The 144,179-nt window shown below is 39.1% G+C and overlaps 1 protein-coding gene and 1 pseudogene across 2 annotated transcripts; one reads left to right on the forward strand and one right to left on the reverse strand.

Annotated features, from left to right (window-relative positions):
- Nucleotides 1–11,724: 11,724 nt before the first annotated feature.
- Nucleotides 11,725–95,178, forward strand: GIPC2 (GIPC PDZ domain containing family member 2). 2 transcript variants are annotated; one of them, XM_028513461.2, is made up of 6 exons: nucleotides 11,730–12,420; nucleotides 40,798–40,983; nucleotides 49,618–49,798; nucleotides 75,222–75,328; nucleotides 80,887–80,968; nucleotides 92,518–95,178. In XM_028513461.2, the coding sequence occupies exons 1-6, from the start codon at nucleotides 11,992–11,994 to the stop codon at nucleotides 92,661–92,663; spliced, it is 1,131 nt and encodes a 376-aa protein (XP_028369262.2). In that variant the 5' UTR covers nucleotides 11,730–11,991; the 3' UTR covers nucleotides 92,664–95,178. The 2 variants fall into 2 exon arrangements, with proteins under 2 accessions (XP_035882230.1, XP_028369262.2); XM_036026337.1 differs by lacking the exon at nucleotides 80,887–80,968 and having other exon boundaries at nucleotides 11,725–12,420.
- A 21,299-nt stretch (nucleotides 95,179–116,477) lies between these two features.
- Nucleotides 116,478–117,623, reverse strand: LOC114496294 (annotated as a pseudogene).
- Between the last annotated feature and the right edge of the window lie 26,556 nt (nucleotides 117,624–144,179).

Raw genomic sequence — 144,179 nt, forward strand, 5'->3', positions numbered from 1 at the left:
CCTACTCTCTATCTATGAGTCTCTATTTTGCTTATTAGTTTGGTTTGTTTATTAGATTACATATATGAGTGAAATCTATGGTACTTGTCTTTTTCTCTGACTGGCTTATTTCACTTAGCATAATGTTCTCCATGTCTATCATGCTGTTGCAAAGGGTAAAATTTTCCTTCTTTTTTACTGCTGAGTGGTGTTCCATTGTATAAATGTACCATAGCTGTTTTATCTATTCATCTACTGATGGACACTTTGGCTGCTTCCAAAGCTTGGCTGTTGTAAATAATGCTGCAATGAACATAGGGTGCCTGTATTATTTTGAATTAGTGTTTCAGGATTCTTTGGATAAATTCCCAGAAGTGGAATCACTGGTCATAAGGCAGTTCTATTTTTAATTTGGAGTCTTGAAACCATAAAAATCCTAGAAGAAAACATAGTAAAATCTTGGACATTGCTCATAGCAGTGTCTTTTCTGATATAGTTTCTCAGTCAAGGAAAACAAAAGAAAAAAAAAGAATGAAACTATATCCAACTAAAAAGTTTTTGCACAGCAAAGGAAACAATCATCAACAAAATAAAAAGATGACACACTGAATGGGAGAACATATTCACCAATACATCTGAAAAGGGGTTAGTAGCCAAAATTTATAAAGAACTTATAAACACCAACTCCCCCACAACGATCCAATTAAAAATGGGCAAAAGACCTGAATAGACTCTTCTCTCAGGAGGACATAGAGATGACCCATAGACATGTGAAAAGGTGCTTAACCTCACTAGCTGTCAGAGAGTTGCAAGTTAAAACCACAGTGAGATATCACCTCATACCTATCAGAATGACTACAATCAACAAATGAATGAATAAATCAACAAATAAGTGCTGGTGAGGATGTAGAGAAAGGGGAACCCTTTGCATTGTTGGTGGGAATGCAGATTGGTACAGCCACTGTGGAAAGCAGTATGGGGTTATCTAAAAAAAATTAAAAAATTTTAAAGGTATCCTCTTTATTACTATTATATAAGTCCAAGATGAGCTTCTGGGATATAATTAAATGGGCCACATACATATATCTCTAAGGCACCAGCATGGAAATTGTCTAATAACTATTCTTATAAAAATTAGAAATTATTAGAAAATTAATTGGCATTAAGTGGTGTGTGTGTATAATTTCCAAAATCATGTAAAATATTTTCAGAAAATCTAAAGTTTCTCCTTTTTTAGGAAAAAAATCAGAGTGCTAGTTGACTAAATGTATTTAGAAGATATTAGCCTTATTAGGTAAATCACTGTATATAGTGTATTAGTCAGGATTCTCTGGAGAAATAGAACCAATAGTATATACCTCTCTATCACTTTCTGTCATTACTTTTTCAAGCAGGTTTTCTATCCTTTGCTCCTTTTCTTCTCCTTCTGGTATCCCTATGATATGAATATTATTATGTTTCTTGTTGTCCTGCACCTCCCTTAAACTATCTTAATTCTTTTTGAGTCTTTTTTTGTTTTGCTGCTATGTCTGGGTGTTTTCTTCTACTTTGTCCTCCAACTTGCTGATTCGATCCTCTGCTTCATGTAGCCTGCTTTTAATTTCTTCTAGTGTATTCTTCATTTCTGATATTGCATTCTTTATTTCCTCCTGGCTCTTATTCATAGTTTCTATGTCCTTTTTCATGCTGATATAGTTCCCAGTAAGTTCCTTATAGCTCTCATAGAGTTCCTTGTAGTTCTCATTGAGCTTCTTGAGTATCCTTATAACCATTATTTTGAACTCTATGTCTGATAGGTTGCTTGCCTCAATGTCATTTAGCACTTTTTCTCGGGATTCCTCCTTTCCTTTCAGTGGGGGTAGTTTCTTTGACTCCCCATTTTAGGTGACTCTTTTTGTTTGTTCCTGCATATTAGATTGATCTGCTTTGACTCCTTGTCTTTGTAGGTGGCCATCTGTGGTAGGAGACTTTTGAGACTCAGTGGTGCCATCTCCTTGATGTCCTGAGCTAGATGCTCTTGGAATGAACATTATGCTATTATGCAGGCTCTCTTGTTGTAGTTGGGTTTTGGTTGTTGTTGGGTCATTTTTTTTTTTTTTTGGTGGTTTCTTCCCTCTGGTTGGCTGACTGAAAGTCACACTGCCTACTATGTCTTGTATGCTGTTATATAGTTGCTACCTGGGCAAAACAAAATAACCCAGGAAACAAACCCCACACCTGCAAAAATACCCCCCAAGAACAACCACACTATCAACAAAAAATGAGCAAATATTAATAAAGGTGGAAAGAGATTAAAACTATTATAAGAAAAGAAAAACAAATATGAGATGACTAATGGAAAGGAAAATGATTTTGAGAGGGTAGAGGGAAGAGAAATAATAAGAAATAAGACAGTGAGGAATGAAAATCAGGTTAAGAGAGGGAAAAAAATAACATTTAAAACCAAAAAAAGAGAAAAGATAGGAGGAAAGGGAAAATTGAGTATGAGAGGGGAACAGTAAAATCTGAGATTTGAAATACAAATCTGAGATTTGAACCTCTAGGAATAAAACAGAAGAAATGCAACAGCAATCACCATATCAACAATGAAACAAGTAAAGATTAATAAAGTTGGAGAGAGAATAAGGATATTATAAGAAAGGGAAGAAGAACATGGGATGACAAATGGCAAGGAAAATGGTTTTGAGACGCTGGAGGGAGGGGAAATGAGTGTGGCATGGAAACAAGGCATAGAAAGGGAAGAAATAAAATTTAAAACAAAAAAAGAGGGAGGAAGAAGGTAAAGTGGAATAAAAGAAGGGAGTAAAATATAAGATATGAAATAGACTAAAATTAAAAAATAGTGAAATAATAGGAACAAACTTGAAGAAAAAGAAAAAATGTTAAAAAGCTATGCAGAAAAAAAAATAACTGAAATAATGAAGACCATGATGGAATTTGTCTCAGCAAAATCTAGTGTTTGCCACTGTTTTCTCTTTCTGGATCTGCCTCTGGTAATATCAGATGGTGTTCCAGTCTAGCTTTAGGCAGCCTGTTCAAGACTACAAGCAATCCAGTCTGTGCCTCTCTCCTTCAGACTTGGCTGGTCCCCACGATTCTGCCCTGCTGGCTTTCCATCAGCACAAGGCCTCAGAGTGGTTCATCTAATGTCCAATAGCACTGCCAGTACCACCTCCACTTGCCTCTAGAGGGGAGCTCTGGGTCACCCCTGGAAGGCAACACACCCCTGTTCAGTCTTCAGGCAGGAGGGTAGAAGTGTTTCCCCACCTCCCACCACATATCTTGATCCGTCCCAGATTATTTCCAATAATATATAGTTTCTGATGAATTAGCTGTCCATTTCCTGTGAGGGGCCAATCCATGTAAAAAGGGCAGCTCTTCCCTACGTGGTGCTGATGGCAGCTCTGTATAGGAGCTAAGGCTGAGTGAGGCCCTGAATACCTCTTGCTGTGCCAATTTCTAATCGCTCTGCTTTGCTGGTTTCAGTGCATCAGGGCCAAGCAGAGGAGGTGGGGGTTGGGAGCCAGCATAGCTCATAGTGTCTGATAGAACTTCAGAAAGGGCCATTTTAGGGATAGCTTCTCCTTCTGCAGGTATGTGCCCAGGAGGGGGCTCCTGAGCCTGGCCTCACTGATCTGCAGAGCCTGCAGTCCCACAGGGAGGGGTTGGGCATGCTTGCCTATGAGAGGACCTGCTTAGCTACAATGATTCTGTCTAGTCCCCAGCCTGCCACTCTTGCTGGAGCCTCAAGGCCTGAACTCTCCACTCTTCACAGCCCACTGCTTGTCAGCCATTGCTGGATCAAGTCCCACAACCCCTTTACTGTGCCACTTTCTGTTCTTCCTGTGCAGCTGGACTCAGTGGGACACAACTGCGCTTTCATTCAGGTTTCTTCATTGGCACAGCTGCTGTGTGAGTATGTGCAAGCACAGGGTCCCTGTCCAGTCTCGCCTTAGCTCCCCTTTTAAATGAGTCTCTATGTGGCCCTTACACTGCAGCACCAAGTCCTGGGCTGGTTCTCTGCACGCTCCACCTCCCTGAAAAACACGAAGTCTCTCTTGGTGAGGGCTGTCCAGAGCTTGCCAGTGCCTCTGACAATTTTAGGAGATGGTTTCTGTCTGGAACTCTCTTGGATGGTGCTACAACTATGGAGGTGCTGCTCGCTGTGTGTGTGTAGCTTAAGTCTCTGAGACTTTGTATATCCTTCCAAATCTTGCCCAATTAGGATTGGTGGTTTCCCTTTGTGGGACCAGGGCCTGGCTTCCGGAGGGGAGGGAGCCACTACGCTGCATTTTCTGTCTGATCTCTCCTCTGCTACAAGTACCTCACACAGGGCACTTCCCTCTCAACTTATAAAATCTCTTACCAGATGGTGCAAAACATCATCTGTATTCCTTGGCTTCAAAAATTCCCATCAGCTGAGATTCCATTGATTGTTCAGATCACTTGTAGGAAGATCAGCCAAAAATCTGTGCTGGGTGCAAAAGCAAGTGGGCTCAGCTTCCACCTACTCAGCTGCCATCTTCCGAATCCTCTTCAGCTGAGTTTAAAACTTGAAATACTTATTTGCTAAGTAAATGTACTTCAGGATTTGATTTAATGAGCAGATAAAAATGTGGTAATTAGCATAATCAAGTGTTGAAAATTTCTACTATACTTTAAAATAATTGGATAGCAAGTATTTTTAACATTTCTCTTATAAGATATTCACTGTTTAAACCAACTTATTTTTGATTCAAAATGTTTGGAATAAAATGTTCTGGTTCATTAATTTGAATAATTAAATATATATCATATGTAGATAGCCTATTTTCAAAGTTTAAGAATACAATGAAATATGACACATGAACACATATTTGATTCAGAAAATACTATAGGATTTTACAGTATATCATTAATTCTCATCCTAAACATCTATTGTGCAGTAACTAATATTCTTAATCATTTACTATGTGCTAGGTACTACACCACTTGACCTACAAATGTTATTTCATGTAACCTTCATTTTAACCATAGGTTGCTATCTTTAAGTATGAAAAATTAGCCGAGAGGGATTAAAAGATTTGCCTAAAATTGTAGTCAGTTACTATTTTATAAGATCAGGAATCAGGTCTCTTAATCCAAAATGCAAGCATTTAATCAATATTGAACTACTTACTGAACAACAGCTTCCCTGATTTATAACAGTTATGGAAAGTATAGGAAATGATACCATCTCTGTATACAATTCCCTTAAGGCTGATTTTCCTCATATATATATAGATATGTGTGTGTGTGTGTGTGTGTGTGTGTGTGTGTATTCACCATTCCTATTTGCTTTCTTGACTTGAAAGGAAAGTGAAAAGCAGAATGCCCACTTAAAAATTCCATTTGGATCTTCAGGTTATATCTATGTCATGCAAATCAGCATTTTGTTTGGCAGACACAAACTTCAGCCCTTTCTCTGCTAAAATTACAGCAAAACCTGAATTACTTTATCTTAAATTACTGAGATTCTATTATAAGGATCAATTTTCAGATTAAAAGCTTAATTTTAAAAACTCTCTGGGTAAATTCAATGTTCTAATTTTAGTTACTAAATTTGGCAAAATACTTTTGGATGACATTTATTAGTATAATATTTCCAATAACATCAAGGAATAAAATGAAAAATATTTGGCATGTTTGAGAACCTATCTTTTGCATGTATTTCAAGTTTAAAATGGAACAGTTGGAGGCAATAATCTCATCATCGGTTAATGATTCTCAGGTCCTGACAATCTTTGTTCTTTCCCTCCAGCAAATGGATAGCTGAATGAGCCAAGATGTCATATTTTTGATATGTAATATAAGTACTTTAGAATTTCTACTCTTGTGTGAATATTTTTCTTACAGATACTAGATTTCTTTTTGTCGTTGTATATGTTGACTTTAAAAATCACTATGATTATCTTCAAAGAGTTATTTAGGTTATTGTTTTCATTAAAATATTTGTTTTACTCTATGTACCATTTGGGCACTGTATAAAGTAAATTATTTGCCCAAATCTGAGAGAATCATCAAAGGCTTATGTCAACTAATTTCTGTTTTCAGTTTTGTATACAGTTCTTGAATGATTAAAATATGTGACTTTTAAATGAGGCTGCTTTCTAAATCCCATGCAGCCCTTCCATATTTATGTTATTGTAGAAGCACTAACATTAAATTAGCTTTCTGTTCTTGCTTCTTTGCTGTTTTACTTACCATAACCTTGAGGATGCAGAATAATTTGGATTCCTTGCCAGATAGTTTCCTCCAAGTATCCACGGATAATAAAGCATGTGAAATACTGAGCATTAAGCCAGGCACACAGTAGGTTCTTGATAAACACCTACTTATTTACTGATTATTAACTTTATAGTTCCCACAATATCACTTCACCTCCATTTCTTCTTCCCATTTTCCAGCTCTCTGGTTCCAATTATTCCTTAAAAAGTCTTTAAATTTCAGCTATTTAAGGGTTATTTCCTTGCCCACTTGTCATCTTCAGTTGTTTATTATTGCCATGCAACTATAAAACATGCTGTCTTAAGTTCCAGAGAGAACTGCAGACAACTGAACAAATCCTGTCCCCACCCCCCACTTATTTGCATACTGGATACATGTATGCTGGGGTGGAGGACAGGAAGGGTGCTGAGGGCTGTGGGCAGTGTGCGTTTCTTTAGCACTGATGTTACATGTCATAATTAGAAGCTATATTTGCTGGGAAAAACAAGTTAATAATTTATCTTATAATTCATTTGATGGCTACATGCTTTCTTATAAACAAGGTAGTATTATTGCTTTTGGCAGACATATAAGATTATATTAACTTAATCCTAGTATTTTTTTATACTCATGCATATATGATTTTGTAGTTGATATTTTTAGGCTGTTAGAAACACCAAATGCTACTGAGTAACAATACTGTGGATCAATAATCTGGGTTGAACTGTATACCTGATGTAAAGTGAAGACAATATTTTTGATTAATCATAGTTAATTCATTATCTTATGTAGTAACAAAGGTCACTTTATTTTATCCAATCATATTTATTTACTGATATCTATTATATGCATAATACTATATGAGAATCTGGAAAGGATATTCAAGAGAAATACAAAACATGGTTTCTATTGTGGGGATTCAGAATGAGTCACCCTCAAGATGTGCTTTTGAGCTAAGGAAACTAAGACCCTGCAGGCTCAAAAGAAACTCCCTCCAGCCCCCTGAACTACCTAGAAGAATTTGAATTAGGGGCCTTGCCCATAATAAGAGATTATCAGAGATAGCTATTTTCGACCCATCTATAGTGTATGGCAAATTTCTCAGTTACTGAACATTTGCTCTTCTCATCCTCTTCCTTTCTCCCCTATGAAGCCCCAAGGTGATCCTTAGCTCAGAATGTCATATATTCTTCATTTCCCCTTTGTCTTTGAACCTGTCATGTATGTGGGGTTCCCATGTGTACCTATGTATTGAATTTGATTATTTTCTCTTGTTAATCTGTCTCAAGTCTATTTGATTATTAGACCAGTCAGAGGAACCCTGAGGGTAGAGGAAACTTTCTGCCTCCCATACTATCAAAGAACTGTATGGTTAGGTAGACAATTTACCATACATGAAAAAAGTCAGCATACTTGCAAATACAAAACTCTGTTGTAAAGAACTGTTTCTAATATAATATATGTGTATTAGGAATTTAGGAAAATGAGGAATTGGGTAGGCTAGAGGAATTCGGTGTTTTCTGGAGGCATCTGCAGCCTGGACCATATCCACAGAGATTCCCCCTGACCTCAGCATCTGATTAAGTTTGACATTGAGTTTGGGTAGGTGACCTGAGGATGGGAGGAGAATGAGGTCATTGTAATTTATGGGACCTGGGTCAAGAGTACAAATGGAGGCCCAGATACCATATCATAACTATTGACAACTAACTGCTTAAAAACAGTCAAAGAATATACTCTATTCTCCTATTTTGCCCAACTTATTTTCATAATGATCTGAAAGGCCAAGTTCAAATTTACAGTTCATCAGAGTTACATAATGGAATGTAGACATGGGGATAAACAGGTTTCTGCCTGCAGCTTACCCCATTCTTTTCCTACTCAGTTCTGTTCTGCCACTCTGTAATGGGGTACAAAGTGGGGGTCCCCAAAATACAGGAGAAATTCCCCACAGCCCTCAACTGGAGGAAGTGGGAACAGTTGATACTGCTTAAGAAACTTTACATAACAAAAGGCAAGTTAATAACTGTGCTGCTACCCAGGGCAAAAGGTGTGCTGACTTTCAAAATGTATAGTGACTCATGACACAACCAGGAGAGCTTATACAGCACCTGTGCAAGAGGCAGGGAGGTGGATATCCATGTATCACTGAGAACTCTTGCCCTGACTAAAGATGGCAGCCAAAAGAAGGTAAAAAATACAGGGGAACTGGCAAAAGTAGTACACTGTAGGAGGGGCTGGATATGAGGACATGTAGGAAGTCCCAGGCCAAGCATTTAAAATAAGGTTGGACTGAAAAAGAAGGGAATTCCACCATGAGAGCTGAAAGAGTAGGGAGACAGCTGTGAGGAAGAAGCCATGAAGTAGGGGGATTCGGCCCTGAGGTCTGAGAGAGAGCAGCAAGCAGCTCTGCAGTTTGTAGTGAAGCGGACTGCCATGAGGGCTGATGTGTAAAGGAGAAGCCATGCTGGCTGGGAGGCAGGATTCCTCCATGCGGCCTGGGGTCTGGGGTAGTGAGGAAGGTAGCCATGTGGGCCGAGGAACGGGTGTAAGGAGAGAGCTAATGGAGTTGTGCAGGGATCTGGCAAGACTAATGGAGCTGTGCGAAGCTCAGCTGGGAAGCTCAGCTGTGCGAAGCTCAGCTGGGAAGCTGCCTAACCAAACACAGATTTGTGAAGGATGCTTTGGAACTGAACTGTGACCAGCAATGTAGACTTCTCTTTTTCTAAAGCACATACAGAGAAGTCACTCTCTTGGGACATGTGCCTCCCTGGACTCCGCCATGACCCAGTGTAACACAGCACATGTTTCCTGAACAGTAGTTCAGGAAAAGCTGAGGACAATGTACCCCAGATCCTGAAGAAGAGAGTGGCTGCAAGAGGATGAAGATTCTGAAACCCACAAATGTACCTTTCAGAGGGGATGGAGAACTGTTTGCGCAGCTGACTTAAGAACAGATAAGAATATGAGGAACTTTTGGGCATGTTCTTGGCTTACAGCCTGGTGGGGGAGTAACCGAAGTGCTGGGTCTTGTGGGAGAACAGAGCTTTGAGCAAGAGTGCTCTTAGCATCCCCAAGGTTGGAATCCTGTAAAGAAAAACCTGTTTTCTTCAACACTAATTATTGGGGCATGTATCAAGGTGATATGTGGATGGGCCCTGATTTGGTCAGTTACAACTTTTCCTTTTTCACCTTGGCGAAAAGCAGCTCCTTGGCTGCCCCCTAGGCACAGGGTTGTGCACACCAGTGGTGCTGGTTGCCTGGACCCTGGGAAAGCCTATGCAGTTTCTAGAAGCAGACTTGGGGTCATTTGGGTAGGGAAATCCAGGATCCTAGGTATTTAGAACATAGTATGGAAGGAAGGGCATGAGTTCTGGGTGGCCATGCCTCTTGACCCTGTGGACTCTGTACCTTGTAGGGTTTTGTATACCTTGTTGTAGGGCTGGAGCAGGCATGCCTGTTGCTCATATCTAATGGTAATATTGGGTCAGATTATGTTATGAATATACCTTGACCACCACGTGCCAATCCCTTTATTAAACAATCACCGAATATTCTTGAGTATACCATCTGTTTCCTTCTGTAACTACAGATAATACAGCCTATTCCTTAAATGAGATTTACAGTAATTGTGAACTTGATGTAAGCCTTGAGGGAAAGTTTAACTTTCCAGGCAAAGAAAAATAGGATTTAGAAATTAAAGGGAAAATAAGAAAATAAATTAAAGGGGATTGAAATGCTATAGAATTTAATATTTCCTATCCTATGCTAATACTTTCCCCCTATTTATTTGATGTTTTATTTGACACAGCTTACAGACATTCTTCTTTTTGAAGTTATTCTTAATTGCACACCCCCTTATGTTCCCTCATATTGTTTAGGTATTGACAGTGAACCTGGCATATACCCTATGATAAGTCACTTCTTTTCCTACTTTTTTTAAATCAAGTTTCAGTAAACTTTTTATCCATATACTGCATTGTGAAGTTACTTGGCTCTCACTTGATGGGAATGCATCATTTACGTAGGTTTTCTCCACTCTCCTCATTAGCCTGAGACAACTATGGTAATACTATTTGGTGCTATAGCAATCATAAACATGAAGGCAAATTCAGGCCCTGGGATCCTGTAGCAATATTCTATTTTCAGTGAGTATGAACCAGAATATATTTATATTATTTTTTTAAGTCACAGAAACATAAAACACAAACATTTTCAAGTTACTTTAAAGAAAATAGGTTCCCCTCCGCTCTGTCAGCACATCTGCTAACCTTAATTTGAGAAACGTGAATTTTCAGAACCGAATTAATGTGAGGTGAGGAAAAAGGGAAAAACTTGATATGATGACTCAAAGATTTTTGGTCTGCGTCACTAGTTATGTGACTCTATTTACTGAAATCAGGAGACCAAAAAAAGAAGTTTTCAGGAGAAAGGATGAGTTTATACAGTCTCAATCTGAGTTCCGCAGTAGGTTCCCTTTCTGGTAGACTGAACTGCGGGTATAAAACTGGAGTTCAACAACAAAAAACCAAGGTCAAGTACTGAAACCAAAAGAATAGATGTGGACATTTGGTGAGAGCAGCATGCAAAAAAGAGAAGATGGCTGAAGAAAGCTAGCCTTGGAGAACAGAGTTTCTGCAGAGGAGCAATGAAAGGTGAAAGGACAAAGCCAGCCCCATTTGCCTAGCAGGTCTATATCCTTTTTAAACATGACTGCCATTTTAGCTGTCTGAGTTTGTCCCCAGCGCTTATTCTCTACACTGTCTTCTCTTCGTGAATTCTTTCACAGCCCAAGTCACCGGCCACCCTAGTGAGGGGCAGAGGTAAGGAAGTCAAAACAAAAGCTTTATTTAAGAATGAAATGGTTATTGCATCAGAGACTCTTAAAGGTGAAGTAAAATAGAAACCAAAAAAGAATGAATCATAGCTGATCAGTGCTGATCAGAGTTAAGAGCAATTTCACTGGAGTGTGGGGACAAAGTCTGATCAAAGCATGTCTAAGAGTAAAGAAGAGTAAAGGGAAAGTGAGGAAATGTAGCTAATAACTCAAGACTCATTTGCTTTGGTTTGAAAATGTAGCTAGAGGCAATTGCCGGAATGGGGGACTTGAAAACAGTGTGAGAGCTTTGGGCTTTTGACTATCAATGAGGCATCAGGTAGGGAAAGACAAGGGACAACAGGTAGTTCACAAATATAGATCCATAAGGAGTGAAGACATATCAAGGGTCAAATAAAAAAGAGATTTCCTCCCAGTTTGGAGAGGGGAGTTGGGTGGAGTTATAGACAGGCTGAGGAATTAAGGGAGCTCACACATCACACTGAATGGCTGTGACTTTCTCTGTAGGACCCTCAGGCAGGGTCCACTTCAGAGACCTAGATGGGTGGAAGGGGAGCAAATGACTTGGGGAAAGTGCTGAATATTTGGGAGAGAAATCTTCCCCAGAAAAGGTAAAAAAAGGTTACTGAGAGGTATTGAGGGTATGTGAACATGGATTTAATCTCAAAGTTTTTCCTTTCAATTCTACCCTGCAGGGTGTAAGGAACAGAGAAGGCAGATGACGGTGGATTGAATTTAAATTCATTTCCCCAATGGCTACTTAAAGGCCAGCATGTTTGTATTCTAAGACGTTATTCTGTTGCTTCAGCATCCCAAAGCTTTTAAGGAAATCGAACCATTTTAACAGAAGGGGGTGGGAGTTGGGGGAGAAACCCGGAGATGCAGGAATTGGTACATTTCTTCTCTCCATATTTGTCCGGAGGGATGACAGGTGGCCACTCACGGTCCAGATGCCGCTCCCCGGGGTGGAGGAAAGGGCCCTGCCCCGAGCGACCAGGCGGAAGCACCTTTGTCATTGGTCCAGCAGCCACTTTCACCTGCGTGGAGCCCCGGGGGCCGCGAGTGCAGAGCCTGTAGCGCCCAGCCTCCCAGGCGGCGGTCCTCAGCGTGAGTGGTCCCCTCGCCCTCGGCCAGACAAGATGCCCCTGGGGCTGCGGGTAAAGAAGAAAGGCAAGTCCAAGGAGACCTACCGGCTGGTGGAGGGTGAGCAGGCGGGCGCGTATGGCGGCAGTCCCCCAGTGCCCCCAGACCCCCGACCCAGGCTGGTTTTCCACACGCAGCTAGCGCACGGCAGCGCCACAGGCCGAGTGGAGAATTTCTCCAGCATTCAGGAGCTCTACACCAAGATCGCAGGCGTGTTTGAGATCTCACCTTCCGAGGTAAGGGCCAGGTGCCCAGGCTCAGCCTCTCGGGCCCTCTCCTCTTTCTTCCACGCGCTCCTCTCTGTGCTTGCGGAAATTGGCCCAACTGGTTGAACCCCACCCGGGAGACAGCGGGAGCCCAGGGCGGAGAATGCCCCAGGGGAAGGGAGAGGGGTTTACCAGGTAGGCGAAAAGTAAGTCCCAGGAGCTGAGAAAGTCCCATTCCCAGTGCTCGGAGATCCGGTTTCTTGGAAACTGGGACAATCTTTCTTTCTTACGCAAATGGGCACACTGTCGTATTCTGCTGAGGGGGTCTGAGCCTGTTCCCAGGGTCCAGATCTGGCAGGGAGAATGAGCACTCTCAGCTTCATGTGGACTTCATTCTCCTGCTTCCTTTTCAGAGGTTAGGGAGCCACGTTGAGCATCTCCCAGATTAAGTGGGTGGGGTGGGGTGGGGTGGGGAGAACGAAGTGCCTTTCAGCCCGCACTGAAAGTGCTCCACTTTGCCCCAATTTGCCCTTCATATGTACCAATACCAGAAACCTTTTGGTAGTATTTCCAGTAAGTTTATTATACCAGAGGTGGATAACTTGGAGAATTATACTTAAGTACGTGGGACTAGTTAATGAAATTTTCAGAGGGGAAAATCAGCTCTAAATTTTACACCATATGCTTGAAGAGGGACCGAAGTTTGCCTTAATTAGGTTGAACTAGAGTTCCATATCACTGTGATTTCAAAAGCACTAGTTTCTGTTGACGTTTATGTGATCACTTCATTTACGCTTGTCCAAGCGAACTACAAAAATAGGTGTGAGAAGTGAGCCCAAGAAAGTATTTTGTCCACATTTCAAGGAAAAACACACGATCTTTTTGTCCTGAAGTGCACGATCTTTTTGTCCTGACTTTGAGTAGCACGGAGCAGCCTTCGGATATCTGTTCTTTAATATTGTTTATCAGGTCTGTTCAGGTGAAATCGAGGTCATGGCAAAATTCCAAGAGGAGATGAAAAAGAACTTGAAGTGTAACCTTTTGTTCTTTCAGGGTTCCCAAACCCTGAGGGGTAAATCACAAACCTATTTGTGAATTTTTAATATTGGTATAGAGTAGTAACAATAATAAGTCATGTTTGTAATAGGACATTTCAATCCAAAGAACACTTTTATAGGAATATGTCCTTTTGATCTTTTCTAGGAAAGGTAGGTGGCAGGTAGTTTGCTCCGTCCCTAAGGACTGATAAACCTGTGGAGCCAGGTTCTACCACTTACTGGCTGGGTGGCCTTGAACAAATTTACCTTCCCTCAGTTTCAGCTAGCTATAAAATAGAGATAAGGACATCTGCTGTGCAGGGTGATTGTAAAGACTGGAGTTTCTGTAGAGACTGTAGGGAATTCGAACCAGTAGTCCCAAGATGTGCCCCTGTAGTATGCAGATTGTTTTGAGCTAAACACAACCCAGACCCCTCCAGCTCAACAAAAACTTCTGACTTCCTTTAACTGCCTAGAAGGACTTGAATTAGGTAGTTATTTTCTCTTGTTAATCTGTCTCATGTCTATTTGACTGCTAGATCATCAGAAAGAACCTTGAGGGTAGAGGAAAGTTTCATCCTCCCCCACCAATCTAATCAGATTGCATGGTCAGCACTTAACAAATTGTAACTAATTTCATTAATACATATCAGTTAGGTTGAGGTACAGAGTGATTGGACCTTGGCCATGTTCAACGTTTTCAGTTTTGAATAAACTGACTTGCAAGATAAAATTCCAAGATAATATAAACAAGTGGTTTTTTTGTTCTTTATCAAAGTTCATAAACTTTTATAACCACAAATATATATGAGCATTAGTATGTTTATGCATATAACAAACATAATGGGAGTTTTCCATTTGGATTAAAAAGAGTTAAGTATATCCATGATACAGTATTATTGTTTTTGATATAATAGTATGGTCTGTCATAAGTATCTCAATAACTTTGAAACAGAAGTCATTTATTAAAATAAAATACATACCAGTGATCAATAAAATGAGATCCCATTTCTCATCCCATTCCCTCCTCAAGAGAAATAGTGACATAAGCTTTTGAGATGTCACTGGGAACAAAAAATTTTCCCCTGTAATAGATTGTATACAAGGTTAACTCAGAAGTCCTACCGTTTCTCTAGAGAGGCAGCTATAAGGATATAAATAGCACTGTATAAAGAGCTCTTTACTGAGGAAATAAGGGAAGGACTTGACCTGACCTATGTCTGGTGCAGCTGATGGCTAGGTAGGTATGAGAGTCTACAGAGTGATCATTTTATTCTTACCATAGCATAGAGGAAAGTGTTCTTTTCATTTTACAGTTGAGCTAAGTGAGCCTTTGAGTACCTTGTCTAGAGTCACTGGGCTGGTATGGGGCAGAGCTAGGATATGAATCCAGGTTTTCTGATTCCAAATCCTTTACATAGCAATGGTGAGATTCTTGGTAACTGGATTCAAATTCCAAATGCAAACCCAGAAAAGCTTTTTTTTTTTTTTTAATCAAATGGTTTCTTTAATTAAAGCTTCAGATTTTCATTGCCTCGAAAAGATGCTGTTGTGAAATGGACAATTCTGGATATTATTTATTTTGTGGTCCCTGGAAGAGGAAGCTAATGGAACACTTGCAGGATGCAGCCTGTGATCATTACTTTGAAATAGGTGGTCAATTATGCAAAAATCCCTTACAGCTGACATTGTTTTTACTAAAACAATGAAATGAGTAATTCTATAAAAAGAAAAAACAAAAAAGAAAGTAAATTAATCTTGTCTAAAAGAACAGTTAACTCATAAAAATGCAGGAATGGTTTTATAAAAAGTTTAATATCATTTAAAAAATATTCAGGTTATATAAATGAGTCAAACATTAATTTCTTGAGCCATAATCATACAATTTATTGAAGGAGCATTTTGAATAATTGACCATTGTAGTTATTTAGCAAGTAGTTGGGGCCATGACATGTTTTCTTACTTTTCTATTACAGGAAAACTTTGTAGTGAAAGATAATGAATTGTGAGGGCTTTTTAATAAATCAGTTTTTCTCTTTGGTTTATAACATCTATTTATTTTAAAATTTTCCCTTTTAATTTAATTTATTGGGGTGACACTGGTTAAAAAATTCTACAGGTTTCAGATGCACACTTTAATAACACATCATCTGCTCACTATATTGTGTGTTCACCAACCCAGTCAAATCTTCCTCTACCCCCACTCCCCCACTCCACTACAACTGCCCACCTTCTGCCTGACAATCAACATCCTATTGTTCCTGTCCATGAGTTTTCCTTTTCTTACTCCTTTTCTCCCTCTGCCTCCCCCAGGTCCCCCCAACCCCCCAGTAGCTGTCATACTGTTTTCTATCTATGAGTCTGTCTCTATTTTGCTTGTTAGTTTATTGGATTCCACATATGAGTGAGATCATATGGTATTTGTCATTCTCTGACTGGCTTATTTCACTTAGCATAATGTTCTCCAGGTCCATGCATACTGTTGCAAAGGGTAAAATTTCCTTCTTTTTTTATGGCCAAGTAGTATTCCATTATGTAAATATAGAACAGCTTTTTTACCCAATCATCTGCTGATGGACACTTGGGCTACTTCCAAAACTTGGCTATTGTAAATAATGCTGCAGTGAACACAGGGGTACATATATTCTTTTGAATTAGTGTTTTGGGTTTCATGAGATAAATTCCTAGAAGTGGAACTGTTGGATCATAAAGAGTTCCAGTTCCATTTTTAATTTTTTGTGGTATCTCCATACTGCATTCCCACCTACAGTGCATGAGGGGTCCCTTTTTCCACATTCTGTCCAACACTTGTTTATTGATTTATTGATGATAGCCATTCTGACAGGTGTGAGGTAATATTTCATTGTGGTTTTATTTACGTTTCTCTGATGAGTGATATTGAACATCTTTTCACATGTCTATTGGCCTTCTGTATGTCCTCTGTGGAGAAGTAGAATTTAGGTCTTTTGCCCTTTTTTAAATTGTATTGTTTGGGTTTTTATGATGTTGAGTTGTATATGTTCTTTATAAACTTTGGATATTGGCCCTTTATCAGATGTATCAGCAAATATGTTCTGTCATTTAGTGGGTTGTCTTTTCATGTTGTTGATGGTTTCCTTTGCTGTGCAAAAACTTTTTAGTTTGATGGAGTCCCATTTGTTTATTTTTTCTTTTGTTTCCCTTGCCTGAGGAGATATATAAAAAAATGTTGCTATAAGAAATGCTCTAGATTTTACTTCCTATGTTTTCTTCTAGGATTTTTATGGTTTGAAGTCTAACATTTAGATATTTAATCCATTTTTCTTTAATCTATTTTGAGTTTATTCTTCTGTATGGTGTAGGAAGGTGTTTTAGTTTCTTTTTTTTTTACACATACCTGTCAGTATTTCCAACACCATTTATTGAATAGACTATCTTTACCCCATTGTATATTTCCCCCCCTTTGTCAAATATTAATTGACCATAATGGCAAGAGTTTATTTCTGGGGTCTCTGTTCCATTGATCTATATGTCGGTTTTTTATGCCAGTATCATGCTGTTTTGATTACTGTGGCCTTGTATTATAGGATGGTATCAGCTGGCATAATTACTCCAATTTTGTTCTTTTTTTCTTAAGATTGTTGCAGTTTTTCAGGGTCTTTTGTGGTTCCATATCAATTTTTGAATTATTTGTTATAATTTGTTATAATCTATGAAATATGCCATTAGTATCAGAAATGCATTCAATCTATAGATTGCTTTGAGTAGTATGGACATTTTAACCATGTTAATTCTCACAATCCATAAGCATGGTACATGCTTCCATCTCTGTATCTTTTTCAATTTCTTTCTTCAGTGTCTTATAATTTTCTTAGTATAGGTCTTTTACATCCTTGGTTAAATTTATTCCTAGGTATTTTATTCTTTTTGAAGTTGTGAATGGGATTATTTTCTTAGTTTCTCTTTCTGATAGTCCATTATTGGTCTATAAAAATGCCACCGATTTCTGGACACTTATTATGTATCCTGCTACTTTACTGAATTCATTTATCAGCTCTATTAGTTTTTTTGGTGGAATCTTTAGGGTTCTTTGTATACAGTGTCATGTCATCTGCAAATAGTGACAGCTTTCTTCTTCCTTTCCAGTTTGGATGGCTTTTGTTTCTTTTTGTCTGATTGCTGTGGCTAGAACTTTTAGTACTATGTTGAATAAAAGACGTAAAAGCAGACACCTCTGTCTTGTTTCTGATTTTAAGGGGAACAATTGTAGTTTTTGCCCATTGAGTATGATATTGGCTGTGGCTTTGTCATATATGGCCTTTTTTATGTTTGTTCTCTCTATTCCCAGTTTGCTGAGAGTTTTTATCATAAATGGGTGCTGGATTTTATCCAATGCTTTTTCTGCATCTATTGATATGATTATGTTGTTTTTATCCTTCGCTTTGTTTATGTGATGTATCACATTTATTGATTTGCAGATACTGTACCAATTTTGCATCCCTGGAATAAATCCTATTTGATCATGGTGTATGATCTTTTTAATATAGTTCTGTATCTGCTTTGCTAATATTTTGTTAAGGATTTTAGCCTCTATGTTCATCAGGGATATTTGCCTGTAATTTCCTTTCTTTGTAGTGTCTTTATCTTGTTTTGAAATTGGGATAATGCTGGCCTCATAAAGTGAGCTTGGAATTCTTCCCTTCCCCTGCATTTTTGGGAATAGTTTAAGAGGGATAGGTGTTTGTTCCTTTTTGAATGTTTGGTAAAATTCATCTGTGAAGCCATCTGGTCCAGGATGTTTGTTTGTTGGGAGTTTTTTGGTTACTGCTTTATGATCTGTCTATTCAAATTCTCTGATTCTTCCTACTTCAGTTTTGAGAGACTGTATGTTTCTAGGAATTTATCCAATTTGTTGGCATATAGTTGTTCACAATATTTTCTTACAATTCTTTGCATTTCTTTGGTGGTATCAGTTGTTTTGTAGTTAGATACTTTACATGTCCAGTAAATGAAAACTCAAGTTTCTTTATAGATTTCAGAAATTATTTCCTTTAACTAGGTTATATTAAATAGTTCATTGAATAAGTGGATTAAGCAAATATAGCTCCTTCTCAATACATACAGGTAGTCAAGTGAAGCAGTGTACTTGGGAAGCAGAAAAGACAAGAATAATGATTTTAATTTCAAGCCCTACATTCAACATAAAATCATGCTGTTATTTTCCCAAAAAACAAAGTAGACTTTACCTTCTCTTGTCATCTGCCCCCATCCCTTATGCTATCACCCCATTTCTCTCATATAGCAAAACTCAAAAGTGGCCGTTTCCAATGAGATACATGCTATATCTCATCTCTGTGCTCCAAACTCTCCAATAGTGTCCCATCTCCCACAGAACAAAAAGCCAAAATCTGATGATGGGTTATAGGCACTGTTCCCTCTCCAATGTCATTGTTCTGTCTGTTCCAGCCAGTCTCCAGCTATTCCTTGAACTCTGGAGCCTCAGGGCTCTTGCACTGGCTGTGGTCTCACCAGAACCTCTTCCTGTACATTGCACTTCCTTTATGTCTGCTCAGATATCACCTTTTCATTGAGGCTGGTACTGATCATCCCATTTAAAATTACAACACCATTATTCCCTTCCTCACCAAGTGTTCCCCCATGGCACACCAATATCCTATGTATATTTAACTTATCTATTTTGTTATTGTCTTTCTTCCCCCATGTACTATTATATAAGCTCCATACAGACAAGGATTTTGTTTACTGATGTAGCCCCAAGGCCTAGAACTGTGTTGGAGCTCAAACATATTTGATAAATAAAAGAATCCTCACAAATACAGAACCTAAAATCCTGTAGTTTTAGCACTAAGCGTTACTACTGGTTACAATACCGATATATAGGTATTAATATTTTAATACTGTAGTGTGAGAAAAGACACTAGTCTGTAACAGGGGTTGGAGTGAGGGGCACTACATGCATCCTGAAGTAGAAAGAGGAGTAAGAGGGTGAAGTATGGAGACTGGAATGCTTTGAAGGCTCTTGGTCTAGGCTAACCTAGCTAAGTAAGAGGTATTTTGTATTGAATGCATGCATTTCTACAAAATCCATAAATTATGAATTTGGAGGCTATGTTTTCAAGCAAAATTGCTTCTGAGATGAGTTACAGTGTATGGAGAGCTGCCTTGTGAAGCTTCCCAGAAGCTTCTTCCTTTTCTCAACTTGCTGGCACCAGCACTGAGCTCTGGTGAAAGTCAATATTCTCTATTTATGTGGCACTTCTGGAGAACATGACCTGCACTTCAGACTTTATCATTTCCTGGAAAAGCAGACACTTGGCAAGTGAAACCATGTCTTTCTATTTTACTTCATAAATGGGAAATCTGGGAAGAGCAGAGCAAAATGGGATTTACAGGCTTGCAAATAGGCCCCGGAGGAAAAACAAACACACCAAAAATGGGGCTTCTGGTCACGATGGTGACATAGGCAGACATGGCTCACCTCTTCGCATAACCACATCAAAATTATAGCTAAAATATAGAAAAACCATCAGTCAGGAACATCAGAAGTTGAGTTGAATGGAAGTCTGACAACAAAACAAAATCAAAGAAACCACATCCATCCAGACTGGTAGGAGGGGGCACAGACGTAGAACAGGCCGGCCCCACACCCACATGGATAAAAATTTTGGAGGGATATCTCAGAAGCAAGGAGTCCCAGACCCACACTAGGCCGTGCAGCCCAGGACTCCAGTATCAGGAATATAAGTCCCCACAACTTCTGGCTGCGAAAAATCAGCAGGGATTGAGTCAGTGGAGGAGGCTGCTGGAGCCCTAAGCAATTCCTCTTAGGGAACCCACACACAGACTCACCTACTCAGACTTACTCCCTCTGAGCTCCAGCACTGGGGTGGCAACTTGAAGAGCACCAGTAGTATAGAGGGAAGACTGAAGTGTCTTGCATCGGGGCAATCAGAGACCATTGTCCCTTTGTTGAGTCCTCCCTGCACAGAGTAGGTAGGCTGGTGCCATATTTGAGACTCCATCAACTTGGCTAACACTGAGCGACCTACCTTGGAGATCTAAGAGGTTCTACCTCACCCTACTTATGAGCCCTTCCAAGCTGCTTTTCCATAAGAGTGACTGGTCTTGGCTCCCAAATCCTATCAAAAAAGCAACAGCTGGCTTCAATGACCCTAGCAGCAGCCAGATTAGAGTCATAGCTTTGTTTCACCTGGGAATCTCCAAGCCCAGCACAAGTAGCAGCCATCTCAGATCGTTCTACAGCTCAGGTAGGGTGTCCTGGGCAGAACATGGGTGGGAGCTAAACTTGGCCTGCATCACCCTGGAAACCCCAGGGCTAATGCACCCAGTGGACAGCTACAGATCATGTCAGAGCACCACCACCCTGCGCATGCACAGCTGATCCTCCATGGGGTGGGACAGTTTGGTGGTCAGTGGTCACAGCCAATCCTTGCAGCTGACTGGCCTGGGTAAATCCCTCCCATTGATCTGCCAACAACAGCCAGTGCTCAACTACAAGAGGAGGGTGTTCTCAGCCTATACAAAGGGCACATCTCGAATACCGAGCTTGGGTGATAGGGGAGGCTGTGCCCCTGGACCCTACAGGACACCTACTACATTAGGCCACACTACCATTACACAGAGTCAGCACAGCTTTAACTAATACATAGAAACAAACACAGGAAAGCTGCCAAAACAAGGAGACAAAGAAACATGGCCCAAATGAAAGAATAGATCAAAACTCCAGAAAAAGAGCCAAACAAAATGGAGATAAGCAATCTATCAGATGCAGAGTTCAAAACACTTTACAAGGATGCTCAAGGAACTTAGTGGAGGACCTCAGCAGCATAAAAAAATATCCAGTCAGAAACAAAGGATACTCTAATTAAAATAAAGAACAATTTATAGGGAAACAACACCAAAGTGGATGAACCTCGGAACCAAATCAATGATTTGCAACATAAGCAAAAAATGACCAATTAGAACAGCAAAAAGAAAAAAGAATCTGAAAAAGTGAGGATAGTATAAACAGCCTCTGGGAAAACTTTGAGAGGTCCAGCATTCATGTCATAGGGGTGGCCAGAAGGAGAAGAGGAAGAACAAGAAATGGGAAATCTATTTGAAAAAAAAAATGAAAGAAAACTTCCCTGATATGGTGAAGGAAATAGACATGCAAATCCAGGAAGCACAGAGTCCCAATTATGAAGGATGCAAAGAGGCCCACTTGAAGAAAAATTATTATCAAAAGGCCAAAGGTTAAAGGTAAAGAGAGGCTTTTAAAAGCAAGAGAAAATAAGTTAGTTACTTGAAAGTTGCCAGATGGGAGGGAGGAGGAAGACAATGGGTGAAGAAGAGGTGAGGTGAGTGGGTGATTAAGAAGTACAAATAGTTTCAGAATAGCCATGGGGATGTAAGGTCCAGTATAGGAAATGGAGTAGCCAAAGAACTTATATGCGTGACCCATGGGCATGAACATTGCCTGAGGGAGAGGGGGCACTGGGTGGAGAGGGGTAAAGGGGTAAATCAGGACTTTAGTAGCATAATCAATAAAATATAATAAAAAATAAAAACAAAATCTTAAAAACATTGTACAAAAATACCTCCACCTAAAATGAAGGAATTGAGAATTCTGAGTGAATCTTACTACTGAGCCTTGAGGACTATGAAGCAAGCCCAACAAACCTAGTAGAAATAGTGTGTGAGAGAGAAAAGCAGCCCCTAGCATCTAGGAGCTGGCCTGACACAGGTAGGCCTTGTCATTCTCCCATCGGACATAAAGGATTTTACAGAATATCAACATCTGATAACACCACTCTGTGACTGTTGGATCAAGACAAAAAAAAACCCAAACTATTCTGTAATTGTGTCTGAACAGAGGCACATACATGAGTGGTGTCTAAACCACAGAAATGACCAGGTGTCCTCATTGCCCCCATATCCTGGTGCCACCAAAGCAAGCCCACAATCCTTGAACCTGCACCCAAATTTTCTAACGCAAGCCTAGTCCTTTCCAGCACCCCCTGAGACCCTCACAGCTCCCCATTGTGTGCTCTTTCTCTTGTTGTAAGCAGCAAGAAACTAGAGGTGAGAATTCCTGATGGTCCTGTTATGGGAGAAACTCCCAGAAACTTGGTTCTTCTTGTAATGGGATGCTGAACTGAAGGTACCCCTCAAAAATCCTAAAGCCTCCTACAGCTATTGCTTGGGGAATGAAGGAAAGGGAACAGGGCCATTGATAGCTACTTTGCATATCTGAAGAACCTGGGCAGTGTTTTAGTAATATTAAAAACTGAGCCAGGGAGACGGGCAGGACTCTAACCCAAGATGCGATGTAGCCTGAGGGGCTTCCTGCCCTGGGGAGAGCGGCTTGGAGTGGCTCCTGTATCATAGGGCTGTGCTTGCCTGGATTAACAAAGCAGCTGAGAAAGGCAGTAGAAACCAGATTGCTGGCAGGTAGAATCCAGTGTGGGAGGAGTCAGAAAAGGGATTACCAAGGAAGATCCACAACAGGGTTTAAACCCTGGCATGGCAGCCATGCTGGGGCTATTTATCATGCTGTTTGGGAGCGGAGAGGGGGCTCCCTTGACCATGCAGCTTAGAAAGCAGGAGAGCAGGATGTAGCAGCTGGGTGGGGCTCTTTCTCTTGGCCACACCGTCTGAAAGGATGCAGAAGGACTCCCACTGACCTGTCACGAGGAAGTGCCATGGTTTTGGATTAAAAGCAGGAGCCTAGCCAAGCACAGACAACTGGAGGAAGCCAGGATACAGATGGGAATCTGCCCAGCTAAGCTACAGACTTCTATTTCTTTTCCAGAGACAGTACCCCTGACTGGCCTGATTTGGCAAGGGGAGGCAGGACTGTGTGTATGTGTCTATGGGTGTTTTAAAGGGACTTTGGGGTTTAATGGCAACATCCTGCCATTATTCTGAACCTGTATAACTTTTGAATAAATAATTCCTTTCCTTTTTACCAAACCCTGGCATTGAGAGCCACAGTTCCTATCAATGGTGGGCAAGAAGAGCCATATTGTAACAAGGCCCCCAGGGACGGGGGTGGGTTCTGTAACATTCTTGCCAAGGCAATAAAAAAATTAGAGATCAGAGAGTCTACTGGTGTGCAAGCAGGGTTTTTTGGTGATCCGTCCTCAAGGAAGAGAATGTGCCCAGTTATGGTAGGTGTGGGATGCTGAAAGGCATAGTCAGGGCAAAGCAGGTTAAAAGCAGTGAAAATAAGGGTGACCAAAGGCTGAGGTGGCAAGAGCTGCGGTGGTGCCTGAAGCTGGGTGACCTGGCCTGGTGGCCAGAGAGCCAAGAGCGCCAAGCCGGAGTCCTTTGTCCTGAAGACTTATACAGTTGGTGGGATGGGGAAGAGTGAAGAAGTTGCCTACTGATTGACAGGTGAAGGTGGTGCTGCCTTTCCAGAACAGGGGTGTGAATACCCAAAGGTACTAATGGACTTCCTCCTTTAGGCACTATGGGTCCTTTCAGGACTTTCAGGGCTTGAGATGAAAGCACAGTTACAAAGGCTTTCTTTCCTAGATAATGGAAAAGATCCGTAGAATTTCAAGGCCTGCTGAGTCAGTGGGTGGGGCATATATCTCCTCCTTCCTGCCTTTGTTCCCCCTCTGACGCTCATTCTACCCTAACAGTCTGTGGTTGGAGGGCATGGACCATTGCCACTGCTGTCTTATTACAGGGCAGTTTCTAAAGAGACACCTTGAGTATGGTTTCCGTGATCCCACCCATCTTCTATCTTACTATTTCGATGCTCTGATCACCAGTTGCTTACATTACTGCTGACTGGGTAGATTACAAACAACAAAAATTATTACTGATAGTTCTGGAGGCTGGGAAGTCTAAGGTCATGACACCAGCATGGCTGCCTTCTGGTGAGGGCCCACTTTCTAGTTCATAATTGATGCCTTCTTGTTATGTCCTCACATGGTGGTGGGGACTGGTGGTCTCTCTGGAGCCTCTCTGATGAGGCACTAACCCTATTCATTAGGTCTTTACCTCATGACTTAGGAAACTGCCAAAGACCCTACCTACTACTGATACTACCCACTTTGGGAGTAAGGATTTCAACATTTGAATATTTTGGGGGGGTGCCAGGGGTGGGGACACAAACATTCAGACCACAGCACTTACATATTCAGTATCCCACCAGCCAAAGAACATCTCCTACTCTTGCCTGCCTCTTGAATCCTATCCCGTGCCTACTCTAACCTGCAAGCTTGTCTAACAATCCCCTCTTTACATTGCACAATATTTAGCTGTTTCATTCCTCTATGCATTTCCTCATGCTGTTCTCACTTTTTTCTGATAGCTCTTACTCACCTCTCCAGTCTCAGCTATTACCTCCTCCAAGAATCCTTCCTTGTGAATCTGCCAATCTAGATTAGGTATAGTGCTCATGATTGCATGATTTTAACATTGCGTTAGCACACCAAATTGGATTCTATCTAAGGGCTGAGGCTTTAAAAATACATCCTATTCCTAGACTCCCAAGATAGTTTTGCTGCTCCATAAATGTCTGATAAGTAAAAATGATGCATACTGTAGGAGATGATGCTGAAGATGTAGGTAGGGAGACTACAAATGTCCTGGAAGCTGTATGGGTTTTATTCTATAGGCAATGAGAATAACTCAAATGTTTTTCAAGAGGAATGACTCCTGTTTTGTGTTGCATAGAGTAGAAACATAACCAATCACTCATTAGTTATATTTTCTTTATAAATGTTTGGTTTAAATTGAATACAATGGTATTTTCTGGAATTGCACAGCATCATCTGAGAAGTTCAAGTATACTACAATCATTATGTGTGCTTACTATCCATCAGCCTCATTTGTATAGAAAAACTCAAGCAAAAAAAAAAATAAATGAAACAAAACCCCAAACATGACTCGTTTTGAGAAGTGGGAGGATAACCTAACCAGCTCCCTTATAGACCTCATTGCTATCTCAGAAGATAAATGGATAAGACTGTTGCTTTTTGTGCTTGAAATCCCCTGAAGTTTCAATGGCATGTGAATAATTTTAAAATAAAGTCCAAATTCTTGGGTAGGGGCCAACCACTCCCAAAGCCACTGCTACCTCATAGGCTAATGGCTGGCCCCTTCACCTTCTCTCACTGGATCCCAGCACTCCAGCCCACACTGAGTGGATGTGGAAGGCTCTTGTAGGTCACAAGAGATGGAGACACTCAGGTTACCCTGGGCAGTTTGCATGCATGTATTTGACTGTACGACTAGGTTACACAGGGAGGGAAGGAAGCTTGGGGTAGCAACTGGGCAGTCAGATTTCATGGGCAGCTGATCCATAATTCATGCTGTCCAGGTGAACACAGTAGCTCTAGACCATGGAGAATTAAGAGCATGTTTAGTTGTTCTTCACCTTCCATCTGAGTCTCTCTCCCTAATTCTTACCCTGTTCTCGACAGATTTTTTCCTCTCATTCTTTTCATTTTGTTCCTTTAAGGCCCTTACTGCCTCATCTCTTTGTGTCTCTTGTTTCTTTGCCTGTCTGCTTTCATGTGCCTCACTCTGTGTCATATTCAAACTTCCTAAGAGAGAATCTCTGTGTTAGTGAGTTAGGGTACAGTGTAGGTGGGACAGGATTCTTGGACCTCTGGGTCAGGGCCTCATCTCTGGTCTAGTCTCCAGAGTCCTGTGCTACGAAAACAGGTGAACAGTGGATAAGGGGTCTTTTTGGAGAGGATCATGGGCATAATGGGTATTTTCAGATTTACTGAGTTGGGGTTTGACAGCTATCTCCCATGTCCTATCAAGAACATGAAACTTTTTTGGGTCTCCATGACTTTTATGCATTGTTTTTCCATTTACCTGAAAAATTTCCCCCCTGCTCTTTTCTTGTTAACTCTGTTGAAAGATAAACTGAAGGGTGTGAAAACTTTTGAGTTTATCTGAGAAAAAAACACTTCAAATTGGGCGGTATCAATCCAGAATTGGTTAGGAGCCTTCCATAGACAGGAGCTAGGGGCAAGTTTTATAGAGAGAAGATGTGGAAGCAAAGCAAGGAAATTGTTTGATTGGCTACAGCTCAAGCAGTTACATTAGTTGAAAACCTCATTGGCTGTTTGTCCTTAGATTTTGGGTATTTACAGGCTTAGTTTTGGTTTGCTTCTGTAGGCTGTTGAGGTATGAGAACCACCTCAGTCTTATGCCCTTCCTGTTGAATTAATTTTAAGAACTCTTACTTAGGATACAGGACTCAAGGGCCACTACCCAAAGCTGTCTCTACCTCAAGACTGGGCTCCGTGCTTCTCCTCTAAGCTTACATAACTCTTATCCGACTGATTGGTAATTGCTGATTCACTGTCTCTCTCCTCCATAAAAATGAGAGCTGCTCTGGGCAGGAACTAGCAGTTAACATGTTGTAAATATTTCTTCTCATTTAAAACTTTTTATTATGGAAATTTTAAATACATGCAAAAGCAAAGAGAATAATGTGATTAAATTCCATGTGTGCAGCTTCAAGTTATTAACATTTGCTAAGTTTTTTAATCCCCCACTTAAAAATGTTTTTATTATTAAATGTAACACAAGTAGAGAAAAGCACATAAAATAGATGTACAACTTAATGGGTAAGTAGAACACCTTTGTAACCACACCAATATCAGTGGATAGTCCTTGCCAGCCACTCCAGAACCTTCTATATAACCCCTCTCATCCTTCTCCTAAGAGTAACCACTATGCTGACTTTTATTGTAATAAATCCCTTTTTAAAAAGAGTATTATCACCTAAGTATGGCTTCCTAAACATCATAATGTCATTTTGACTTCTTTTAAATATCTTTTAAGTCTCTTTTAATCTATAGTTCCCCTTTCATCATACTTTTTCTTTTCCAGTGTATTTGTTGAAGAAGCCAGACTAACTTGTATAGTTTAGTTTTTACAGTATGTATTTTGCTGATTACATACCCATAATATAGGTTAGCATCCCTTGTCATTTTATTTTTTATAAATTGATAGTTGTTTGTATCTTAAGGCTTAATCAGATAAGGTTTGATTTTTTTTTCCAAGTGAGACATAGTCAAAAGTGTAGTTAAAACTTTTACTACTTGAATGAGTGAAATAAAAATCAACAGGGAAAATAGGGTTAGTCAGTTTATGATGGTGTTAATAGTCCTGCTGGAATAGACTCTGGCCCATTTTGAAAAGTCCCTTTTATATTCTGTTTTTATTGTCTGTACAGTGAAGCCACAGTGGCTTTCTAGAACCTTTGAACCTATGGCTAGAATTCTTGGGGAGCCCTTTATCCCAAATGAACCCTGCCAGCCATACCCTTGGCAGAGCCACATGGACTTCTTTGTATATTGGAATTCTGGCAGGATTTTAATTCTTCAAAAGATATCATTGGGAAGATATTTTTTCCTGTACCTGTGTGTGGAGAACCAAAGATAGTGGATAAAAAGATAATGAAACCCTCCAATAGGAGGTGTTCATCATACAAAAGTATATTTTTCTCATTTGTGTGTGTTATGAATTTGTAATGAGAGAGAGTAATTATAATTTTTTAGTGGGTACACACATTAGGCCTATTCATTCTTATCCTTCATTAGAAAGTTTTTTGATTACTGAGTTTGTGTTAGTCACTGCTCCATGTCTTGGGATACATCAATGAACAAAACAGACGATATCAGCCCGTGTGGAGCCTCATTCACCCCTCCTTCCTGTGAGATTAGTGCTTATTGAGTCATTGGCCACTACCAGCCAGACTAAGTACCCTGGGCATTTGTTGGCCTATTATTCTTTGAGCCCTTATAATGTAGGGTTCCTTTATACATTTACAGGTCTTGCATCTTAAGAAAAAAGGACCTAGAAACTTTGCAAAGCAGGAGGAGAACATAAGCATGTCTATACTTTTATTTTTTTTATTTTTTTTATTTTTAGGGAGGGAGGGAGGGAGGGAGGGGGGGCAGAGAGAGAGAGAGAGAGAGAGAGAGAGAGAGAGAGAGCAATGTGTGGTTGCTGGGGGTTATGGCCTGCAACCCAGGAATGTACCCTGGCTGGGAATCGAACCTGGGACACTTTGGTTCCCAGCCCGCGCTCAATCCACTGAGCTACGCCAGCCAGGCATGTCTATACTTTTACTGGAAAACCCTCCATCATTTATTTGATCACTTTTATATCTCCTTCATGCCATGTACTCTTAAACCTCCCTTCTGTCTGGAAGCACTGAATTCACCATATAGGTTATGGGTGCTTATAGCTTATAGCTTATAGCATATAGGTGGGAGTGTCACCTATTCTGTGAGACCTTGGGCAAGTTCCTGGCTGCTCGGTTTCTGGTCTTAATCTGTAAAACAGTGTTAATGATAATACCCACCATAAAAGATTATTGTGAGGGGTAAATGAAATATTGTATGTAAGCACATGGATCAGTTGCTGGCACATTGTCAAGAATTTATCCAATGTTGGTTGTTACAATCTAGAGTGGAAAGGGCCTTTATTGTATTCCAAATATAACTTGTTTAACTGCCAAATAAATAACACAGGCCTGATTACTTTGAACTAATTTTTGCTGAAGGAATCTACCCATCTAAGTGCTTACTAAGAGTTCAGTATTATGTTTGATGCTGGAAACACAAGGGTAAAAAAATGTTCAGACTTTTTTGCATTGTATTTGTCAATGCTTATGTCTTATAGCCCAAAAGTAACTCTTAGTAATACTCATATTTCTTTGTGCCATATTTGTAGGGATAGAGAATACCTGTGATATAGCTTGTCTCAGCATTTAATTCTATTATTCTTCCCCACTGAACATTTTTTAGCTCATTTTCAGTTTTCCCAACACTTATTGAGTCTCCTAGAATCTTAATTGTGCTCAAGTCACAGATAGTGGTTTTTGCTTCTGGGGAACATGACTGAGATGCTAAGGGACAGAGGAAGAACTCTACCACTGCCTTTTCTCAACCTCCAAATCCCAAGGGTTTTTTTCTGAAATGTGAACATATTTATTTGATCACAAAGAAGATGCATTACAAATAGGTGACCATATAATTTATATTCCTAACTAAGACACTTTGTAAACTGCGACCTATATCATTCTAATTATAACCAAATTGCCTACTAGAAAGCAGGAAAGAGGAAAAATATGTGAGGTTTATCATACACTTGTCAATTAAGCACCACCAATATACAAGCCCAGTTTCCTGGGCAGTAGGGGAGGATGAGGTGGGGCGAGGGGAGTGTGGTCATAAAAATAGAAGCAGGTAGTGAGGTTGCAGTGTTAGCACCAAGCCTGGAGCCAGGAGACTCTGGTACTGCTTGTCCTGGCTCGGGCGTGGTGACACATTCCTGGGAGTTGGGGATGGAGCCCTGTGAGAGCCTGCCAGCTTCTTTGGGAAGCCTCCTGACACTGCTGGATCCCCTCCAGTCTTCTCTAAATGCCAGGCCTGCCCAGTCTCAGGAGTGGTACAGGCAGAAGTTGCAGTCATGTTGGCAAGGAGAGGGTGGGAAGAAACTGCTGAGAGTGGGGAGCGGGGTCTGATAATAGCTTCGAGCAAAGGTGACAGTTTTTCAAAGGGCTGTGCCTAAGTGACTTTGATTCTGTGACAGAATTGTGTTCTGGGCAGTTCCTCTCCACCTCTTCCAGGTCTCTGTTTTTGGGCCTCTCTATCCTGGATGTAACAGTTCAAAATTGAGCAACCCTGAGCCTGGAAGAATCTTCACACACACTCTCCAGATTTAGGGCTAAATTCACTTATGTCAAGGGGAATTGTGTTTATGGTGGGCAGTGGGCTAGCCTCCCCCTCCTCCCTCAACACTGTGTCACCTCTCACCTAGGGAACCCTGTAGTACAATAGGTTTTCCTTTGTCACCTCTCACCCTGTCACTCTGTGGTACATTTTCCTTAAATTTTTCAGGTGTCCTAGTTTAGAATAAAAACCAATTTCAATCGTTCTCTCTCAACATGTTTATAGTTTCTCACATGACCCATTTTTTTCATAAAGTACTCATCTCTTTTTATCAGCAATTCTGGTCTGGGGAATAGTAAGGACTAGACCACCATCCCCAGTCACTTCAGCTTGACACACGAATGGCTCACTGTGCTTGCTTTCCAAATTCCATGACTCACTGACTGATTGATTGATTGATTGATTGATTTCCTTACTAGCCTTTTATAGGGCCAACTTTGATTTTTTAATTAAAAAAAGGTTTTATTAATTTTTAGAGAGAAGAGAAGAGAAGTAGAAAAAGAGGGAGAGTCCATGATTTATTTGGTTGGTTTTAATATATCACAGACTTTGTAGACATTAATTGTAAGGATTGTAAGTCTGCTTCGTGGGCTAATATGAAAACAGTGGTGCATGAGCTTGCTGTCAAACAAATTTTAAAATTTTGCTTAAGGACCCTTTGGGATCTAATGGTCATTTTAAAATTAATTATATTTGTATATTTGGGAAACTGGAAAGTTTAATCACACATCTCTTTACTATTATTATAACTTATCATATTATTTTTCACAGACCACCCTGCTACGTTGTTCTCACTGTTTACATGGAGATGTAAATATCTCCCTGTTATAGCCTCTCCTTGCCCTTTTCTGTTCTCTTCCTTCCTAAGTGTCAAACAAGAGGAGGCCTTTGAGAAAATAAGTGGTTTAGAAAGCTGGAAAATTTGAGACTGCACCTGATAAGGGGTGTAGCAGTGATTTGTAATGTCTTTGAAATTGGCATGTTACCTTGCAGCATTGTTAGAGTAGGAAAAAGCTCAGATACCTCCTCTCCAACTGGAGGAGCATTGTGGAAGAGGAGGCTATATATAGCCACACACATTTGATTGATCTTTCCTGTTCGTTTAGTGTCTGTGTAATGTCCACAAAGCAAGACTAAATCCTATCCCTATTCTTTCAACTTTTTCTTGTGTTTCCAGAATTATTTTGAGATTTTGACTTTTTTTTGGTACATAGTTGCTTTGATTAGATTTTATTAACAAAAGGATATATATATATATATATAGTTACTCTAGGAGGTCATTTGGTAGATTTAAAATGTGAATTTGATTTTCTTTCCTTTGTTTTTGGATAAAGTTATTTTTGTCACATTATTTTGCTCATTAAAAATACTGGGGGAAATATGTAGTGGAACTGGAGGAGGAAGAGTACAAAGGATGATTCACCTTTTATTTGAGACTTGCCCATAGCTGCTGACCCACAGCTAATTTAGAAGTGAATCATTTATAGAAATTTCTACACAGTTCGAGGCAGGGCTTTGTATTATATCCTCTGAAGGTCTAAATAGAGCATTCGGTATCAGGTTTCTAAATCTCTGCCTTGTAGCCAATTTTATATCTTTTCTAAACTGTGAAACTTGTTTCTAGAGGACTGCAGCAGTTGACAAGGTTAAGGCAAAGGCATTGTAACATAAAATATTGTGTATTTTTAAAAACAAATCTTTGAAATTTATTGTGTATCATACTGGGAAAATAATAGGCATGAGGTTTTAAATGTCTGTTTATAATACAAAGACATTAAGGTAATTAGTTTTGAAATGATTTAACTGGAAGAAATAATTTAAAAATTACTTATTTACAGGAAGTCAAATTAAATATTATCAATATTTCTATATTTATTAATCACCTAATACATTAAACTTTTGAAGTCCAATTAGGAATAACTCCTTTTTGTAAGCTGTTCTCACCTCTTTCAGGAAGTGGTGGAATGTGAAAAACTCACGGTGTATTTGGCTCCATGTGGATGAAAAACTGTGTAGTCTCTGCCTTCTGGGAGTTTTACATTCAAAGCTGAATTTATATTTACATCGTAGGTACAGCATTATGGGTTAGAAAGAGCCCAAAAGTCTGAATTCCAGTTTTTACTCTTTTATTCACTAGCCATGTGACTTAGACAATCAGCTAATGGGTCTGCGTTAATTTTTGTCCTGTGTGCTCAGGGCACAGAGTAATGCCTGCCCTTATGACCTGACTCATTAGAATTAGTTGAGCTCATGCTTTAGGAAGTAATCAGTAATTTGGATGACTGCATGCAGATATTTGGAGGCGGAGAGGCAACACTGCAAGGAACAGAGCTTGGGGATGAACAATCAGAGCTGGAGTTACACTTGTGCCACATACTATGTAATCACAAGCCATTTTACCTCTCTAAGTCTTTATTTGCAAATCTTTCAAAAAATGGGTATAATAAAAATGGGTATTTACACAGGATTGTTGTAAAGATGAAATTGGGTAATATGTGAAAGTACCTTTTACACGTAAGTAATCACTTAATGTTCGTTTGACCTTAATTTTGATTTTTTTTTTCATTCTTCTAGAACTCTGTCTCCCCAGTTCCTTCACTTCCACAGTGCTTTGCTGGAAGTGGGAGCCAGTATCCAAACTGTGCAGCTAATAGGGATGAGTGGGTATCCCAGTCTGTGACTGTCACTGAAGAGTTGTTTGAATTCTAGAAGTTTCTTGACACAACACATTTACCAAATATTTTGGGGGAATCATTTAGGAGAAGACACCCAGAACTCTGGGGAAGAGCTTTGAGTAGAACAAGTCTGTCACTGTGGCTTGGCTAAAATTACTTCCTTGTGTTCAAGCATTCAGGGTAAATGGGTAATCTTTCCTGTCATAATTATTTTGTTTTTAGTTTCAGGTTATTTATAATTCCTGATATTTTAAGGGTAATTAACTAGATAGGGGTAAGAAAATCTTTTTTATCTTTTTGAGAAAGTCTTTGAGATTTAGATAATAAGAACAGACCAGATGAAATGTTAGTCATTAATGAAGGAAACATAATCCCAGTGGTTTTCTTGTGTATAAAAATATGGTGTTAACTTCTGATGACAGTATGGCTTAGTTCATTACTAGGTTTATTATTATGTACTTCCTTTTCTTTATTTTTTATAATGACATTGGCTGATATTTTTTATAATGCTTATTTTAGAAAACATGTAAAATTTAGCAAGATTCTTGGGGTAGATTGAGATATAGAAAAGTAGTTGTTAAAATATTTAGTAACACTGCTGTTTTAGATGGCCACAAGATGTAACTGTTCCAGTTGCTTGCTTATATTTACAATCATATCCACACATAAGGTAATGCAAGCAATGCAAGCTACACACACCCATAAGTTCTTCCAGAGATCTTTGGAACATGTGGGATCTTGGGCTAACTCAGTTCCTGTTTAAGGAAAGCATTAAACAAAAGAAAATTGAAAATTGACTTCCTGGAGTTTTAAAAATGAATTTTAATGTGTTTTTTGAGACATTTGTAGCCTGTCTGTGGGCCAGAATAACTTTTGAAGCACTAATGAGAAATGATTTATTTAACTCTATCCACAAGCCACATTTGTGGAATATATAATAGTGCCATTGGAGAAAAAGCAATATTAATTTATGTTAATGGCCCCGACACAGTAGTTTAGACTTTATCATCCTAGCCATATTGAGTTTCAAGGGTGAGTAATCATGACCATGTGAAAAGAACTAGATAGTAGCAATGGATCTGTAAAGGCATGGTAAGATTACTGTCTCTGAGTTATCTTTCCACAACAAAGAAAGTTGAAGGATAATGTAATTTATGGGAGAAAATGAAAGTCATCATGGTTCTGATATAAAAAAGGAGCAAAATCTTATATCTTTAGGAGAAGTAATGTAATTTTAAGAAGCTGTTAAGCATAGGTATATTGTTCAAGAAACATCTGTATTCCAGGAATAGTAATAATAGCCTTTATATAGAGCTTTTTAGTTTAAAAAGCACTTTCACATATAGTGTCTCATTGTCTGTAACTCTGTGGGTAGGCCAAATTTCACTGATGCACATGAGCACCAAGGAGGTCGAAAGACTTGACTAAGCTCACTGTGAGTACAGAACTGGAGTTAGAACTCTTACCTCTTAATCCATTGTTTTTTCTCTTGTATATAATTTTTTCTTTTTTAAAAACAAACATTACAAGGGTGACATAGCTCCTCTTTAGAGAACTATTTATTTTCCTGATATTGGAAATATTGGTACTTTTTTGGTGCCTAAAATTTTTGATAGAGGGGATAGGATATGAAATTAAAATAAGGATGTGTAATATCACAATGCATTAAAGGAAACACAATTCACCATGTACCTCAAATAATTTTTAAGTAGGTAGAAAGTACTTTTAAATCATGAAGAATTATGAAGATCCAAAGGATAATAATTCTATCAGTCATGAATCTTTTAGTGGAAAACAACAGAAAATTCAACCCAGAATGGGCTTGTGAAATTATTGGCTCATGTAGCTAAACATTCTGGGATAGGACTATGTAACAGACAGGATGTTTTTAGCTGCAGGTAGCACAAAACTTTTTTCTCAAAGTGGCTAAAACAAGATCAATCATTATTTTATGTAAGGTGGAGTGGGCTCAAGAGTTGGTTAATAGAGCAACTCATCAATGTCAACAACCTAGGTTTATTCCATCTGTTTGCTTTGTCTTTCTTGGTATCAGTCTCTTGCTCAGTTGGTTAGTAAGATGGTGCTGGAAGTTCCTAGACCATATACAGATAAGGCAACATCCAGAGGAAGATGTCTTTTACTGTGTGTGGTTTTTTTTTTTTTTTTTTTTTTTAGTAAAAAATATTTCCATGAGCTTCCTGGATGTCTTCATCCTGTGGTGTGTTGGCCAGGACTGGGCCACATGCCTATTCCTACATCCCCACTTAGATAGTTTAAATCTTATGTCTAAGCAGGGGGTGTGAATCATTTTCCTCTAGAACACATAGGAGGTATTGATATCGGATATCTGAAGGTTATGATAGGAGGGAAAGGGGTAGACAATTCCCAGTGTCCACTACTGACTGATTTTCCATAACACACTGTATCTGGGGGCTCTGCTCTGTTCCGTGTGTCAGCCTTATCCCCACTTCCACTCTCCTAATGTTGCAGTGGTGGCTGCAGTCATTTTAGACTCCATATGACATGGAGGTATGGAGGGGAGAGGGGGAATGGGCAGAGGAGAGGGGAGAGAGTGAGAGAGAGAAGAGAGGAGACAGAGAGACCTTTATAGTAGTTTATATGGAACAGAGAAGATTCTCCATAAACCCCAACAAATTCTTGGATATTGTTGGCCTAAATTGGATTATGAATTAGTCATTAACTATTTAAACCTAATCATGATTCATTCCCCATGGAACTGAGGATGGGGTCATTCTCACCCAAGCTACCATATGTCTTAAAATGGGGAAGGAAAAGTTTCCAAAGGAAAATCATGGGGGAGGGGAGTGGACACTGCAGATACTGCTGTCCAGCTCGAAAACAGTGCTAGGCCCTTCGCCATGTGGCCCCAAAGGGCAGTCACTTTCTCCTCCCATCAATCCATTTGTCATGTACAGAAGGCACACAATAAGATGAAGAAGACAGTAAGATAAATCTTTACCTACTAAAGTATACAAAGGAGCATGTGGTAAGTCCCCAAAAGATGTATGAAGTTTAATAGGTATATAGAAGATGACAAAGTAATATTAGCCTATGGTGATAATAACAGAAAATTAGTGTTTTAACTAGACTTTATTGGATGGGGAAAGTTTTTTGGACACAAACAGACTGGGGTTGGAAGTTGTATTTAAGCTATGGAATTTTTGGCCAAGGGAATGACATGGATATATGGAGACAGAAAAAAATACACAGTATAAAACTGATAAAGACAGAAATTCTAGAACTGAACTGCCCAGTGTAGGAGCTGCTACCCAAATATGGATAAACGAGTCTAGTTCAAATGGCGGGCGGGTAGGGTGTAAGGGTAAATACATACCAGATCTTAAAAACTTAATAAAAATGTAAACTGTCTCAATTTCCATATTTATTATATGTTGAAATGATATTTTAGATATATAGTATTATATAATTGAGGAAATTAAATTAGATGAACTTAACCTATTTCTTTACTTTTGTTAGTGTGATTATTAGAACATTGAAAAGTATGTGCCTTGCGTTATGTTTCTGTTGGGCAGCGCTGCTTTAAAAAATTGAACAGCCATGCTGTTATTGAACAGCAGGTGGGGTCCCGCTGCCTGCTGCCACCCTCTAGGCGGAATTCCAGAGGCAAAGTTTGGTGGTAAAGGAAAGGAGTCTTTATTGAAAAGCTTCATGATTTTGGAATAACAGCTTTCAACTCGCATCAGTCGCTTAAGCCTATCAATTAAGGTTAACCTCTTTAACACCTGAGTTCTCCTGTCATTCCCCCTGTTAATTTTTAATTATCTTATTTCTACAGGGTTAGTTTGCAAACTAAAACAAGATAAGATACAAAAGCTACACAACTTTAGAATAGCAGGCTTTTGCCTCAGAACCTGATTCCTCTAGAACACCCAGAGAAGAATAACCCTGCCACCCTCTGCCAGGCTAGCCCGATCCTAGGCTGCACCCAGAGTTCCTTCCCATCCGAAATACACTTGGGTGGCTGCAGCAGATCATCCAGCTATCTTTGAGGAAGAAGAGAGAGAGAGCCAGTGAGCCAGAGAACCCAAGAGCCTTCTTATATTTCAAATTTTCTCTAGCCCATAATTTCTTATGCTCTGGAGGCATTCAGCTTCTCAGCCCATCCCGTCCTAGGCTGTTTACCATTGCCCTGGGCAACTTCCTCCAACAGACCCTTCCTATTCCAACCCAGTGATGTCATCAGATCTCTGTATCAACGAGTACTCTATCTTATGAAAATTGGCAATGAGGTTAGTAAAGCACCAATGTAGATACCCCAGAAAATGTTAAGGGTTACATTTTACAATGAAAAACATAAGAACATTTTTATGTAATGAATGGGTCTTTTTCCCTGTATACCTTGTCTTGAGTTTACTTTCTTTTGCTTTAGTTTGTTCACCAGAGAATATTAAAAGCAATGCTAAGTACTACGTCTTACTGCCTTTTATCTTGTATACTTATTCTCTGGTGGCAAATACATATTTTTAAAGATTTTATTTATTTACTTTTAGAGAGGGAAGGGAGGGAGAAAGAGAGAGAGAGAGAAACATCAATGTGCAGTTTGCTGGGGGTCATGGCCTGCAACCCAGGCATGTACCCTGACTGGGAATTGAACCTGCGACACTTTGGTTTGCAGCCCACGCTCAATCCACTGAGCTACGTCAGCCAGGGCCGGCAAATATTTTTTTTAAGGAACATTGATAATGTGACTGCCTCACTGTTTCTTTTCTTGTTTTTTAAATATACATATTTTAATATTAAACATTAATGATCAGTGTTAATTGTGTAAAATCATACTTTTCTTATCTATAACATGAAGATAATAAAACCTAGTATACATGTATGCTGCATTAAATGAGATAAGTGAATGTGTATTTACAATGCCATCCTGATATAAACTGAGCAGGGCACTCTTAGCCATTTCAGGAGAGAGAAAGATGACTAAAATCTCCTATCTCTCAGGGTAAGAGTGACGAATATGTGTTACACCAACTGGACTTCGAGGCAAGGGGACTCAGACACTTGAATGGGGAACTAGATTTAAATAATGTGAGAAAAGTGAAAAGAGTGATTGATTCTACCTGGGCAGTCATATTTGAACAGTGTGTCGATGGACAAGGGCATAGGAGTAGATCAGGCAGACAGGCATTTTAGATTTTGGATTGAAGGAGATGTATAAATGAAGGTAGGAAAGCTCACAATGCGTATCTGAGTTTCCTTTGGTTTATCATGTTCATGGATTTTGATATATTACAACTGGCTCATGTTGCCTCACGCTAGCTACCTCACTGGAGCATCTGCCAGACAGGCAGCTCTTGCACATAGGGACTGGTCACATTCATCTTTGTGCATCTACAGTGCAGCCCAGAATGGCAAAAGGCAGGTGTCCAATAGGTAATTGGGGAGTAGATGAATTAGCACCAACTTTGCAACACTCAGAAAGAGGTGTATAACTTATTTTTCAGTTCAAAATACAGTGCAGAAGATGTGTTTGAATTTCTAGACCTTTATCACATACTTACAGATATATTTGTTTTGCCGATAATTGTGTGTTGAGGTTGTGTGAGTGTTAGGTTTTCATTTTTCTGTGAAGAGTTGATCAGAAGCCATGGAGTTTTCTTTACTTGCTACTGCAGCGGGCTGGCTGTTACGCCACCTCCCAGGGTCCATTACATTCCTGAAGGTATTCAACACAACTTCCTGTGGAGCTCCATTCCCCGAAGAATTGAGCTGGCTCCACTCTTTCTGCCAGAAAACAAGAAGCCTTGCCTGCCAACTTCTGGCTACCTGGAATGTAACATTATTTTGCAGAAGAGGAAGCACAATGGAAAAGGGGTGTATCTACAGGAAGTCTAATTGCTCTGCAGTGAAGCATGTGAAAAATGGGGAGAAGGGAAGTGGCTTAATAACTAGAATTCCACTTTGTGTGGAATTTCCTTTTTGGTTTTGCCTCCTGCTCTGTTATATCATCAGTATGTTTTAATGTTTTGTTTCTTGTCTACCTAGTAAATTGTTTTTGTATTAGTAGTGTTTTGGATCCACTATGAATATCATTAACAATCACTATAAGAAAAACGGGAAGAAAACTATGTTTATTTCTTTATTCATTTCTTATGATTTTGAGAAAGGAAGTTGGGAAAAGCTGTTTTCTATGCATACTCCCTCCACACTCTACCCATTATCAATGATCTTTGTTAGTGGACTAATTAAAACACTGATTTTATCATTAAAATAAGAGATAGCCATTCTTGGATTAAATTACTTTTTCTGTGAATAACACAATTTTTACACTAGAGAATATTTGCAAAAACTTACTAACAACAAAGTCAAATACATTATGTCCTTCCTGAGAACACAAAGGGTTACATTTAAAGGCCAAGCGGTTAGCACAGCTCCCAGATGTGGATGAAAAGGGGAAAGGGTGGGGGCAGTAGTTTTTCCTGCCAGGCATTTATTGTTTGCACCCTTGCAGGCCTCTTCCTAGACCTCATCACTAGCTTCTTTCACATACCCATGGGGTTTGGTCAGGACTACACTGACCATGCTGGGCTTCTAATTGTATAGCAGGGAGAGTGGTTTCAATTCAGATATATTTTGATGTGGCTTAAAAAGCCATTGGATAAGTAGTAATTATACCATTTATGAGATTCACAAGGCTTCTGAGATTCACGGGTATATCAAGGCCCAGGAATTGGGAATATTGTGAAACTTGGGAATACAGGGGGAGAGTTGGAGCAAGGGTCAGGGAAGGAGGAAGAACTAGTATTATTTGTGGCAAACATTATGTAATGAAAAAGTTAAAAAAATTTCATTTAGTTATTTTGGTATAAAACAGCTCTATTAAAATGACTTTCTTTGGTTTGGTACATGGAAGGTAATAAATGTTTGTTGAACTGAATTTCTAAACCAATGCCATATTTTCAACCTTCCTTTTCCTCTTCTATAATTTTGTATTTGGGCCCACAAATTGCCCAAATTGTGCTTGACAGACTTGAGAGTAGCACTGCAGAATTTAATAAAATGAGTCATATTTTTGAAGGAGAATGAGGTCAAATAAAGACTTGGTATCCATAGAAAGTCCCTTTAAAATCTCTGTACAACTTTCTTGCATCCAGTTTTTTATTCTGTCCCAGCCTCGTGTGAGTTTGACAAGTTGCATTAAGCTCTCCAGACCTTAGTTCCCCTTTTTTAGAATTAAGGGATTGGAGTCGTTAGTCTTTAAGGCCCACTTTAGACAAGTTTAGACATTTTCATTTTAGCATTTCATTCAAGATTTAAATTACTTTTCTCAGGCAGTATAATGCAAGATGAATAACATTTTCCTCATTAAATTTTTTAACCTGTTTTCAAAAAATAGTCTTGCCTGGATTTTCATTGCGGTATACATAGCATGACCTTATCTCTGGGAACACAACCTTTGATTTCAGCATTGTAAGTGGGAGGTAACAGAGCTCTTGACTGACAGGTACTGGCTTAGTGACCTTAGGGAAATTATTTACTCTCATTAAGACTCCATTTCCTCATCTGTTATGTGGAGGTGATAATGTATTTATAAAATTATTGTGAAGATTAAATAAGATAATGGATGTAAATTGCTTAGCACACAGCCTGGCTCATGGGAAACAATATGTATTACCTAATGTTGTTGATGCAACCTTTTTTAAAATTACAGTTTATATTTAATGTTATTTTTGTATTAGTTTCAGGTGTACAGCATAGTGGCTGGATGATCACATGCCCTACAAAGCATTCCCCCTGATATTTCCAGCACCTACCTGGCACCTTCCCTAGTCACCATAACACTATTGACTACATTTCCTGTGTTGTACTTTATTGATGAACTTCTTATATCATAAATTAAGGAATATGTCACTCAAATATTTATTAAGTCAACTAATGACTAGAATGTTTTCCTTATGGAAACTGACCTAAAATATTTTTTTCTCCTTGCAGATCTTATATTGCACTTTAAACACACCGAAAGTTGACATGGAAAAACTCTTAGGATCACAAATAGGTCTTGAAGATTTTATATTTGCCCATGTAAAAGGGATCACAAAAGAAGTGAGTGTGTATAAATCTGAGGATGCACTTGGTCTCACCATTACAGATAATGGTGCTGGCTATTCATTTATTAAGGTAAGTCTTAAAAAATAACTGCATGACCTAACTGAGGGTAACATTTAAGAAAAATCTACCTGGTCAAGGAAAGTTGGAAATGGTCTTCAGAGTGAGAGTCAGCTCAGGAGGGATGGATAGATTGGTGATGTTTCATTTAAAAATGTTTTAAAGATCTCATTTCTGGTTTACCCTTTTCTTGAAATTCTGTTCAGTTTCAACTTCCTCTAGAACTTAGAACTTACTGAAAACCCGGCCCCAGTGACTATTCTTTATCCATCTGAGCTCTTGCAGGTCGGTAAGTCATTAATATCCGATGACTTCCCTGCTGATTTCCTGATTTAGGACATTTTCATAAGAACTGAGGGATGGTAAAAAGAAAAGTAGATTCAGCTCTTAAAACTAACAGTTCTACTATTGTGGTAAGTAGTTGTAAGAACACTGACTTAACATGTACGAGGTAGTTCTACTTGGTTGGTACTATGATTTTTATTTTATGTACTTTTTTGTTGAGGTGCAACAAATTTTTAATGAACAGCTTAATGAATGTTTATATATTTGCACCCAAAGTAAGGAAAATTTCATATCTGCCACCCAAAAACCTTCCTTGTGCCCCTTCCCAGCCATTGTTCTTCCTCACAAAGGTCGCCACTCTTCTGACCTCTATCATCATAGTTTTGCTTGCTTTTGAACTTCATTAGGGAGAATCATACATTATGTACTATACTGTTTCTGGCTTCTTTTGTTCAACATAAGGTCTGAGATTCCTCCATGGGTAGGCACTGTTATCAGCCTCTACTGATGTAGAAAGCAGGATCAGGAGGTTTGAGTAACTTGCTCAGAATTGTGCAGTGGGACAGATTCGGGATTTGAATCTAAGAGATCTGACTCCAGAGTTGGTTGTCCTACTACTGAGCTAAGAATAAGTGATGAACTTCATACAACAGAGCATATTTTCATGCCTTTATTTTGTCTGAATCCTTGCTTTGCTGAAGCATTGTCATCATTAAAAAAAAAAAAAACAACAGCAGCAAAAAAAAACAGTCTCAGGGGAGTCATCTGCTTAACTGTAAATAGTACCTTATTTAACTTCCCATTGGATAGAATGGGTATTTTTAGCTCTGCAAAAGATATGACTGTGCTGAAGGTTGACTGGGTGACCAAATGGAAAATCCGTGAGTTGGAAAGACATGTGGGACTATCTGAGGGAAGCTCAGGACATGAGGCACACGCAGCCATGCCTTCTTTCTAATGTCAGCAGGGAAGGGCTTGGAAGTTTTGCCAACATGCATGGATTTTCCAGATCTCAGCCTCTGATGTTCAGAGCTCGTGTTTCTATTTTTTTATGCCTTGTCAAACATGTGCCTGCCTCAGAGAACTAGTCACTAGCTGTGTGGAGACAGAGAGCATAGCGGCAAGGAGACGTGGTACATAAACCAAGCTGCCAACATATAGTTCAGCTTTGAAGAGAAATGAATATTATACTGTGTACATGGTTGATAGGATTTTTTAAAAATTGAAGGGGAGATAATTTCAAACTTACTGAAAGAATGTAATAATAACATAAAGAACTTCCATAAAACCCTTTATTCAGATCTCTAGTTTCTACCATATGCTGCATTTGCTTTCTTCTCTCTCACACACATGTTGTGGGTACATCTACACACATAGACATATATATATATAATTATATATATAATTTTCTCTGAACCATTTGAAAAAGTGGACTGCCTGTATCAATCATCTCTTTACCCCTCAATACTTTAAAACGTAGTTACTTAGAACAAAGATGTTCGTTTATATACATTTATAGTACAACTATGAAATTCAGAAAATCTATCTGTGATATAATGCTTTTAAACTAGTCTAATATGTCCAATTACAGTTTTATCAGTTGTCCTAATAATTTCATCTATGGTATTTCCCCCCTGCTATAGGTCCAATATAGGATCATTTAGTTGTTGTGTCTCCTTAGTTGTCTTTATTCTAGAAAAGTTTCTCATCCTTTTACAGAATATTCCCTCAATTTGGGCTTTTCTGATTTTCCCTAATGTTGAAAAACAGATTGCTCATTCTTGGCAGGAAAAGTCAATAAGCGATGCGGTGTCCTTCTCATTGCAATACATCAGAAGATGCATTACGTTGGTTTGTCTCATTTATGATGTTAATTTTTGTCACTTGTCTAAGGTAGTGTCTGCCAGTCAATTCACTGCAGAGTTATATTTTCCTTTGCAACAATCTGTGGGGAGATGCTTTGAGATTATGAAAATGTCATGTTCTCTTACTTGTACCCCACAGATTTTGCATCTACTGGTAAGTCTTGCTTGAGTCAATTTTTATTATAATGATTGCAAAATGGCAATTTTTTCTAATTCCATCATTCCTTATGTATTTCCTTTAAAACATTCTATTGAAAGAAGCACTCCACTTATTTATTTGCTTATCTATTATCAACAAGGACACGTGATTTCTTATTTTATTCAGTGGGTAATAGGCCATCACCATTGTTTATTTTGGGGCTGAGATTTTCCAAGAGCAGCCTGCAGGAGTCCCTTTCAGCTGGCTCCTCTATCCTTTTGCCACGGCTCTGTCATTTTAGTCAACAGTTCCTTCCTTTTGGCACAAGATGTTCTAGACTCATCTTACATCTTCTTTTCCCCAGGTCTGGAATCAACCACTTCTTCTGGGAGCTCTTTTGTTGTTGTTGTTGTTGTTGTTGTTGTTATTGTTTTGTGAGGACTGATTTCAAAATTGAGAGGTGGATACTAGTTGTACTCATTCACTGCTACTGGAGTGTTGTTGTTTCTGGTTTTTTCAGGGTAGGGTCAGAAACCATGCATTTTAGAAATTAAAAGTTTTTTTATTATGCTTCCAATTATATTCCTGCACCACAGGGTTCTTGTTGGCTTCCCCATAATTTACTTTTCAAAATCATTGAAGTTTTTACTCATTTGCTTAGCCCTACAATATACACAAAATAGTTTTAGAATTACCATATCTATACTATGCAAAAGAAATCTATTAAGAAGATTTCAAATTTGTGTGTATTTGTTGTCTTTAGACTAAATGTATGTATATGTTGTAAGTATTCTATTCAAAGGTTACTTGGAATATATTTTCTCCTGCTTCTTCTCCCCATGATTGTTACTTATTTAAAATAATGTTGAATCTCATTGCTTTTCTGAATTGAGTTCGAGTTATTCCTCATTCTTATTGACTTACTTTTTCTGAATATGTAAAATATTATCATGATTCAAAAATTAAAACTATATTAAAAGATATATTTAGAGATGTGCTTCTTTTTCCCTATCCCTTGTATCCCATTGCTCATTTCCTCCACTCCTTAGAAGTAATCAATTTCATTTATCACTGATTTGCCATTCCAGAGTTTCTTTTTGCCAAGATAAGGAGAAAAAAAAAGGGACTTTCCAAGAATTTAGCATGGTCCCTGCGCAAGGATGATATGCAGTCTTCCCTTCTCTGTGCAGGGCCAGTTTTAGTGTATGTGCTGCTGAAGTGAGTACTTGATATGCTTTTAACTGTGGCTGAAAGTCAGGGTAGGTTGAAGTAGGAGTAGAGCCTGTGCTAGGGCTTCAGATGAGAGGGTTCAGAGAGGAGAGAGGATGCCATGATTAGGAAGGCAGTGTAGTGTGATGCATAGGAACATGCCTTTAGAATCAGACGGGCCTGTTTTCAGTCTAGGTTCAACCACTTATTAACTTGCTGTATAACCTTGGGCCAGTCATTAAACCTCTCTGTACCTTCTCTCAAATGGGAATATTAGCACCTTCTTTATAGGACTATTTGGGTAAAAGTGATGACATGAGAAATGTTTCACAGCACCCAAAATACATAGCTGACACTTTAATGATAGCAATAATGACAAATGATCACATAATTATGAGATGAGATCAATGCAGAGAAATGTATTTCATAGTACTGCATGGTCCTCGCAGATGAAACTCTTCAGGTGAAAAGACAACAGACTTAAACATTTGTGATTTTAGTATTCAAGTCTCAGCGTTTCCCAGGAAAAAGTGTGTGAATCAATTAGAAATTGAGTTTATTTGAATAACAATTTCCTTATACATTTTAAGACTGGAGTTGGCAAACATTTTCTATAAAGGGCCAGATGGTAAACAGTTCAGGCTTCATCATAATCTCTGGTGCAACTGCAGTCTCTATTGCACCTACTGGGCTGTGCTATTGCAGCAAAGCAACGGCTATATGCAACACTAAAACAATGTGTGTGGCAGGTCCAAATAAGTAAAACCTTTTTTATGGGTGCTCTGATTTGCATTAGTATAATTTTCACATGTCACAATTATTCTTTTATTCTCCTAGCCATTTAAAAAGGTAAAAATCATTTATAGTTCATGAGCTGTATCAAAAAAGTAGCTATGTGAGCCATCGTTTGCTGACTTCTAGTTTAAGAGAAGACTTATATTTTGATTCACAACAGAAATAAGGACTTATACCATGTAGTTAAGAAATTAGACTAAATTGACTTAAAAACTAAGTTTATTTTGAATTAAGTGATTTATAAAAAACCACAAAACTGTCATTCTCAGAATATCTTCTTATAGAAATCTATGATTTGGGGTACTTTTACTTTAGTAGAACTAAGTTAATTACATTTAGCATGATATTTATTCTGAGGAATATGGTACTCATATATTTCATTTCTTTTCTCTTTTAAAGATTTTATTTATTTATCTTTAGAGAGAAGGGCCGGGAGGGAGAAAGAGAGGGAGGGAAACATCAGTGTGTGGTTGCCTCTCAAACATCCCCTACTGGGGACCTGGCTCACAACCCAGGAATGTGGCCTGACTGCGAGTTGAACCAAGACCCTTTGGTTCACAGGCTGGCACTCAATCCATTGAGCCACACCAGCCAGGGCAGTACTCACCTATTTCTAACTTTTTGGTTACTTAATTATCCAGAACTAATAATCAGCAAGGTTGGAAATGTCCAGTTCAAAGGGGCAGAGGACTCTAGGATGGAAGCTAAGATCTGTGAGAAGAGGCATGTAAAGCCTGAACAGAAGTGGTGATCTGGGAAAATAGACATTTGAGATCTGGAAGCCGTGATAGAGACAAACAACAGCTTTAGTAGAAGTAAGCAAAAGTGAAGCGGAAAGGTGGGGGTTGTCAAAAAAGAGATTCCAGAGTTCAAAGATGATAGGTCATTTTCTTTCCCAGTTTTATTGAGCTATAATTGACATACAACATTATGTAAGTTTAAGGTGTAGAGTGTATTGATTTGATATACTTATATATTGTAAAATGATTACCAAAGCGATAGGTCATTTTGGACAGCTATAACCCAAAACTCTTCTTATGAGGTCATCTCATCTGACTTTTCTTTCTTTTTCTCTTGTCTTTTTTAAAAAAATTTTTTAACTAGTCATTTGATCTTGGGTTAGTTAGATCTATCTGAAGCTGAGTGTTTTGTGGAAAGAGCATACATTTTACAATTATACCACCTCCATTTGAAGACCAATTCTGCTGTTTATTAGCTGTGTTATTTTGGTTAAGCCATGTGTCATTGTGCTTTGATTTTCTCATTCACTAATGGAACATTAAATACTCTCCCCCTAGGCTAGTTGTGAGGACTGAATGAAATAATTACTTACACTTGGTGTGTGAACATTAGTTTGTTATTATGAATGTGGTTTGAGGTCAGTGTTGGGAGGGTCAGCTGCACAGATCTCAGAGCTTCTGACCATCTCCGTGGTGCACGCAGCTTGAAGAACTTTGAATCTAATGCTAAGACTTTGGGGAGGGTGAGATGCCACCTTGGAGTTCTGCTGGTATCTGTGATGAGAAGGCAGAGTTCTGTGCATATATGGGATGAAATAAGCGAAGATACCGTAATCAGGGTCTGAAATGGTTGGGGACTTCTGAGTTTAATAATGTTGTCAATGTTTATCTTCCAAAAAATATTTAATGCCTTCTTTGCTTTTTTCTTTTTAAATCCCCACCTGAGGGTATTTCCATTGATTTGGGGAGGTGGGGGAGAAAAAGAGAGAGAAGATAAACATTGGTGTGAGAGAGAAACATGGATCAGTTGCCTCCCTTATGCCCCGAACAGGAATTGAACTCGCAGCCTAGGTATGTGTCCTGACTGGAAAAAGAACCCACAACCTTTCAGTGTTTTGGACAATGTTCCAACCAACTGAGCCATCTGGCTGGGGTTCTTCTTTGCCGTTTTTGGCATTAATCTCCAAAGTCAGATGAGAGAAAGTTCTAAGTGTTGTAGAGAAAGATATTAAGTGACTCAGTAAATACAAGTATAGAAATAATGCCTCTTTTTTGCCTTCCTAGTCCTTTGTGCCTGAGTAGCACTTTTAGCGACATTATTAATTTCTATCAAGTTATTATATGATTATCAAAGTATATTAGATTTCAGACATTTGTCTCAACTTGTGCATTCATTTACTTAGGAAGCTAAGGTTTAGGTAACCTACAAGATGTAAAATCCATGTCTCCCACTTTGGCTCTGTATCTGGTTTACCTTGTAGTGCTCTTCTCCAAGTTATTATGTTGATTTTCCTGTCTTTTCATCCCAGATCCTTATCTGCTGCCCCTGATGATTACATACACTTTGACTTTTCTCTTGCCCACCTGGATTCTCATCTTGCTGCCTGCTGACTTCTGGTAACTGCCTTTCCTCCCTCTGCCTGGCCCTATTCTAGTGCCTTTTATGGCTACTCACAGGCCCAGGTGAATCTAGATTTTTTTGTGACTCTGCTTTTTAATTTACTGGTAAGATTTATGCATGTCTTTAAAGTCTTTCATTTAATTAGTTTTATATAATGTTTATTTTCAATAAAACTATAACAATGTCTTAAATGAAAAATAATATGTGAAACTGAAATTTGTATGGTGTAGTTGATTGAAGCAAAATATATTCAGGCTATATCGAGTCATAGAATAAAAATTGAGAAGAAAGTTAGAGTTACAAATTTTCACATTCTTGAATGATTTAAGAATGGTTAGGTGACAGAATATTACAGATTGTTTTTCTTTGTTTCTTTGGACTCTAATGCTGTGTTTGATCTTGCTTATGTTTCTATGAGTCGTGCATTGTGGTTACTGTTGTTTGTTTTGTAGCTTATAAGGCTGATATGGACTTATATTATAACAATGCCAGCTTGATTATGAACTTTCTGGTTTCTTTGCTTTATAATCCACTATTTGTAATGATAAATGGTAACCTCTGTTCGAATGAGCATTCTTGTGTCATTGGCATAAAGCATATCAGTAGTTACCACTTCAGTGGACATAGCAGTGTTCTTAACATTTTGGGGTGAGAAAAACCTATTGTGAGTCTTGGAATATTAGCAATAAAATAAAAAAATTAAAAAATGCTCAACCTTCCTAGGTTAGTTTTCTACCAGATCTACAAGATTTTATTTTCTTTTTGCAATATTATGAAGATGCTGGGGTACATGAAGTCAGTTTTTCTTTTAGCTCTTGGACTCAATGATCCATCAGGGTGGTGATTCAGATAGCATTCTTCCTCCTGGCAAGAGTGGGGAATACACGTACTTGTGTCACATAATAGCAGCAGCCCCTGATATTTCCATCCTATCATCCCCCTGGAGAATTTGTGACACCCAAGGCAGGACATGGCCTTCATTTTGCTCCATTTCATACCTCAGTGCAGGAACTTGTGCATCCTTTTCAGGGTTGTTACTTGCAGTTTTCTGGAGTTCCTGTTCCTAAAATCCCTCCAGAAATTCTTAGTGCTGTCTTAGGGAGTCCTAGGCTGCATTTTGGGACTGCAACAGAGATGTATTGTATACAACTCAGATAGATTTAAAAAAAATCAACTTGAAATTTCTCCTTAGATGAAAGTTCTTTTCACCTAAAAGATATAAATGTGAAATGATAGTATAAAATCATTCTTATTGGCTCCCCAAATGGTACACACACTTGTCTTTTATTAGGTATCAATTTTCTTAGCTAAGTTTTACTAAGACTTGAGTCACTGCATTTGTAACTAAGGTTTAAAAAAGGTAGCCAGTAGAAAAAGCTCAAGCTCTATTCTTATGTAATGGGCTTCATGCTGAAATGATCTGATAATCATTTATGGAGGGACTTTTCTCTGCAGGTATTTGTGCTAGATACAGGGCTTACAATGGTAAATAAGATCATCTCCTCCCCCAAGGATAATACAGTTCAGTAATGGAGCCTGAGAGGTACATGAACAATTGCACTGTGGTAATGTTGAACTTGGCAAATGACTTGATCCTCAATTTTTCTGATCTGTGACATGAGACACTCATTAAGGTTGTTAAAATCAAATGAGATAGCAAATGTAAAGTGCTTAGCTTAGAGCTCAAGCATAGGTGGCAAGAAATATAGAAGCACGGTACCTTGCCTAATCCTGGTTGTGTGGTCTGGGGGCAATGTCTGGAAAAACTTCTCAGAGGAGGCAGTGACTCATGGAGCTGAATTCTGGATGATAAGGAAGAAGAATGGTTGGAGGTAAGATAGTTGTCTTTTGCTGCTTGGTATTCCATCTCAATGTGAGTGCTAAACTGCTTTGTTAATATGTTAATGTATTGTATATAATACTTCAAGAACATGAAAAGTAATGTTATGCAGTTCTATTTTATATTAAGTGTTATCCTTAATTTTCTTCTAGAGAATTAAAGATGGCAGCATAATTGACTCAGCTAAAACTATCTGTGTGGGAGATCACATTGAATGTATCAATGGAGAAAATATTGCTGGCTGGCGTCATTTTGAGGTTGCTAAGAAGTTAAAGGAATTAAAAAAAGAGGAATTCTTTACCTTGAAGTTAATAGAACCTAAGAAGGCATTTGGTAAGTTGTTTTTATGTGTGTGTGTGAGATGTTCCTTTCCCCTTACTTATTTCCTTCTTTCCTTCCTCCCTCCCTCCCTCCCTCCCTCCCTCCCTCCCTCCCTCCCTCTTTAAAAGTCATTTTATTATCATTGTTTATATCATTGTTATATTTTTCAGGGCTCTCTCTGTGCTGATGTTTTTCACATTTTTTATTAATTTTTTTTCAATTCTAGTTTACATTTAATGTTATTTTGTATTAGTTTCAGATATACAGCATAGTGCTTAGACAGCCATATACTGTACACAGTGTTCTCTCTGGTATCTCCAGTTTCCCTGGCTTATCTCTCTAAGGGAGCTGAATACTTCAGGGTGGTGAGTACTGCGGTGTGGTGACATGTGCCACTGGTATATCAGTTAACAACATAGGAAATAATAGGCAGAATAATAGACAGTACTACTTATAAGGAAAACAAACGTTGAAGGGAAAAAATTGCCTAGAAGGATATTCTCTCAAAAAGGCATTTGGACTTCTGAAGTCTTTGAATCGTTTGTGATTGTTTCAAGCTAAGAACATCACACCATATTGTGTTCATCTTCCTGAGCAGTAAGATTTTTGTTAAGCTCTCTAAACTATACCAATAGTAATTCATGGTTCTCAATAGCAAAATCTTTAGTCACACACAGAATTGGTATTTAAAGTAGCTATCTAGTCTATTTTAAAGACTTCCTTCAATACTTTTCTTCCATTGGCATTTTGAATTGGCGGGGTGGGACAGTATGGAATTACTTTAATGTGACATCTGTATTGCTTGGTTTTAGCCATGGCAGCTGTGTTCTGACTCTTGTTCAAACCCCCAGGGCCATCTCATCTCCAGGAAAATGTGCCAGCTTCTCTCACAACCCAGCACTATTTTAATAAGCCAGATGATACCCTAGTGTTCATCAGTGTTAAAATATCTTCAGAATCCTACTGGGCCTGCCCTTACTCATCCACGACCCCACCCACTTTATGTTCTTTCCTTTGCTCATAGAACACAAATAGTCCTTGTAGTTTGTCTCTAATGGCTATTTTCTCAGGGCAGTTAGTGACAGTGATGGGAAAATGTAGTGGGTATGGGGAATTACATTTCTACTTTCTTTAGCAAGTAAGTGGCAGGTCCTAGCCATCTGGAACTGGAATTTTTTTCCTGCTTCCAAGTGATTTTGTACCATTTAATAGAAATACTCTGTATATTACATTACTTATGGGAGAGTGAATTCCAAGAAGATATAAGAAAAGAATGCTTTATGCCAGTACTGCTCCTGAAGGCACCACTCTAGAAACCACTGCTGTGGATATGGTGGTGGGACCCAGTGCAGTGCGGCATCTGAGCTCACTTCTAACCAAGGAAGGTGGGCCGGCACTTAGATTTCTGACCAGTAGCTCCTTTTGAAGTGGCTTTGCTTGGTAACAAACTTCCCAGGTATCATAGCATATAAATTGATAGCATATATCCTTGACCGGTGGTGTCACTCAGTTGGTTTGGCCTCATTCTGCAAAGTGAATGGTTGCTGGTTCAATTCCTGGCCAGGGCACATGCCTAGATTGCAAGTTCGGTCCCCAGCTTGTACAAGAAGCAACCAGTTGAGGTTTCTCTCGCACATCAGTGTTCTGTCCTCTTTCTCCCACCCTTCCCCTCACTCTAAAAATAAACAAATTAAATCTTTTTTTTTTTTAGATTTTTTTAAAATTTATTTTTAGAGAGGGAAGGGAGAGAGAGAGAGAGAAGAGAGAAGAGAGAAACATCAATGTGCGGTTGCTGGGAGCCATGGCCTGCAACCTAGGCATGTGCTCTGACTGGGAATCGAACCTGTGATGCCTGGTTCGCAGCCTGCGCTCAATCCACTGAGCTACATCAGCCAGGGCAACAAATTAAATCTTTAAAAAATTGATAGCATGTAGGCAGTTTGAGAGAGATATTCTTATTTGATTTAGATTCTTTGTAAATCAAAGTCATTCTCATTGTATAGCCCAAGGAAATCTCTACCATTCAATCTTGTTTTCTAGAGTTAGTCTTTTCCTATTTTTCTCTGTTGCCTCATAAGAATTCCATGAAGAGATTTGAGAAGGACACTGGGTACAGTTTTCCTAATGAGGGTCTATTTATTTCAGCATTCCAAATTCTCATGGTGCAGTGGGTTAAAATACCTAGAGTTTGGTTTTGGGGGAATGAGAGGTTTTTATTTTCCAAGGTTTCTATGGCAGCTTAACACAACTTAAGTCTACTGGTCTACATGCATTTTCCACTCTGTGGGTTGGCCCTTGTCTCTGGGCCCCAGCCTGGGGACTTTTCTCTTAGAAGTAGGCCAGGCTGCCCTGCTCATTCTTCAGCCCTTAATTTTGCAGATTGTCTTTTTGTCTCTGAAATAAAGGCAACACCAATTTGTTCCTCATCCCCTGGCTTCATACCAGCACTTGGCTCTTTGCCAAGGAGGAAGTGTACATCAGGGGGTACCTGGGTGACCAGGCTTCCCCCAGTTCCCTCAGTCCCAGTCTTCTCTTTTCCTATGTTTTCTTCCTTTCTGTGTTTTTCTAGCATTATCCTTGATTCAGTGATTCAAATTTCACAGTTTCTTTTTATGATTGTCTGATTCTCTGGCATCTTGGATTTCTACCAGGAGAAAGGGCCACTCTAGGTGAGGTAGAATTTTTTCTTCTCTGATTCAGATAGACTATCTTGGCTGAAGCTAAGTATTTCTGGGATTTTACCAAAAGCTGTCAGAAATGGCCACATACCAGTATTTTTTTCCCTTTTTTTAATCCTTATCCAAGGACAGGTTATTGATTTTAGAGAGCAAGGTGAAGGGAGAGAGCAAGAGAGGGAGAGAAACATTGATGTGAAAGAGAAACATTGATTGGTTGCCTGTTGTATGAGCCCTGACTGCGGACTGAACCCACAATCTAGGCATGTGCCCTGACTGGGAATCAAACTTGTGACCCTTCAGTCTATGGGAAAATGTTCCAACCACCTGAACCATACTGGCCAGGGTGCCAGTAATTTTTTTTATTAGTTTTCCTAAGTCTTTAGGAAAGCTGATAAGAAAATGCAGAGTCATATGGATTGTGTGTGTGTCCCAAAATACAGGAGGGAGTAGTATAGTTAATTTCTTTGTAATGATGTAACATGGATAATGAGCACAACTTCTCAGGCATGAATGGGGTCCACCCGCTCCCATTTCTATATTTTGGTCTGCCACTAGCCACATCCTACTTCTAGGGCCATTATATGTGTCAAGGTTTTCTGAGAGCTATGGAGAAAGCACCTTCTAATTTAGGGACATGGAATTTTTTTTTTTTGTCTTATCAGGTAGATCTCAGAAACAAAGGCTGTTGATCCAGCCTCGGGAAGCTCAAGAACCAAGGTTGTTTCAGGTACACGTGAACCAGGAACCCTTCGTGGTACTGGCTTAATGGACTCCTTCCAATTATTTTCTGCCTTCGTGTTACTTTGCTCAGGATTCAAATTCCTAGGATAGAGGGATTAGTTCATATGCCCATCTTGATAGCTGGGAAGGTAAGATACATGATTGATAGACCCACCAAAATCACACAGAACAGTGAAGGGGAAGTTTCCTTTTGGGTAGGAAAAAGGCAGATGCCCACATTGGCATTCTCCTAAGCTGGTGCCTTGTACTTTACACAGAGCAGTGTTGGTTTTCTCTTGACTTTGACTCTAGCCATGAAGGATACACTCAGTCTGGGAGTATAAGAATAAATCTGGAGGGATGAGGGTATTGTCAGTTGGCTTTGGGTGACCGGACTTAAGGACTTTTCTGCTAGGTGTTGGATACTGTAAACACAGTTGTCTGACTTTAGGCTATCTATAGACTATGACAGACCAAAGCTCTTCTTAGGGGAAGAGTAAAACCATGTTCTTCTTTGTGCTGGCTACCGGATTTGGAAAGGGACTTGCTCCACAGATATGGACTGTGCCTCTGGGAAGGTCTTTCATTTATGTATCCCACAGATAATTTGAGGATCTGCTGTATTTCACATACTCTGCTAGTCATAATAGGTGCTGAGAAAAAAGACTAAGTTACAGTTCCTGTATTTTGAGGGGCTCACAAGAGACTGTTAAGTACTGAATTATGTCCCTCTAAAATTCATATGTGGAAGACCTAATTTCCAGTACCTTAGAATGTGACTGTATTTGGTGATAGAGTCTTTAAAGAGGTATTAAGTTAAAAATAGGTCATTAGGGTGGGTCCTGATCCAATATGACTGATGTACTTATAATAAGGGGAAATTTGGAGCTGGAGACATAGAAAGAAAAAGCCATGTGAACATAAAGACAGTCAACTGCAAGCCAAGGAGAGAGGCCTCAGAAGAAAGCAACTCTGGTAACAGCTTGATCTTGAACTTCTAGCCTCCAGAACTATAAGAAAATAAGTTGAAGCTAGGAGTTGTTTTGTTATAGAAGCCCTTGGAAAGTAACAAGGCCAGTAAGCAAACAAAACAAACAAACAAATAAACAAACAAATGGTACAAATTCTTTGACTATGGCAGTAGATCCTGTGCTCCCTAACAGTCTGGAGGGTACAGGTTTGGTATCTTAGTGGTCCTTTGGCCTTGGGAAGATGGCAAGAACATACTGATATATTTTCATTCAACAGATGTTTGAGTAATTAGTATATGCTTATCATAGGGTGCTAGTTGTTGGTATAAGAGTCACTGTTTATTGGAGAAACTGCTACATGCCATCACCATACTATATGCTTGGTATATCCATGAATAAGATCCAGTTCTTACCTTTAGGATGTTCATGTCTAGTGGAAAGAGACGGATGTGAAAAGAAATAAAGTCAATGAAGGCTGTTAGGGGTAGTAAAACATACTAGAGGTATAAAAGTGGGAGACATCAAGTCTTCCTTAGAAGTTTAGGGAACATTTCCTGGAAAAGAGATTTGAGATGAATCTTAAAAGAGCAGGGAAGTTTGTCCTAGGGAAAAGGAACCAACTAAGCTAATGTGTAAGGTATGGAGTGATGCTGAATGTCTGGGAATATGATGATGTATGTCAGTGTGATTGGGATACAGGTTATAGGTGGTGGTGTGTGGCAAGAAATGAAGCTCAAGTGTTAATAGAGACCAAATTATCAAAGGCCTTATTATGAAGATAAAGAGTAGACAATGAAAGACTAATGAAGGGGTTTAGGTAGGGGAGTGACATGATGAGACTTGATTTTAGAAGGATATTTTGGAGACTTGTCAGTGGAGGGGTAGCTTATAAGTAGCTAGGAAATCTGTAAAGATGCAGTTGTGTTAGTTGAGGACACAGTAGATGAAATGCTGAATTAAGGCATGGAGATAAGAAATAGTTCAGAGGAGTAGACAGTGGTGTGCTGGTGCCATTTGTGCTCATCTCTTCCCAACTCTGCGTGCAGTGACATCTCGTTGGTTGCCTGAAATTGGCTGTGGTGGGGCGTTTACATCACAGAAACAGGCAAGTGCTGTTAAGTTGGGGCTTTTTAGCCTAGAGAGCTGATTGTTAAACAGAGCTAATTACCTGCACACCACTGAATAATAAGAAGGTAGAATTGGTAACCCATTGGATGTAGAGGTAAAAGAAAAGAAATCACAAACCACGGCACACAGATTTGTTAGGGATTGAGTGTGGTGCTATTCTTTGAAATAAGGAATATTGAAAAAAAAGATTTGGGTGAGGTGATAGGGAAGAGGTTCAGTACAATTTTGGGACAATTCATTTGAAAACGTGTAAGAGATAGATGGGTCTTGAGAACTGGGGCCTAGATAGTGGGCTTCAAGGGGACAGTCATATACCACTTAACAACAGGGATACATTTTGAGAAGTGTATCATTAGGCAATTTTGCAGTCATGCAAACATCAGAGTGCACTTGTGAGTGCATCAGAGTGCAAACCTAGATGGTATAGTTTACTGCACACCTAAGCTATATGTTATAGCCTATTGCTCTATAGGGGAGGAAAAATAATTTTTCCTCTACCCTTTTGAATTGTTGGCTGAGACATCCTATAATAAAAGATTCACAGGACAAAAAACAAGCAGAAGTTTAATAATGTGCATACCTCCTGTATACAGAGACCCAAGAAAAACTGAGTAACTCATCATAGTGACCAAAGCCACCACCATAAATACCATCTTCAGCTGAAGACAAAAGAAGATGTTGGGGCCGGGAGCAGGGAGAGGGGTGGTGGTTATGGGAGGTTACCAGGAAAAGTGCAGCAAACAAAGGTAAGGTGGTTGTGCAAATTTAAGTCCTGAATTGTAAGTTTCTAGACACATGGTCATCCCCCTCTTGTGGTACAGCTTGAAAGATACTCTTACAAATGGAGATTTTTCTTATAAATGTAAATATCTTCTGCAAAGAGTGACTTCTGCTTGGTTTTCAGAGCTTCTTCCATGTCTGCTGTTTCTTAAAATTAACCAGCCTAAAATGATCCTTATGCCAAATGGATATATTTTGGGGTGGCCACTTCTGTTCCCCTATAGCTCCCAGGCTACAAACCTGCACAGCATGTTACGGTACTGAATACTGTAAGCAGCTGTAATGTAACTGTGAAAAGACCCTCACCCAGTTCCGAAAGCCAAATTTGTGAGACAGGCGCTGGGGAGAAGGAGGTGGTTTATTAGAGATGCTGGAAATTCAAGATAGGGTACTTTTCCCCTCAAAAACCCAGTTTAATAATCTCAATGCAGGCAGAGGCTTTTATCAGGATGGAGAGGGAAAGCAGAACAAAGAGACTGGGGAGAGGAATGTGAAGTGCCCCCTCTCCTAAGAAGGGAGAGCATGAGAGAGGGAGAGTGCTGAAGGAGTGTGCACTGGCCGCTTCTTGAGCTTCCACCCCTCATTAGGCTGCTATCTCTCTTCAAACAGGAACTTGTAGATTTACTGTGGACAGCTGTGGATCTCAGGGCTGGGCCAAGCAGCCCTTTCTCCCTGCCCCCACCCCTAAACAGACTTCTCTAAGCCATAAAAGAAAGCTAGATAAGAAATGAACACACAAAGTTTTATTTACCTACTCTAAGAAAACAGAGGGTTGGCTACAGCTTGGAGAGAAAGTGGGATACACACCCTTTATTGTTTAATGGCAATGTTAAGTCACGTTTATAGTAACACAATGGCAAGTATTTGTGTAGTTGTGCTGCAACAATATCACTAGGGACAGGAACTTTTCAGCTCCATTGTAATCTAAGGGATCACTGTCATATATGTGGTCCATTGTTGACCAAAAGGTTAAGTGGCACATGACTGTAATTTGAAGCCATGGAAATGGATCCAATTACTCATAATAATAACTGAAAATGATGAAAAACAGAGCTGTGGAGAACCTCTGCATTCATGGCATAGAAAGAAAAGCCAGCGCAGCAAGGAACGGCAGACGTGGAGGAAGACAGCCGTGTAGGCGGCCTTTACCCAAGCACTCAACAAGTCACCTGTCCCGAGAGCAGATGCTCCACTGCAGCTGTCCCAAGTTGGCTGTGGGGCTCTGAGGGGGGAGCAAAGGCCTTTATGAAACATACTCTTAAATCTCCTGGGCTGGTTTAAAATCACTGTTTTTCGACCAGTGGTTTTTAACCAGTGTGTTTAGAAGACAAAGTAGAACAGAATTGATGCTTTCACAGTGCTTTGTGCCTAGTAAGGATGGGTATTATTTCTATTACACTGTTTCTGTGTATATGCATGTGTGTGCTTCACTTTTATTTGTACATGTGTGTATAAACATGTATATTTACATATATGTATGTATTTATGGGTCATGATATAATCTATAGATTTCTCACTCTGTGTCATAGGAAAAAACATAGGAGAGCCACTGTTTAAATGACTCCCTTGTTGAAAATCTGCAGTTTAATCAGAAATCTCTCCCATACCTAGTATGGTCTCTCTTGGTCCGCTGCTTTCTGATACAAATTTTCCTTCTTCTAGCCATGAGTTGATGGAAACCTTCCTGATCCTTATCAAGTATCGGCTGGAATGTCTCTAGCAGTATTCTCTCTTTTCTTCTTCTTTTTTTTTTTTGGCCATGGCACACTTCCTTTTCTCTTTTGCCAATGAAAAGGGACATGTCTCCACAATAGCGCAACCCTGCAGAGTTTGCCCTGTAAACCTACATTTTCCCAAGGCTATGAAAGCTCACTCTTCCATTTAACTGGCTTAAGGACCATACTAGTTCAACTGGTTTGTTTTCCTATGATGCCTTTAATTGCAGAAAAATAATTATTTACTGTATGCTGCTTTGCTTTAGTTTTACTTAGAGGAATCCCTGTGGTTTATCCTGAAGAAGATTTTTAAATTTGTAATTGTTGCCTTTTATGGCAAGAAGTGGAAGGGGGCCTGAAATGTTTCTGCAAAGGGCTTTGAAAATGAGAAACGGAGCTGAAAGAAAGTTTAACCCTTAAAGCATTGGTAGTCTTTGTTTTGGGGTTAGATTTTGTAATAGACCTCTGGACTATGTCTTCTTTTAGAGGCTTTATTTCTGTGCCATGTGCCCATCAGAATAGGATGTTCAGTATGTGAATTATGTCTGAGTCCTTTGAGTCATTCACAGCTGGAAAACTCGGCCCCCGTCTTCGTGATTCAGCTTAACTGATGTACTCATTTTTAAAGACTAAATATATTTGATTTTAAAGAGAATCTTTGGCTTTTAAGTTATAACAACTTTTTCAATATTTCAGACATTTAAAAGTATTTTGTATTATTCATGTTATTACAAACAACACATGCTTTTGGTACTTTTTCATATGTACTGAATTCCACCAAATATCCTGGGGGAATATGAAAAAAGTTACAAAAGAGACAACAAAAGTATAGGTCATTAAGTGCTTAGACTCTGCCAAGTACAGCTGTGTGATAAGGTGACATTGAATGAATTACTTAGCCTTTCTGTGCTTTGCTTTCCTCATACATAAAACTGAAGAAGATGATGATATCAACCACTTCAGGTTGTTGTGAGTTTTAAATTATTAAGCATCTGAAAAAAAATCATAGGATAGTTCTCGATGTATAGTGAGTCTTCAGTGCAAGTCAGATGATATTCCTACTGTTGTTATGAAGGTGTAACCTTTTCTTTAAGGAGTAGTTTTAGAAACAAGATGAATCTACATGAGGAAAAACAATATGGTGAGTTGCTGATTAGCAAGTATTTGTAGATCCTGGAAAGACAGATGGTAATACCGCCATTCCATATCGAATAGTGAAATATATCATTATATCATTGTCATAGCTGCAGTTCACTAAGTACTTGTTAAGCAGGAAATCATTTAATCCTTACAGCCATTCTGAAAAGATAAGCAATTTGTTCAAAGTTTTGGAGCTAGCTACCGAGAGACAGAGGCAGGCTTCTAACAACACAGTAAGTCTCTGCAGCCAGCTCTCTGGCAGCTGGTATGTTATCAACATGTTTGTTGTTCTCAAGGAGCTTACAATTTACTTAAAGAAGCAGATAGATTAAGAATCAAGCAATTCTATTAATAGCAGCAACAGCTACCACTCATTGAATGCTCATTAGAGGCAATATGGCATCATGTTCTAGAGCATAGAGTCCGAGCCAAACTGCTTGGGTTTGATTCCTGTCTCTTCTGCTTTATTACCTTTGTGCTTTGGGGCTACAGTTACTTATTCTCCCTGTGCCTGTTTACTTATCCACAAAGTGCTGTGAGGATTCAATGAGTTAATGTATGTAAAATACTTAGAGTGGCTCTTGGCCCACAGTGCCACCTAAGTGTTAGTCATTGCTCCTAGGACTGCTGCTGTTAGGGACTGATTTCATCCTCATGCCATTCCTATGAAGTTTTCTAGATAAGGAGACTGAGGCTTTGGGCAGTTAAATACCTCACTGAGGTCACTCAGTGGTGGGTGGGAAGTGCAAGAATAGTATTCCAGTCCTGTTTGCTCTGCAGGCCCTTGCTCTTAAACATATGTTACTGCCTTTTTAGAACTGTGATATGTGCTGTAACGCAGATTTAAACAAAATGGAATTCCACTCAAAGCTGATTTGGCCATGATTGGGAGGGGTTCTAAGGCTTAGAGAGTGATGGTGGCTAGGAGAAGTGGTAAGATTGGGAAGAACTTCCCCAAAGAGAAAGCTATGTGCCAGGTGATTCTGGCAGGTCCCACTATTACCAGGGTCCAGGGTCCATTCCCATGTAACTTCTCTTGAGAGGTGACAGGATGCCTGATAGAGTCGAGTAGCGATATTAGAGCTGTCAGAGCTGTGGCCTTGCAATCTGAGGCGAAAGGCTCCCTGTGCCCTCGGCTTGGCACACTGACTTGGAGGTAGAGCTTCAGGGCAGAGTCTGTGTAAACTGAGCCTAACATCAGCCCTCCAGAGCTTGAGACGGGGAGAGAGAGACTTCTCATGCATTACCAAGACTAATCTGTGGTGCAGGGAGCTTAAAGTTAGATTCAGTCTGACATTTTCCCCCCCAAAACTGTGGAGTAAAATTCAAATCCACTACAGATGTTTCAATGGGTGTTCAGAGAAGGGAAAGACATAAGTAGGCTGGACTAGGTGAGAAAGATTCCTAGAGAAGATTGCACTTGAACTTGGCCTTGGAAATGGGAAACTATAGACAAGGAAGGACGGTTTCCTGTGGGAAGTGTTCAGGACAGTAAAGAACCTAGCCTTGGAGGGACTGCAGCAAATCAGCCTGCAAAAGTAGCTCCAGGCCTTATTAAGAGGAGCTCTGAAAACTAGGAGGGGGACCTGACCTTGTCTTAGAGAATACTAGGGGATGATTTTGATATTAGAACTGAAGAATGACATGATAAAATAGGTTTTAAGGAATTGAGTCTGGAAGAACAATGTGGCTATATTTGATTAGAGGAGAACCTATGTAAGAGGCTGATGCAACAGTTTGGGGGTAAATGATAAGAACTGGGATTAGGGGCAGCAGTGGGAATGAAGAAAAGAAAAAAGTCGGGGTAATATTACAAAGGCAGAAATGGGGGCAGGAGGTACATTGACGATGGTTAGCTAAGGCAGGGAGGGAGGGGAGAAAGTTGAAAAGAAGCAAAGGTGGCTCCCAGGATTTCTACCCTCAGAGCCTGTGATAAAATCAATAATTGGCAATGAGGCAACTGAGATGTAGAACTGGTTTGGGAAATGTCAGGGACAAAAGTTCAGTTTGAGCTGTTTTATGTTTTATCTGATGGTGGTACTTTCTTTCATGTATTTCTTTTTTTTTTGGCAATGTGTTAAAGTGCTTACAATGACAAATTTGGGGGTGGAAATGCCACTTAATCTTTTCATGTCATAGAGTTTGTTCTGTCCTTCCTGTACCTACCTAGACACAGGTTTGGCATCTGCCAGAAAGACATTATGGGAAAAGATGAATGAAGAAGCAAGTTCTTCTGTGGGATGTGGCGGATGTGTTAGGCGAGTACTAGTGTAATGGATAAATGTGTGTCCAATGAGAGACCCAGCTGGATAAAGACCCAGACTACATATGCACTCTTTTCTACTCTAGTTGTTGTTGACCTAAGAATGTCCAAACTTGTAGAAAATTTATTTTCTTAAGATTTTATTTTTACTTATTTTAGAGAGAGGGAAAGGGAGGGAGAAGGAGAGAGAGAGAGAAACACTGATGTGAGAAAGAAACATTGATCAGTTGCCTCTTGTATGCCACCAACCAGGGACCTGGCCCACAACCCAGGCATGTGCCCTGACAGTGAATCCAACTGATAAGTTTTTGGTTTGCAGGCCTATGCTCAATCCCTGGGCCACACCAGCCAGGGATGTAGAGAATTTAAAAAATATATATATTTATTGATTCCACAGAAAGAGAAAGAGGAAGGAGAGAAAGGGAGACATTGATGTGGGAGAAACTGATTACTTGCCTCCCACACATGCCCCAACCAGGGACTGAACTCACAAACTAGGTACATGGCCCTGACTGGGAATCAAACCCACAACCTTTCAGTGTATGGGACAATGCTCCAACCAACTGAGCCACCCCAGCTGGGCTATAGAGAATTTTTATAAAAGTTTATTTAAGCCAAACAGAGGATACCACATGCCTGGAGGCAAGATCTCAACAGACTGAGAAAAATGGTTCTTGGGATGACCATTTGCACCTCCTTTTATGCATTTGGAATTAAGGAGGGAACAAGAGGAAGAGCACCTGAATGTGGGAGAAAGCAAAGTGGGGATTGGATTACCTGGGGTAGTTAACAGGATTCTGTGCCCACTTGAGGGTGTTTTCTCTCCTTATTGGTGTGATGGGAGGCATTTCGAAGGTGTGTTTACCTAGGTGCAAGGAACCCATGGACAGGGCTTGCTTAAGGCAAAGATAAACCTTTTACTACAGAAGTTATGTGCCTGGGGGTGATCTGCCCATTTAGGACTTTATGGGCAGATCACTCTGTGATGTAACTTCCTGTACAACCCCTTTCATCCACATTGTAAACGCTCATTAAAAGAAAATGTAGTAAATGCTCATGTTTTTAATCTGAGAAAAGTGCAGTTATCATAATTTATAATACTAAAAACTTTGTGACCTGTGTTTCCCAAGATACTTCCCCTAAGAAGTGATTAATTTTTTAGAAGGATGTTTAAGGAGCATTTGGAATGAATATCAAACTAGCAGGTAGATAATAACATTCAGTTGTTTTTAAGCTTAGCAATTAAAATTAGAATGTATGATGGTGTAAAAAATAATGCTAGAATTTAAGCAGCTTCCTTAAATTGTCTGAACAGTGTGAATATAATGTAACTTATTAGAAAAGCAGTAATTATACTAATAATATATATTTTACCAGAAAATGTACAGTGAGAGTTGTCATATAATTATAGGAAAATGGATTTAAGAAATTATGCTCAAAATTGTGGTTAGAGTATGTTTTCAGAAAATGTTAAGTGGATAAGCAGTTCCCTTTATTTATGAAAATAATGTTTGATATAGCAAGTGGAAAGGCAGATTATAGAACACTGTACAGTACTCTCCCATTTGTAAAAGCTGTCTTTAAATGTAGAAGAAAAATGACCTCTGCATATATGTATATGAAATATTAACAGTTCTCATCTTTAGGTGGTGAGTTTATGAATAATTTCTTTCTTTAGGCTTCCTATATGTGTATGTTTTATGTTTTAAGTATAAAATGAACAGACTAACTTTCATAACCAGAAAACACTTATTTTACAAAAGACCAATGGAACAGAATGGAGAGCTCAGAAATAAACCCACATCTTTAGAGTCAATATTTGACAGAGGAAGCAAGCACATGAAATGGAGTACAGATAGTTTATTCAATAAGTGGTGTTGGGAAACTTGGACAGATATGTGCAGAAGAATGAAAGTACACCACCTTCTTACACCACACACAAGAATAAATTCAAAATGGATTAAAGACTTAAATATTAGACCTAAAACCAAAAAAAAAAAAAACCTTAGAAAAAAACATAGACAGCGAAATCTCAGACATTGCTTGTAGCAATATTTTATTGGATATATCTGCCAGGCAAAGGGAGCAAAAGAAAAAATAAACAAATGAGATGACATCAAACTAAAAAGTTTTTGCATCAATGTACTAAAAAAACAATCCACAGAATAGAAGAACATATTTGCCAATACATCTAATAAGGGGTTAATATCTCAAATTTATGAAGAACTTACAAAACTCAACACCAAAAAAAAAGCAGTTAAAAAATGGGCAATGGACCTGAGTAGACACTTCTACAAAGAGGACATACAGATGGCCAATAGACACATGAAAAGATGCTCAATGTCACTAATCATCAGAGAAATACAAATTAAAACCACAATGAAATATCATCTCACACCTGTCAGAATGGCTATCATTAATAAATCAACAAACAAAAAGTACTGGCAAGGATGTGGAGAAAGGGGAACCCTTTTGCACTGTTGGTGGGACTACAGACTGGTGCAGCCACCGTGGAAAGCAGTATGGAGATATCTCAAAAAATTAAAAATGGATCTGCCTTTCGACCCAGCTCTCCCACTTCTGGGAATATATCCAAAGGAACCCAAAACACCAATTCAAAAGAACATAAGCACTCCTCTGTTCATTGAAGCATCATTACAATCACCAAGATATGGAAGCAGCCCGATTGTCCACCAATAGATGAGTGGAAACAACTATAGGACATTTGCACAGTCAAATACTACTCGGCCATAAGAAAAAGAAAATTTTACCCTTTGTGACAGTATGGATGAACATGAAGAACATATGCTAAGTGAAATAGCCAGTCAGAGAGAGATAAATATTATATGATTTCACTCATATCTGGAATATAATGAACAAACTGAACTAACAAGCAAAATAGAGACAGACTCATACATAGGGAGCAGGAACAAGGGGTGGAAGGATTGAGCAAAAAGGAAAAAGGACTCACAGACGTGGATAACAGTGTGGTGATTGCGGGAGGGGAGATACAAGAGGACTAAATCATAATGGAAAAATACAATAATAAAAAAATAGTAAAAAGGTTAGCATTCCTAGGCTAGGAAGTGGAGAAATTGAATCATTCTACTTTTAGTGGCTTTATAATTTTTAACTATGTAACTGTTCTTATTTTAAACAGTCTTCATTCATATTATAAATATGTCCATGTTAGAAATGTGGTAGAATATTACATTGTTATTGACTCTTTTTAAATTGGCAGGATTGTTTTTGCAGTATTTTTATTAACTTTTTAAAGGCCAGGGGAAAAATACGTGTAATAAACCATTATAAAAATGAACAATTTTTTAGTTTTGAATTTTCATGATAAAAATCAAACTATGGAATATAAGAAGTTAAAAAGGGTAAAAACAAAATATTTTAGCCATTATCTTTTTTTAAAACCTTCACATATTGCAGTTCAGATACTTGTGATCTGTTTTTTAACATAGTTCCCTCTAGATTAAAGTTATGAATCTTCTTCCCAGAGATGCACATTAATTATTGCCTGTACTTTCAGGGAGTTATAAAAACATGGCTGAGTTTTTCTCAAGTGACACCTTAACTGAAAACAAAGAGGTTTTGGGTACAGTTATTCTACTTTTGACACTTGTCATGCACTATTCAGTTTCATCAAAGGAACATTTAAGAGTAACTTTGTGTTTTTGGGGGGTGGGGTTGGTTCACGTGTTACCAGTTCTTTTGATCCAACATACAATTGATGCTTTGTGCATGCAGCTCCCACATACTTCCTTTTCCTTGCTTTCCTTCTGCCCTAGCACCCAACCAGCTGGATTTTAAAAATCTTCAGCATAACAGAAACCCATAGCTTGTTCTAAAGAAGTCAGATGTCCATAGCGGCTGTACCAGCTTACATTCCCACCAGCAGTGAATGAGGGTTCCTTTTTTCCCACAACCTCTCCAACACTTGTTACTTCCTGTCTTGTAGATGACAGCCATTCTAACAGGTGTGAGGTGGTATCTCAATGTAGTTTTGGTTTGCGTTTTCCTAATAGCTAGTGAAGTTCAACATCTTTTCATATATTTGTTGGCCAGTTGTCTGCTTTCTAGGGAGAAGTGTCTGTCCAGGTCTTCTGCCCATTTTTTAATTGGATTGTTTGTTTAGTGTTGAGTTGTATGAGTTCTTTATGTATTTTGGATATTAAGCCCTTGTTGGAGCGGTTGTTTGCAAATATCACCTTCCATTTGGTTGGTTGCCTTTTTATTTTGTTGCAGAATCTTTTTGCTTTGATATAGTCCCATTCATTTGTTTTTGCCTTCACTTCACTTGCCTTTGGGGTCAAATTAATAAAATCTCCTCTAAGACCAAGGCCCATAATTTAGTACCTATGTTTTTGGTATGTGTAATAATTTATTATTTCAGGTCTTATATTTAGGCCTTTGATCCATTTTGAATTAATTTTTGTCCATGGGGTCAGACTGTGGTCTAGTTGCATTCCTTTGAATGGAGCTCTCCAGTTTTCCCGGCACCATTTACTAAAGAAGCTTTCTTTTCTCCACTGTGTGCTTTAGCTCTTTTGTCAAAAATTATTTGCCCATATACTTGTGGGTTTACTTCTGGGCTCTCCATTCTGTTCCATTGGTCTGTGTGTCTGTTTTTCTGCTAGTACCATGCTGTTTTGATCACTGAAGCTCTGCAGTATAATTTGAAGTGATGTACTATTATACCCCTGGCTTTGTTCATTTTCTTCCCCCTCAGCATTGCTTTGGCTATTTGGGGTCTTTTGTGGTTTCGTATAAATCTAATGACTTTTTTGTTCTATTTCTTTAAAAAATGTCATTGGAATTTTGTTGGGGATTGTATTAAATTGGTATATTACTTTGGTTAATACAGCCATTTTAACTATGCTGATTTTTTAAATCCATGAAACAGACTTATCTTTCCATTTCATTGTCCTTTGCAATCTCTTTTAATAATGCTCTGTAGTTTTCAGTTTATAGGTGCTTCACGTGCTGTGTTAGGTTTATTACTAGGTATTTTATTCTTTTTGTTGTAATTGCAAAAGGGACTGTTTTTTTCGTTTCTTTTTCTGAAGTTCCATTATTACTCCTCAGAGATTCTCTGGACAGCCTCTTCCCCAACAAGGAGGAGCAGAGCCTAACCCCCAGCCCTGGAGGAGGGGTTGTGGCTGCCCAGTGTGGCGGCTGTGGAATCCCAGCATGGCTCCACACTCTGCACCACATGGCGATCTAGTACGCCTCACAGGGCCGCTGAGAGGTGGCCATGCTGCTCTGCAAGCAGATGCTGTAAGACCTGCAGAAGATATTGGGCCATGACCACCCTGATGTGCTACCATGCTGAATACCCTGGCGCTGACCTATCGGGACTGGAACAAGTACAAGGAGGCTCCTCAGCTGCTCAGTCATGCCCTGGCCATTTCCAAGAAGACACTGGGCAAGAACCACCTGGCTGTGGCTGCAACAGTAAAGAACCTGGCAGCTCTATACATCAAGAGGGGCAAGTACAAGGAGGCCGAGCCTCTGTTCAAGTGGGCACTGGAGATCTGAAAGAAGGTCCTGCCTGGGCAAGTTTCATCCAGATGTGGCCAAGCAGCTGAGCAACCTGATGCTGCTGTGCCAGAAACAGGGCAAAGCTGAGGAAGTGGAATACTATTTATTGCCAGCAGCACTGGAGATCTATGCCACACTCTTCGAGCCTGATGACCCCAATGTGGCCAAGAGTGAGAACAACCTGGCATTCTGCTTTCTGAAGCAGGGCAGCTACCCGGATACAGAAACCCTGTACAAAGAGATCTTCACTTGCATGCATGAGGAGTTTGGCTCTATCAATGGGGACAACAGGCCCATCTGGATGCACACAGAGGAATGGGAGGAAAGCTAGGAGAAGTGCCAAGATAGCACCCCCTGTGGGGAATATGGCAGCTGGTCCAAGGCCTGCAATGTAGACAGCCCCATAGTCAACATCACCCAGTGCAGCTTGGGGCCCTGTACATAACAAGCTAGAAGCTGCACACACCTTGGAGGACTGTGTCAGCTGGGGCCACAAGCAGGGCTCGGACCCTGCAAATCAGACGCAGGTGGTGGAATTGCTGAAAGACAGCAGTGGTGAGCGGGGATCCCACAGTGGCAGCTGAGATGTGGCCAGGGGCACTGGGGCTTGGTCTGAGTGTGACCAGCCTGGTGGAGCAGGGACACAGTGGCTCCCTGTGATGCAGTGGCTCCTTTGGGAAGCTGCAAGGTGCTCCAAGGTGCAGCAGTGAGTTGCTGGTGAAGAAACTTCAAGGTGGTGGCCCTCAGGAACCTCCTAACCCCAGGATGAAGCTGGCCAGTTCTCTCAGCTTCTCCATGAGAGTATGGAATAGCCAATCCAGTCTGGAGGCACAGGCCTCTGACAGCTGCACCCTCAGCTCCAGCTCAGTCTCAGGGTAACCTCCTCCCTTGTCATTGAAGCCTGACCCTGGAGGCTGGGCCTGCCCCTTATTTAATCCTTCCAGCAGGGGCCTGCCTCTCTTCCCTAGGTTAATGGCCAGTGAGAGAGGCTGGCTGGGGTCTTCTAGGTAGAGACTCAGTGGCTGGCCATCCCTGATCTCCAGAGCCAAGAACACTCTGCCCGTTGGGTCAGCACCCCTGTCCTTTCCTGGCCATTGCTTCTGTGTGTAGAGAGATAAGGTATTGGCTGCACCCCTCCCCTCAGTCTGGTACTGCTTCGGCCTCCCCTCACCCCACCCCTCTTTAGTGGTAGCACCCAGACCTTACTTGATCCTATTGCACATGGTGGAATCTTCCAGGCTCTACAAGAAGTCTTGGGCCTCCTTGAAAGGTTCCCTGGGCCTTTTCAGGCTCCTCCAGGACTCTGAGGGGTGCGCCCTGCTCCACAATGACCCAGGGATGTATACTTTGCTCCAGAATAGACAGCCCTCTTCTTACCCAAAAGGGGAGGTGTCGTCATTCAGCTTTAGGATCTGGCTCCTGAATAGCAAGTGCTGTTTCTCCTTCTGTAACCACAACCTGCTCCTGCACACTGCAGCCTCTGCTGCATCCCTGCTGGCTCCTCTCCCAGCCACTGGTTCACCTGCACTAGGTGCCACAGCTGAGCTCACAGCTTCTGCTTCTCGGACTGACTCTACGGCCCAGGGGCGGCTCCATAGGCCTCCCCGGCTTCAGGAGTGACCAGTGGAGCGAGAAGGGCACGATGTTCCTCACGCAGGGTCTCCAGCTCTTGGATGATGGCTTTAGTGCCCAGCCTGCTCTCATCCTGGGTCAGCTGTCCTCTACAGAAGCACCACTGTGGAGTGTAGACTGGTACAGCCACTATGGAAAACAGTATGGAGGGTCCTCAAAAATTAAAAAAAAGCTACAACACCACATGACCCAGCAATTGTGTTCTGAATATCTGCCTTTGGGTAAGACTTGAAAATATTCATCAAAATATATGTACCCTATGTTCAAGGCAGTGTTATTCATTGTAGCCAAGACACGGAGACAACCCAAGTGTCCTTCCACAGAGGATTGGATGGAGAAGATGTGCAATACTACTCAGCCATAAGGAAAGATGAAATACTGCCATTGCAACAGTGAGGTTGGACCTCGAGAACATTATGCTAAGCAAAATCAGTCAGGAACCACATTCTACTCATTGTGGGATATACAACTGAAACTCATAGACACAGTCAACAGTGTGGCAGTTACCAGCTGGAAGGGCGTGGGGGGAGTAATAAAAGGTAAAGGGGGCCAAGTTCATGGTGATGGATGACTTGACTTTGAGCCATGGGCACACAAGGCAGTGTGCAGGTGGGGTGTTGTGTAGATATGTACAACATGTGATCTATTGGCCAATGTCACCCCAACAAATTTAGTGAGAAAAAGTTATACATTAAAAAAAGAAGTCTGAGAAATGTTGGAGAGAGAAAGGACACACGGAAAAAGGAAATATACAGTAAAATGTTGGATTCTTGGCAATTGCCGGGCAGAGGGAGCGGGGGTTAGAGGAAGGTAAAGGGGGATCAGTGTCGAAGGAAGGGGATTTGATGGGGTGGCGAACACACCACACAGTGCACAGATGACGTGCTGTGGAACTGTGCACCTGAGATCTGCATAATTTTTTTTGAAAGATTTTATTTATTTATTTTTAGGGAGGGAAAGGAGGGAGAGAGAGAGAGAGAGGGAGGGAGAGAGAGAGAGAAACATCAATGTGCGGTTGCTGGGGGTTATGGCCTGCAACCCAGGAATGTACCCTGGCTGGGAATCGAACCTGGGACACTTTGGTTCCCAGCCCGCGCTCAATCCACTGAGCTATGCCAGCCAGGGCTAGATCTGCATAATTTTGTTAACCAGAGTCACCCCAACAAATTCAATAAAAAGAAAGACAAAATGTTAAATTCTGGGTTGTAAGCTGGATTTTGTCAACTATTCTCAGAGGTGTGTGTGTGTGTGTGTGCTGTATGTGTGCTGGTGGTGACAGTTGGGCAGGGAGCGTATGAGGAGTTTGCGGTCAGTACTATTTGTGTGCGGCCAGGCTCTTAGGAATGTGTCAGTCTCTAGAGGATCTTAAAATTGGAGTGTTGATGAGAAATCACCCAACTTTTACATTAGATATGCATCTAGGTTGTGATTACGTAAGAAGGGTAAGAGAACTGATTTGTGTCCAACTTTTAACTATTTCAACTAATTAAAAAAATCTGAAAATGTTGCATACTCCACAAACATGTCTCTGGACCCCATGTCACTGAGAACTACCTCTCTGCAGCCCTGGCTTAAGAGAGTTGTCCTTCACTCCCAAGTCTTTGCTCTGGTGGCTTCTACACACACTAAGATTCTCAGGTACCCTGTGGGAAGAAAGTTTCAGCTGAATTGTTCCTAGGATGGGTTGAGACCTAGCAGACCAAGAGTCTTTGAACCCATGGCCTGGGATGATTTCCCTCCACATTCCTTTCCCCACTTAGCCTTGCTGTCTTAGTCCTTGATGGCTGGGTCTCTGCTCGGACGTCGCTTCCTCCAAGAAGTTCCAGGCTGATGAGATGAAGAAGGAAAGCCCCTTGGACCTTTGCTACCATCCTTCCAATGGATTAATAACTTGATGATGTCTGTTCTTTGTGAATTTTGTGAGTCAATCCCTGAGATTCGGTTCCCCTCTGGTAACTCTGGGAAGGAAAGAAAAGAAAAGAGAAGCATTTCTGGGGACACGCTGTTGCCACGCTGAGGAACATTTGTGTGCATATCCTGCAAAGTCCTGCCTGAGTTGCCATTTGGCCACTATTTTGATATTTCTCTCGATGTCGTGTGACTCCAGGGATGGAAATGACAGAAACAAATCAGTGAATTTGCTGAGGGCGCTTAGTTCACCGTACATGGGTGGTTAGAGGAGGGGCTATTTGTTTCCTTTTTTAGGTGGAGTGCTGATATGTTTGGTCACTTGCTCACGTGGTGTTAGGCAACTCTAACTGGGGACTTGTGTGTGTGTGTGTGTGTGTGTGTGTGTGTCGGGGGGTGGGGTGGGGCGGGGTGGGGCATGTGGTCCAATGCAAGGGCTCTGGAGGGCCTCCAGGGCTGAGTGCCCTCAGGGTGGGCTGGGCTTAAACTCCGAGGCTTTGTAGAGTCTGTGTGGAGCACCTGTGGAAGGCCATCTGCTGTTCCCACTTGCCTATGAATCGAAGGGGGGAAAGTGATAGTTTTATAGAAAAGATACCTTTGTATTTGAGGTGACAATTTTCTGAGCAATTGAAGAGAGACTGTTGCATATTTCTCATTCTAAGAGAAAACCTATGCACTTGGTGTTGATGGGGAGGGAGTGGGAAGAGCACCTCTCTCTCTCTTTCTCTCCTTCTCCCTCTCTCTCCCTCCCTCCAGTGGCCCTCTCTACTATAAACCAAGCCACTGGGCTAAGCACCTTTCCAACATTAGCCCCTTGAATGCTTTAAACAAAATTGTACATAGGTGTTATTGTTATTTTACAGATAAGGACTTATTCCTCAAATTAACTCAATTTGTAAATGGAGGAGGTGGGATTTTAACTCAGGTTTTCTGATTTGCCATCTTTGTTCACCGAGAAACCTTTGGGATACAGCTGATCCCTCTGTGCCCACCTGCCATCGGAATCACAGCTCTGCCCTGCTGTGAGAGCTGGGATCTGTGCTCCAGGCCTGCCTGTGCCCTCATGGGACCAGAGCACGGTCTTGCTCCACGCAGAAGCCAGAGAATGCCCAACTTCCCTGCTCTGGCCTCCTGGGTCACCCGGGGACCTAAGTCATGTTGCATGTGCTCCTCCTGAAAATAGGGCCTAGGGCTGAGAGCAAGACTAGAGACAGACATCCTTCTGCTTCTCCGTTTTCCCATCTCTCTGGCATAGCGGAGACTGGGTTGGTGCGTTTATTGAAAATGCCAGTTGAAATGGGGTATTATAAAGAATGGAATAAGTGTTTATAAACATTTTCAACATAAAGACATACAGCCTTTTAGCCCTTTGTAAAAGGCCCTTACTTTGAGTAGAGGACACAAACCGAAGTTCTGTTAGCCTTATGTAATCACAACCTTAACTCGAATCCATGGGCTCTGTTTCATTTTAAGAAGCCAGAAATCTAAAATGATGACTGTTTAAAGATTTTTTTTTTCTAATCTAGCATCAGTTTGCCCACACCTAATTTTTTTTTGCAACTCACTCTTATGGAGTCTTTCCAAGCAGTTAACCTAGTTTTCCTAGCAATAATAACTCCTTGTTTCACACTGATCAGTTCACATACTTTTAAATTAAATTACATAACTAGAGTAATGATATAATTGCCACAAAAGGGTTTGGGAACAAACATGACTGCTCTTGGTGACTGGGAGTAGCTGTCCGCCCAGCAGCTGTGAGTGTCCTGTGTCCTAGGGGACCCACAGCAGGCAGGCACTACTCAGTATGCCTCACAGGGGTGGGATCCCTGGGGCACCCCGTGAATCCAGCTAGCTGCAGTCCACTTACTAGCGTGTGCTCTGTAAACCGCATCCCCCTCATTATTCAGCCCCTGGAGAGGCCCCGTGTAGATCCACTCATGAGGAGTGAAGTGACCGATTTAGGGCTCGGTCTAGTTGGTTAGACTCGCTTAGACAGGCCAGCATCCACCAAGTAGGCCGGACTGAAAATATTCATAATCTTCAAAAACTTAAAAAAACACAGGACTTGTTTTCCCCCCTGCGGGTGAACAGAACTTTCCTGCCTGTTTTCATGTATCAACTGGTTGATAGATATTCCTGAGTCACAATCATAAAGACAGACGGATTCTTTTTCCTTAGCAGTGGAAACTGCCTTTTTGGAGGCCTGCAAGCCAGAACTTAAAATTTAGCTTTTGCTTTGGCGCCACCAAGTGGTTAGTTGTGAGATACCACTTTTGAAGAGAAGGTTGAATAAACATGGTGATAAGAAATCTGGATGAATAGCCAGGCAGAGAGGGCACAGAGGATTTTTGGGACAGTGAAACTATTCTGTTTGATGTTACAATAGCAGATACATATCATCATTTTTTTGTCCATACTCACAGAAGGTACACATCAAGAGCGAACCCTAACCTAGGCTATGAGCGCTAGGTGGTCACGTGTCGGTGCGGTGTCGTACCAGTGTGCCCCTGTGGTGGGGTTCACAAAGGGGAGGCTGTGTGTGTGGGGAGAGGGGTGTATGGGAAACCTCTGTGCTTTCTTCTCGCTTTTGCTGTAAGCCCAGACCTGCTTTAGGAAATAAACCTTATTAATTAAAAAAAATCTATTCTGCATGCATTTCCCTTTGGGCAACGGGTGTTGTAGGTAAGAGCAAGGTGAGACAGAGACATCCTCGAGGGAGGTTGGCTGCCCTCTCAAGCACAGATGACAGTGCCTTCATGGAGCTCCCACATTCCAGAGTCTTGGTCCTTAGCTTTGTGAATACCAGAGGCCTTTTATTTTTCCAGTGTGTCCGGAGTTCTTCAGTTTTCCAGGGTTACACCATGCTCACCAAACTTACAAGAGACTCCTTTTTAAGTCAGAATGCCAGCATATCACTTTACAATTGGAAATGTGTAAGTGGGGGCGGACTGAAGCCCATTACCCGAGCAGTTAATTTCCCACCCACCAGGAAATTTATATGGGAAGACAAATTACACCGAGTAGGTCATTTGGTGAAATCTCAGTGGGGTGGAGTATATGTGGGAAGGGGGTGGGCAGTATAAGGCTGTTTATCTTGAAGGCTGGCACCATGAAGCCGACACTGTCTGGATCACTGTAGGTCTGTACACAGCTCAGCTGAGAACACTCTCGTTGCTGGGTGGTATGGAATCCTGGACAGTGCAAGTCACAGGCTGACCTTGCTTGTTTCTTTGGGCCCTTTTTTGGAATCTATGCTGGGCATCTTGCTTCTGTTAATCCATTCTCCTCAGTTAGGGTACGATGTAGTTGGTAAGACCGATGCTGTAGACCTGATGATGTAGCTCGGGGCTCCTGAGAATCCGGTCACCATGATTAGCATTCACATCATCAGTTACCATTTATAGGTTTTTGCTTAGGGGATCTGCTCTACTTACCTCATGATAATTTTTAATGCCTTCATTCTCAGAGGACAACTGATGTTTTTGGCAATTCTGTCCCTGAATGCAGGTTGAAATTAATATGTAGAATCCTTAGTCGCTTTGGAGTAGATTTTTAATAGCAAAACAGTACTGGCTGAGGGTGGGAATTATTCTGGGTTCTGAGTCAGTATGAATGCATTTGCGCAGGCCCACTGATGTCTTGTGCCTTGATGGCTGGTATGGCGCTCACTGCCTGCTTGTATTTACCAGCCTATCCTGTGATTCCTCATTGTAGCTCAGTTATCTCCAGTTCTTGGTGCACCCCCCCCCCCCACCTCTGTTCTTGCCCCCACCTGCTGCCGCACACAGTCCTCAGTCGAGGGGGCTTGGACAATGTTTGCAGAAGTTATAAATTGGTGGCCCGTGGTTGGAATTTGATCCACAGATCTCTTTTATTTTTGCCAAAATGTTTTTAGAAGTTTGACACAATTGCCAAAACCTAAAAACCAGGAGATTCATAACAAACTCTGAGAATTCAGTTTTTGTGCAAACAAGTAAATCTGGGCCTCTTGATCCATTTTCACAGGGACTAGGTTGTGGGAGTGGCCTTGGTAGGGCATGCCCTTTCTGCTTACCCTGAGTCCCCGCCCTACTCTTTCACTCCTTCACATGACTGCTTGGTATTGGGGGGCAACTCTTCATAAGTTGGAAAATCAGAACTGAAAATAAAACACAGACACAAACCAGGCATAAGGGAAAGAGTGGCTTCCCATGGACTCCTCCTCTCTGGCTCTTGTCCGCCTCCTGAGGGGACTGCCTTCCTTGGAACCTGTTTCCAGCCTCTTTTTCTCTACAATCCTGCTTCTCTCCTCATGTCACCTCTAAGTTTGTCCCTTGTGCTTCCACGAGGTGGGTGTTGGAGTGTTGCTGAGGGAAGCAGACAGACTTTGGGGTCGAGAGACTTGGATTTGAATCCCAGTTCTTTTCCTTAGTGAATTTTTGTTTCCTTTTCTGTGAAATGAGGGCTATAACTTGCCTCATAGATTGGTATGAGTATTACTTGGGATTTTGGATATAAAGCATCAAACAGAAGGTAGTTATTCAAGTAATATTTTCTCTCTCCCTCTATTTTAAAAATTTTTATTCAGATATGACTCTTTCCCTTCTTCATGACCTTGAAGAAGTCAGCTGACCTCTTACCTCTGCTTTCCTGCCAGGTGCACCTCTTTAATCTTACAACAAAGCCAACCATTTTATTTTTTATCCCTTATAACTTCCATTCTTTCCTTTCTGTGTATTTCAAATACTTCCCTTTTCCTTTTGTAGCCAGACCTCTTATAGAGACTCCCATGAGACTAATGAATGACAGGTGAATTTGATTTGGGAAACTCTGTAAGAAGCAATGCTTTTTATAAAATCTCTGTAATAATTGCACAAAGTTTTGTGATGGAAACTACAGTAACTTTTATAGCAGTCTGTTGGAATTATTTCTGAATAGATATACCTTTCCCCTTCTATTGTATCTTTATAGAAATAGAGCCAAGGTCAAAAACTGGAAACTCTTCAGCAGGAAGACTTGGTACCGGAAGGGAGACACTTCGCCTGAGACCAAAAGGTCCTGCCACCGTGGAGGAAATGGTATGTTGTGTTCAGTTGGTCTCCGTTCTGTTTGGACACATGTGGGAGTCTGTGGTTATTGGAGCTGGGAAGAGAGGTAAAACCATGAGCTTAAAGACGATGCCATACATTCTAACTAAAGCACGACTTTTAATTCATTGCCCACTTGATCAATATGAAAATTACTGAAGGCTTTAAGAAGGAACTATAGAAACTAAGTGCATGAGAAGAGACTGTGATCTATAGCGATCCTCAGTTACCTGCAGGCAACTTTTTCTGGAGTCTATAGACTTGGGGACTGGCTCAAAAATGTTCAAAGGTCTAAGAACTGGAAAAAATCTCAGAGCCACCTATAGGAGTAGACATACTTAAGATTTTGATGATGAAAGATAATATTCATGAATGCTAGTCTCCTCAGGTGAAACATTCTGTACTCATCTTTGATTGTTCCCTGGCATGTTCTACGTCCCTTCCATCAGCCAGTCCTGGCGGGTCTGCCTCCACAGCAGGCCAGCATCCTGTAGCAAGGCACCACTTCTGCTCCCACCACTCTGGCCCAAGGTGCCCCATCTCCTCTCCCTCCAGTAGCTTCCCGTGTCACTCTGAATGAAAGCGGATGTCCTCAAATGATGGACAAGATCTGACCCTGCATTTCTTCTCTGATCTCATTTCCCACCACTCTGCTCCTGGCTTCCTCTGCTACCGCCACATGGGTCTCTCTCTGTCCCCTGTCACTCCAGATGTGTATGCCCTCTCGGGGTCTTTGTACTGCTGTGTCCTCTACCTCAGTGCTTTGTGAGTTTATGGGCATGGCTCCCCCCCTTGCCTTCTTTAGGTTTCTGCCCACATAGCACCTTCTCTAAAAGGATGATGCCTCTAAGTATCTTGTTTAAGTAGCTATTCCTGCTGCCCCTTCTGCTGCCCAATCTTCCTTACCCTTAATTTTCTTTAAAGCACTAAACATAATGTGGCTCGTTATATCCTTGTTTCCTTTTTGTCTATTGTCTATCTCCTTTGCTCATGTCTTTTTTTTTAATTTACATTTTTACTTTATTTTTTCCATCAACATTTATCCCCCCTACCTTCTTCCACCTCCATGCACCCCCCCACCACAATCACCACACTGTTGCCTGTGTTCATGAGTGTTTTCTCTCTCCTTTTTTTTTTTGCTTAATCCCTCCACCCTCAGCCCCACCTCCCCATATGTCTTGTTCACTGCAGTGTCCCCTAAGCCTAGAACAGTACCTGACACATCAAAGGGGCTCAAATCTTTGCTGAATTAATGAATTAACACATAATTCATTTAAGCTTGGGAAGAGTGAAGGTTTCACTTATTGACTGGGTCAGTGTTTTCGTGAAAAACAGCAGAAGTAGAAGAGACAAAAATATAAGGAAGAAGCGGGGTGGAAACAGAGGACAGCAGGGGTTATGGGCAGGATTCGAAGTGGCAAGCGCGAGGTCAGACCTGTTCCCAACAGCGAAGACAGTGGTGATGAAGCCATCCTGTGGGAACTGGGGAGATGAGGCAGGCGGCGGAGGCCAGGGAAATTCAGAAGGCAGGAGCACAGGCCCTGGGCCCATTGAGGCCCTCTGTGTGTGCGTGTTGTCCCAGGATCCCCTAGTGATTGGAGAGCCAAGGTGTGAGACAGGCGAACCATTCGGAGGCTCTTTCTATAGAGCGGGTTCCCAGAGCTTGTGGGGTGACCATGCTGAGTCAGCTGTGGGGGGGCTTGATGGAACAGATGCTCAAAACACCATGAGGCCAATGTTGTCCTTTTTAAAAAAATATTTTATTTATTTATTTTTAGACAGAGGGGAAGGGAGGGAGAGAGAGAGGGAGAGAAACATCAATGTGTGGTTGCCTCTCACACACCCGCTACTGGGAACCTGTCTTGCAGCCCAGGCCTGTGCCCTGACTGGGAATCAAACCAACAACCCTTTGGTTCGGCTACCCTTTGGTTCGCAGGCTAGTACTCAATCCACTGAGCCACACCAGCTAGGTTGTCAGTTTTTTGAGCCACTGAGGATGTTGTCAGTTTGGGGGAATCTAGAGGAAGATTTTGAGTTGGGTGCCTTGGTCCTGGGTGCAGAAAGGAATTAATTTGGAGGCAAAGGGCAACAAAGAAGAAACCAGGGAGAGTCAATGGCGTTTTGAAAGTGAAGTATGATGAAGTATGTAAAAAAAAAATCCAGGCAGTGACTTCTGGTCATTCCGAGTCTTTACCTTTCCTTTGCCCAGCACACCACCAGGCACATTGCTGAGGCCAGTAAATGTTTATTGGACGAATGAGTAAACTTCAGTGGAAGAAAGGAATGTGTCAGGCAATGGAAAAAGCAGTGGGAGGGAGCTGGAAGTGGGGAGCTGGGGAACGAGGCTGTCAGAAAGGACAGACCCTAAAACGGCCTGCAAAGGTCCCTGGGGTGGCAGCGAAAACTACAAATCACTTCAGGGGAAGTGTCACTTCTAATAGTTAACACAGTTAATAAATATTTTTTTGGCACCTGCTGTGTATAAGCTGCTGGAATGAAAGAGTAGCTGAAGATCTCTCTGGGGAGGTAGGCAAGATTCATTCAATGATAAACATCTAAAACTCCATTTCTATTTGCATAGCCTGTTTCATTAAATAGGGCAATTAAAATAGTTCATAATGAAAGGAAAGAGCTAGTATGGTAATAATATTAAATCTGACACAAATGACTTACAATCTATTTCAAACACTGAAGGATTTGTAGATTTATCGAATCATCCCCTCATTACCTGCACAGCTTCTGATGTTAATGCTGATGACTTTGTGAATGACACTCCACCTACACACCACCTAATTTATTCAATAGGTGGTCCAGGAGCTGGTTGGTGATACAAAGACCAGAACAAAGACCTTGTTTTCCTCTGAAAGGAGAGAGGCATGAAAAGGAGCTGTTACAAACCAGGGGGAAAGGGTTGATGTCACCTAGCAGGGGCTGATCAGCTGCTGTCAGGGAAAGAGGGGAGGCCAGAATTCCCTCTAGAAGAAATGGTCAAGTTGGTTAAGGATGGTCAGAAGGGTGTTGTAGGCTGAAACAGTGATGGCGTTGGGGGCCCTAGAGGTGTTCTTGGGATTGGAGTGTGGGCGCTGGTGGTATCTGGTGGGAGTTGGTGAGGCTGCAGGTGCAGGCCTGGGTCAGGATGTGAAGGGCCTGTAGAGAACGGAGGAGCTCTTTGAGAACTTTGCGGGGAGCAGCACTGCACTTAGAAGAATTTCTTATTTCTGGGGGATGCCTTGTTGAGCAGGGTGGATTTGAGAGACTGAAGATTGTACACAGGTAGAGAAACTGGAAAACCTGTGCAAATAAGAAAAGATGAAGAATATTCTTCAACCATAAGAAAGAAGGAAATTCTGCCATTTGGGACTGCATGGATGAAACTTGAGGGCATTATGCTAAGTGAAATAAGTCAGAAAAGACAAATACTGTATGATCTCACTTACATGTGGAATCTAAAAGGAAAACAAACCCAAACTCACAGTTACAGGGAACAGACTGGTGGTTGCCAGAGGCAGGGTGGGGGATAGGCAGAATGGGGAAAGGCGGCCAAATGGCACAGACTTCTGTGCTAAAATACATCCTGGGGATGTGGTGCAGAGGACAGTGACTATGGTTTGTGGTACTGTGCTGTGTATTTGAAAGGCACTAAGAGAATAAATCTCAAAAGTTCTCATCACAGGAAAAAAAATTTGTAACTATGTGTATGATGGATGTTAACTAGGCGTATTGTGGTGATGATTTTGCAATACCTACACATAGCACATCATCATATTTGTACACCTGAAGCTGATTTAATGTTTTGTCAAGTATATTACAATTAAAAAAAAAAAGAAAAGAAGAGATAAGAGCTGAACCCAGGCAATCAGAATGTGAATGGAAGAGGGGTGATGAGATCAGGAGCCATTTAAAATTACTGACAGAGTGGTGGCAACTCTATGGGGGACACACTGGTACTTGCTGAGGTAACTTACACAATGGCCGGGCAGATGCGAGGTAAGCGCCTAAGTTGCTTTGCACAGCCTGTTGCTTCACAGAGGCCATTTCAGATGCTGGAAAGAAGGCGAGAGGGATGTATCGTGTCCAATATTGTTTTAAGGCTTAGTTAAGATAAATAAAAACATGAGAAAGTTATAACAATATCCTCAGAGAACTAAAAATAAAATTTTATTTGCATGCAAATGCAAATATTTTAAATAAGTTTTGAGAATACAAAACAACATACATTTGTAACAATACTATAAGTATGAATCTCTTACAATGTAATTGTGAATTCAACATTTGCACTTAGAGATTTTTAACACCTTCAGGCATTTCCTTTTCAGTTGCAAAGTCATCTAAAACCAAATATTGAAATAAATTGAGCACGGGACAAGACTTTATAAAATATAAAACTTAGATTTTAAAAGAATAATATAATACAGGGTAGGGCAAAAGTAGGTTTACAGTTGTGAGTATGGAAAACACAGTTTATTCTTGTATTATTATTTATTAATTATTGCATCATGAATATGAAGAACTGTAAGCCTCTTTTACCACACCCTGCATATCCAGTCATTTTTTTCACTGAAACCATTTTTAAAATATTGAGTTGTAACATTATATTAGTTTGAGGATTCTAATATAATGATTTCATTATATACTGCAATTCACCGAAACTTTTAATATCAGTTTAGAAAGAACAAAAATGTTTGGTACTATTAATATGTAAGACAATGATTACTTTAAGAGTATTTCACCATGACCTTATCCTTAAAAAAATCTATTTTAGTGTATTTTTATAGTGTGCACAATAGATTAATATGGTAATGCATGTGCATAATTTATAAAATCTGCAAGTAATAAAATTAAATAAAAAATAACCAATAAGGGTATGTGTTCAGAAATGTCTTTCTCTGGGGTGAGCCACTGAAAGGTTTGTAGGCTCTGGCCGGCAGGACGAAGACCAGAGCCCTTTTCACGGCACCCTGGTTCCCTGAAGGTCTAGTCACGCCTGCCCCTGTGTTTCTCATCACAACAGGCTCTTTCCGGTCCCATCCCACGCTACAGTCTTCAGTCAGACTCGCTGACCTCACGCAGACTCTGCATTAACTGTCTTCTTTGTGCAGTGCCCTCCCTGCTTATCGACACCAGTTCGTCTTTGAAAACACAATCTCGTCAACTTCTTTCTGAAGTCTTCCATGACTCTTAGAGATTTAAATTTTCTTCCCCCATGATGCCTCTGTACCTTAGATATCCTTAAAAAAATTGTGCTTATTATTATCATTTAGCCATTTATTTTCACATCTGCATCCCCTTCTCGATCGCCAGCTACTTGGAGACTGTGTTCTTGGCTTTTCTTTGAATCCATAGCACTTACCGCTGATGCTAAAAATTAGTACTTACTGTATAGATTTGTACTGAGTTGCAGAGCACATTCTAGATATATTTGCATTCAAATTAGCTGAAGTAAACAACCATGAACTAGCTCCATCTCATATTTTCCCCTTTGTATGCCTTGACATTCAAGAAATTTCATATAATAGTATAATATCTTATTTCTCTTTTCTTTGATAAAGCCCTCCGAAACCAAAGCCAAGGCAATTGAAAAGGTTGATGATCTTCTTGAAACGTACATGGGAATTCGAGATACTGATTTAGGTAAGATTATACTATTTTAAAAAGTCTTATATATTTTTTTTAATTTAATAGAACTTAATGCTTATGCCTTTCTTGCATTTATAGTCGATGATGCTTTTCAAGATAAAAAACATTTGTATAGTGATGAAAAGCATAATGAAAAAATAGAGATAATGAAGAATAATGAAAAGATGACCTGACCTTTACCACTTACTAGCTTTGAAGACTTAGAGTGAAGTCAACTTGTCTACACTATATTTTACCTATTAGCTCTAATAATGTTTTCTTCATAGGCTTGTTTTATGGATTCAAAAATATATATGAAAAGAATTTTATAAATGGTACATATAAAAGATATTATTTGATATATTAGCTGTACATTGATTAAATTGTGTATTTATATTATATTATTATATTTAGCCATGTATAATGTACACTTTTTTTGCCCAAAGTTTTGAGGGAAAAATAAGGTTGCACATTATATGTGGATAATATCTAAAGATACCTTGTATCTATTCTTGTGTTTTGTAATTATTTGTTACATAAAATTTCTGGTACCATAATATGTTCAAAAATAAATGTTAAAATTCCTTTATAATACAAAAAACAAGTCTCTAATTATAAATAAATGAAAAATTGAATAAAAAATGAAAACAAAAGATTTTTTTACTGAAAATATGGGCCAGAAATGTGGGTGCACATCATATATGGGAGTGCATTATACACAACACAACATGGTATATTAAAGTAGTACACATTCACAAGGTTAATGAAACCCTGTGATAAATGAATCAGAATTATGAAGGAAATGGACACACCTGGTGTATGACTGGTAAGGGCAGTTGAGCAGTGAATTTCTGTGTGTTTCTTATGTCACCATTAGGATGGCAGAACCTTAATTTATTAATTAAGACTCTATCAATTATAAATAACAAAGCAACAAAAACAATGGACTGATCTCCAAATGATTTAAGAGGAAAAAAGTGGGGGAAATGTGTTGATTCTTATACCTGAAAAGTCCAGAGGTAGATCCTGCCTTCAAAAGTGACTAGATCCAAAGTTCTTGTGCTGTCATCAGGGTGTGATTTCTCTTCCTTGCATTCTCGTTTTATTCCATGGTATCGGTAGTCTGGCCCTCCTCACGGAGTCAGATTGACTGTGATGGCTCAGCCCTCTACTTCTTGGTGTCTAACACAGGGGGAAAGAGGCAGGGGCTTTGCTAAGCCATTTAAACAAAATTCTCAGGATTGTCTCTATTGAGCTGATTGGCTCACTTGAACCAATCACTGAGGTTGGGAGGGATAGTTAGGTCTAGGCCAAACCTCTGAAGTTGAGAGTGATTTCTGAATTACGAAGGCTGAGTTTGTGGAAGCTGCTGACCCCTTCTATTAAGGAAGAAAGAGAAATAATCCCTGGGTAAGGAAAGGGTAAATGTGCACTTAGTGGTGTGGTTTGTGCCCGTATGCCTTCTTGTGTGTGTGCTTGTGTGTGTGCTATATCAAGTACTTAATGAATTTCTTAATGTCAAAGACTGGGACAGTTTTGTTTATTTGCTACCAGATAAAGTATTTAAAAATTTTTATTGTTGTTCAGTTATAGTTGTCCCCATTCCCTCCCCCATCATTACTCTCCCCTGCTCCTCCCCACCCCCCACTCAAATATTTTAATTAACCTCAGGTAAACTATTTGAAGCTATTCTTCTTTTGCTATTTCTGCTCATTTTCCTTTTTTCTTAGAGAATTTATTCTTATTTTTTTCTTGCCTGTCTGAACTTTTATTTTGTTATTTTTAAAAGATTTTATTTATTTATTTTAGAGAGGGGAAGGGAGGGAAAAAATCAGGGAAATATCAATGTGTGGTTGCCTCTTGTGAGCCCCCTACTGGGGACCTGGCCCAAAACCCAGGCAAGTGACCTAGACTGGGAATCAAACTGGCGACCCTTTGGTTTGAAGGCTGGTAGTCAGTCCACTGAGACGCACGAGCCAGGGCACCTATCTGAACTTTTAAAATAAAATTTCTATGTTGGATGTACAGATGATATCTGTAATTGAAAAAAAGATGGTTCTCAGTTCTAGCACCTTGAAGAGAAATATAAAATTTGCATATGATAGATTCTTGCTCCACACAGATAAGAAGCTGAGATGATTCTATAAAAACTGAGTATCTTAAAACTTTTCTCCTCAAATCTCTTGCATTTGGAAAAATATAGACATTTGTATAAATGATGTGGGCCTGCAACAGTTATACAAATGCATACGCCAAAGAAGGTAAAGGAGTTTTAGAATTGTCACTGCTATTAAACTTAGGTTAGGTAGTATATGTTGGAAAAATAATATGATATTTTTCCTACTGAATACAGTTGAATAAATAACTGTATGAACATTATAAGTTCAGGAAGTAGCACATCAATTGCTGATAAGTTCAAGTTTAGGAGAACCATACCTTTGTTTTAAAACATTTTTATTGAATTTATTGGGATGAAATTCATTAATAAAATTATATAGTTTTCAAGTGTACAATTCTATAATATGTCATCTATATATTATATTCTGTATTCACCATCCAAAGTCCTCTCTCTCCATCACCACCTATCCCCCTCTTTACCCTCTTCTACCTCCCCAACCCCTCTTTCCCTCTTGTAGTCACCGTACTGTTGTCTGTTTCTATGAAACTATGTCTGTTTTTCTTTTTGTTTAATCCTTCACATTTTTCACCTAGTGCCCCAAACCCCTTCCCATCTAACAGTGTATGTGTGTGTGTTTTTTATCTATGAGTCTGTTTCTATTTCATTGGTTTATTTTGTTCATTAGATTCCACATATAAAAGACATCATATGGTATTTGTCTTTCTCTGACTGGCTTATTTCACTTAGCATAATACTCTCCAGGTTCATCTGTACTGTTGCCAAAGGTAAGATTTCTTTCTTTTTTATGGCTGAGTAGCATTCCACCATGTAAATATACCACAGCTTTTTCATCCACTCATCTAATGATGGGCACTTGGGCTGCTTCCAAATTTTGGCTATTGTAAGTAGTGCTGCAGTGAACATAAGGGTACATATATTCTTTTGAATTCGTGTTTTGGGTTTCTTTACATATATTCCCAGAAGTGGAATCTCTGGGTAATAAAGCAGTTCCATTTTTAATTTTTTGAGGTAACTGCATACTGTTTTCCACAGTGGCTGCACTAATCTGCATTCCCACCAGCAGTGCATGAGGATTCCCTTTTTTCCACGTCTTCCCCAGTACTTGTTATTTGTTCATTTATTGATAGCCATTGTGACAGCTGTGAGGTGATATCTCATTGTGCTTTTAATTTGCATTTCTCTGATGACTAGTGATGTTGAGCATCTTTTAACATGTCTACTGGTGATCTGTACGTTCTCTATGGAGAAGTGTCTATTCAGATCTTTTGCCCATTTTTTAATAGGATGGTTTGTTTTTTTTTGGTGTTCAGTTGTACAAGTTTTTTGTAAACTTTGGATGTTACCCCTTTATTAGATATATCACCGACAAGTATGTTTTCCCATTCAGTGGGTTGTCTTTTCATGTTGTTGATTTTCATTGCTGTACAAAAACTTTTTAGTTTGATATAGTTCCATTTACTTATTTTTCTTTTGTTTCTCTTGCTTAAGGAGATATATCAGAAAAAATGTTGCTATGAGAAATGTCTGAGACTTTACTGCCTCTGCTTCCTTCTAGGATTTTCATGGTTTCGAGTCTACCATTTAAGCCTTTAGTCCATTATGAGTTTATTCTTGTGCATGGTGTAAGAAGGTGGTCTAGTTTCACTTTCACATGTCTGTCTGATTTTCCCAACACCATTTATTGAAGAGACTGTCTTTATCCCATTGTATGTTCTTGCCTGCTTTGTCAAATGTTTAATTGACCATAAAGGTGTGGGGTTAGTTCTGGGCTCTCTATTTTGTTCCACTGATCTATATGTTTATTTTTATGCCAGTACCATGCTGTTTTGATTGCTATGGCCTTGTAGTGTAGTTTGATATCTATTTGTAGTTTGATATAGTTTGGAGAACTTCTGTTTTCAAAGGTGGAAACTTAAAACAGTGCTCAACTTTAAAACTTAATTTTAGGTATAGGTCTTATATTTATTTAACTATAAATTGGGAATAGTTAAGTGAAGTAGTTTTGTTCTTTTGTTATTAAAAATACACAAGTATATCAAAAAGAGTGTTGGAAAATGACACAGGTAATTATATATAGAATTATAAATTCATTTATAATTAAATGAATTAAGAAACAGTTCTTTAAAAATCAATTTTCTTTCTCTCTGACAAATTCAGAGAACTAAATCTTCCTCACAAATTCCTTGTAAATTAACTATGAATCCCTTTACAATTAATCATTTGTAGCAAATTCCTCCAATGACATGAAAAGTCATTATCATTATACATTATTAGCAATGTGATCAGTCACCACAGAGGTAAAGTTTAAAGGAAGTAATTAACTGAAGAATGCAACCATTGTTAAATTAGGAACTTATCTTATTCAGATCCGATTAGCATGAAATGTAAATCACAAATAGGACACTGCTTCAGCAGATGAATTATTTGTATTTCTTGTGTTTCTTAGTTTTCAGAAATGTTAATTCTTAGTGAAAATTGCATTGACATTATGCTATTCTGTAGTTGTTAATGTAAGTTTATATTAACTAAATAAAATAACTAAAACCAAAACATGAACATCAAAAAAAGCATTGGGATGTATTTACCATTTGAAAATGGAAAGTAATTGAAATGAGTTTATGGAGCAAGTAACCCTGAAGATAAAAGTGCTCTGTTGGGTCGTAAAGTTAAGTTGTGAACTGTGACTTTTCAAATGACCTAGTGCCAAAGGGTTGCCTTAGAATGTTGCCCTTTGGAAAAAAATAGGTTCTGGAAGAGTTTGAGCTAAGGCCTTATATAGGATTGACTTCATAATGGAAAATTGTATCATATGAGTTCTTTTTTTTTAAGATTTTATTTGTTTATTTTTAGAGGGGAAGGGAGGGAGATAGACAGAGAGAGAGAGAAACATCAATGTGTGGTTGCTGGGGGTTATGGCCTGCAACCCAGGCATGTACCCTGGCTGGGAATCGAACCTGGGACACTTTGGTTCCCAGTCCGCGCTCAATCCACTGAGCTACGCCAGCCAGGGCTCATATGAGTTTCTTACTGAATATTAAGACAGTATAAATTATATATAGAACTGTAATATTTTCTGATAATACCAATTTAGGTATTGGTTTCCGATAATACCATTTTAGGTTTGGTGATTATTCTAACACCTTGGAATTTTTGGATTTCTAATTTATAAAGAGATCCAGAAGTGTGTAGAATGAAAATCTAAATGCTGTTTCTAAGTCATTTTTTCCCTATAAAGTCTTTTTAGCTCTTAAAAAAATATAGCTAATAGTATTTTATCAGAAATAATTACATCTCTTCCTAGGATGATTTTTCTTTTTTTCTGTCGATTGAAAACAATGAACATTATAGAAAGTTATCTTTCACAGATAAAGCCAATAAAATTTTGGAAATAGATTTTATTAAAAAACACATTGGCTTTATGTTGATGCATGACTCGTGTGAATTATTTGAAATGAGTTGACATTTATGAAAAGTCTTAGAGAAAATAAGTGTTGAAGACCTTTCATAGAAGGATATACAGTTACAGGTTCAGTGGTTAGTGAAACAGTGGTGATGTCAGTCTTCATCTAAGTTCTGCCAGGTGCCGTTTTGTTAAAACAGATTCCGAGAAATCAGGTAACTTGCTCAAAGTCAGTTACCAATTTGAGATGAGACTCGATTCTGGCACTTTGATACCAAGATTTTTCACCTGCAGTAATATTGTATGTCTGAAGTTCTATTTAAGTATTTAAGACTTAGTGTAAAATACAGATTGATCAATATCACCAAAATAAGTGTCATTAGTAATGTAAAAGTTGTTCAGTAGCTCTAATGATATAAAGATATTCCTGAAATAGCCACGAGAGGGCAGCACTTTGCTGTTATATGTGGTATAACAATTCTTTTACTGGAATATTTTTGCCAGCTTTTATCCAGATGTTAAATATTATTGCAGTATTTTGCAGATCTATTATAGTTAACAGATGAAAGCATTTTAGTAGTAGCTTTATGTTTAGTAGCTGTCTTTATGTTAATGTAATACATTTTCCTAGTTCTTTCGGTTTTTTTAAAAAATCAGAGATATAATCTTTTATCAAAAAGAATACAATCATACCAGTTTATTTCTCCTGTAAAAATGCTTCAAATATATGTTTATACTTTATGTACTAGCAAAAGTTCATAACATGTTAAATGCGTGCTGCATTCTCAATTTCTATTAAAATTTTTGTAGCAAATTTCTGGTTTTTAAAAGATTTGTGGGGTTTGTGGAGCACTGTATTACACACAATATTTCCAACACAATTATGAAGCTGCCTAATTGATATTTTTGTTGCTTCTGTAAAACCAGGAGTTTCCTGTAGGCAGATGTCATATCTTACTCAGTTTTTAATCCCAGTTCCTACTACAGTCCCTCTCCCATAGTAAACACTTGCTGAATGTTTGTTGACCAAATGTCTGGGAGAGGCACAAAAGTGGTGAGTTCACAGGGAGTCTGAGTCCTAATTTCATTAGTTTGAAGCTTTAGCCTTCACACAAATTATTAAAATTTGACCCTTAATCTCCACCTCTCTAAAACAGGTACAACTAAAAACCTCCTAGGGCTGCCAAAGCATTCGGTTAAATAATATGTATAAAGTTCCTCTCACATAATTAAAGGCACACTTATTATATGTGGCAACGATCATTATTAATTACTACTAGTAATAATGCTGGTGGCATTAGAACATTTAGGACTGTGTAACTGGAGGTCTGAGCAGCTCTGGGGCTGTATTGTGTGTAGGAGTGTTGTTTTTTCTTTTCACTGTTCTTCAGTGTGTGCCAGCGTGAGTGGATGAGTGAGATTACACAGTTTGGACCATGAGGTTATAGTATGGGGATCTTACACCATCATTTCTCTCATTTTGTGACTAAGGAGCCCAAACCAGGTGTTGCAAATGAGAGCAGGCCAGGTCTGAACATGGTGTTTCCGGGCTCTGTACACCAGACAATGCTGCCGAGCTTCTGGAGGTACGAGAAAACCATGTACCAAGTTCTTTCTTATAGCTGTGTGTGTGTGTGTGTGTGTGTGTGTGTGTGTGTGTATGTGTGTGTGTGTGTGTGTGAGAGAGAGAGAGAGAGAGAGAGAGAGAGAGACTGAGACTGCTTGATTGTCCATCAGTGAGCATCTGATCCCTGTCATTGTTTTCCTCAGTATTCAAGAGCATCAACCATCTGCACTGTTGATTTCTGCTTCTGAATGGCTGTAGCTTTTCTTATATTTTTTTATCTGTGTGTTTCTTGTTTCTTCCTCAACTAGACTGTATCTCACCCATATGGAACTAATCTTTAGGTAATTTTCTCAATAAATGTTATCAGTAGGGCCTATGAGAAATATTTGAAATGGTAGACTAAGTAAAATTCCGAACTTGAGTCCTGCTTTTGCAATATTTATCTTTAAGTTTTGACTTTTTTTTTACACATCCTGGCTATGAGACCAGATGAGACCAGAGTTCTGGGCCTCACTTTCCCCAATACATGCTAACCGTGCCAGTCCCAAAATTATTTTAGTGTAATTACAAAGGCTCCTCCTGTGCCTACCAGCATTCACTCTGCATAAGAGACTGAGTAAGCAATTCAGTATCCAATGAGTGCTTATTTTCTAATGGGACAGAAAATGTGTAGGTGAAAATAATGCCAATATAGACAACACAAAGTTCAATCTGTACTGTAGCTCCTTATTACTCAAACTGTGCTCCAGGGACTGGGAGATGTTGGAGACGGAGTTCCCCTCTTTGCTGTGGAACTGCTGACCAGCATCTGCATTTTGCCAATATCCCAGGCAAAATACATCCAAGTGTAGAGAGCACTGCCAGAATGTTCAGGGAATGAAGGTATTACTTCCTGTTGTAGACACAGGGTCTCCTGGGGAAAGGAGTCTTAAGGAGAGAAAAGGTTTTGATGGTGGAACAAGTGATGAGGAGGAGGTTATGCTGGGCAAAGGCAGGAAGCAAGAAGGATGGCATTTTGAGTGGTCAGATTTATGAGGGCACAGCATTAGCGCACAGGAGTGCAGCCGTTTGGGAGCCAGCGGTGCTGGATCAGAATACCAGACTAGGCTTGTGAAGATAAGCATTGGTGACCCAAGGAACATCCTTCTGTGTGGGAATGGCACAGACCATCTCAGAGGTGGAAAGGAGCTTCCCGGGCCTTTTGTCTCATTACTTAATAGGATCCGAGATGCGCTTCAGGAGGAGAAATCCAATGTGCCTGTAGGGTGATTTGCTGACTAGAGCTGAAGATTAAGGGAAAGGCATGGTAGTGACGGGAATGAAAAGAAAAGGAGCAGACTACAGAGATGGCAAAGGTAGAACCCCGGGGGAGGCAGTATTCAGTACACAGACAAGAAGAGAAAGGTGCAGTGACAATGCCCACTGACAATGGTGGTGAAGACAGGAGTAAGAGTAGGGATGGTGATTTTTTAATTTTTGGACATGTTGGTTGATGTGCTAACAGAACACCTAGAAAGACTTGTCTACTATTTATTCAGAAATGGGCATTGGGATCTCATAAGAGGCAAGTCAGGGATGGAAGCAAAGGTTTGGGACTTCTCAGCAGCAAGGTCATAATTAAGCTGGGTTGTGGTTAAGACCTCCAAGGCAAGATGACCTAAGGAGAGGAAGAACACAGAGGGAGCCTCCAGGTTTATGGGGAAGATCAACTGAATACTGTTTCCTGAGCACCTGGCTTCCTATCTCGCTGAGGGCAGCTTTCCTCCTTTCTTGACTATAATACTTTGTTGAAAGAGCTGAAACAGTTTTTACAGTGTTTTCTTTTTAAAGATTTTATTTATTTTTAGAGAGAGGGGAAGGGAGGGAGAAAGAGAGGGAGAGAAACATCAATGTGAGAGAGAAGAAACATCGATCATTTGCCTCTCACATGTGCTCCAACTGGGGACTGAACCCACGACCCAGGCATGGGCCCCGACCGGGAATTGAACTGGCAACCTATTGCTTTGAGGAATGACATCCAACCAACTGAGCCATGCTGGTCAAGGCTACCGTGCTTTTTGATGGCTTAGGAAATACTTTCCAAAATGCAGTTAGTGATCATGAGCATACAGAGTAATTTTATAAGCCACTCATTTTACTGCATCAGACAGGTCCTAACTTAAAACAACAATAAACCTTCTCTTTAATTTGAATGTATCTACTACATTTTAAGTTTTCTTCCATTGTGTAGAGGTTCCTCTCCCTAATGTTGTATTTTATTATGGAAATTGTCAAACATACAGTACAGTTGAAAGACTTTTTAGTGAGTACTTCTACACCTATCACCTAGAATCTATCATTACTATATTATTATAATTGCTTTATCACATTCTTTTTCATTTATCCTTCTTGTGTAGAGATTTTTGTAAAAACATAGTTGTGATTGTAGTATAAAATTTATATATTGCTTTTTCAGTAAATATTAAAAAGATTTCCCCAAGTTGTTACAAAGTTATTCATAAACATTGTTTAAAACTATTTCAAATTATGTCATCAAATATTTCGCCATACCAGAGGTAACCTAGTGATCCAACAACTTAGGCTTCTTAAAAAAATACTGTTAGGTCCATTTTTATGCTAAATTCTTTTCTGTTTTTAAGATTTATAGGGAAGTATAGATTTCCTTATATCTGAGGGAAATAAACACTATATCTCAGAAATATATGCACCCTCATGTTATTGCACACTAGTTATGACAGCCAGGACATAAGGAACAACTCAGGGCCTCTGACAGATGATGGATAGAGGTTGTGGAGTGTGTGTGTGTGTATGTGTGTTTGTGCGTGTGATGGAATGACAAAAAGAAGGAAATCCTACCATTTGTGAGAATATGGATGAAACTTGAGGGCATTATGCTAAGTGAAACGAGGAGACAGAGAAAGACAAATACTATATAATACTATACTGATTAAAAAACAACCCCAAACTCAAACATAAAAAAAAATCAAACATCAGATTTGTGGTTACCAGAAGTGGATGGAGGGAAAATTGAAGGTGGTCAAAAGTTATAAACTTCATTATAAGATAGGTAAGTATTAGGGATGTATTGTTCAACGTGATGATTATAGTTACCACTGCTGTATATCAATATATGCAAATTGTTAAGAGAATAAATCCTAAGAGTTTCATCACAAGGAAAAATATTTTTTCTTTTTCATTTTTTTATATCTATATGAGATCATGGATATTTACTAAATTTTTTATGGTATTCATTTCATCACATATGCAGGGGTGGGCAAAAGTAGGTTTACAGTAATACAAGTAATATAAAAATTAATAAGTAATAATACAAGAATAAACACTGAGTTTTGTGTACTCACAACAGTAAACCTACTTTTCCCACCCTGTGTATATGTGTGAAATCATTATGCTATACACCTTAAACTTACATAGTGCCATATGTCAGTTATATCTCAATAAAATTGGAGAAAAATGTATGGATTCCCAGAAATGGAAATGTTAGTGGATCAAATATGAACATTTTAAAGGATTTTGATACTGGTTGCCAAATTGCTTTTCAAAAGCCAAATTTACAGTCAAACTGGTGTATCTGAGTGTTTGCTTCACTATATCCAGGCCAGCCTTCACATATTTAAAATAGTACATAAAAGTTTTTTGTTAAACTTGGCAGGGCCCCTGGGCTGCAGCAGAAGATCCAGATGCAGCTGAGGACTTCCCCCGCTTTTGAAGTGTTAGCGTCTGGGCTGAGGATAAATGAAAAAGCATTTGGGTCATGGCTGAGGCTTGGGGCATGGTAGGAGAAAGGGGGTGACGATAAGGAGAAGAGATTTGATTTCTCCTCACAATTTATGCTTTCAAAAACTTTTTTTGAAGCTATCTCAAACTTACAGAAAAGTTACAAATACAGTACAAAGCTTTTCTTCTTTTGAACCATTTTTGAATTTATTACTTTAATGATAGTCCATCACCCCAAATGCTTTAGTTCATATTTCCTATACAGAGGGGAAAGGATTTAAGAAGCACACACTTTTAGTTATAAAATAAGTAATAGAAACATAATGTACAGCAGAGGGAATAGAGTTGATGATGTCGTAACAACAACGTACGGTGACAGATGGTTACTAGGCTCACTGTGGTGATCACTGTGTAAGGTGCTCCGTTTTCTGGCAGGGTTAGTCACAGGACTGCTTTTCAGGAGTTTCGCTGTACAGTAGGGCTCCAAGGTGGAGGAGAGGGCAAGGGTGGTGGCTACAAACCTGGGTGTAGTGGATGAATTGCTTAAAAAGATCTTTGCTACCTGATATGTGATGGAAAGCATCTTACCGTTTAAATTGGTAGTAGAAATATGTGATATCTATGCATGTTACTTCTAGAAAGTAATTTTTTATGGTGCTATTTCTCTCAGTCCTCTGATGCTGTCTCATATGCCAATAATTTTAAAAAATTATTTTTGGTAGCTTCCACGATATTTGAAGCTGGAAAGGACAAAAACAACCCAGATGAATTTGCTGTGGCAATTGACAAAACTCTTGGAGACTTTGCATTCCCGGATGAATTTGTCTTCGATGCCTGGGGAGCCATTGGTGATGCCAGACGAGGATGATCGTGATGTGGATGGTCCACCACTGGGGAAATGAACTGTTGTTCCTTTTTTTAAAGAAACCCTGTAAAACCTGCTTTTAGTCACTGTTATGGACTCTGGTTTGGTTTTATGTGTATGGAATACATTCTTTGAAATGATAGTTTTGATTTCTGGGTACTTTTTAATGCAGTTGAATGTGCAGTATGCTTAAGATAAATTACCTAAAACTTGATCAATTTTAATATTCAGTCAAGTTTATTTTTAAAGTAAGTTTTAGGGAGTATTTCTAGGTAGAGGATATTGATCCCCATTAATACTCATGTTTTGTTTTCCACATGTAAAGTTGATTGCAGTAGCTTTGTAGTTCTTTTGCAAAATCTTAAGATAGTGAAAATTAGGACTGGAGTATAATTTGCTTCATAGCATTTTCATTTTGTTATACTGGCTGGAACAGAATATGTTCAGGAAATGAAATGTGGATTATACCTACTATAGGTCTGGAAGAATTGTTTTAATTTTTAATCCACTGAGTAAGGGAAGAAACTATAGCCTGTTGATGTCTACGGTCTACTTTCACTGTGTAAAACAAGAACTGATTGACTTTTATTTTTTGACTTCTTTGAAAACTGCTTCTTAAAACCTGTCATTGAAATCCATTGTGGTGTGTAACTGTGTGTGGGTGTAGGAGAAGGGTGACAAAGTCAGATAGGGTAGAACTCACTTATACTTGATGTTTGTAAAAGAGTTCTTCAAATGTTATTTCTTTTTTCATCTGTACATACTTTTTGAAAGTTACTCATTATAAGCACTCCAGGGAAAAGCAGAACTTTTCTTTTGAAGGAGATTTACTCAGAAAATAAGTATGTTTGAGAGCACTTTTTGGGTAAAAGAGCAACACGTTTAAGCCCCCTAAACTTTAGAGCAGATACCTCCAGAAATGGCTTTCCCTCACGTGGAAGTAAAGGAGGAAGGGGGTATTGAGAACACATATTAGCCTATTATCTTCGAGTTCTAGCAGATGCTCTCTAAAACCTTACATTATTGAGAAAATTGAGGGCAAATGATTCTCTTATCACTTTTATTTGACATTTTACAGAAGTAAGACAAATGGAAACGAGTGGTTTCAACAAAGGTCATGTAATAAGGCAGAGCCTGGCGTGACCAGGCATTTTTCCGAAGTGCTAGAGGGAGAATGCTGTGTGCTGCCACGGGATCAGAAGTCACCTGCGAGGGGTGTGTTCTAGGGAATCAGAAGTTGTTTGCTTATGCTGGACTGATGTTTCCATGACTCTTGTTTTCTGCTGCAACTTAACTTTTGCTGTCATCCACTTCTCTTTCACATAAGTTCAATGCTGTGTAGCCGACACTTGGCTTCATTGATCCAAAACCTTCACAGAAGCTGTTTTAGTCACTTAACGTGTAACAAAAAGTAATGATAGAACATGGGTTGTCTTCTTGCTCTTGCCCATCCTTTGAAAACAGGATCTAGCTCAGGCTGTAGTCTGTTACTACTTGTTTTATGTTTTGTTTTTTTTTATGGAGGTCCCCAAATGCCTATTAATCTTAATATCGCCTGCCTTGGAAGGCTACATCCTAAAAAGAATTAATATTTTTAGGGACAAGAAAGTTACTGGATGACTTAGGAGGCCCATAGAGACATTTTAGTTTGGACAACAAAATAAATTTCTTGGCACGAGAAGTCCAGTTTGAAATGGTGAAGCATTATTTATTATTGACAGATCTCAGTTTCTTCTTCCTTTGTGGGCATGCCTGAAGATTGACGCTTGGTGCTGATGCTTTGTGATTTAGGGAATCCCTAACTCACAGAGTGAGTGTGCTCATCATGGTCTCTCTGTGACTGGTGTGTAAGGAACTGATGCCCGTGTACAGCGGTAACTGTAATTATCAGCATTAAATGGGCAGTTATCAATATTAAGGGCTTCAGCTGAGCACGTGCTTTAATACTAACAGATTTTTCCCTTCAAATGTGTTTATCTCTTACCTCTATTGCTAAACTGATAGCAAGGTCAGTTTCTTTACCTTGTCTCATTCCCTTACCTGAAAATATGTCTACTTGTGAACTTTGTGACTTTTGGTGACTCAGTGCACAAAAGGAGCACACTTTTTGTTGTCACAGTCTGATAGTGTGGGCTATCTGCTGTGACAATGAGGCGATTTACATATTTTTTAAAGCTTGCCATTTCATGGATATCACTAAACATTTTCAGAAGGCCTCTGCCATTTTCTCTTGTTCTGTAGTCCTTGCCCCCTACCCTACCTCTACCCTGGCCTAGTGGAGAATGATTATTTTATTCTTGGTTTCCTTCCATGCAAAACAGCATCTTTCAGTGGACACAGAGAACACTCTATGTTTTCTTCATGGCAGAGCATGTAGATGATGATTAGCATTAGGTTCAATGGGGCTTTGATTATAGCTTGGTCCTCATAAAATGTACAAATGATAGTTACAAATAGGTGCATTTGGGTTTTTGTGATGTTTCAAAAAATATATAGCTATATATGTTGTGCAACTCTTTTTTTAAAAAAGTGACAGACATTCTTTTTTCTAATTACTTTTTAAAAAATACTTAATTTATTTTTTAGAGAGAGGGGAAGGGAGAGAGAAAGAGAAGGAGAGAAGCATCAATGTGTGGTTGCTTCTGTCCTGCCCCCTACTGGGGATTTGGCCTGCAGCCCAGGCATGTACCCTGACTGGGAATCGATCTAGCAGCCCTTTGGTTTGCAGGCCAGCACTCAATCCATGGAGCCACATCAGCCAGGGCTGTTGTGCAACTCTTTAAGAATTCAATTATATAAGCAGTAATCAGCTAATTGCTTAGGGTTTCTATATATAACCTGTTTGGGGCTGCTATATCCAATATTGTGACTAAGTTGAGGTAATTAACTAAATAGTGATAACTGCATTTTTCCAAGTGATTTTTAAGTTGCAATATTTCCCCTGTAACTTTAATAAATGGATATTTGTCCAGTAAAGCATGCTTTAGGTAGATCCATGTTGTTGTTATAGACCTTCATGAAGCCTAGAGAGAGCCTTCCTGATAGGTCAGCTACTGCTGCCTCTCTAGCATAGCAGCAAAATGAATTTCATCTGTAAGTGATGTTTTCAAAATGATGGTTCTTAATTGAGCACAGTTATCCATCAAAGATAAAAAATTGATCATGTAATGACTCTCTTACTTTCTGATACATCTAAAAATATATGGGTGCCAATGGCATTACTATTATTCTGGTAGAAGTAGTAGGTTAGACGCTGTAAGTGCATAAGGAGAGAGAGATGCTTATAACTCCCAGTCCCAAATATTAGTGCTCTGTGTAAAATGCACATTTATTATCTTCTTGACATAAACTAAAAGAAGCATCAGAGTAATGACAAGTCCTTACACATATCATGGTTATAAAATGTTTCTAAGATTGTGAAGGGTACAAATGGCACAGCCTGTCCCTACCTATTACTTGCAAACCCAGTTCTAAGAAATGACTTATGGTTATTATTGGTTAGGAGGATCAAAATTGGATATGACATCTTTATTTTAATGGGAGACATTAAATCTCTTTAAGACTTAAACACAGCTATAAATGTTTTTGACGCTGTAATAGAAAAAGAAATTTAAAATGCTGAAAGATGATTTTAAGTAAATATTTAATATTTTTAACTGTGCTATGCAAAAGTGTTGGCTATATACAGATTAAATATTTCACTTTTTGTTTTGGAAAAAAGAAAGTTTTTCTCTTTTATACAATTCATAGCATCTACTTTAAAATGTTTTTTGAGATTGAACTTTAGAAATCTATTAAGCAATATGTGAAATTGTAAATTGTATTTTGATATTGTTTACAAATGTATTACTGTATTTCTACTTATAGATGTACACGTCTTCATGTATTGATCAAAAGTAAATTACTTGTAAAGCTACAATAATTTTATATTTCATATACTTAAAATGACTCCTTAAAATAAAAATCTTTTCACTAAAAATGTGATGAATGTTTTTATCATAAAAATCAAATAAATATTTGAGGTTTTAATTATTAGACCTTTTAGTTTTGCTTAAATAAATGAGGGGAATAATACATGTGATTTTTCAGGCCTTTATGTTTTTAACATATCTTTGGTATATTTTTTTCTGAGCTTATTTTGTACAAGGTATAACTTCCAAAGTCTTTTAAAATCCTCCAATTGTTGCTTTGATTCTGGGGAAATACATGAGATATGCACTGTCATGATATTTTAGGATAAACTGGTCATAGGCTCACTCTGTCATAAGATGGAGGTTTAGCCAGGGTGACATTTTCCCCTTTGTTCAACCAGTTTTAAGGCAGTAGTTTCCAAACAATAGTGTGGGTGACAGAAGATATATCAGCCCAGAGCTCTTAGGTAGTTTTGTATACCTTTGGATTCGTTATCTCTGTGATTTAGTTCAAAGGCCCTATCAGAGCTGCTACAAATATGTCTCCGTACAAATATCATGCTATACCATGTGTTTGGGGTGGGGTCCTGGAGTCTGCATTTTGACACATCCTCCAGATGATTCCAGTGGAAGTAAACTATGGACCTTCACTCTGTGGTTTCTGATGGTCCTGGCCTAGCATTAGAGTGGAATTATAGTTGTGACTTCCAGAACTGTAAACAAAGACCTAAGAGATATCTCTGATACAGTTAGATAAGTGGAAAAATGGGTGTAAAGTAGTATGGGCAAAAGCTGTATATGACTATGATTTATTTTAATTTTACTAAGTGGGTGATTTTCTAAATGTAATTTGGTATTCCAGAAGAATTTCTCTTAGAGAAATAGAGTTCCCAGAGATTTTCACCAATAATACATCTAATAAGAGGTTAATATTGAAAATTTATAAAGAACTCATATAACTCAACACCAAAAAACCCCCAAAGAATCTAATTTAAAAAATGGGCAGAGGACCAGAATAGATACTTCTCCAAAGAGGACATACAGATGACCAATAGACATGAAAAGATGCTCAACATCATTATCTTCAGAGAGATGCAAATTAAAGCCAAAATGAGATATCACTTTGCACCCATCAGAATGGCTATCATTAATAAATCAATAAACAAGTGGTGGTGAGGATGTGGAGTAAAGGGAACCTCATGCATTGTTGGTGGGAATGCAGACTGGTGCAGCCACTGTGGAAAACAATATGGAATTTCCTCAAATAGTTAAAAATGGAATTGCCTTATAACCCAGTGATTCCACTTTTGGGGAGGTATCTGAAGAACTCCAAAACACTAATTTAAAAGAATATATGCACCCCTATGTTTATTGCAGTGTTACTTACAATTACCAAGATACAGAAGCAACTGAAGTGTCTGTCAGTAAGATAGGGGATAAAAATGTGGTGGTACCTATATACAATGGAATATTACTCAACCATAAAAAGAATAAAATCTTACTATTTGTGAAAGCAAGGATGGACCTAGAGAGTATTACATTAAGTGAAATAAGTCAGAGAAAGACAAGTACCATATGACTTCACTTGTGAAATCTAAAGAACAAAATAAACAAACAAAATTGAAACAGAATCATAGACACAGAGAACATTCTGATAGCTTAGGGGTTAGCCTAAAGGAAGGGATTAGAGGAATGGGTGAAATGTGAAGAGATTAAGAAGTATAAATTCACAGATGCAAAATAGTCATGAGGATGTAAAGTACAGCATAGGGAATATAATCAATAATTTTGTAGTAAATATGCATGGTGCCAGGTGGGTACTGGAAATGTTGGGATGGAGCATTTTGTAGACCATATGATTGTCTAACCACTATACTGTGTACCTGAAACTAATGCAAAATAATATTGAATGTGATCTGTAATTGAAAAATAAAATTAAAAAAGAAAGAAATAGACTTCCTAGTTGGCACACTATGGATTAATCCATGTGATAGTTTTGCTTCAGTTTACATTCCATGTTTGATGCTTAATGTTGATATAATAAATATTGGCTATTTATTTTGTCCTTATGGAATATATGTTTTATCTTCTAGTTTTGTAGATGTAGGTTTCTAAAGAACATTTTTATCTTGAGAAGAATGGAATTGACATGCATAATGAGAAGACTGACTTCTCTCAGTCGAAGTAACTAAAGTGGGTGCTGTGGTTTTGACTAGGGAAAGGCTAGGTTTGTAAAAATTCTTCTTGAATTCTCCTTGTGTAGATGTTTTCTTAGCAAGGTCCCTTTATGTAGGGGTAGAGCGCCAAACATGATTTTTAAAATTACCTTATGTGTCATCTAAAGTATATGGGAGAAATAATGTTTATGAATAAAAATATTATAGATCCAATGAATTAATTTAGCATTGAGAAAATGGTTTCTCGAAAAGTTAGAATTCCTACCCCCTTATTGTTCAGATAGGTTATTATAAAAACAGCATAATTTGTTTTAATTTTAATTTTAATAGCTTTCCAGTGGAAAGTAAACAAATATAAAAGTGAAATAAATCAAAGACTTTGTTCTGCAAAAAAGATAACTTTTTCTTCTGAACTGGAAAAAATGAGAAAATAAAATCCTGCACATTTAAGGAATGGTGGAACAACCATGGCATACTTCAACATTGGGAGAAGGGCGACGGGAACATTGTAGCTGTCTTCCTCCAGTGTTCTTCCCTCCTCTCCACTTCTTTCCCTCCTAGTTTTTTTGATTCTACTCAACCTCCCTCTGTGGGGTCCCTCAGCCCTCAGCCCTGGGTCCCTGTCCATGCCCCCTACCCTGAATAGGTGACTCATCCATGCCCATGGTTTTAAACATCTTCATATTTTCAATGCCTAAATATTTATCTCCCGTTTGGATCTCTCTTCTGAGCTCTATACTTACATGTTCAATTACTTTCTTGACATCTCCGCTGGGTGTGTCAAAACTTTAACACCTCTGGGATTAAATGTTGGACTTTTATTTTTTAAAAATATATTTTATTGATTATGTGATTACAGTTGTTCCATTACTTCCCCCTTCACTCCCCTCCATCCTGCACACCCTCTCCCATCCATATCCCCCCCCTTTAGTCATGTCCATGTGTCATAAGTTCTTTAGCTTCTACATTTCCCATACTATTCTTGCCCTTCCCCTATTTTCAACCTACAATCTATGCTACTTATTCTCCCTACCTTTTCCCCCTCTCTCCTCCTCCCTCTCCCCTGTTGCTAACCCTCCATGTGATCTCCATTTCTGTGGTTCTGTTCCTGTTCTAGTTGTTTGCTTAGTTTCTTTTGGTTTTGCTTTAGGTGTGATTGTTAATAATTGTGAATTTGCTGTCCTTTTACTATACATGTTTTTTCTTTATCTTCTTTTCTTAGATAAGTCCCTTTAACATTTCATAAAATAAGGGCTTGTTGATGATGAACTCCTTTAACTTGACCTTATCTGAGAAGCACTTTATCTGCCCTTCCATTCTAAATGAAAGCTTTGCTGGATAGAGTAATCTGGGATGGAGGTCCTTGTCTTTCACGACTTGGAATATTTCTTTCCAGCCCCTTCTTGCCTGTAAGGTCTCTTTTGAGAAATCAGCTGACAGTCTGATGGGAACTCCTTTGTAGGTTACTGTCCCCGTATCTCTTGCTGCTTCTAGGATTCTCTCCTTCATTTTAATCTTGGGTAATGTAATTATGATGTGCCTTGGTGTGTTTCTTCTTGGGTTCAACTTCTTTGGGGCTCTCTGAGCTTCCTGGACTTCCTGGAAGTCTATTTCCTTAGCCAGAATGGGGAAGTTCTCCTTTATTATTTGTTCAAATACGTGTTCAATCCGTTGCTTTTCCTCTTCTCCTTCTGGTACCCCTATAATTCAGATGTTGGAACGTTTAAAGATGTCCCAGAGGTTTCTAAGCTTCTCTTCATTTTTTTGAATTCTTATTTTTTCATTCTTTCCTGTTTGGTTGCTTTTTTCTTCCTTCTGGTCCACTCTATTGTTTTGAGTCCCAGTTTCCCTCCCATCACTATTGGTTCTCCATGCATCTTCCTTCATCTCTTTTATGGTAACCTGCATTTTTTCATGTAATTTGTGCCTAAAATCAACCAATTCTGTGAGTTTCCTGATCACCAGTGTTTTGAACTGTGCATCTGACAGATTGGCTATCTCTTGGTCACTCAAAAGGATGAGCCCTGGGACATTGATCTGTTCTTCTGTTTGAGACATCTCTCTCTCTCTCTCTCCCTTTTTTTTCCCCCCCGGCCTGGTTGCTCCTGTTATGGTGAGGGGAGGAGCCTTAGGTGTTCACCGGGGCTGGGCACCCCAGTTGCTAGATTGTGACGTTGTATGTGAGGGCAGGGGGTGGGAGGGAACAATGGTGGTAGCTCCATTCTCCTGGAACCTCAGTCCCTTCCCTGGGATCCTGGGCTGCGTGCTCTGCCCTGGTCCACAATTGCCGCCTCACTGGGTCTGTCAGCTGCCTCTCGCATACCCAGGGTCCACCAGCTGTGATCTTGCGCACCCTGGATGCCTTATGCGCTCCCAGTTGCCTTATGCGCCCACTGCTCTCTGCGTGCTGCGACCCGCGCTGCAACCCGCATGCCCAGCTGCTCCTCTCCGTTGCTCCTACCGGTCTGGATGAACGGGTCTACTTCAACTTCTTGGCTGTCCAACTTCCATTCAGATAAATTCTCTGTCAGTTCTGGGTGTTATTCTGCCTCTCAATTGTTGTTGTCCTAATCTTGGTTGTGCGTGGAGGTACACCTATGCATTCACCTATGCCTCCATCTTGCCGGAAGTCTGAGATTACTTTCAAATGTTGGACTTTTCTTAAAAGCCTTATATCCTCAATTTTTTTTCTGACAGGAAGTGACATCATAAATCACCTCATTGATGCTTCACCTACTGTGTCTAATTCAGCAGCAAGTCCTTTTTATTGTCTCCCTAAAAATGTCTCCCAACTATATCCACTTCTTTCCACTGTCATTTGTGTGCTTCACACCTCACTTCTCACCAGGGCTGCTGCCACAGGCTCTGCATTGCTCTCCCTTCTTTCATTCCCGCCCTCCTCCAATTTATATTTACATGGTAATGAGAGTGCTCTACAGATGTTTATTGAAGGACATGAGTGTTCAGCTTTCTTTAAAATGAAAATGCCTGTGTCTCATTTTTTCTTCTCTAGAAGGGTTTGACAGTAAGCTCTAATTGGTCTTTTAGGGAAGGGGCACTAGTTTTAGGATGATTTAGCTTCTATTGTACTAATGGGCTCATAGAGTCTACTGTGAAAGAATTAGGAGGAAGGAGGAGGAAAGAGGAAGAACTTTCACAGGTATGGACTAAAGGCTGTGAAGTGTGTGTGTTGGCAAGGAGGGGAGAGAGATTATCTTTAGAGTCCCACACAGAGGAGGGTTGTGCCTTATTTCCCTGTAGGCACATTGTGGCTAGATGGAGTTTTCAGACACACAGGAACCAAGGCCTTCTCAAGATTCCTGATCTCATTATGGCACAGAGACAGTAAAACTCACAGTGAGGGATGGTGTTTGACCACCCAAGACCCTTGTGGAAGCTTGAGTCATTGACCAGAGCCTGTCAGCTGTCCTGGAACCAGCACTTCCCACCCCCTGCTTGTTTCTGTTGTCAGTGCTTGGTGAGAATTTGTCTGTCAGCAGTCTTGCCTGTTATTGTCCAGGAGTGTCACCCCATCAGCCCAAACCACTGCCTTATTTCAGTGGCTGCTCCCAGGCTCTTTTGTGCAATGAGATAACCTACATAAATACAGCTTAGGAAAGAGAAGTGGTCCCTTGGATATCTGGTGGAGTAGGGGAAAACTTTGCTCTCTACTTGGGAGGTTGAATTGAACTAGTACAAGACCCCTGACTGGGACATGGGCAAATGACCCTTTGTGTTTTTTGTTAATGGAATCACATCACTCTTTTCCAAGCTCCTTACAGTGGCTTCCAAAACCCTGCACACCTCATTTCCATGCTCCTCCTAGCTCTGTGCTCTGTTTACATTGAACTTTCTTTTCGCTTCTGAGCTCTTACCTTTCTCAGAGCGTTTTCACGTGCTATTTTTTTTCTGTCTTGAATACTCTTCCTCCTATTTGAATGATCAGGTCCTTGTCATCTTTCAATTATTAGTTTAAATATGACTTGTTTGCAAAAGCCTTTGTGACCATCTCCAACCCTTATTGTATTGCTTGGTATTTCCACCTAACAAATCATTATTTGTAATTATTTTATTAGTTTTTATTCTGTATTCCCCACTTGAATATCGGCTTCTTGGGAGTAGGAGTGTTTGTGTCTTTCTTACTACCATCTCCCCAGCACAGAGCCTGGGACACATTAAGCACTAAGAAAATAATTATTGATGAGGAACTTCAACAAACATTTGTCATGTCTACTGTGTACACAGTTAGTTGCAGGACCACCTCACCTAATCCTCAGCAACCTCTGAGGTGGGTAATGATTATCCCCATTTTAGAGATGAAGAAACAAGCCCAGAAAAATTGAATAACCTGCTCTAAGGCATGTACATGGTTAGTGGCAGAGACAGAATTTGAATTCCGTTTTGAGTTTAAGTCTGAAATCTCTTCAAAATCGATCCTGTTAATACTTTACCAGAGCAATGTTCTGAGTCACTCAGCTGAAGAATGTTGTGGAGGGGATTAAAACAGGGTGGGAGATTCAGTTAACTGCTCTCCTCAAGCTGAGTAAAGGGAACAGCTCGGCAAGGTCAGGCCAACAAGTCACCTTAAATGGCTAAGTGACAAATTTTAGGTTAGAAACCATATGCTGAAGGATTTCAATGGTTCTTTTGGTTAAAAAATATATAATTGGTGGTAATAATTGTCTGGATTTAAAAAAAATTGCAGCCACTGGTGTAATAATTTTTTTCTAGATTTAAGAAAAAAATTTAAGAAAAGAAAAATTCTGACAATTTTTGTTTTGAGAATGAATACTGCCTTAAGAAACCCTTCAAAGCTTCTGGTTAAAGTGATTTCATAATTTAATTGTTTTGACTTGGGCTGTGGGTATTTTGTTTCTGGAGTCATTATTGGTTAGCTTATGGTTCAGAAAACTATTAAGCAACAATTGCTGTGTTCTTTAATTTTTTTTTAATAGTGTGAAGCAAATTTTAAAAAGTAGCAGCTTGTTATCAAATACTCTGTGTGTCATTTACTGTTTGAAAGTATCATTAGCATTTGATGTTTCATGGACCACGGAATCTCATCATTAAACATTTTTAAGCCTTTAGAGTTCTTAGGACCATTGAGTTCTGAGAAATGAATTGGGAAGTGATACTCCCTGAGAAGGCCCATTTCTCGACAAAACTAATATATATTCTGAAAGGGTGAGTTTATAGAGGTGATTGTAAATTCTCTGGATATATCCCTCCTCAGCTCTTTTCTATAAATAGGTGTGGTCGGTTTTAACATATTAACTTGTGAGTTGATGAATAGGGAATATTTGTGAGGCTTCCCTCAATATTAAACCCACAATCATCTTATTTGTAACTGTAGAATTTAAAGATCGGGTTCAATCATGTTCCTTGCCAGAGAATCAAATACTCATTGTAATCGTGACATGGTTTTGAATTCCTATTTAAATGACGTCTAGAGAAATTCTGAAGTAAGAAGTTGCACTGACTGAAATAGAGATACGTGACATTTTCAAGGGCGGTTATTCCAAAATTCTGCAAAGTGTGTCTTTGGTCTCTTTTTTGACTTTTTTTGATAAAAATTGTTAATCACCTTGGTTTAATCTTTTTTATTTTGGTTTAATTTTTTAAAATAAATTAATTAGCTTCCAGAAAGTTTCCTCCAGGTGACCTAATTCACTGGTTAGAAGGAGACACCCCAACTCCCAACTACCTTGTCATGCAATATGACAGAAGTGAATTCCCTAGGCAATTAAAAAAAAATCTACCTTGGTAGCATTGCCTGTCCTGGCTGCTACCTCGTCTATCAGAACCTGAATGCAAGCTAGGTATTTTTTATATTCTTATGTCTGTTCTGACTGGTCCAGTCTCATTTTGAGCTCATCTGTGATCCCATTGAGAATAGCCCCTTCACAGCTAAAATGTCTTTGGTACCCAGATAGCTTCTCCTAGAATCTTGAGGATTATCTCATGTGGTCTTGGTGAGTATTCAGAGCAAATAACTAATTCTACAAAACCAACTAAGGTTGCTCTAGGCTTGAGCGGCAGAGAAATGACTGAACACTGAAGTGCTCAGAGGTGATTATGGTTAATATCCTGTGAAAGTTACAGATGGCTTCATACCAAGCATAAAATTAAATAGGTGAATTAAAAATTTTAAAGCCTCATTCTGACTTCAAAACTTTTAAATCAGTTTTAAGCAAGCAGTTAATTTTGAACTTATTTGTCCTTTGCTTGAATACATAAAACAAGTTTAGCTTCTTTGCATTTAGTAATTAACATTATGTGGATAATATGGATTCATATGTTGCTGTTTCAACAGCTGTCACTTGAAATAATTTCTCTTCTCTGATGTTTTTCACATTTAAGTAATTTCCCAACCCTTTTGAGGCTTTGTACTTATAGAACATTTTCCTTTTATTTATTATACATTAGGTCTATAATCACCTGATGTTACTTGAGAGAATTATTAGCTATAGTTAAATGACATTTATTAGAAAGAAGAGTTTTCAAAGTTGGAATTGTAATATTTTTCCTATAATTATAACATACAACTGTTTCCTTATAGACTGTACTTGTCAATTTAGGTCCAGGGTCTATATGAATGAGTTCTTGTGATGGTATGAGGTAGAGCTGCCTGTAAGAGAAGCAGCTGAATCACAAATCAACACTATCGATTCCAAATGTTTTCTCTGAGCTTTATAACTGCTCATAGTATAATAGAGGCTCACAGAGAACAGCAGAGATGTAAAAGTCAGTGGAAAAGTGAATCAGTGGCTTCTAGAGAACTTCCCTTTCCTAGACCTGAAAGGCTCTGCTTCATTAATCTTATTTTGAATGTCCAAATTTTTCATGTTGCTTTAATAAGGATCTCGTAATCTCTGGAGCTTAGTAATTGGTTTCAGGAATAGCATGGACAATTAGATGATAAATGTTGGACATTAAACTATTGTTAAATCTCTTAACATAGCTGATCCGTGGCTCATTTTTGCACTACTGTTTATTTTCTCTGCCTACAGTATTTTATTAGGTGTGGCAAGTTTCTCCTAGTTGGAACCAATTATCCCAACCAAATTCTGGACTTGGATTTCAGCAGCCTGTGAGAGACCATGTCTCCAGATTGACGATCACAGGAGTCTCTCTTTATGTACCTCATTTTCTGCAGATCTGGAGGATTATGTGTCATCTCTTTGAGAGCACAACTAATTTCCACTTCAAGCAGCAGTCACAGTTGCTCAAAGAGTGTGTCTCTCCTGATTGATGATCTGGGACTCTCATTGTCCCTGGGCCACTCTAGGCTGAATTTTATAAAGATCATCTTATTAGTCAGAATTCAGTTATGGAGAACAGAATCTGCTGCAGCTGTTTTAAGCAGAAAGTGATGTATTATGTATAGATTATTACATAGGTCCCAGAATTGTCCAAAGGACTCAAGAGATGACTCTAAGTTGAGGAGGCAGGCCCACCAGGATGAATTCCCAAGGTCTCACTGTCCATTTCAGTTACCATGGTCAGAAAGCTGCTTCTGCTGAATTAGTACAGACTCTGAGACCAATACTTCTTCTCTGTCTGCACCAGCACAAATGATGCTACATGCCCTGCCTCTCTCCCAATTAACTCCGTTCTGAATTCAAGTCTTGAGTGCATGTGATTGGCAGAACCTAAATCGTATCCAGAACCCCTAGCTACCAGGAAACTTGGAGGAGGGGGGAAATTTATGGCCACTATAGTATCAGAAGGAATACACAAGGAAATTGGAATCCATGTTGAGCATGGCAGTCCACAATATTTGCTACTAAAATAGTCTACATTTAAGTCAGACAAACCAACTTCCCTAATTCATAAAAATTCATCCTGCCTTTTTTGGCATGCTGCATAGTAATCAGCTAGACAGACATGTTTATTTGGATCAGTAAACCATTCTTTCCTTTATCAATGCTGCCATGCTTCTACTTTTAAATAAAATCAGTAGTTTAATCAATAAGAAATAGCTAACATCTTTTATTGAGGCTTATGTGTATGTTTGTCAAATATTGAACATAAGATGAAACAGTACCACCCAAGCTGACCCCATTGCCTTCAGACAAAATCATTGACATTAGAGAATTTTATTCTCAAGGACATGATGTAAAGGTGAGAATCGTAGGTTAGGCATTTAGTTGCGTGGTGTGAGGCAGCTTGCTGGTCCACTCCTTTCTCTGCATTTCTCTTTGGTGATATGGTGTGCATCAGGGCTGCTTTTAGTTTGGGACTCCGTGAGTGGACAACCGTACACTGTGTTTTTGTTTCATTTATACTTACTTACCTGACTAGGGAATTGAAATGCTCTAATTCTCTTACTTTTCCTTTTTAAAAAATCCTTTCTTCCTATACAAGTGGTGGTTCACTTGAAATGATTTTATTTGGCTTGCTTCATTATTATAGAATATCTTAGTGCAAAGGATATAGCCAAATTACATTAGGGAACTAGTAGGCTATTAATTGGTCTAAATGAGTAAATGGCTTTTTTGCTTCCCTCTGGTCCATGCTGCTAAAGCATCTTCTCAATGAATTACATATTTACTTTCCAAATTGGATTTTACAAGCAATGCTAAATGGTAGTGATATTTTCCTTTATTTGTGCTAAGAACTGATCTAAGTGAATGCGTAATTTTCCTTTAATTATTTCAGTCATTAACTCTTAATTAGTACAACTCCATCCCTGATAATTTGGTTGCTGGGGCACTAGTTCAGCCATTCTCATAATAGGTATTTTCACTTTTGTTTTAAAAATTATAGATAATTAATGTTTATAGATTTTAACAATATAAAATCTGGGTAGTAAAACTGTGGGCGACTTGTGTATTTTTTCTTCCTTGCTTTCTTCCTTGTGCCTTTATCTATTTTCCAGCTCCTTTACCATGATTGTATATTATTTCTATACTCAGCAAGGAACCTCATTCAAAATGAAAACAGTGGGTATATAAAAATGTAGGCATGAAGGAGATAGTAAAATTGATAATGTTTATGAAAAAGATTGACTAGACAATTTTATACGACTAACATTGTCCTCTAAAATCTTTGATTTAAATTTAATTTTTTTTTCACTTTCTATTTAGTCCCTTAAACGTTGAAAAACAAATTTTTTAAATATATTTTATTGATTATGCTATTACAGTTGTGCCATTACCCCCCACCCCCCTTCATTCACCTCCACCCTGCACACCCTCTCCCACACACATTCCCTCCCTTTAGTTCATGTCCATGGGCCATAAGTTCTTTAGCTTGTACATTTCCCATACTATTCTTTCCCTCCCCATGTCTATTTTCGACCTACCATCTATGCTACTTATTCTCCATACCTTTTCCCCCTCTCTCCTCCTCCCACTCCCCTGTTGCTAACCCTCTATGTGATCTCCATTTCTGTGGCTCTGCTCCTGTTCTAGTTGTTTGCTTAGTTTCTTTTTGTTTTTGTTTTTTTTTTAGGTGTGGTTGTTAATAATTGTGAGTTTGCTGTCATTTAACTATACATTTTTTATCTTCTTGTTCTTATATAAGTCCCTTTAACATTTCATATAATAAGGGCTTGGTGATGATGAACTCCTTTAACTTGACCTTATCTGGGAAGCGCTTTATCTGCCCTTCCATTCTAAATGAAAGCTTTGCTGGATAGAGCAATCTTGGATGTAGGTCTTTGCCTTTCATGACTTGGAATACTTCTTTCCAGCCCCTTCTGGCCTGTAAGGTCTCTTTTGAGAAATCAGCTGACAGTCTGATGGGAACTCCTTTGTAGGTTACTGTCTCCTTATCTCTTGCTGCTTCTAGGATTCTCTCCTTCATTTTAATCTTGGGTAATGTAATTATGATGTGCTTTGGTGTGTTCCTTCTTGGGTCCAACTTCTTAGGGACTCTCTGAGCTTCCTGGACTTCCTGGACATCTATTTCCTTAGCCAGAATGGGGAAGTTCTCCTTTATTATTTGTTCAAATAACTTTTCCATTTGTTGCTTTTCCTCTTCTCCTTCTGGTACCCCTATAATTTGGATGTTGGATTGTTTAAAGATATCCTGGAAGTTCCTAAGCCTCTCCTCATTTTTTTGAATTCTTATTTCTTCATTCTTTTTTGACTGTATGTTTTTTTCTTCCTTCTGGTCCACTCCATTGATGTGAGACCCAGCTTTCATTCCATCACTATTGGTTGCCTGTGTATTTTTCTTCATTTCACTTATTGTAGCCTTCATTTTTCATGTAATTTGTGACCAAAATCAACCAGTTCTGTGAGCATCCTGATTACCAGTGCTTTGAACTGTGCATCTGATAGGTTGGCTACCTCTTGGTCACTTAAAAGTACTGGCTCTGGGGCTTTTAATTCTGTTTGAGCCATCTTCCCATCCCCCCCCCCCCCCCCCCCATGGTCTGGTTGCGCCTGTTTTGTATGAGGAGAGGAGCCTTAGGTGTTCACCAGGGCAGGGCACCCCAGTCTCTGGGTTGTGACGCTGTATGTGGGGGTGGGGTCCAAGAGGGAACAATGGCGCTTGGTCCACTCTCTGTCAGACCTCAATCCCTTCTGCCGCTTCCCCTGAGCAACCTGGGCCCCTCTGGTGCTAATTCTCCCATGTGGGTGGGCTTGTGCACCCCGTGGAACTTTCTAAGGACCTCTCCTGTGAGGCTGGGAGTCTCTCCCTGTGCCTCAACCCCCACAGGTGTTTCCAATCAGTGTCCTGAGGCTCTATTTCCCAGCACTGTGATCCTGGGTTGTGTGCAGTGCCTTGCTTCACAATCAACACCTCACTGGGTCTGCCAGTTGCCACCCCTCAGCTGGGGTCTGCCAGCTGTGGCTTGCGTGCTCAGAGTCCACCCACTGTGGTCTTGCACACCCTGGATGCCTTATGCGCCCAGCCCCAATGCTCTCTGCTCTCCACACCACGACCCATGCCCGGCTGTCTGACTCCACCCCTCCTACTGGTCTGGATGAATGTGTTTATTTTAACTTCTGGGTTGTCCGACTTCCATACAGTTCAATTTTCTGTCAGTTCTGGTTGTTATTCTGTTTCTAAATTCTTGTTGTCCCTATTTTGGTTGTGTGAGGAGGCACAGTGTGTCTACCTATGTCTCCATCTTGGCCGGAAGTCGAAAAATTTTTTTGAAAGCAAATGAATTGTATCTGCTAGAAACTGTGGAGGAAACTAAATTGAAATATAGCAATGTTCTAGGTGACATTTTAATGTTGATGAGCTTTCTGTTTTAATTTTTCTGTCTGCTTCCTATAATGTGACAAAAATGGAGAAGACTAGTTTACTGAAAATTCAGTCTCAAATAACTTCTATCAAAAGTTTAAGGTAGGTGCATGTAAATTAAATACATTATTTCGAAAATACTATTAGACATTTTAAAATGATTCAGTATAACAAACAAAATTTTTTATGCTAACTTAAATTTTATGTTTCCCAATGAACAGTTTGAATTTAGACACATAGAGACATCACCCTGCACATAGTACAGTCTAGTAAAAGAAAAAAAATGAATTTCATTAATAACTTTATTAATTTATACTCCACTCATTTCATGCTCCAAAGAGATTTCACCTGGAAGGACTTTAAGCATTCTCTTTTTTGTTTCTAGGCTTATCAGATACTATTCTCACCAGTGTGATGATATGCTCCATAGTGATCATTGTAACTTTCTCAGTATTCTACATTTTAAAAAATTTATGTACAATACTTAAATTTCAAAATTGTTTGGCATATAAGGATTATTCAAAGATTCTATTAGAAATTTTTGGATAATATTGGTCATATGTATTAATTAGTAAGTGTATATTAATTTTAGATATTGCTTTATTGAGGAAAAAAGAAAATGCTATTACTCATTATTTATAAGTAATAAGCATATTTAATATATATTTAATAAATACAATAACTATTATTAATATATTAATAAAAGATTCAGATTCTGAAAGTATTATGAAGGGGGAAATCATTTGAAATTTTAATACCCAAAGATAAACATTGTTAATATTTTGGTGTGTATATTTGTATATTTTAACAAATTGTGAACATACTCTATATATTGCTTTATGTCTTGATTTTTTTCATTTAACAATATAGAAGGTGTTTCTGATGTCATAAATGTTCTAGAATATGATTTTAGTGATTAAATATTATTCCCTGTGTATACATTGAGTATTTGGGTTTTTAAAATAGCTTGCTGATATGAATAACATGGTGATAGAGTTTTCTTTTTTATTATTAAAAATATACAAAATCCCTTAAAGACATACACCCACCAATTTAACAGACATACAAAAACCCCACCAATTTATTATCATAAGAATATGATGCTTAAATTATTTATTTTATCTAAAAATCTTAAAGTGTAAAACAGAAAGCTTGAATTTTTTTATATTTAGTTTTATAAATTTATAGATTGTAAGTAATGAGATTTGTTGTAAAAGAGAACTGATTTTGTCCTGGCTGGTGTAGCTCAGTGGATTGAGTGTGGGCTGTGAACCAAAGGGTTGCTGGTACAATTTCCAGTCAGGGCACATGTCTGGGTTGCGAGTCAGGTTCCCAGTAGGGGTGCGTGAGAGACAACCACACATTGATGTTTCTCTCTCTTCCTTTCTCCCCTTCCCCTCTATCTAAAAATAAATAAATAAAATATTAAAAAAAATAAAAGAGAACTGATTTAAAGGTATATCAGAGAAATTACAAGGGAGCTAATTGGGAAGAATAAAGTGGGAAGCAGATTTCTCAGATGATTCTTAGTGATCCCCCTCATTGGTGTTTCTCCCATTGTCTAGTCTTCTCAGCCTTGAGTGTGGGCTGCACCTAATGACTTAGTTCTAGACAACAGTTTATGAAAAAGGTGATTGGCTGTTACTTCTGTGACTAAGTTACAAATTATTGTGACTTCCATCTTGCAAAGAGATCCTCTCTGTTGTCTTCTTGGTTTGTATGTTTTGATGAAGCAAGCTGCTATGTGGGAGAAGTTCACATGGCAAGGAAATGAGAGGAACCTATGACCAACCGCTGGCAAAGATTTGAAGTCTTTAGTGCAACAGCCTGTGAGGAACTGAATATTTCCAACAACCACTGGGTGAGCTTGGGAGGCTGATCCTTCCCCTGTCGAACTTCCAGTGAGACTGTAGATTCTGGACCAGTCTCTTGACTGAGAGATCATGAAGCAAAGGATCCAGATACACTGTGCCCATGGTCCAGGGAAACCATGAAATAAGTAATGTGCATTGTTGTTATGCTGCTAAGTTTTGGGGCAAATTCTTATGCAGCAATAGAAAGTAATACAGATTTGACTAGGAAGAGGGGCAAGAAGGAATTCAAAGACCACAGAAAAGAGGCTTATACTAAAGCTCATGGAAAACATATCAACTTTTACTTTTTTAGGTATCTTTTGCTAAGTGGATAATAGTGAATGTATTTTATTTTTAAAATTATTTTTATTTTTAATGTGTTTGATAAATAACACTTTCTATAGAAAAGTTAGAAAATATAGAAAAGTTCAAAGAAAAAAATAGAAATCACACAATTTTATCTGAATATAACACATTTTTCAGTACCCTGTCTCCACAAAATCAGGATTATACACTAACAGTGTTTGCTACCTTAGCTTCTAACCCAAATATGTCTTACATTTTCCATTTCATATTCTTCCACATATCTTTTAAATGGTTGCATAGTTTCCCATTGTACATGACAATTTATTTAATCAGACTTCTATTATTTGCCACTTAATGCTATATTTTAATACATGAAATTTGGATTATCCCAGAAAATCAATGTTACATGGATGACATTTGTGGGATTCCTTTTCATGCTTTGCTTTATCTCAGAGATCTAAGTGATAAATTTTCAGAGCTAAAGGAGGACATAATTTTTAAAGGCAGGTTCCCAGGCTAACAGTACATTATTTTCCAGAAAAAACCTCACTCGGGGCATTTCTTGTCACTGTTAAATGAAAGGGCTTAGATAATTGAACTAAGTGATTAACTAATGGAAATAAGCTTGGGAAAGTGTTGACCATCTATGACCTCATTTAAACAAAGTCTTGGACTCCAGAGGGAAAGTAAGTCATCTTGTGAAATGTAGCTAATGTAAAGAAATTGAGAAATTTTACAATAAAATACCTGCCTCTGTTGGCCTCAGTAGAGCTTGAAGGATAAGGAGCTGACCTGTGTCACTGGAAGAGGGATCCCACTGTGAGCACTAGAACCAGCAGGGCCCCAGGCTGTGACCATGGTTTTCAAATTTGATAGAGAAGTAGAGACATAAACACATATCAGAACTCTCCAAATAACCATCCTCCCAAATGTTTCATACTGTACTTTATTGGCTTTTGGCAAGTATTTTTTTTAACTTCAAGCTGGAAGTAAAATTGACAGTAACTCAAAAAATGCTAAATTCAGCTTTTTTTTGTTGCTTGTCTCCAAATGTATTTCATTAATCATAAAAAAGGAATAAATAAAATATGGATAGTCGTGTGTCTAATGAAGCATTTTGCTCTGGAATATAGATGATATATTACTGCCTCCAATCCTAAGATTCTGTGATTTTATGATTTCATTAGTAAGAGTGATTAGAAAATTATTGGGTGACTTTTAACGCTGGAGTTAATGACATTCATTCTTTTCTGACCACACCTCAATTCTAATGAAATCTCTTTTTCTATATGTACTTTCTAGTGAGTTGTGTGTCTCCACAATTGGCTATATTTACTCTTTCAGACAGAATAATGGAGTTTGAAGGATCTTAAGGTACTTTTCTCAGATGTAAAGTTTTTAAGCCAGAGTTTTGCTCTTGCTCTGAAAACTTTGAGATGATAGCTTTATTTAAATAGTGGCTTAGATATATTGATTATGAAACTTTTGGGTTTCTTCCTAGGAAAGGTACTAAGTGAAAATGTTTTTGAATTGCTATATTTGTATCTAGGAGAAGATTCTGTGGTTTTGGAGGAGTGTCTGACCTCTGCTTGCATCAGACTTCCCATGATGCTTTGTGTAAAGAGAAGCTGACTTTGCATTTCTACTTGGAACTGAGATTGACAAAAATCTGTGTGTACATGTTTCAAAAAAGATTTTTCAAGGTGAAAAACAAAGCCCAAACATTTGAAGATGGTAAAAAGTATTACAAAAGGAGAGTTAGATAAAAACCTTCTTTTTCCTTAATTAACCTAGACAAGTTATTAGCTTTATATGAAAAAAAAAAGAGCCAGTTTTGTTTTAAACACAGAAAAATCAAGTTCTTTATTAAGTTACGGGGGTCTCAGCAAGTTAGAGCTTTGACTGAACTTTGATTCTTGCTATAAATAGAATAAGAAAACCACACAGAATTTTCATGTTCTCATAGCTCTGAGGTGGCTTTGCTAAATGACTTCCATTAAAAGAAGTGACTAAAAGTAATACTCTTACAACAAATTTAGTTCTTACCATAGAAATGTGAACAGAGCAATGATTTGAGAACTTGCTTTGCTATAAACTCTACTGCTTTGACAATCCAAACAGGTCTTGAAGTCAGCCTCAATTACCACTAATCCTGTGATGAAGCTACCTCACATGCCAGAACATCACGAGCTCCTTTTTTCCCCTTTATTCCCTTCTGCTAGATCACTTCTCTTTAAATATCCATTTTTTTTACCTTCGAAAACTTATGGAGCACTTGTTATGTAAGGCCTGTATTATACAGTGGTCTACGTGGTATTTCACAGTTCTGCAGGGGACCCTGCTCAGCCTTTTCTCTCTGATGAAGCTGACAACTTGTGACTCTCTTGACAAAAATCATAATGGGTCAATGCTCTGAAAATAGTGGTCTGAGTTCTTGTAGTCAAGACTGATTTTTTAAATGTAAGACTGTTATTTTTGCATGCTTCCATCAACTGAGGAAACCCATAACGACAAAAGCATCCAAGTATTCAGGAACATTTTTAAGTGAATATATTTAAGAAACTCAGATATTACCCAAAGCTCCCAAGTTCCTCAAGATCAGATTAAATTAGGCTAGATCTCTATGTGCAGGGCTGGTAACAGGCAATGTGCTGCTCATGTTTCCTTGAGTTTCCTATATTTTAGTTCCTCAGGCTTCCCTTCGCTCCCACTGTCTTGCTGTTTGGCATGAGCCCTGGGTCAAATCCAGAAGCTCAGTCTCTTAAACATTTTCTATAAAAATTTTAACCTGATTTTATGAATGTGGTAATTTTCCTGAAGATCTGAGAGGTTCCACTGCTCACAAAGTAGCCTTATACCATCTTGCTGGCTGTACCCCTCTCTCTTTTCCGCTCAGAGCCTCTCAAAGCCCAGGCTTCTGCCGTGACCCCTCCCACTGATCATGTGTCTCAGATAATGAGTAGGGTCCTCTCCCTCCATCTGCAGCTCTTCCAGTAGTGTGTCTCTACTGGATCAGCCTGCCTGGCTTCCTCAACCTGTCTGAATGTTCTGTTGTTCATCAGTAAAGCATCTGTGTTTACATCAAATGGGAGTGCATATGTGTTAAGCATATCATTTGTATACTCCATAGACAAGGCTTGCTGTGTGTATATATTCAAGGTCTCCTTATAATAATCACAGTGACCCAGGAACCCCAGAATCTAACAGGTTGAGGGCTACTTCCACAAAAATCTCTCTATTATCAATAAACTATGAAGATATTATCCATTGATTTACCTATATTTTTATTCTTATCTGCATTTGTCTCTTAAGTAAACAATAACCTAAAGTTTATCCCCTTAAAAAACTTGAACATATTTCTATTTACCCAAAATTTGCCCCCACTCAAACTTTAAGCATGTATCTCCTTTATTATATTCCAGATTTTAGTGAACACATTCAGTATATCTCAATATTTTATTAACATTGATCTTTTCTACTTTTGACTTTGACCCTTTCATACTGAAGAATGATTTGTCCTCATGTTTTAGCTTCCATTTCCCTTATATCACCAATGTGGGAACATTAAAGATAATGAATATTTCCTCCTCACTCACCTGCTAATGGTGTATTCCTGATGTCAATACCATTTGTTAATGGTATTGATATTAGAAAAGGAGGCAACTACCCATCTTCTCCTCACTGGATTATTTAAGAGAAAATATTGATATGATATTTTCAAATTTAATTGAGTTTCTTGCAGTAAAGAAAACTTGGAGAAATTGGATTTCAATTTCTTTTGTCAGTAAGCTAAGATATTGGCTTATCGGACAGTCTTAATTCTTGTGATACAACTAAGTACTATTTTTTATTTTTCCTGTTAATTATTACTGAGTCTTCTTAGAAAATTGCCCTCTTCCTGTGAGAAAACATCATACATTACCCAATGGTTAAGCTCTGGACCAAAGAGTGCAATGACTACTGGTGTGCGCAGAGCCAGCATCCCCAAGGAGTGGGATCACAGTTTAGAGTGGAGATCAGACAAGACCAGCAAGTCAGAAAATAGCTATGATGCAAAGCAGAGGGGTAACTTCCTGAGTGACAGAGAGAGCTGATGGACTTCCGAGGAGGTAGATACCCGCCCCACAGGAATCAGAGAGGATTTCACAGGAGGAATGTTAGTAGCACTGTATATAGTGGCTGGTTTGGGTAGCATTAAAAAGAAAACACATTTATAATTTTATACTGTAATTATCTTTCTAGTAATTAGGATAGAAAAATGTTCACATACACATTCGGTTGAATATTATTTATTTTTTAAAGCCCTATTTTCTTTTAACTCACTTAATTAAAAAATTGAAATACATGCTTAAATCTTATTCCAGTATTCAAAAATGTTTGGAAAACTTTTTCTTAATTTTTGTCACTGCAATCTATCCTAGTGCCTTCAGCAATAGTCATCATAACCCAAGGACACTATAACCCAAAGACTGATTTATAGTGTGATGGGGTAGCCCCATCTTTCCATTTTAAACATTTATATGGTCTGAAATCACAGTTTTGCACAGGGGTCATGTTTTCTCACTGTAAAGCCATAAGGTAATACATTGTTTGGAAAATACAGGCTGACAGGTGGGAGGGAAAAGCTGAAAGTCAGCTCAACATATTGAGCAAATATCATCTACATCTGAACAGTAACTCCAAAATGTGGCTATGTAAAAAGTATTCACAAAACCTGTCTTAAAGTTCTCAAAAGCCTTAAAGTGAGGTAGCACAAAACCAGTAATATCCTAAGAATCTTCCTAGTTATATCACCAAACTCCCCATAGCCAATAAATTAATGAAAGCAAACTGATACAGGAACAAAATTCAGTAACACTGAAATAATCCTTCTAAAAACATATAGTAGCAACTCTTGGATTTCAAAGGCACTATAAAAGAAGTTGCCAATAAAATAAAGCATTTTGCACCTATGAAAAGAAATTTCAGAACAAAGTCGAATTCCAACAATCTGAAGTGTGTCCTAGAAGTTTCAATGATCCAAAGTGGGACTTAAGAAGATTAAGCTGTAATAAAGTGACAGAAGGAGACAGAGCAGAAGGTCCTGCCAAGGACACCAGTAGCCTGGCATGCTTTATCTTTGAGCACCTACTTTTTTCTTAGAACAGTCTGGTTTACAATGCCTTTTTTTTTTTTTTTTTCATAAATAGATGTTGTTAGAAGCCCAGTTCCAGAAGAAATTCCAGATATTTCTTGAGCTTAGATTTTCAGCACATCTTTGGACATGGAGTTTACCTAGATAGGAACATCTCCAGAATGAAGGCAAGACTGTTCCCCCAGCCATCTCAGTGCATACATAGTCTTTGTACAGTTTTCTTATCCGGGCCCCAATTTCTGGTCCCCAATCTCTGCTTGCAAAGTAGCCAATTATTTCCTGAGCTCATCTCTTGTAATACTTTGCCTGAAGTACAAAGTAAAAGAGAGCCCACAATTATCCTCTGGCTATCAACCATTTCTCCCAGAGTTACAGACTCAGTAGGTGTTGCGCGTGGGTCACCGGCCAGCAGTGACCACGGAACGCTGTGGATGGCTCGCTGAAAAACACGCGAGAAACAAACACACATGTACAGAGACAAGACTAGTTTCTGTGGGGAAGTAGGGACAGAATGGCCACCCCCCCTAATGGGGGGCGCCTCGATTTACCGTCCATACATGCTTTTATTGGGCTCATTTTGCATAATAATTCAGGTAAAGTACAGTACTTATCAGGGGGAAGTAAGGAACTATAGAAAACAAGGAACTCTGCTGGTCTATTGAGTGGGGGTCAAAGAGCTGTAAGACTTTGAGGAACAAACTTCTTCCTTGGACCCCTCTCATTCAACTGAGAGCATTCTAAACAAAGAAGGTTTCACAGTAATTTACATGTTCTCTTAGGCCTGATCACCTGGGGAATCTGCCCTTTCAGCACAGAGCTGCACCACCCTGTCATTGTTTCAGGCTTAGCTGGGGACTAAGGCAATAAGGAGATTTTCTCCCAGACAATGAGAACTCAGGCTATGTCAAAGCCAAGGAGCCAGGGTCCATCACCCTCTTTTGCTGCAGCATCCCAAATCCTTCTTTTGGGAGGCCTCCCAAAGTGATCGTGCCTGGCTTAGGTCATTCTCCCCGTGGGGAATCTTACCCGTCTTTGGCTAACCGACCAAGCTTTTTGGGGTTCAGTTATGAATTAGGCAGCAGAAGCAGCATTCCTGCCAGGGAGACAAGCCCTTGTCACCTTGCTGGCTTACGGTTCCAAGGGCGTTCCCTTAGCCTTAGCCTAGGCGGGGGTTTCAGCTTCTGATACCAGTCTGGGCGGTTCCCAACAAGTAGGCATGTGGCCTGCTTTCTCAGTTAGCTCAGGAACAAAAAATTCTACTGAATATTTTGCCCTCCTATAACTTGGCTGTCCATCTTTACAGCTCTGCTATATATTCTTTTATGATAAGTCTTGAAATAAAATGGTTCAAGTCTTCCAACTTTTTTCTTTTCAAAGCTCTTTGACTACAAGAGAACCTTTGCAGTTATAGATAAATTTTAGACTCATCTTTTCAATTGCTACAAAAAAACCATGCCAAGATCAAAAACTGAAGCTGGAGAAGCAGGGGGTCTGGGATGAGAGTTGGCAGATCAGGCCAGTCACTAAGTAACCCTCCTAAAGCACCAGCACAGTGGACAAGTGAGAGCTTGAGGGGAATCTGCTGAGAGGGGCTGGTGTCAAGGTCTGTGGAAGGCTGAGACCTGGTGCTAGCTCTTGCCTGTGAGTTTGCTGTTAGGACCTGGTGGTGGGCTGCTGCTTGTCAGCAGGGTGAGCATAGGGGAAGAAGAGCTGGAATAGGCAGGCAGAAGAGGGTGAGGAATGGGAAAGAGCCAGAACAGATCAGTCAGTACCTGCTGGCATCTCTGCATCCATCTGTCCTCGCCTCTCACTACAAAGACCTTCAGAGCATACTAGCTGCTGCTTGACATGACTTTTCAGTTCTTGTGCAAGTTTCCATTTTGGCTTAGTTTAACCCAGAACTGAACAAGAAAGGTGATTCTAAAATGTAGCTTTGCCATGGCCAGTGTAGCTCAGTTGGTTGGAGTGTCAGCTCATCACCGAAAGGTTGCAGGTTTGATTCCCAGTCAGAGTACATACCTAGGTTGTGCATTCCATCCCTAGTCTGGACACATACAGGAGGCAACCAATTGATGCTTCTCTCTTGCATTGGTGTTTCTTTCTCTCCCTTCCTCTCACCCTTTTTCTCCCTCTAAAAGCAATGAAAAAATGTCCTCAGGTGAGGACATTGAATAAATAAATAAATAAATAAATAAAGTTCCAACTTACTGAGACTGACTGACAAACAAACCCAGTTTCTCTTTGAATTTTTTCTCTGCAACACCACTGTCATGCAGCCAACCATCAACTCCTGTTATCCTACATTATTAAGAGCCCTGCATTCTGACCCTTTCTCTTCTCTGTCACTGCCTTTCTTCATGTAGTTCCACCCATCATACATTTTTGTCTGGATTACTGTAATTGCCTCTGACTTGCAGTTACATTAAACATGGGTATGTAGGTTGTCCACTGCGCAGCCACAGGGGTACCACTCAGATCTAGCCTCAGTTCTTCCTCCTAGGAACTTGGGCCATGCTTTTAAAAGGCAAAACTGACCATGTCATTCTCTTGCCTTGAATCCTCCTTGGCCTCTGGTAGTCTTGAAGGTAAAGTTTAAATTCCTTTGTATAGCATAAAAATCCGTTCATGATTAGAAGATGAGCCTAAGCTCTGGGTTCAGAATTCATAGTTGGAATGTATCTTAGCTATGTGCAGAATATAAGATCTTGGACAAGTTACTTAATCTCTCTGGGCTTCTGTTTCTTTAACAGTGAATTGGTGGAGGATCGCAAGAATAGTTCTTTTCCACTCAATTTTTGTCAGCATACATGGGGATGTCAAGGACTTAATGTAGTGACTAGCATATGCTAAATTTTCAATAATAAAATTTGAAATATTATTATTATTCCTTCTGTAGTATAGTCTATCACCACTATCTATCCCCACCCCAACTCTATGTATGCTTTAGCCTAATGGAACTCCTTGTTGTAAGTCTCCGTGGCATGACCCATTCTGTCCCTGTGCCTTTACACAGGCATATGCCTGAATTACCCTCTTTTTCCTGGTTGGAACCTGCTCATTCTCCAGGACTCAGTGACTCCTCACTTCCTCCTGGAATTCTTTCCTGGTTTGCTTAGCCTCGGTTAGTGGCTGCTCCCTTGGATTGTCACAGCAGTCACTGCTTGGTTATGTCACAGTGAATTCTAATTTTCTTGTTAGCTACCCATCTTCCCTGCTATGGAAAGTATAGACTAACCACCTCCCTTGCTAGACCATAAACTCTAGACCATATTTTCCCTGAGGGTAGGAACTATTTTACTTGCCTATTTAATCTTAGCTCCTAATGTAGTATAGACTAAGTTATTTTTTCAAAAATATTTTATTTATTTATTTTTAGGGAGAGGGTAAGGGAGGGAGAAGGAAAGGGGGGAAAACATTGATGTAAGAGAGAAACATCTATTGGTTAAGGTACATGCCCTGACTGGGAATTGGACCCATTACCTTTCAGTTTATGCAAAGATAACCAGCCAAGTGAGCCAGACTGAGTTCTTGAGAATGTTTGTTAGCAGATTCTTAAAAATGTTTGTTGAAAGACAATTTTATTGGATTAATAAATGGTGATGTATGATGAGGACTCTAATAGGCATTGCTATACTCTATAGAGAAATGTGAAGATGATGGAAGGAAGAACTTGGGATAATGCATAATGGTAGGATTCTGAAAGTTATTGCCTTGGTAGATCTTAAGGTGCACATGCTTCTGCTGAGAATAGAAATTCTCTTAATAGGAAGAATGACTAGAGACATTCTGGTCAAGATGTGGTTTACTAGCACTTATTCAATATCCATTACTTTAAGACCTCTTACAAAAATATTATTAAATAATCCATTCTTTAAAGAGTATTCTCTTTGTGAGTGGTCAATTCAAATACCTAAAAATAATGAAGTTGTCATTCTTGGAAAATTCTGAAACAATATCCTGGGAACTATCCGTTAATTCTATAATGTCTGTATGAGTTCAATCATTTTAAAGGATTTATTTATTTATTTATTTATTTATTTATTTATTTAGAGAGGGAAGGGAGGGGGAAAGCGAGAGAGAGAGAGAGAGAGAGAGAGAGAGAGAGAGAGAGAGAGAGAGAGAGACATCAATGTGCGGTTGCTGGGGGCCGTGGCCTGCAACCCAGGCATGTGCCCTGGCTGGGAATTGAACCTGCGAGACTTTGGTTCGAAGCCCGTACTCAATCCACTGAGCTACACCAGCCAGGGAGTTCAATCATTTTAACAGTACACCTTGCCTCAGTCTGTAGTTTATATCTGAAGTTTCTAGCAATCTTTTAATAAAGAGAACGAGCAATTAATCTGAGTTTTTCTCCAAAATTTTAGATTTCCATGTGCTGAATATGCTTGAAATAAATATATTTGTAAGGATTTCTTAATATTAGAAACCTCTGAAGCAATAGTCAAATTTCTTAAAATGTGGGATAAAAATGCCAGTGCATAGACTTAATCTCAGAAGATATTAAATCTAAGCATGCGGTGAGCTATAAATATTGACCTTTTCTGAAAACCTATCTTTTTTTCAAGTAGATTCTTGCTTTGTTATAAGTAAAAGTTGAAATAAATATGGAAATAATCACTCTCGACACCAGTATCATGCTTCGTTAGGCCATTGTTTCTAATAGCCACTCAATGCATCACAATTCTAAGATTAAGAAGAGTGACTTGCTTAAATATTTTTTTCATCTTACAAATGAATTAAGTACATGATAAAAATCTCACTAGAGGAATGGGCAAAAGGCATGTCAAGGGAGTCAGAAAAGAAGAAATAAAAATGGTTAATAAATATAAAAAAATTTTAACCTCTCTAGTAAAAAAATGCATATCTCCAAAATAACGATAGCATTTTAATCTGTCACAATGGGAAAGGGTGTGAAGAAGTGGACACTTTCACCCATTGCTGTTGGGAGTGTAAATCTGTACAGTCCTTCTCTGCAACTTGATAGAAATGCTTTCAGCTTTGACTCAGAAATCCTACTTCCAGAAATTTGTTCTAAGAAAATAATAGGACACCTGCAGAAAGGTGTAAATGTAAGCATTTTCACTACAGCCTTTTTAAAGTGACACTGGGTGGGTAACTTTCTCTTGCCTGATTCCTGTGTGGAAGGACAGCCACTTCTGTGACACTTCTAGGTCCTCTCCCACCACCACTCCCCTCCATGGCAAAAGGAGTAACTAGTTTGGCTGAGGAGTCAGGACTTGACTGCCTCCATCCTCACACTTTCGGATCTGCCTGCTGCAGAGAGCATGTGCTCTCATTGGCTTCCAGCCAAGTGGAGCTTTTGAGAGGAAGACCTCCCTCCACTGGGAGGCCTGCAGTTTTCCCTCTCTGCCTGTGCCTATCTGAGGAATTCTGTTTAATTCTAGCTACTGTGTTAGGAATCTCATTGGGCTGCGCACCTGATCCATGTCCTCCATCCAACTTTTACAGAAGTAAGGCTGTCTCATTTCCATCTGTCTTGATGCTTCTTCAAGACAGCATGGAAATGAGGCTAACTTCATTACTAAGTTAGTATTGAAGTAAGGTTCCTGATACGCCAAGGAAATAACAACCAAAAATAAGATTTGGGTATACAAAACCAGGGATTCAATTAAAAAGTTATGTCTATAAAATTGAATATTATACATCAATTCAAAATGACCACATTAATGTATATATTAATAACTGGAAAAGATTCTAATATATCATTTTGCCTATAAACCATCAATATATAAGGTCTATCTGGAAAAAGTCCAGCCATTGTTAATATAATGAGAACTGTTTGCATGACATCCTGTAACCTGGCAGCCAAAGAGGGTGGACTGGAATGTGCATGCTGAATAATGATGCCTTCACTGTACTAGTCAGTGGGGGCAATAGATGCCATTGAGTGAGTGCATGTGTACTGTGTGGCTGTCACATTCAAAATGACTGTGAATAGAGCAATGAACCTGCATCAACTTTTGCATTAAGCTTGAACTTTATTCTATGGAAACTATTTGGATGATTCAGAAGTCCACAACTATGGGCAACTGGTGATTGACATCTTTATCACAACAATGTACCTACTCATGCATCATGTCTCACGCAGAGTTTTTTGGCAAAACATCAAATCACCCAGGTGACTTAGCCCCTCTACAGCCCAGATTTGGTGACTTGCAACTTCTGGCTTTTCCCAAAACTAAAATCACCCTTGGAAGGGAAGAGGTTTCAGGCCATCGATGAGACTCAGGAAAATACTATGGGGCAGCTGATGGAGATTGGGAGAACAAACTGTGTGAGGTCCCAAGGCACCTAATAGGAAGGGGACTGAGGTGTCATTGTCCTATGTACAATGTTTCTTATATCTTGTATCTTTTTGAATAAATGTCTCTGCTTTTCATATTGGCTGGATACCCTCGGAAAGACCACATATATTTGTATGGTCACTTAATATATATTTATATAGTCTGCTCTCTTCCCCTCTCCCTTACCTTACCTATATTTTCTAATGTTCTGTCACAATGTAAAATAGGTTAATTGTATTTTTGCCTGTATAGGCTGTATTTATGGTTGTGTTTACTACATTAATGGTGGCTGGATGCACTTTCATTTATTCTTTTGCCTTTATGGCAGTTTCCTTGCTGCAGTAAATGGTCTTGGTCACTGGTAGGAGATCTGTAATTGGGTCAACTTTTTCCTGCTGGACAATAGCTTCATTTTCTTTTTCTTTCTTCTTCCTCCTCCCCCACCCCTCCTCCTTCTTCTCCTCCTCTCTTTTCTCCTTCCTGTTACTTCCCCTCCCTGTCTGACTGCTCCTTCTTTCTTTTCCTCTCCTTCTCCTTCCTCTTCCACTTTCACTTCTTCTTTTTTTTTTTTTTGAGATATCAGGCCTAATAACTTTTAAATTTATATTTTAATTTTTTATTGAATTTGTTAGGATGACATTTATTAATAAAATTACATAGGTTTCAAGAGCACAATTCTATAATACATTATCTGTATATTGTATTGTGTGTTCACCACTCAAAGCCAAGTCTCCTTCTGTCACTATTTATTCCCCCTTTATCCTCTCATACCCCCACCTCCTTTCTCTCTGGTAATCACCATACTGTTGTCTGTGTGTCTATAAGGTTTTTTATTTTTTTGCTTAATCCTTTCACCTGTTTCACTCAGCTCCTCAACCCTGCTCCCGTCTGACAGCTGTCATTCTGTTCTCTATATCTAAGACTCTGTTTCTATTTTGTTTGTTTACTTATTTTGTTCATTAGATACCACATATTAGTGAAATCATATGGTATTTGTCTTTCTCTGATTGGCTTATTTCACTTAGCATAATACTCTCCAGGTCTGTCCATGCTGTCACAAAAGGTATGTTTCCCCTCTTTTTTATGGCTGAGTATTATTCCATCATGTAAATGTACCACAACTTTTTTATCTACTTATCTACTGATGGGCATTTGGGCTGCTTCCAAATATTGGCTATTGTAAATAGTGCTGCAATGTACACAGGGGTGCATACATTCTTTTGAATTGGTGTTTTGGGTTTCTTAAGATATATTCGTAGAAGTGGGATTTCTGGGTCATAAGGCAGTTCTATTTTTAATTTTTTTTCTGAGGAAATGCCATACTGTTTTCCATAGTGGCTGCACCAATCTGAATTTGACCAACAGTGCATGAGGGTTCCCTTTTTTCCACATCCTTGCCAATACTTGTTTGTTGCTTTATTGATGGTAGCCATTCTGAGAGGTGTGAGGTAATATCTCATTGAGGTTTTAATTTGCATTTCTCTGATGATTAGTGACATTGAGCATTGTTTTATGACTATTGGCCATCTGTATACTCCTTTTGGAGAAGTATCTGTTCAGGTCCTTTGCCCTTTTTAAAATTGGGTTGTTTGTTTTTTGGTGTTGATTTGTGTAAGTTCTTTATAAATTTTGGATATTCATCCCTTAGTAGATGTATCATTGGTGAATATATTCTCCCATTCAGTGAGTTGTTTTTTCATGTTGTTGATAGTTTCCTTTGGTGGGCAAAACCTTTGTAGTTTATTGTAGTTCAATTTGTTTATTTTTTCTTTTGTTTCCTTTGCCCAGGGAGATATATCAGAAAAAATACTGTGAGAAGAAATATCCAAGATTTTTCTGCCTATGCTTCCTGCTAGGCTTTTTATGGTTTTGACTGTAACATTTAAGTCTTTAATCCATTTTGAGTTTATTCTTGTGTATAGTGGAAGAAGGTGCTAGTTTAATTTTTTTTTGCATATCTGACTAATTTCCCCAACACCATTTATTGAAGAGACTGTCTTTACCCCATTGTACAATATATTCTTGTCTGCTTTATCAAATATTAATTGACAATAAAAGAGTGGGTTTATTTCTGGGCTCTATAATTTGTTCCATTGATCTATATATCCGTTTTTATGCCACTACCATGCTGTTTTGATTATAATGGCTTTGTAGTACATAGTTTGATATCAGGTAGCATGATTCTTCCAACTTTGTTCTTCTTTCTCAAGACTGCTCTTGCTATTTGGGGTATTTTTTTTTTTGGCTCCATATATATTTTTGGAATTTTTTTTAGCTCTGGGAAACACACCATTGGTATCTTAATAAAAAAATTGCATTCAATCTATAGATTGGTTTGGGTAGTTTGAACATTTTAATGATGCCGATCTTCCTATCTGTGAACACAGAATTTGCTTTCCATTTGTTCATATCTCCTTCAATTTCTTTCTTCAGTGTCTTATAATTTTTTTTAAAAGATTTTATTTATTTATTTTTAGAGAGGGAAGGGAGGGAGAGAGAGAGAGAGAAACATCAATGTGCAGTTGCTGGGGGTTCGCAACCCAGGAATGTACCCTGGCTGGGAATCGAACCTGGGACACTTTGGTTCCCAGTCCGCACCCAATCCACTGAGCTACACCAGCCAGGGCTAATTTTTTGAGTGTAGGTCTTTTATATCTTTGGTTCTATTTACTCCTAGGTATTTTATTTTTTGGTGCAATTAAAAATGGGGTAGTTTTCTTAGTTTCCCTTTCTGATAGTTCATTTTTGGTGTATAAAAATTCAACTGATTTCTGTATATTAATTTTGTATTCTGCTACTTTATTGAATTCATGTATCAGTTCTATTAGTTTTTGGTGGCAGCTTTGGAGTTCTCTATATACAGTGTCATGTCATCTGCAAATAAAGACAGTTTCACTTCTTCCTTTCCAATTTGGATGCCTTTTATTTTTTCTTCTTGTCTGATTGCTGTGGCTAGGACTTCCAGTACTGTGTTAAATAAGAGAGGTGGAAAAAGACATCCCTGTCTTTTTCTAGTCTTAAGGGGAATGCTTGTATTTTTTGCCCATTGAGTATGATGTTGGCAGTGGATTTGTCAGAGGTGGCCTTTATTATGTTTAGGTATGCTCCCTCTATTTCCACCTTGCTGAGAGTTTTTATCATAAATGGGTACTGGATTTTATCAAATGCTTTTCCAGCATCTATTGATAAGATCATGTTGTTTTTATTCTTCATTTTGTTTATGTGGTGAATCACATTTATTGATTTGAGAATGTCATACCAACCTTGATTCCCAGAATAAATCTCACTTGATCATGGTATATTATCTTTTTGATACACTGCTGTGTTCGGTTTGCTAATTTTTTTTTTTTTTGAGGATTTTAGTGTTTATGTTCATCAGGAACGGTGGTCTATAGTTTTCTTTCTTTGTAGTGTCTTTACCTGGCTTTGAAATGAGGATAATGCTGGCCTTGTAAAATGAGTTTGGGAGCCTTCTGTCCTCTTAAATTTTATGAAATTGTTTGAGAAGAAGAGGTGCTACTTCTTCTCAGAACTTTTGGTAAATTTCACCTGCAAAGCCATCTTGTCCAAGGCTTTTGTTTGTTGGGAGTTTCTTGATTACTGCTTCAATTTCACTAGGTATAATCTGTCTGTTCAGATTTTCTAATTGTTCCTGATTTAGTTTTGGAAGATTGTGTGTTTCTAGGAATTTATTCATTTTGTCCAGGTTGTCCAGTTTGTTGGCATATACATGTTCATAATATTTTCTTACAACCCTTTTTATTTTTTTGGTGTCACTTGTTATTTTTCCTCTTTTATTTATGATTTAATTATTTAGGTCTCTCTTTTTTTCTTGATTAGTCTGTTTAAAGTGGTTAAAGTTTTGTCAATCTTGTGTATCTTTTCATAGAACCAGCTCTTGGATTCATTGATCTTTTATATCTTTTTTTTAGACTCTCATTTATTTCTGCTCTGATATTTATTATTTCCTTCCTTCTACTCACTTTGGGCTTTGTTTGTTGTTCTTTTTCAAGTTCCTTTAAGTGTAAAGTTAGATTGTTTATTTGAGCCTTTACTTTTTTTTCTTTTAATATAGGAATGCAATGCTATAAATTTCCCTCTTAGGATTTCTTTCCCAGTGTCCCACAGATTTAGCATTGTTGTGTCCTCATTTTCATTTGTTTCAAGATATCTTTTGATTTCTTCCTTGATCTCATTGTTGACCTGTTCATTGTTTAATAACATGTTATTTAGCTTCCATGACTTTACTTGTTTTTGGTGTTTTTTTTTGTGTGTGTGTGTGATTGATTTTTAGTTTCATAGCATTGTGCTTGATATGATTTCAATCTTCTTAAATTTATTGAGACTTGTTTTGTGTCCTAACATGTGGTCTACCCTAGAAAACATTCCATGTGCATTTGAAAAGTGTGTATATTCTGCTGCTTTGGGGTGAAGTGCTCTGAAGGTATCAATTAAATCCCTTTGATCTAGTGGGTCTTTTAAGGCTGCTGTCTTCTTGATTTTCTGTCTGTAAATCTATCCATTGAAGTGTATCGGGTGTTAAATTCCCTGACTATGACTGTATTTCAGTGTATCTCTCTCTTTATGTGCATCAAGATTTGCTTCACACATTTAGGTGCTCCCATATGGGTATGTAAATGTTTACTGGGGTCATATCCTCTTGTTGTATTTTTCCCTTTATCATTATGTAGTGTTCTTCTTTGTCTCTTATTGTTTTTATTGCCTTGGTTTTAAAGTCTATCTTGTCAGATATAAATGTTACTACCCCAGTTTTTTTCCCTTCCCATTTGCATGAAATATTTTTTCTACCCCTTTAATTTTAGTCTGTGTGTATCTTTTGGTCTGAGCTCTGTCTCTTTGAGGCAGAATATATATGCATCTTGTTTTCTTATCCATTCAGTTATCCTATGTCTTTTGGTTGGAGCATTTAAGCTATTTACATTTAAGGTGATTATTGATAGATACTTATTTAGTGCCATTTTATTGTTAGATTATTTTCCTCTGTTTTTTTCTTTCTCTTTTTCCTCTTCTTTTTCAAGCAAGTCCTTTAACATTTGTTGCAGGACTGGTTTGACGTTAACAAACTCTTTTAGCTTTTTTGGTCTGGGAATCTTCTTATTTCTCTGATTTTAAATGGTAGTCTTGCTGGGTTAAGTAGCCTTGGTTGTAGATCCTTGCTTTTCATCACCTTGAATATATCACACCACTCCCTTCTGACCTGAAATGTTTCTGTTGAGAAACCAGATGACATTCTAATTGGTACTCCTTGTAGGTAACTACCTGCTTTTTTCTTGCAGCTTTTAGAATTTTCTCCTTGTCTTTAAGCCTTGTCATTTTAATTATGATGTGTCTCAGTGGGGACCTCTTTGAGACCAAATTGTTTGGGACTCTGAGTTTCCTGGACTTGTGTGTCTCTTTCCCTTACCAGCTTAGGGAAGTTTTTGGTAATTGATTCTGCAAATAGGTTCTCAATCTCTTGCTCACTCTCTTCTTCTTCTGGTATTCCTGTGATGTGGATGTTGTTATGCTTCATGTTGTCCCCCAAATTTGTTAAGTTCTCCTCATTTTTTAAAAATTCTTTTCTTTTCGCTGCTTTGCTTATGTGTTTTTTCTACATTGTCTTGCAAATCACTGATTCAGTCCTCTGCTTTATGTAACCTATTATTTATTCCTTCCAGTGTGTTATTTATTTCAGATATTGCATTCTTTATTTCTGACTGGTCCTTTTTTATGGTTTCTATGTCTTTTTTCATGCTGTTGAGTACCTTATAATCATTACGCTAACTCTCTATCTGATGAATTGCTATCTTCATTTCATCTAGTTCTTTTTCTGGAGAATCCTCTTGTTCTTTCATTTGAGGCCAGTTTCTTTGTCTTCCCATTTTGGCTGCCTCTTTGTGTTTGTTTATGTATTAGATCTACAAGACTCTGGTGCAGGTCTAAGCCAAACCCTGACTATGACTGGCCCTTGTCAACCTGTTTGGTGCTATCAATGATTCACAGCTTGTGGTTCGCTCTGCTGGGCCTGGGTATGTGCAGAGAGAACCAGGCTGTGTACCAAGGCTGGCTTTTACCAGCACTAGGCCCTGGGAAGTGTCAGCTAAAGTCTCAGATCTCCCAGTGGTCAGCCTCTGCTTGCAGGCTTTCCTTAAGGTTAATCAGTGAATGTCTTTCAGCTATACTCCTCAATTGCGGGGCTTAAGCTCCGAGAGAAGGGCAGAGCAATTCCTGTGGTAAGGGCTGTTGCTTCCCCTCAGGCTGATGCCATTCAGAGAGCAGTGCCCTGCCTTACAAAGATGGCTCGGGCAATATGGGGAATGACTCAGCACAGGCATCCTGGTGGCTGTTCCTTCAGTTCTTTCCCCAGAGCCACCAAGTCCACACTCTCCTCCTGTGTCTTTGGTTCACTCTGCCCTCCCTCTGTGAGGGCCCAGGATAAGTGGCTACAAATGGAGTTTTGTGCATTGGCCCTTTAAGTGGCTTCCTGTTTCCCTGGCCATTTCTCTCTTGTGGACATAAACCTTGCTGATTTTCACAGCCATATGTTATTTGGGTTCATTTCTGTTTCTGGTGGTGTATGCTGGGGAGCCCATCTTGGGGTTAAGATGCCACACCTCTCAGGGGGAATCCCCAGCCACTAAAACATTCCTCTAGCACTTTAGCTGCTGCCTGTGGGAGCCCAGCCAGCCCTCTTGTACTGCCTCCACACTCCCTACTAGTCACATTGTGGTGATGTGGGTTCTTCCATTTGTCCATGGCTATAAGGCTTCTCTGCAGCTAGGGTTCAGTTGGTTATTCAGGATCATTTTCTTATAATTTAGTTATAATTGCAGTTTGGTCTTGGGAGGAGGTTGGTGTAGCTTCCACTTACTCCTCTGCCATCTTCCCTCTCCTCATCTCAGGTGCACAATTCTGAAACATATCATCTGTACACTGTATTGTTTGTTCACCACCCTAAGTCAAGTTTCTGTCCTCCCTCCACTGCCCCTTCCCTTGGCAATTACCACATTTTTGTTCATGTCCATGAGGTTTTTTTCTCTGTTTTTTCTCAATCCCTCCACCCACCCCTTACCCATAACCTCCTGACACAGCTTTATAATCTTGTTTACAATGAAATATTTATGAATTCAGAATCAGTTCCTGAGGCTATCAGACTGCAAATCACAAGCTATTTCTAAGAGGATTTTAAGGGGACAACTGAATGATCATGAACTCATCTATTTAATAAGTCTATTAAAAATTAATTCTTTTACTGGTTTTCTATTGCCTAAAGTATAAAATGCAATTGCTTTAACATTCTATCAGTTACTTTGGTTGCCTTAAAAGAACCCAGAACATAGTGGTTTAAAATTTTAAAAGTTTCATTATGTTTTATGATTTATGAATCAGTGGGCAATTCTTTTGATCTGGGTTGGCTTGGTTGGAGTTACATGGTTTAGGCTAGACTCATGTGTCTAGGATGGCTGGGCATGTCTCCTCAAGGTCTTTTATCCTCCAGTTTGGCAGCCTGGGTGTCTTACAGGGTTGCAGAAGGATTTCCAGTAGCAAGAGAAGGCAACCCTCCCACCTTACTCCACAGCTCCACAGTACCTGTATTTTTTAAGCCTCTTCCTGTGTCGTATTTACCAATGTTCCATTGACCAAAAAAATCACATTGGCTCCAGTGCATGGGTACAGAGAGGTCTGATTCACAAGGATCATTATTGAATGATCTATCACAGCATGCTCTGAACTCTCATTCTAACCCACAGTTCCCAAACTGCAGCCTATGTGCCTTGGGATGCCACATGGTGAGTTGAGAGGGGGTGTTATTGGATGTTTTTTAAATTTTGAGAGAAACATAATTATACTCTATGACTGTTGGACACAATGCAAACTACTACCTTGATATAGGTCATGGTGTCAACATTATAATGATACATCCCCTTTGATGCTGTCGTATCATGCAAAAGTTGGATTTCCGGTGGTTGCTGTGATTAAAAACAGTACTGCTTTTTTTAAAAGCTCCCTTTCTTATTGTTTTAGATATTGCATATACTAAAGAATTAATTGTAAAAAAAAAAGGTAGGGTTGCTGAAAGAGCTTAAAAAGTAAAACTCAAAACTAACCTGGAAAGCAAATGTTCTTGGTGCAATATTTTTAAATGTTAAATAGATGTATTTGCATTTCATTCTTACGTCATACTTGATTGCAAACAGCAGACCTCTGAAGGGGATCCATGAGGTTTAACACCCTCAGGAAAGAGAAGATGAGCTCTTTATCTTTTAGCCAGGTGGTGTGGAGATAGAGGGTTTGCTAAATTACTTAATTTCCAATTTCACACATGACTAGCTGAGCCCAGGAAACTCAGATCATAGAAGGGGTCCCCATTGTATAGAGAAGACACTGCACACAGTTTAGGCTTATATGATCAGCCGCAGGAAGCAGGACATTTGCCAAGAAGATTGTGAAAAAGAATAGAAAGAGAAGATAGTGATTTGCGTCTTGTAATTTTCCCAGTGGCTTGAAAAGGAGTCATGTTACAAAAATGAGAGTAATAACACAAAGAGGGGAGATTGACCATTTTCAAGTAGGGGGGCCCTGGAAAGCTCATATCTTGTCCTGCTCGCATGTACCAACTTGTGAGTATGACCACACAACTTGGCCATATACCAAAGACAGGAGGAGATCTTATGGTTTTGTTTTCCTCTACTGCTCCCAATTCCCATGTTTTATGGACAGTGTGACAAAAGCCAGTTAGCCTTACAAGTCACCATCTGCTCACCTTGCCCTAACAAGACAGGTGGACTGCCACACCAGTAGACTGTAGCCAATATAGCATGGCTGGGCCATGCAAAGGTGTTACCTGCTCCCTCACCAAACAGAAAGCCCCCAGTTAATAATGGTCATTGTCTTGACATCCATATTAACTTCAAGATGCATGCTAGTAAGCTCCATGAGGCTAGGAGCCCTTCCTTCAGTGTTGTGAGGACCCATCGATACCTCTGTCCTCAGCTATGTAGATATCACCTTAGGGAGAGAAGCAGGGGAAGGAGGCAGCTGTTTGAGGGCTAGCATTAGCTACCATCCCTAATACAAAATGAAAGTATAAGCCTCTTATTAAAAACCAAAGAATTGAGGACTTCTGGCCAAGATGGAGGTATAGGTAGACACACTGTGCCTCCTTGCACAACCAAAATAAGGACAACAAAAATTTAGAAACAAGAAAACAACCAGTACTGACAGAAAATTGAACTGTATGGAACTCCAACAACCAAGGAATTAAAGAAGAAAGATTCACCCAGGCTGGGAGGAGGGGCAGAGTTGGGCAGCCGAGTGGAGATGTCTTGCAGCAAAGCAGCCTGGCGGACCCGGGGTGCACAAGGCAGCAGTGGGCGGACCCAGCAAGGCAGTGTTTTGTGGAGGGGTGTGGTGTACGAGGCGGCTGGCTGACTGGGTGGTTCCACATTTGCGTGCAGATAAACCAGGCGAAACTGGGGAGCGAGACAGACCATGCAACCCAGGGCTCCAGCACGGGGAAATAAAGCCTCAAAACACTGATGGAAAACACTTTTGGGGGTTGAGTTCCGGGAGAGACTCCCAGTCTCACAGGAGAGTTCATTGGAGAGACCCATGGGGTCCTGGAGCATGCACAAGCCCACCCACACGGGAATCAGCACCAGAGGGGCCCCGCTTAGCTTGTGGGAAGTGGGGGAAGTGATTGAAGTCTGGCAGAGAGTGGAGCAAGTGCCATTGGTCCCTCTTGGACCCTGCACCCACATACTGTGTCACAACCCAGTGCCTGGGTTGCCCCACCCAGGTGAACACCTAAGGCCCTGCCCCTCACTATGTAATAGGCTCATTAAAACAAACAAAAAAAAATGGTCCAAATGAAAGAACAGATCAAAGCTCCAGAAATAATGCAACTAAGTGATGAAGAGATAGCCAACCTATCAGATGCACAGTTCAAAGCACTGGTCATCAGGATGCTCACAGAATTGATTGAATTTGGTCACAAATTAGATGAAAAAATGAAGGCTACACTAAATGAGATAAAGGAAAATGTACAGGGACCCAATAGTGATGGGAAGGAAACTGGGTCTCAAATCAATGGAGTGGACCAGAAGGAAGAAAGAAACAACCAATCAGAAAAGAATGAAGAAATAAGAATTCAGAAAAATGAGGAGAGGCTTAGAAACCTCCAGGACATCTCTAAACATTCCAACATCCAAATTATAGGGGTACCAGAAGGAGAAGAGAAGGAGCAACAAGTGGAAAACATATTTGAACAAGTAATAAAGGAGAACTTCCCCATTCTGGCTAAGGAAATAGATGTCCAGGAAGTTCAGGAAGCTCAGAGAGTCCCTAAGAAGTTGGACCCAAGGAGGAACACACCAAAGCACATCATAATTACATTACCCAAGATTAAAATGAAGGAGAGAATCCTAGAAGCAGCAAGAGATAAGGAGACAGTAACCTACAAAGGAGTTCCCATCAGACTGTCAGCTGATTTCTCAAAAGAGACCTTGCAGACAAGAAGGGGCTGGAAAGAAGTATTCCAATTCGTGAAAGGCAAGGACCTCCATCCAAGATTGCTCTATCTAGCAAAGCTTTCATTTAGAATGGAAGGGAAGATAAAGTGCTTCACAGATAAGGTCAAGTTAAAGGAGTTCATCATCAACAAGCCCTTATTTTATGAAATGTTAAAGGGACTTATCTCAGAAAAAGAAGATAAAAAACATGTACAGTAAAATGACAGCAAACTCACAATTATTAACAACCACACCTAAAACAAAAACAAAAAGAAACTAAGCAAATAACTAGAACAGGAACAGAACCACAGAAATGAAGATCACATGGAGGGTTAGCAACAGGGGAGAGGGAGGAGGAGAGAGGGGGAAAAGGTACAGAGAATAAGTAGCATAGATGGTAGGTAGAAAATAGACAGGGGGAGGGCAAGAATAGTATGGGAAATGTAGAAGCCAAAGAACTTATACGTATGACCCATGGACATGAACTAAAGGCAGGGAATCTGGGTGGGAGAGGGTATGCAGGGTGGAGGGGAGTGAAGGGGGGAAATGGGACAACTGTAATAGCATAATCAATAAACTATATTGAAACAAAAAACAAAATGAAGAATTTTAACACCATGACAACAGAGCATTAATCCAGTTGTGGGGCTCCTTTAAGTGCAGGACCCTGTGCCACCGCCCAGGTCTCAGACCCATGATGCTGGTCCAGCTGAGAGCCTAAATAGTTTTTTCAACAATAGATTCTCAACATTGCCCAAAGGGATTGTTAAATTATCAGATTGGATTAAATTTTAACTGTGTTGGACATATAGTTAATTCTTTCTCCATTAACCAATGAATGGGAGCCTGGGAGAAATGCCAGGTTAGTTTATGGACAATTAAGACATTACTGAGTTGGGTGTGAGTTAAATTTGTGGTCTTTCTGTAAAGACATCATGTTTTCCTTTTTGTAGAAGAACTGGTGATCAGAGAAGTTGAGAGGTGGCTCAAGGTCACCCAGGTCGTTAGTGGTGAAATTGAGGTTTAAACCCAGGTACAACTCCAAACTCAGACTTGTTTCCACTCTTCTGATGAGGATGATGCTATAGTGAAAGCTAACTCTGAAAAGTTGAATTTTAAAGTGAGATTTCTTTTAAAATGTGCTTGTTTTTGTAGGTGCGTGGATAAAAGTACAGCATTAACAACCATTGGAATGATACTGTCCCCTAGACAGTGTTTTGGAAAATTGGGGGTATTCGGCTGTCTGAGGGTATGCTATAGGCATTTTATGATCAAAGGCTAGGAATATGAGAAAATTGCAATTCACAGGACATCCTGCACAAGGAAGAACTGTTTGATGTTAGGCATAATTTTTGAATTCCTGACTAGTCACTCAGATGTGAAAAACTTGTTTATAATTATAAGTCTAGAACCTAATAACATTTTATATATAAACTCATAATTTTTTGGTTTAAAAATAGGCTTGAGCCCTGGCCAGTGTGGCTTGGTTGGTTAGAGAGTCATCCTGTGCACTGAACTGTCATGGATTCAATTCCCAGTCAGGGCATATACTTAGTTTGTGGGTTTTGTTCCTGGTTGGGGTACTTAAGGGAGGCAACCAGTCAATGTTTTCCTCTCACATCAATGTTTCTATGTCTCTGTTGGTAGATGTCAAATTCCCATAAACTCTGCACGTTGATGAATTGATTGCTTCGCTAATCTCCTGGTATAGCTGTAGCTAAGCCTATTGGCATGAACGTGATTATGTGATAAATTCCATTCATTTTATTTCACCTTTGTGTGGTAGTCCGGGCATTATATTGTTTTGTTAAAAAGTTGTATGTGTTATGGTAGGTTATAATTGTGTTTGAATTCCATTTTAGGACAGTCATTGGGATCAGTAAAGAGCAAATTTCTTTTGGGAAGAAAACCCCTGAGTTATTGACTTTCCCTGAAGGGCTGATTGGCTCGGAGGGCAATATTACTGGGCCTGATGTGAGTTACTAAATCTTTTAAGAGACTATATTCTGTGTATTAGGCATCAAGATACTTGACCTAATACCCAGGCAACCAGGCTTGTAAAGTGACATTTTTGTCCCTCAAAGTTAACATTTGTCCTTTTGGCTGAGAAAAGTTGTGTTTTTCATTAGAGGGGCCAACCCTGGCAGGAAAAATAATAGAAAAACTCTTGATTTAGGTTTTTTATTTTTTTTCCTTTTGGGAAAAATATCCCTTAAGAGGTAAAAATGACTGTGTGAGACATTCATGTGGCACCCCAAAGTGCTCCTTGTTACTGTTCTGAGGAAACGGACTCAGGATGGTTTTGGGCAAAATGTTCCAACCTGCCAAGTTTCTGTTTATAGTTACAGGACCTCCTTTTTGTGGGAGGGAGTGGCTTATTGCCTGTTATTAACAATGCTACTTTTGCCATTTGATGATAAAAAATGTTGATAAGGTAAAAATACAATACTTTGGGCTTGAGTCTTATGTTTTAATCAGGGGCTGGCACAACTCTAGAATGGCTGCTCTACTTGATTTGAGTTACCCAGCTTCTCAAAGGGAGTGAGTTCTTTGTTTTAGACACTTGGGGTCACTCAATGTCATGATGTCTATTGTGGTCTTTAGGGAAAAATCTTTCTCTGCCTCCTTTGGGCCTTCTTTCTTCTTGAAACCTCTCCTCCACCCCCACCTTGCTCCAGTGAGACAAGTGTTTCCAAAGGGACTTGCTTCTTAGTCTCTTCCTATCTGGCCTGGGTGGTTGGTCAGTCAGGAGGAAGGGAAGGGATGGGACAGGAAAATACCTGTGTATCTTTCAGGCAGCCTGTCTACCCCTTGGTGTAAGGAGTCTATCATACGAAGTTTAAGAGCCCAGTCTCTGGAGCCATGTGGCCAGCATTTCACTCTGGCTCTACGATCAATATTTGTGCAACTTAAATTCTCTGCGCCTCAGTTTCCTCATCTATAAAATAGGAATTGTGATAATATCTAATCCTCAGGGTTGTTGTGATAATTAAATATGTTATATATATGAATGGGAAGCAGGGTGGGGTGGAAACCTTTTCATCACACTGAGACATTTAAACAAAAGAATGTTTTGTTTGCCTCTTCCTAGTTATTGCTCTATTGCACATTGGTTGAACTTACTTGACTTCTTTAATCTTTGGATGGTGAGACTGGGAGAAAAACAGGATAAAAGCAAAGTAGGAGTCATCAGCTTGGGCTTTAGATTTCGAGATTAGGCTTGTTAAAATCTGTACTCCAAGTGGATCCATCTCAGGTAAGACAAATTAGTGACTGATAGGAAATGACAGCCTTAGTGAACATTAATTTTAATGATGAGCACATGGCAACATTTCAAGCACTGTGCTAAACCCTGTGGATACCCTGATGACTAACACAGACAAGGTGGGGTGACAGACCATAAACAGACACATAAAAAGTACACAAGATAACTGTGTGTAGTATAAATACTTTGAATACAATAAAACCAAATTGCTGCCTTAGTTGGAGGGATCAGAGAAGGCCCTATCACCCTCGAGCTACGTGGTAAATTTAAGCATTTGGGGGGAAAACATTGGAGGTACAGTGAACAGCAAATATAGATTAAGTCTGGTTATCTATCTTTTCTTGAGTGAGCTTTGGCAGTGTGGCTTTCAAGGAATTTGCTCATTTTATTAATAGGCATAAAATTTTTCATAATATTCTTTTCCTATCTTTAGGGTCTATAAAGATATCTTCTCTTTCATTCCTGTTATTTTGTAATTTGTGTCTTCTTTTCTTGATCATTCTGGCTAAGGAGTTCACAAATGTTATTGATCTTCAGAATTAGCCTTTTGTTTAATCGAGTTTTTTTTCTATTCCCTTTCTTTCCTAAATTTTATTGATTTTTGCTGTTATCCTTATTCTTTTGTCCTTTCTGCTTGCTTTGGGTTTTCTGCTTACTTTTTTGCTTTCTGCTTACTTTGCTAATTTTTTTCATAGTTTCTCAAAGCAGAAACTTAGGTAATTAATTGGAGAGTTTTCTTATGTTTTAACAAAAGCATATGAGCATAATGCTCAAAATTTCCTCCCAAGTTCTGTTTTAGGTGCATCCCACACATTTTGATATGCTGTGTTTTCATTCTCATTCAAAATTTTTGATTAAAAGCCAGGTATCTGGAAACAGATGGTTTCATTGCGAGGAGTTACTCTTTTGCTAGGATTTTATTATGGAGACTTGAGTTAATTACAAGCTTCCACACTGTCTCCCAGTCTCTCTGCCAGGCAGATAGGGAGGAGGATTGGGGCAGGACTTCTTCCCTTTTTTGCCTCACTAGTGTTTCTTCTTAATCTCCCTTGGTGGTTCCATCTCTTGTCTCTGACCTCTTCAGGTTGGAAAGCTTTCTTAGTCATCAATTCTCTTCTCTTCTCTATCTATACTCACCCTTGGAGATCTCATCCAGTCATGTTGTTTAAAATACGACCTATCTGGCAATGGTGCTCCCATTTTTGTGTTTAGCCCAGAACTCCTAGTGTTCCCTCGTAAATTTGCTCCAGCCTCAGCTGCCTTCTCAGCTGATGGTTACTTCATTCTTCTAGTTGATTAGGCTAAAATTTTGGAGGTAACTTAAAATATTTTATTTATTTTTAGAGAGGGGAAGTGAGGGAGAAAGAGGGAGAGAAACATCAGTGTGTGGTTGCTTTGTGCACATCCCTACTGGGGATCTGGCCTGCAACCCAGGAATGTGCCTAGATTGGAAATTGAATTGGCGACTCTTTGATTTGCAAGCCAGGGATCAATCCACTGAGCCACACCTGGCTAATTTTTTAAAAAATAATCAACATCCAACTCATAAGCAAATCTTTTTGGCTCTGCTTTCAAAATACATCCAAAATCTGATCCCTATTCATTGCCTCCTCTGCCACTATTGTAGTACAAAACACTATCATCTTTCTTTTTGGTCGCTGTCAAAGCTTCCAAACTGGTCTTTTTGTGTCTTACTATCTACTCTACAGTCATTCTCAACACAGTAGTCAGAGTGATTCTTTCAAAATTGAAGTTGTCGTGTCACTCTTCTGTTCAAAAGCCATTGAAGGGTCCTGATTTCACTCAGAGTAAAAACCAAAGACTTTACAATGCCTACAAGGTCTTGCATCGTCTGGGCCCTTGTGTCTTCTCTGACCTTGTCATCAATTGCTTTCCTTTCTGCACACTCCACACCAGCCATGCTGACCTTCTTGCTAGACCTCTGACATGCCAGGTATGTTCCTACCTTAGAGCCTTTGCTCTCACTGTACCTCATGTCTGGAATGCTTTTCTCTTTGACACCAGTGTGGCTCTTTTCTAGATGTCTTTCAAGTCTTTGTTTAAATCTCACTTTCTCAGTGAGGCCTATCCTAACCACTTGATTTCAATATTGCAACCTGCTCCTTATCTCTACCACTGGCACTTCCATTTCCTTTCCTCTGCTTTATTTTTTCCTGTTAATGTCATTAATTTTCTAATATACCATGTAATTTACTTAGTTATTATATTTATTGTTTCTGATCTGTCTTTCTCTACTGGAATAGAAACTTCAAAAGGATAGGAGGTTGCTTTTTCACTTGTGTCAGTCTTTAGAGTTTGACACACAGGGAGATAATAAATTTTATGGAATGAATGTGTGGTTCATCCATGTAAGCTGAACCTATTGCTGATCTAATCAAATCAGGATTCTCTTAGCCAGAAAGGAGGGAGAATAGCTGTTGGATGGGCAGTTAATAATACCTAACATGGTTTCTAAGGTGCACATGTATACATTGGGGAAAATTGGATTATGGACTGATTGAGGAGTTATTTGAGCCTTTCCTCTAAATCTGGTGTACAAATTAAACAGGAGGTAAATTTTAGTTTCTGAACTTATTTCATTTTTAACAAGAATAGAGTTGTTTGGATTGCATGAAAAAGTGGTAGAATTGAAATGATTTATCTTGCACAGATGCCATATTACCAGGGATGGAGTGGTATAGGGAATATGTATTAAGACCCATGGTACCTAGCACATGGGAAACAGCAAATATCTGCTGGATTTTGCCCAGGGCTATTTTTACCTATAAAAGTAATCAGAAGAATATGTATAGAATATATTGAATATATCAGAGAATCTTACTGTTGGAAAGGACTGGAGAGATGTACATTCTCCTTACTGTTCTTCACAGATGAGTAAAAATGACCTAGATAAGCTGAAACCTGCCTTCCTTTAAAGTTTACCATTTGGCACATCAGATCAAATCTATTCACTTTTACACATGAGATCTTTTCAAATATTTGAAGGTGGCCTTTGTGTCTTTAGTTCTGCAAAGTAAACATTCTCAGCTTCTTATCTAGCTTAGTTTCAAGAATCTTCACCATCTCAGGCATCTTGTTTTAGATGAAATACAATTTTACAATACAGTTTTAAAAACTTAGTGGCTGAAGTGGTTCACCATGCTCCTTATCAAATTTGATAAAATGAAATTCTTCTAATGAGGCATTAGGTTGAATGCATTAGCAAGGACTCTTGAATTACAAAAGATCCAGTTTAAATCAGTTTACCAAAATAAGTAAATACATCAATACATAAGTAAGTAAACAAAGTAAGTAAGTGAGGGGAGGAAGTATGTTGACTCACAATGAGAAAGTCAATACGTCTCCATCTAGGTAGAGCTGGAGATTCAGGGGCTCAGATAACATCTGTACTCACTCTTCATTGCTTAGCTTTGTTTTCCTTTGTGTTTTTTCACTCCAAGGCAGGCTTTCTCCAAATATTTCTTCTTAGAAGCTCCAGGTTTACATCTGAGCAAATTAGCAACTCTATTCAGTGCTAAGTACAGAATTCTGGAGAAAAGTCAACATTTAATGGAAAAGAAAGACACTTTGCTGATCTTCTAGAATGTAGATTCTGTCATAAAGGAAATGATTTTAGAGCAGTATGACTTGCTATAACTGGCTCCACATTGGGTTTTAGTAACAGCTTCTTCCTTTTGAATCTATGTACAATGCTTCCTTATTTTGTGTCTTCCAGAATTCTTCCTGGAGTTAACATCAAATTCATGATTTGAAAGTTGTAGAATCTATCCTTTGCAAATTTGTGAAATTAAGATATTGTTTTTTTCTGTCTTTTATCTTTTGATCCTTTTCCAGTTCATACTGATTCTTCAGAAATCTATGATAGTTCAGCAAACATTTATTGAATACCACATAACAGCATTTTCTTCATTTATATTTGCAAGTTCTTGTCTTCTGAAACAGGAATTCATTTAGGCTTAGAAACTTGAATCCCTTTAAATCAATTATTTAAACCATACCTTTTATATTCTGATCACTTGTCTTGACATTCTAGTTCCACGTCAAAGACCTTCATATTCTGGTTCTTTGGTCTTAAGAAATAGAGAATAAATCAACTTAACTTTAAACTATGAAGAAAGCTTTATTATAAGGTCACAGGTAGCAGTGAGGAAAAAAGGGAGCTCATAGAACAGAAGAGTGGATTTAAAGGAGGTTGGTGTCTATGAATGGGTCCTAAGCAGCAGGAATATGTGAATCTTTCCTGTAGTATCATACCAGCTTTTGACTCAGTCAATTGTGCCTCTGATCTGTGACTATTTTTTGATGTCTTTTAAAAAATAATAAAAAAGCATTATTAATGTATATCTGGAATATGATAAATTAGATGTACTTAGGATATACAATTCAGTAACTTTTAACATGTTACACCTATAAATACCATTACCATAGCCAAGACAATGAATGTATTTATCATGCCGAAAGGTTCCTCATGTCATTTTGTAGTCACTCTGTCCTCCTCCTCTCTGCCTTCACTTCACCCTCACATCCCCCTTTACAGCCCCGTCTGTCACTGTGAATTAGTTTAGACCTTTATATAATTATAATCATAGTATTTGCTTTTCTCACTGTTATCACTCAGGATAAGTATTTTGAGATTCATTCATGTTATTATGTATATCAACAGTTTATTCTTTTTTATTGCTGAGTAGTATTCCCTTGCATGGTTGTTCCACATTTTGTTTATCCATTCACCTGTTGGTGAACATTTGAGTTATTTGAGATTTGGGCATTACAAATAAAGGTATTATGAACATCTGTGTTCAAGTCTTTGTGTTTTTGAACATAGGCTTTTATTTCTTTTGGGTAAATAACTGAGAATGGAATACTGGATCATATGTTAGATATATATTTAATTTTTTATGAAACTGTGAAGTTGTTTCCTGAGTAGTTATACCATTTAATATTCTTACCATCACTGTATAAGAGTTATAGTTACTTCACATCTTCATCATCCCTTGGTGTGGTCAGTCTTTTAATTTTTAGCTATTCTAGTGTAGTGCTATTTCATTGTCATTTTAATCTGCATTTCTCTAATGACTAATGGTATTGAACATCTTTTCACGTGCTCACTTGCTGTTTATATGAGTACATCTTTGTTGAAGTGTCTATTAAAATATTTTTTCCTAGTTTTTGAGATATAATTGACATATAACATTATATAAGTTTAAGATATACAACATAATGATTTGATAAATGTATATGCAAAGTGATTATCATAATAAGTTTAGTTAATATTCATTACTACACATAGTTGTAGTTTTTTTCTTGTAGATCTTTTAAGATATACTCTTTTAGTAAGTTTCAAATAAGCAATACACTATTGTTAACTATAGACACCATGCTGTACATTATATCCTCAGAACTTACTTATCTAACAACTAGAAGTTTGTACCTTTTGACCACCATCATCCATTTCCCCCACAGCCACCTCTGGAAACTACCAATCTGATCTCTGTTGCTGTGAGTTTGGTTTTCCTATATTCCACATATAAGTGATATCATACAGTATTTGTCTTTCCCTGCCTGCCCTCTAGACCCACTCATGTTGTCACAAGTGGCAGGATTTCCTTATTTTTATGGCGGACTAGTATTTCTCTTTGTGTGTATCTCATTTTCTTCATCTACTAATTCATTGTTGGACTGTTATGTAGTTTCTAGGTCTTGACTATTGTAAATAATGCTCTAATGAACATGGGGGTACAGATATCTCTTCAGGATAGTGATTTTGTTTCCTAGGGTATAAACCCAGAAGGGGAATTGCTGGATCATTTGGTAATTCTATTTTTTATTTTATTATTTATTTATTAAAGATTTTATTTATTTATTTTTAGAGAAGAGGAAGGGAGGGATATAGAGAGGGAAAGTAACATCAATGTGTGGTTGCCTCTTGCATGCTCCCAACTGGGGACCTGGCCTGCAACCCAGGCATGTGCCCTGATTGGTAATTGAACTAGTGACCCTTTGGTTCACAGGATGGCACTCAATCCACTGAGCCACACCAGCCAGGTCCTATTTTTTATTTTTTCAGGAAACTCCTACTATTTTCCATAGTGGCTCTACCAATTAATATTTCCACTAACAATGCATAAGTGTTCCCTTTTTGTCTATATCTTTACTAGCATTTGTATTCTTTTGTCTTTTTCGTAATAGCCATCCTAACAGGTATGAAGTGATATCTCATTTTGGTCTTGATTTGCACTTCCTTAATGACTAGTGATGTTGAGCACCTTTTCATGTTCCTGTTAGTCATCTGAATATCTATTTTGGAAAAATATCTATTCAAGTCTTTTGACCATTTTTATTTTGGATGATGATGATGATGATGATTTTCTATATTTCAGGGATCAGTGTTCCTCATTGTCTGATGTCCAGTATGTTGAAAATCATTGTTCAATATGTTTGTCTGGGTTTTTAGTTGTTTCAGAGGGAAGGGTAAATCCCCATATTGACCAAAAGTTAAAGTTCTTAGGTATGTCATGTTGCTTCTTCTCTTACCAATCTGGCTTCTTCTCTTTCTGTGCTAGATTTATATTTACTCATTGATTTTGCTTGATCATTGTTTCTTTTCTTGAAATTGTGACTTCTTATTGCTCCTTTTGTCTCTTTGTAGCATCATTTAGCTTTAGTTTTTGTAGGTAATCTGCAGATGATCTGTCCTTGTGTTAAATGCCCTGTTCTGATTAAGCTGTTTGGATGTTGTGGAACAGGTTCTGTGACGCAAAAGAAGACTGAATGCACTTGTCCCATGGCAACCAGATGTGGGACAGTCTTTTTTTCCTTTTTTTTTTTCCA

Source organism: Phyllostomus discolor, chromosome 5, assembly GCF_004126475.2.
Source record: "Phyllostomus discolor isolate MPI-MPIP mPhyDis1 chromosome 5, mPhyDis1.pri.v3, whole genome shotgun sequence".
In the NCBI taxonomy this organism is placed as follows: domain Eukaryota; kingdom Metazoa; phylum Chordata; class Mammalia; order Chiroptera; family Phyllostomidae; genus Phyllostomus; species Phyllostomus discolor.

Coding starts and splice junctions, on each gene's coding strand:
- GIPC2 (XM_028513461.2), top strand. CDS start 11,992: ATGCCGCTCCCCGGGGTGGAGGAAAGGGCCCTGCCCCGAGCGACCAGG. Junction 75,329..80,886: donor CTGCCACCGTGGAGGAAATG/GTATGTTGTGTT, acceptor TCTTTGATAAAG/CCCTCCGAAACCAAAGCCAA. Junction 80,969..92,517: donor AATTCGAGATACTGATTTAG/GTAAGATTATAC, acceptor TATTTTTGGTAG/CTTCCACGATATTTGAAGCT.